General features: G+C 38.9%; 2 protein-coding genes and 2 long non-coding RNA genes across 20 annotated transcripts; 1 reads left to right on the plus strand and 3 right to left on the minus strand.

Annotated features, from left to right (window-relative positions):
* Positions 1 to 491: 491 nt before the first annotated feature.
* LOC18430021 (ATP-citrate synthase alpha chain protein 2) lies at positions 492 to 9,730 on the minus strand. Of its 4 annotated transcripts, XM_006840190.4 has the most exons (13): positions 9,618 to 9,730; positions 9,399 to 9,504; positions 9,158 to 9,334; positions 8,495 to 8,656; positions 8,048 to 8,128; positions 7,637 to 7,688; positions 7,442 to 7,556; positions 7,229 to 7,310; positions 4,586 to 4,681; positions 4,265 to 4,366; positions 1,443 to 1,559; positions 1,247 to 1,363; positions 492 to 800 (listed from the first exon to the last, which is right to left on the minus strand). In XM_006840190.4, the coding sequence occupies exons 2-13, from the start codon at positions 9,495 to 9,497 to the stop codon at positions 729 to 731; spliced, it is 1,272 nt and encodes a 423-aa protein (XP_006840253.1). In that variant the 5' UTR covers positions 9,498 to 9,504; positions 9,618 to 9,730; the 3' UTR covers positions 492 to 728. The 4 variants fall into 4 exon arrangements, with proteins under 4 accessions (XP_006840253.1, XP_020520561.1, XP_020520560.1 ...); XM_020664902.2 differs by lacking the exon at positions 8,495 to 8,656; XM_020664901.2 differs by lacking the exon at positions 9,618 to 9,730 and having other exon boundaries at positions 9,399 to 9,582.
* Positions 9,731 to 20,740: 11,010 nt separating this feature from the next.
* Positions 20,741 to 23,534, plus strand: LOC105420324 (uncharacterized). The gene is made up of 2 exons (XR_966528.3): positions 20,741 to 21,172; positions 22,347 to 23,534. It is a non-coding gene; the product is annotated as an uncharacterized LOC105420324 (long non-coding RNA).
* A 1,654-nt stretch (positions 23,535 to 25,188) lies between these two features.
* LOC105420323 (uncharacterized) lies at positions 25,189 to 27,687 on the minus strand. Its single transcript, XR_966527.3, has 3 exons — positions 27,434 to 27,687; positions 26,161 to 26,341; positions 25,189 to 25,902 (listed from the first exon to the last, which is right to left on the minus strand). It is a non-coding gene; the product is annotated as an uncharacterized LOC105420323 (long non-coding RNA).
* Positions 27,688 to 28,606: 919 nt separating this feature from the next.
* LOC18430024 (chromatin modification-related protein EAF1 B) lies at positions 28,607 to 114,871 on the minus strand. Of its 14 annotated transcripts, XM_088859802.1 has the most exons (26): positions 114,297 to 114,871; positions 114,184 to 114,207; positions 114,050 to 114,111; positions 112,850 to 112,944; positions 95,105 to 95,434; positions 94,947 to 95,001; positions 94,742 to 94,839; positions 93,209 to 94,649; positions 93,006 to 93,107; positions 92,555 to 92,821; positions 89,219 to 89,371; positions 73,611 to 73,691; positions 54,362 to 54,425; positions 53,718 to 54,274; positions 53,581 to 53,634; positions 52,456 to 52,513; positions 52,151 to 52,341; positions 40,327 to 40,380; positions 40,144 to 40,224; positions 39,866 to 40,003; positions 39,644 to 39,754; positions 32,124 to 32,209; positions 31,715 to 31,927; positions 31,248 to 31,635; positions 29,093 to 31,062; positions 28,607 to 28,965 (listed from the first exon to the last, which is right to left on the minus strand). In XM_088859802.1, exons 5-25 carry the CDS (start codon positions 95,212 to 95,214, stop codon positions 29,209 to 29,211), a joined length of 6,156 nt encoding a protein of 2,051 aa, XP_088715928.1. In that variant the 5' UTR covers positions 95,215 to 95,434; positions 112,850 to 112,944; positions 114,050 to 114,111; positions 114,184 to 114,207; positions 114,297 to 114,871; the 3' UTR covers positions 28,607 to 28,965; positions 29,093 to 29,208. The 14 variants fall into 14 exon arrangements, with proteins under 14 accessions (XP_088715928.1, XP_088715924.1, XP_088715932.1 ...); XM_088859798.1 differs by lacking the exon at positions 114,184 to 114,207 and having other exon boundaries at positions 95,105 to 95,300; XM_088859806.1 differs by lacking the exon at positions 114,184 to 114,207 and having other exon boundaries at positions 53,718 to 54,259.
* Positions 114,872 to 139,168: the final 24,297 nt, after the last annotated feature.

Consider the following 139,168-nt stretch of genomic DNA (forward strand, 5'->3'; position numbering starts at 1 on the left):
CAGCAGTTCTTTTTCTACGCTGTGTTTTCCACAACCTTTTTTTTTTTTTTTGGCCTAAAAGGGGGAAGATTTACAGTTTCATAAAGTTCTTAATATAACTTATTTTCTTTTTATCAAACACAAAACATAGTAATAGGAAGTTCCTTCTTCCTCTCCCTAACTTCCTGTTATCAAACACACCCTAAGAGTTAATTTTTTCAAGGTGTTAGTGGGTTGGTGTAAGTAGGAATGAAAACCCTAATGTGGTGACTAGGGTGAAATTTTTAGCACCGGAGCACAAAGACATGAATGTGCCAAAAAGACACCAGTAATTTATGCTTTTGTGAGAGCTTTTATACCTATTTTGGTAGGAAAGTACTTTCCCATATGACAAGGCTTTTTCACCTTGAAAAGCCGTCTCCCTAGAAAGCTTTTCAACTATCACCTCAAGGATTCACAAAAGACCCAAATTTGAAGTTCATGAAAAATATAGAAAAGAAAAGAACCACATGGAGAGCAATAAAAGATATATCAAAGGGTCTTTGTTTGTGCACTACAGACTTTTGAAGTCCATAAGTGGTCCTGTTTACAATCTACAAAATGGATTCAGATTAAATGGCAGAAAACTGTCATACAAGACCAGCTATCAATTGATTCAGGCCTTATTGGATTATTAAATGCCCCTTGATGATGAAGAGCAGTCCATGGGATCAAAGATCAAAAGAGAAAACAATGGAAGAACATAATGTTTATGCAGCAGACATGATGCACTCAATTGCCTGTTTGCAGATTCCAGTCATTGTTGCCTCAGGGCCATAGACCTGAAAAAAAACAAATATATCTTAGACAAAACTATGCCAATTTGAACCCTTACAAGAAAGAAAAGAAAAGAATGAAAGACAAAGTACTGAAAGAAAAGGGCTCTTTGGTCATCTAGCTTGATAGCTTCGCAAGCAAGGTTTGCACGTACAGTTTCCACCTTTTTGGCTTTAAGAACAAAATCAGAGCAAAGGTTTGACACCCTTGCATGCATGCAACAGAACATTTGAGTCTATTTTGTGTATGAACGCACACACAGCATGGTAACCAAAAGGACTCAGATGCATCTCATTTGTGCTCATTTCTTGACACACTTTTAGCACAAATTTTCTATTCAAAGCAAGAAGATTTCCAACATTTTTTATGAGACCACAATGTAATTTCAATTTTCACCAGAAACCCATAATCGGGTCTGAGCAAAATAAAGCAATCACGTGGTCAATTTTACCTCAAGGGGAACTCCAAGCTCTTCCCCAAGAACTCGCATCCTTGCTAACCCCGTCTGATAATTAGGACCACCTCTACGAACATAAACATGCATTCGTGATGCTTTCAGCTTTGCTTCCTGCAAATGATACCCCCTGTTTATAGTGACAAAATTACATCATAGGGCATAAATATCCAATAGTAAATGCTACCCGCACCTTCTCCCTCAATGCCCTGATTATGCCATTGAACGTGGCAGCAACATCAGTAAAGTTTGCAATGCCCCCACCAATCAAGAGTGCCCTTTTCCGACCATCAGGATCAGATGTAGCGCACTTCAAAATGTCAAAAGAGTTTAGCATTCAGGATACAGAAGTTATCACAAATATGTCTTTATGTATGAATGCATGCGTGTATAAAAAATTTCAAAAGAACAAAGAACAGAAAAAACCAACCCAGATTTCTCAAGCACCTAGATCTACTATCCATCATATGGACATATTGCGTTCACTAAAAAAAGTGGACTCATTTTGGACCACTTTTTGCGTGATATATATGAGAATGTGTGCAAAATTTGGGGTCCAACAAACTACTCTAACTCCAACAGGCTTATTCTACATTATAAACTTGTGAGCATATGCATGTGCATATATATATGGAAAAACAATCAAATTAGAGCCTATCTAAAAAATTTCACTCGAAGGGGTTGTTTTGATGCCCAAATATCCTCAAATTGATCATCTCAACATCAAGATGCATGGACACGAGAAAAAAATGGATTTAAAGTTCTGGAAATAGTACATCTTGTAACGCATTTTTGGATTGTCAATTTTCAAGATTTTTAAGCTTTTATAGATCTACTCGATCTACACTATTTTTGAAGCTTTAAATTTTATAATTAAAGATGAAAATATATTTTAAGGCTATTAAAAAGATTTCCAGTATTGAAATCGCATTTCTTGATACTATTTGAAGGTGCACTTTACTTTGATTGTTTAGAGCCTCGGCTCTATACAAACCGACCTGATATATATATAAAAGAAGCCACTACGCAATGCCTATGAGCAAAAATGAACAGTGTTTTCGTCAATAGGCTCGGCGCTGTCTGAGGATTAAAGACCGCCATAAACCTAGCAAGTCCGTGGCGGTACCCACATCACGGACATAGCATGCCAATGGCGGTCAAAAAACACGTGGAAACCACCACAGACCACACACCGTCCGTTGTGGCTCCGTTTAATAAATCGCCATGGACATGACCGCCAAGGACATAACATGTTCGTGGTGGGGAGAAACATTGTTCAAAATCGCTTATAGGCATGTTTAAGAGTTTTCATATATATATATATATATATATATATATATATATATATATATATATATATATATATATATATATATATATATATATATATATATATATGGGTTATGTTAGGGTGCTCACACTATAGAGTAATTTATAATTGTACTCAACAAATTTTGGGCACTTATATACCCTTGTTTTGTACATGGAGTATTTTTTTTAGTAAGGATATTTTTGGTTATTAGAAGGATGTGACATCATCTACATAGTATGACATCACCCACATGGAGCACACTAGTGGCAATTAATGCTCCATATGGGTGATGTCACACCCCATGTAGATGATGATGTCACACCCTCCTAATGACCAAAAATACCTTTTCTAAAAATATGCTCCAAGTACAAAACAAAGGTATATTAGTGTCCAAAATTTGTTGAGTATAATTATAAAACACTCTATAGTGTGAGCACTTTAATATAACTCTCTCTCTCTCTCTCTCTCTCTCTCTCTCTCTCTCTCTCTATATATATATATATATATATATATATATATATATATATATATATATATATATATATATATATATATATATATATATATATATATATATATATATGGGTGTAGTTGGCATACGGACGCCTCCGTAGGCGTAGAGGTACGTTGCCCTTCAAATACATGGGTGCAGTTGGCATACGGACGCCTCCGTAGGTGTAGAGGTACGGTGCCCTTCAAATTTTATCATGGTATATATTTTTGATGTAAAATGTTATTAGGATTATCTCAAAATTTATTTTTACATCTAATTATAAAATTGTAAATTTAAAAAATGGTTAAAATCAAGTAGATCTATAAACATGTGAAAATATTGAAAATGGACTGTGCAGATAATATGTTTTAAAATGCACTATTTTTAAGACTTAAAATCTTTGTAATTTTCATAGTCATATATCTCGATGTCGAGATGATCAATTAAAGGGTTTTTCAACATTAAAACTACCTTTTCCGATGGATTTTTGAGGGGCACCGTAGTTCTACATTATAAGGTAGCATTCTTATATAAAATTTTTCCTATATATATATATATATAGGAAAACACTACAAAATGCCTATAGGTGAAGCTCTACAGTACTTCACCTACGGTTTTATCACCGTTCAAAGTTTATCATATGGTCAGAGATGTCGGATAGTGTTTGAATTTTTATATATTTTTTTACAAATCATAATGATCTGAAATTTTGTATGTGTGTGCGCCTTAGTGAGATGCACATGAATAAAATATAAAACAAATAATTTAAATGATAAAAATTACACAAAATACCCCTATAAAGTTTCAGGGGTAATTTCATTATTTTATTTTATGACTAATTTTTTCTAATATTTTATTTTGGTGCGACTTGGTCATATGTACACACGTCCCAAATTTTGGATAAATCTGATTAGTACAAAAATTATAAAAATTCAAACACTACCGAAAAACTGTGACAGTGTGATGAACTTTGGACAGTGATTAGGTGTAGGTGAAGTACTGTAGAACTTCACCCATAGGGGTTTTGTAGATGCTTCCATATATATATATATATATATATATATATATATATATATATATATATATATATATATATATATATATATATAAAGAGAGAGAGAGAGAGAGAGAGAGAGAGAGAGAGAGAGAGAGAGAGAGAGAGAGGGAGGCAAAGCTGATGTCAAAATTTTGTCAATTAAGGCATTCTTACATCAATAACGACTCTGGCATACTGCAACACCTCTTCTTCATTGGGAGCACCACTATATTCTGCATAGTTCCCAAGCTCTGAGGCATAGCCCAAGTCTCCAACCTGAATAGTGCAGAATAACATGAACTTTAAAATTACAGTATGTGAATCAATGTGCACAGTTATTTGCATTTTCAGCTAACAGTATACATTGAACATATTTTAACGTAATATTTTCTAAAAGTTCAAAAAAGTAACATAAGAAACAGTAGACAGTGATCAGGATCCAGTGTGAAAACAAAGTAATGAGGCCTACAAGCAGGAAGTAGGTTACAAGCTTACAGTATCTGCATAAATTACACTTGCACCTCCTCCAGCTACCATTGTCCAAATGCGCCCTTTCGGATTCAATACAGTGAACTTCAGAGAGGCGCTAGTCTGCAAACAAAACAAGACACATGAAGTAAATACCTTCTATAAGCATCAACATGGATAGAATGGATGAGTTCAAAGTTTAACTCAGCTCGCTCATATATTAAAAGAACAATACAAGGAAACCATAAAGCCAATGTTAAACCTTTTTCTATAAAAGCCAAATGATTAGGTCTTGCAGAAGAACTTATTGAACTGGCAGTCTGGCACATTCAAATAGTAGTTTTTATGAGATCTCTCTAGGAGCGGCCAAGCACGTGCGTTTGCAGCAAAAAAGAAAAGAAAAGGAGGGAATAGTCAAATAACTTACAGTTCCATCAAATCTAAAAGCCTCAGATTTACAATAAATATAACTGATGAAGTGAGGAACTTTGTAAACAATTAAACATGAAATGTAATTAAAATAGTTAGAAAAGATAAACACTATTGTGGACCTTCTCAATAAGAAAGAATAATATCGAGACAAACTTAAAACTTTGAGAAATCTTATACCTAATCAATGTTCAAAAAAGCGCAGGCAGGCGCCTAGGCATCCGCCCAGGAACAGGGGATCCACCCCAAAAACAAACCCCTGCCAACCCCCCCCAATTTCCCCCAAACAAAAAGGACTAAGGAGTTCTTAGGGCAGGGTTTTAGGCCTTTGGGGGGTTTTTAAGGCAATTTTAGAGCCCCAAATCCCTCGTGAGAAAGAGGAAACTTAATATTACATAGTCATAGAATGGATATACATATACAAAGAGCAAAGAGATTGTAAGACATCAAAATGCTTGAAATCCAAATTGTAAAAGTAAAAAGTAAATAATAGAATATCAAAACATGACATATTGTACATAAAAGGAATCAGTTATTCATAAAAGAATTCCATATAGGCCCAGTTCATCGTCCAAATGAGGAAAAATTCAATCCATCACAAAAAAAATCAATCTTTCAATTACAAACATGTAAATATATGATAAAACAAGAAAAAATAAAAGAACAAATATGATTCACAACATAATACGTTATAACAAAAAAATTCAGAACTATTATTCAAAGATGATAATGCTCTAAAAATATCAAAATCAAAACGATGTCGGCCCAAACCTTGTCTATTGGGTCGCCTAAAGTCCTCAAAATAGACCACTAGAAGCTCCAAAAAACTACCACGAACTATTGCCTTTGTTTTCAAAAGAAATTGAAAAACTAAAAAATTTATCGATCTTTTGATACCTCACATATTCGAGGTTTTTAGGGAGTTTTTATCTCTCTAGAAGCCAAGAATTAGGTTGTGGGGGTTTAGAATGCCCCTGAAAACCCTTTTCCCATCTTTTTAAGGGGGGAAATTAGTAAATTGACCTTGGCCCAAGGCATTTTTCCGCCCTCGACAAGTTGCATTGAGGCGATCGCTTGACTAAACCTCCTAGGCAGGTAACGCCGCCACCTAGGCAGGCACCTAGATGCAAGCCGCCTAGGCATTTTGGCCGTTCATCCAAATAGGCGGCCGGGCGGCTGAATTTTCGAACATTGTACCAAAGGTTCTGATTAGATAAGGAAAATAATCCAATTCTAGAACAAAGCTATGTTCAAAAATTCATCCGCCTAGCCACCAGCCAAAATGCCAAGGCGCTGCCTAGGAATAGCTTGGCCAAGGGCGGAAAAAGGCCCTCAGCCACAAGCAAAAAAGCATTTTTTTTCCCCCCTAAAAAAGGAGGGAAATGAGTTTTGGGGGGCAATCTAACCCCCAAAAAGGTGTAAGCCCCCTTAATAAACTTGTTGAGGGGCATATAGGTTTTGGGATTATATCATTGATATTTGGCTGCTCTAGCAGAAACTAAAGGTTAATTGGGAGTAATTAATAGTTAATTTGAAGAATTGCCTTGTGATTTCCATTGATTATTTCAGAAAGATGGCTTCTTTTACTCTTTAAACGTGATTTTGAAATAATCTTTGGTGATAAAAAGGCCCAATCCTGATGATATGTTGTACTAAGTGTGCAAGGGACCCTCACAAATTAGGGTTAGGTGCATGTTTTGGTTAGATGGGAGATTAATTATAAGAAAATTAAGAAATTTCGCTAAACCCTACAAAAAATTATAAGAAATTCGACTGTAGATCAGTGCAATATATGGTTTCATATTATGTAACAAAGAATTTGTGTGAAAAGTAAAATAAATGTGTATATTCCTTCATGTATATATTTGAAGTTACTGGAATATTGTTGTTTGAAATAAATAGACTATGGCGCAAAAACAAAAATGTCTATGTCTCAAATAAATAGACTATAGCCAAGGTGTAACAGACGCCTACCCCCACGAACGCATTTCTGAGCGCCCGCCTAGGCGGCCCGGATCCCAAAATCGCCTAGGCGGGCACCTCTGCCTTCTTGAAAATTGGGCAAAAATATGCAACAAAACATTCAATTTACAAAATGCATAAAGGCATGGCCATAAATACAACTCCCCAATGACCATGGCATAACATTCAAGTCATCTGCTACTCATTACGTTGCATTAGCACATGAAAATAGGCACAATTAATCTTTATAAGCACCAGCTAGCATGGAAATGACATTACCTTTTCATCCAAACCATGAATAAAGCTTTCTGTTGGACTCAACACTCTTCCAAAAGGTAATGGGAACTCCACATTGCCCCACCTAGAAAGTAAATGAATGTGCCAATACAAATAAATTACTTTTCTTTATAGGAGAAACTTATTACTTGATTAAAAAGAAAATTACTCCCCTATAAGGAAAAATCACTATTGTTGATCAGGAAGAATGAGTACTTCTTGAAATTCTTGAAGGCAGCAGTATCATCCAACTCTCCTCGCATATCCAGAGGGTATGGTGCCCCATTGACCAAAGTAAATGGGTTCATCTCAAGGAAAGTGAAGTCCAGGTCTAACATACAGATAAATCATTTCATTCCACAGCCAGTAATACTAACTTAACTTGTGACAATAAAATCATGTGATACTCACCTTGAAATATGGCAAAGACACCCTTTATGAAGTCTCCAATTGTGCCTCGAATCTGAGTCAAGAGAAATATGACATCCCTATTACATAAGTGTATCGGGACATGTGACAGGCATAACCAACATAAGTAAAACATGAAAATAATGATCCTAAATCTAGCTAATCCTAAAAAACTTGTGGTTGCTATAAGCCTCACTACAAGCGAAAATAAAAAACACCAGTTTATTTTTAATTATAAGAACTGTGGAGTAACCTATGCCGATGACTGAAACAACAAAACTGTTTCTAGTTTATTTGCGGTCTGCATAGAAGAGTATAGATGTAACTGAAAAGCATTCAATCCAACAATATAATTCAAAGATTAATAAATTTAGAAATGTAAGAATAAATGAAAAACCATTAATAAAGGCAGACCTCCAAAGGCAGAGTTGCAATTAGTGGAGCACAGGCTTCAGGTGTCATTGACTTTTCGGTTGGGAGAAAGATTGTTTTAACCTGTATGATCCAAAGAACAGAATTGAAATATAATTACCATCAAATAGTTTTAAAAAACACAATTAAAAAGCACTAATTAATGATGATTAAAGAATGAGTCATGAATAACTGTAACTAATGAAATAATAGAATCTGAGGGCCGTGAACCATATGAGATTCACTGAAAGGATAAATTCAAGACAGGTAAAAGGTCACACTGAGTAGCACTTAAAAAACTAAACAGATTTTGGTCGAAACATATTGAGTTTCTTGAAAGGAAAAACATTTGCAGCATTGATTAGAAAAAGTAACATTCGCCAACTGTCCAAGGTTCTCCAAGGAACAAAAAAAATAACACATAAAACTCTTTCCACAGACTAGGTATACCTTGTCCCAGTTCTCTTCAATTTCAATTCCACCACATTCCGAGAAACTCACTGTACATCCAAGCCTCTCAGAGACAATTGAAAGGTAAAACTCTTGGGTGTGAGGAACAAATGGTTCTACAATAAATGTGGTAATTGGTGCCTTGCAACCCCCCATCTCCACCTGTGAATATTTCAAAGTTAACAGTGCTCACTGAGAAACCACATTTTCACAAGGACCAAGTTCTTCAATGTTTTAAGTCCCAAACTACAGCGCATAATGGAAAGGACAATTTTCACTCGCCCACATTTTCTAAGTGGAAAATGGATAGGTGCTTAAATAAGTTTAAAAGATCACTTATAATGTGTATTTTGCCCATGCATTTCCACATTAGTGGTCTGGTTTACATGAATGAAATGTATTTATCTGCAGAACACTGGCAAAACATTGTGACATAATGTGAATGAACACAAGAACAAAGGATTTTCTCAATAAACACAAATCACGCACAGCTAACAAAATCTACAGGATTTTGCCTTGAATAATTGTAGTTTAACCCGAATAATTAATCGTCCATAATTGTAAGAGATAACATCGACATGTTAGAGGCGTTGTTCTAATTCCAATCTGAAAGTTTAAAATTGAGAGAAGTTATATCAAGAAAGAAACAGAGAGAGTAAGTACCTCTTTACCAAGGCGTTCTTTGACAAAAGCTGCAACTTGAGCTAGATCGAGGTTAAGTGCGACCAATCCACTCTTCCCCCTCTTCCCAAACAACATATCAGGCTTCACGACAAGCTTGGTGGAGGAAAGCCATGGCTCTTTGTCCGTAATTTCTGTGAAATCTGTTGATTCGGTGACCTAGCAAACACCAAAATTTAGGTTATATATAAAACGCTAAGATTTTGATCAATCAGAGATGTACCTGAGCAGAGCGGATCCCGATTTCAATTTCAGAAATTCTCTTCAAATGCTCTTTCAATAAGCGTTTAGAGTCGTACTCCCTGATCTTCTTCCTAGCCATTGGTCACCTTGAATCGAGGAGGAGAGAGATCAATTCCAGAGGAAGAAGAAAAAGTTAAAGGCAGTAGTAGTACGCTGAAAATTATGATAAGGCGAACGGAGTTGGTGATATTATTATTACCAGCCACCGGAAGTTCAAAGGTCAGAAGAAGGGATGGTGAGAGGTTATCATGAGTAATGTAATGGGGAGATGATCACAAGTTGGTGGGCGAGCTAACTACCCACACCACCACCATTAGAACTAGGTAATGAATTTATGAATGGAGAAAATTGTTTGGTGCTTCCAGCCCACACCTCTTACTATGCGGGCTTGGAGATCTACTCCATCCACCCAAATATAAAATAATAAAAGTGCAGATCTACACCATAAATTATAGACTTTCAAAAAAAAAAAAAAAAAAATCAACGGTTCAAATACTTTCTCCAAAAACTATTATTTTTAGTTTTTAAAATTTATTTATTTTTACATATTAATAATCCACATTTTAAAAATTATATATTGCCCGTAAATTACGATTAAATTCTATGCTCACATTTCTATACGTGAGTTTGTATCCTTAGTTAAAAGATCTTCAAAAATTTCTTTATTATTGCTCGGTTTTGGCTAGAGTCTCGGAACGACTTGGCTCGACTCAACTTATATAGGCTTGGCTAAGCTCAACTCGGCTAACTCAAATTATAAAGGAATTGTTTCATCGGGCTGGATCACATTTCTACATATGTGGCCTAGAAAGTGTAAATTATCCATCTTAAAGGTGCATGCAAGTAGGTGTTCCATTTAAAAACAATGGAAACTAACAGTCCGAATGTTTTTTTACTAAAAATGTTATTTCTTTTTTTAAAATCTATTGATTTTTTCATATTCATGGTCTCCATGTTAGAGATTACATGTCTTTAAAAATTAAATCCTAAAAGAGGCCCGTATTTCTACATGTGCGGGCTTGGCCGCATAGAAACCGGGTCCAATTATAGCCTCTCTTTGGAATATTTGGAAGAGAGAAAGTTGAGAATATTTGAAGATCGAGCTCGAGACCTCCCCACTTTACGCACTGTTAGTTAGAGATCTGCTGTGACTTGGGCCTATGCATCTCTCTCGTTGACTGCGGCACCTAACCTACTCTTCTTTCTCATTCAAAAACTTTCTATCGGTCTATCCTTCATCGGGGTCTGGACGAAGCCACCTAATGGCTGGTTCAAACTTAATTTGATGACAATGTTAAGGGGCTGCGGTCTGGTTTTGGTAGCCTCCTTCGGGACCATACTGGTTGTACAATTTGGTCTTACTCTGACATGCTGCATCCTTACAAGATCAATGAAGTTGAGCTTTGGGTCTTGAAGATGAGTGTGTCCAGACTCAACCAGATGCACCAGAAGGTTATTGTGCCAATGTTATTTGTGGTGTCTGAAGCTAGGTCTCACTCCTTAGAGGCTTACTATTGTCATGGATGAAATTCTTTTATTTTTAAAGGGACGTGAACTTTCATTTCTTCATGTTCATCGTGGCTCCTACTTTGATGCGGATTCCCTAGCTAAATTGGTTACTTATATTGTTTCAACCTCCTAGTGCTGATCTCCCTTTTTCATTTTTTTCTTTCCTTTCTTTTTTTCTCTTTTCACTCGCGTAACCTTTCGTTATCTTAATGAATAGTACACTCCCTCACAAAAAAAAAAAAAAAACTAAAAACTAAAAACTTACCATTTGGACATTTTAAAAAGGGTGCCATTGGCTTACGGATGCATCCGTAGGTATAGAGGTAAAGTGCACCTTCAAAAATTTTCATGGTACATAATTTTGATGTAAAATGTTCTTAGGTTTATCTCAAAATCTATTTTTATATCTAATCAAAATCTATTTTATATCTAATAATAAAATTTGAAATTTCCAAAATAGTTAAAATCAAGTAGTCTATAAACATATAAAAATCTTGAAAATGGACGGTGTAGATAATATATTATAAAATGAACTATTTCTGAGACTTAAAATCTTTTTATTTTTCATAGTCATACATTTCGATGTCGAAATGATCAATCAAAGGGTTTTCAACATTAAAACTACCTTTTCCGATGGATTTTTTAGGGGCATCCGTAGTTCTACATTATAAGGTTGCATCCTTATATAAACTTTTTCTGTGAGGACCCAAATTTTTCAGCTTTTTGGGTAGTTACCGTATGTGTAAGGATAAACCGCCATGCGTGTAAATACCAATCGCCGAGCGTGAAAGAGGGCGAACCGCCGTGTACGTAAGGATCAACCGTTGTGTGTGAAGTATGAAGTCGTTGTGCGTGTGTAACCGCCGTGCATGAAGTAAAAAGCTGCCGTGCGTGAAATATGAAGCCGTCGTGGGTATGTAGCTGCCGTGCGTGTGGGGAACTTGGAACTCTTTGGTGCGGGTAAGTGGATTTAGCATTCATGCTTCCATGAATTTGATTATGTAGTATGGAATCCAAGTATAAAAATGTATGAAATTGTAAAAATGGGGTGGATGTATGTGATTATGCTAGAATGAGCCCTGATTTTTCAAGACTGTAACTCTTATTTACATGATAGATTGAGTATTGAAAATATTTCTGTTGGTTATAAAAATTGGTGGGAAAGCACCTTTGTGAATCTAGTTTAAGATGAAAAAGACTTTGTATTAATGCCTATTTTGGTTTGGAAGTTATTATTCTTCTTTGAAGTATGCCAAAAATTGAAAATGAAATTCCAGAAACTGTGCATGTTGTTATGTTGGATTTTCATTAGCCAAATCATGTCCAAATGAGCCCAAGTAATTTTAAATGAAAGATGGGTAAGTTTACTTCAAAAATGATTTTGGAATCAGGTCGAAATTCCTTATGTATTGGAGATCGCGTTCCTTTTTCTATGAGGATGTCACTATTGTAGTCGCAGGAATTTTCAGAAATCTTATACGTTTTTATAATAATCTGTTTGTTGACCAAAATGTCTCTGATTGAGCCTAAACCAGTTTTAAAATAAAGATGAAAGTCTAGTTTTAAATTAGTTTTGGAACTATGACCAAATTCTTTATGGACGGGGAGTTATGCCCGATTTTCTAAGGGACTATCGCAATGAAGTTTTTGTTCCTTTGTAAATTATTGAATAGACATGGTTGTAATAAGACATGTTTCCGGAGTAGAGAACGCTTATGAATTAGTGAATGCTTATGAATTAGAGAATGCTTATGAATTATTGACTATGCATGGTTGAAATAAGTCATGCCCACGAGGTAGTGCATGATTATGAAATGTTAAATGTGCATGGTTGTAATAAGACATGCCTATCTCGATAATGTTGAATGTGCATGGTTGCAATAAGATATGCCTATGTGATAGTGAATGCTTATGAACTGTTAAATGTGCATGGTTGCAATAAGACATGCCTATGTGATAGTGAATGCTTATGAATTGTTAAATATGCATGGTTGTAATAAGACATGCCTATGTGGTAGTGAATGCTTATGAAAGGTTAAATGTGCATGGTTGTAATAAGATATGCCTATGTGATAGTGAATGCTTATGAACTGTTAAATGTGCATGGTTGCAATAAGACATGCCTATGTGATTGTGAATGCTTATGAGCTGTTAAATATGCATGGTTGTAATAAGACATGCCTATGTGACAAGAAGAGGTGCATGATTGTAATGAGACATGCATATGCGATAATGTTGAATATGTATGGTTGTAATATGACATGCTTTTGATGTGATATGAAACACTATGCAATGGGTCATCCATTGGTAGTGTGTTATGATATGAGAAGAAAGTTGTCCCGCCAGTGGAAATCTTTCCCTGATTCCCCATGATAAGACGGGAGTTGGGATGTGAATGTGAATATTTGGGAGGGTCGTGCCCCCCAAATCTATGCAGGCACTACGCATTGGGGTCTTCCAGTGGGCATTACGAAATGGGTCATCCATTTGTCATTGTCTTGCCTCTTGAGGGAGGGTTGAAGTCTTAAGTAACTGGATTGGCTTGGCCTGATTGATAAGGCTTCTACTTCGGGAGTAAGCGCTGTTAGGATTTCCTACAATTATATATATGATTGCCGGAATTATTAATCTGTTATTTTGATAGACTGTTAGTATGTGTGATGACTGCTATTCTGATATATGATTTTCCCTTATTCCATCATTGCAAAAGAATTATGATATATGGCTCCATGTTATGACACCTGTATGAAACTTGCAAATGAATACGAATAACTTTGTTTAGGCAGGAATGAATGATGCTTGATCTGCTTATTGGGCTTTGTAGCTCATCCCTTTGACTTTCTCCAATGTAGAGTGATAGTTCGCGGGACGAGGATGGACAGTAGGGGTGAACGTTTTGGTTGCTGAAGACCTGCACTTGATCAAGAGTCTTTTTAATTGTAGGTGTTAGATGGTCGTGGGTCATGTTGTTGTTTGAGTTGAAGCTATGTATTTTATCATTGGGCCTTTGGTGCCTTGGACATAATTGTAATATATTTTGGAATATATATATATATATGTTCAATATTTGTATGGTTGCGTTGAGAGTTTTTATTTTCTTTCATAGTTTGCTTTGATTATGACTTTCTGAAGCGTTGAGTGCACTCCCACCTCAGTGGCATTCGCTACCTTTGGTCGGCGTTCCGCACCCTACTGCCCTCCGGCTAGTCCGGCAGGACGGCTGAAGGCGGGGCTGTGACATTTTCCTTTTAAAAATTCCTACAAAAGAGGAAAATATTTATATAGCGAATGTGGCCCAAAAAAAAAAAAAAACCACTCACCATTCTTTGCCAAGTTCATCTAACATTTTTTCAAAAATCTCTCTAGAAATTTTTGCGAACTGTTTCTATATCCTCGAGGTATTAAAAAAATGAAGATTTGGGGTAGAGGGAATGAGTTTATGCGGGGCGGCTCTCATTCATGAATGCACAAGGAACATTCTAGAGTGGTAATCTGCCATCCTTTAGAGGCGTCCTGCCAAACTCGAATAAGCGGGAGTGGTAATCTGCCATCCTTCAAAGGCCTCATGCCAAACTCGAATGAGTGAGATGTGCTCCACATTGTAACGTTCTTCGTGGGGTGTTGGAGGCACGACATTCTAGAAATTTGCAGCAGACATAAGTATGACATCGCTTCCTTCTCCAATTCTTCCCGTCAATTTGAAAACCGGAAGCACTTTTAGGCATGTTCGGAGCTTGGCTTTTACCTTGTAGCCTGCACAAAAATTCAGGCTTCAGCTCCACCAAACCTACTGAGTTTCGAGATGCAACCCTTTTATGGGACAGAATCGTCGACTGCTTACGAACCCCATTTTTTAATCTGTTTATATATAATCTATACAAAAAAATTTGTGGATGTTCTGTTGGCACTCATAGAAATCCAGCTCGGCTTATAATGGCTCGGCTCAGCTCATATCGATTCTGCTCAGCTAAAATTGCTAAAATTTAGTTATAAGATAAACATTCATAGAGAAGCCGAGCCGAGCCGACATTATCCCACCTGAGACGAGCTGAGCCACACCGAGACATGCCGAGCCACGCCAAGCACTGATTAAAGCCGAGCTGAGTTCACTAAGTAGCTGGCCTAAAAGCCCAAAAAGAGATAATCGATAAAATTTTAAAAAATATATTAATATAAGAGTCATGAAAAAAATAAAAAAAATTAAATATGTATAATAGTACCGATATAAATCCTTATTTTTATCTTTTTCCAAAAAAAACTTCTTCCCTATGAGTTAATATTTTTGAAATTTAGTTTAAAAATAAGTACACTAACAATGGGAGTAAACTAAGAATCTTGATTTAATAATAAAAATTCCATCAAAAGTTTCAGCAATGAGTATGCTTTTTTAAAAAAATACAAGCAATATATTTCCCAAAAAAATTAATTAAAACAATAGTATATCTCAAAATAATAGGTAGAATTAGAAGAAGAGTAACTCAAAATTTTTTTGTTTTTCTATAAACTCATAATGTCCATATAAAGAGTTAGAAAAAGATTCAATGATACTAAAGATTTAGGTAGCTAGGAATTCAGTGCAAGATTCAAATTTTCTTAATCATTTTGTCATTTTTTTACTCATAGAGAAATTTTATATTTTATTATTTATTTTTTATTTCATTGGTGTATAAAATATAGCATTTTGGACGGACCACTATTTTACATAATTAGGTATTGGCTTTTTTTAATTAACTGCAGTCCTATATTGAGTTCGTTTTTTTGTTTTTTTTTTCTTTGAAAAATAATCTTATACCTTGGTTCACAGTTCTTGTTATTTGCTAATTAGTTCATTTTATACTCCAATAAATCTAAGATATGTTTTGTGTTGTGACAATAGAGTAAACATTATTGCTGGATTTCTTAAACGTTTCAAAGAAATATGGTCAAGTATTACTCTAATGACACTAGTAAGGCTATAAAATAATTGTTTTCTGATTTTAATATATTTTTACAATAGTTGCAAATCATAATCCTATATTGTGTCATTTTACCGATCCACTTTTTCACTACGTTTTTTTAACGAAATCCAAAATATTCACGATTCTACAACTTACCTCATTTTTTGGCGATCCATATTTTTTAACCGAATTTTTCTCTAACTTTTTGAAATAAAACTAATTTGTTACCACTATTTTGGTCTACCGATAATTTATTGTTTCCCGACTTGCTAAAAATGGTATGCACTCAGATACGCCGACAATGGACATTTCTTATGCTGATAATAATGCTCCTTGAGATGCTGCATGTGATTCGTAAGGGGACAACTAAAGAAGAAACAAAAGATAGAAAACAAGAGCATCACATGGCGAACCTTGAGAAATTCATGCTTTATAGGTCATGGCTTCTCTAAAAAGAAAACCACTGCTAACTTTCCACCAAGTTCATGTACAATTAAGATTCTTTGACAACCATGGATTCACTAATCAAATTCCCTTTAAACATCACTTACTCCTACCTCAATGGTACTGCTAGCTGCCCTGTCCATTCATTATTTTACTAGATGGCCCCAAAGAACTTCACATTATACATGTCAATAAGAACTTTCAATGTGTCATTTCTTTTGAATTTCAGAATTCACAACATATTCGCTAAACAAAATATATCCAATGGGGAAGGGGAAGGGGGAGAGCAAATTTGATGTGTAGCTGCATAGAGTTAAAAAAATAAACATAAAAAAAAGAGTTAAAAACTAAAGAGTGACATGAGCAAAAATTCTAGCACACTCTAGAATGCACTCAAAACAAACCTTTATCACCATGTCACTAAGTCCTCTGCATTGATTTCACAACTTCTCCTCTCGCCTTTGCTTCCTCATACCTGAACCAAATAACCATGTTCGAAATAATCAAAATAAAAGAAATAACTTGATCTGCGTAGTCCTAGAATCAATAGTTACCGACTATGACCTGAGAAATTGGTGGGTCGACTCAGCCTCTACTAGATATGTCTCGAGGACCAAGGACAGATTCACTGAATTGAAGGAGATTGCAGCCGGTAACTAGCGGATTTATATGGGAAATGACATCTATTGTGATGTACTTGGTGTCGGTACTTTCAAGTTGTGTTTATCAGGAGGAACAAATCTCCTATTGACTGATACTTTGTATGCACCCAATATGAGGTGCAATTTGATTTTTGTTCTTAGGCTAGACGACAAGGGTTATGAAATAAGATTCAGGTCTGGTCGTGTCACCATTGGGAAGCATTCTAGAGCATTGGTGTATGGTATTAAAGTTGACAATTTCTACCAACTGAATATTAATAAAATTTAATCCTTTTCTGGTTATTTTGATGTCTCTTTTGATGTTTATGTATGTATGGATGATCCATATTTATAGCAGTTAAGATTAGAACATATAAATAAAGACAAAATGAATCAAATGGTTAAAAGATGCTTGCTCCTCAATTTAGGAAAAATTGTGTTCAAAACATACAAGCCATGTATTTATGGTAAATTAACTAAGAAGCCATTCCCTAAAGGGAAAAGGTTTAACGAACTACTTAGTATTGTTCACTTTGATATATGTGGCTCATTAAATGTAAAAACATATAGAGGTATAGAACATTTCATAACATTTATGGATGATTATTCACGTTATAAATATGTATACCTAATTAGTAAAAAATCAGATGCATTAGAAATTTTTAAAGAATATAATCCTGAGGTTGATAGCTAAAGGATTTACCCAAAGGGAGGGTATAGATTATGTAGAGACTTATTCTCCTATAGCAAATTTTTCATGTATTAGAATCATCCTAGTATTAGTTGCATATTATGATCTAGAATTATTTTAGATAGATGTCAAAATAGCTTTCTTAGATGGAGAATTAAAGGAAGATATATAGAGATTGGATAAATTTGATTGAATATATAACAAAACTTAAACATGTAATGAAGTACACAGCTAAATAATTTACTCACGACTAGGAGCAGATCGGGTTACCGACAACTTCAACAATATCGTGTTGACGTTTGTGCCATTCTCTAATCTTCATGCTCAATTCATCATCACAATTTGTGGGGTGCACACCAACTTTCTCCCTCTTATCCTACTTCAAAGGCTTAGTAGGAATCCCTTGGACTTTCCCAAGTTACCGAAGCATGTGATCGAGCATGTAATATTCTGCTACATTAAAACTTATTAGGAACGACAGCCACAATGCAACTTCCTTACTGATTTAGTCTAATTTTCTATTGTCCTCTCCTCGGGGCTCCTCATATGGTTCCCAATTCACCTTAAGAAAACAAATACACAACATTAAGAACTTATATAAATACATGATTCCTTAGTAAACTACAAAAATAAAGGGACACCACTAACCTGTACAAGGGTGAGGTCTTCAACACTTTGTCTGGGTGTTTCTGGCTTGGTTGTTTAACCTAGGCGCAAGCTCTAGGCATTTTCGAATCTATTTGTATCGACTTGAGGGGTAGAACCATAAAGTGCTCATAAATCCAATACTACACCAAACATGCACAAAAAACATTTTCTCTTATAAGCTACCAATACATGCACAAAAAAAAAAAAAGGAACCTAGAAAATAGCTTAAAATTACCCGACCCAAGGTTGCTGAGCCACTGAAATGTATCGATTCCTCATTTATAACCTTAAAGGCATGTTTGATAACTGGAAATGTCTTTCAAAAACTTGGAACTTACCTAATATTGTTCATGTTTGGTGTTTGACAAAAAAAATGGAAGTTAAGTGCATTTCACTTTTCATCAGTGTTCGTAAAATCGAACCAGAATGATTAATCGATCATGAGGCTGGGAGCGGTTCGAACCGAAACCGGACTAACTGGAGCTATTAATCGGATTAACTGGTCAAGTAGATTTTTTTTAAAAAAAATGGGGTTAAAACCCCTTAAATTTTTTTTAAAAAAAATAGAAAAGCTTAGATTAAATATACACTATCATATTACATACATTTATCTTATAAAAAAAATTTGAATAAACTTTTATATAATTTAATATTTGAATATTATGGAGATATGCAAGACAATTTATAATTTCACATAAATTTAATTGATGAAGTTACAAAGTCCAACTAACATTGGATGATGCAACAATATATGCTTCTATATTGTTTTAATGTTGATGTTGAAAAACCCTTTAATACGGTTTAGAATTGGGTTTGAAAGCGTACTTTTTTGTAGCATGATGTTTCCAGTTTTTCGAAGGGTTGTGAGTCAAGGTAGTAAGAGAGAGCACCTCATTTACTCAGTAATTTGGTTATCAAATGCAGGATGCGAGTTACAGTGTTAAGTGTTGCTTCAAATGGCCAACTCGCATATTTAAAAAAAATATGGCCAAATTGATTTTGAAATGGCCAAATCGATTTTGAAATGGCCAAACCTTATTTACTCAATAACCTTTTGAGTTGGGTTTTAACATGAAAAAAAAAAAAAAAAATATACAAGATGGCAACTTTAAAATGTAGAATTAAGATGCATATTATTAATAATTATAATAAAAAGAAAAACATGTTAATTTTTTATCCATTTCAGCATGTGGAAACATGAGAGATGAGTAAAACACTTTTTAGTTTCTATATCTTTTTTCGTATAGGCTAACAAACAGATTTAAGGAGTATGAAGTTGCAACAAATGATAGATAGCTTGTAACAAATAAAAAAACAAATTAGAAAAAAATGTCACAACTAAAGAAGACGTTGAGAAAACAGACAACAATAACATGCAGCAAAAATAACGTTAAAAAGAAATAAATTTTTTTCTCATATTCATCACCAAAAAAATAATTTTATATAAAAAAAATATAACATTAAAACCAATCCAATAAGCTCACCAAAAATATATAACATTAAAAAGAAAGAAATATTTTTTTCTCATATTCATCACAAAAAAACATATTTTTGTAAAAAAAATAAATAAAGATAAAAAACGATCCAAAAAGCTCACCAAAAATATATAAAATTTTTAAAAAAGAATATATTCTTTTTTTCTCATATTCATCACAAATAAATTTTTTTTATTAAAACAAAACGTAATTTTATTAAAGAACAAATTTCCCTAAAATCGAGCCAAAGAACACATAAATTTTAGAGTAAAAATCAACTCCAAATCTTTCATTTTTTGAACAAATTGATACGAGGATAAGATAGATACTTTAATTAAGATTCAAATGCCCCAAATTTCATGAAGATTCATTCACTATTGGGATCTTTATTAAAAAAATATTAGATTTTTTACTTCACGGAAATTTCAGGAAAAAACATAGAAAAAAATATTTAATCAATAGTGAATCAAAATAACTAGTTTATTTGATACATGAGGCCTTTATGATCAAACTCCAGTGATCAATTCGATAAAATTCGATCAATTGATCGATCAGAAATCAATTTGTTTGGATAAGAAACAGTTCTTCGAGTAGCAGTACTTTGGGCCCAAAAAAACTTCAAATCTTCATCATTTTGGAAAAATTGAAATATGTGAACGTTGAATCCTTCAACAATGAATCAAAGCCCTCCATTTTTATGAAAATCTATGAGATATTGAAGCTACATTTGATTGAATGGCGGAAATTTCTAATTTTAAACAATCCCCATTTCAATCCGCCAAGAACTCTTTGTTTTTAGAATTTTGATTCAACAATCGACGATTTATAGAAACTTTCCGGTATATAACATCAATAGTTGACGAAAAATAACAAAAATATGAAAAAAAATGCTGTAAAATCTTGTTATGTGAAAAATAATGGGCATGTATCAAATAACGGCCGGTTTGAACTAAAAACCACCAGTTTGACGTCGAACCGGCCTGTTTTGGTGCGGATTATTTTTTGGAGAGTGTCGTTTTATAAGGCGCGAGTAAAACCGGCCCTAAATCGCCACCCCTCAGGTAGCGATCTAAGCGGCCGGGTTTCCGACCACTGCATTTCTTCCTTCTCTCTTTGTTAAAAAAAGTTCCGACCAAAAGGTCGGAACTCGAAATGAGAAGTTTGTAAAAACTTTTGCCCCCATAAAAAGTGCCCTAAAACTTCCTTGCTGAAAAAAAGTGCCCCAAACCAGAGCTCTCTTTGCACTCAGCCGCTCAACCAGAGCCCTCAACTAGAGCCCTCTCTTCACACTCAGCCGCTCGCTAGGGTTTACGGAAGACGACGGATCTCTTCCTTGAGCTCTGATCCTTGTTATTGAGCTCTGATTCTTGCTATTGAGCTCTAATCCTGGCTAGGTTTCCTTAGCTCTGGTAAGGGTGATTCATTTCTTAACTTTTGTTTTCTCTCTCTCTAATTTAGGATTGCTTCTATTCGATATTGCTTTGCATTTTTTCACTGCGTCGTCTTTCTATTCTCTATTGCCATTAATTCGCTAGGAAAATAGTTTTCTCTGTCTAATTTAAGGGTCCTTGTATTGAATACTGGTTTGAAATGAATCTTCATTTCTTTGTTTCACTAATTCATGAATTATGGGTAGGCTTGTTTGTGAGGAAAATGGTTTTCTCTCTCTTCTTTAGGATTGATTTTATTGAATACCGGTATTGATTTTGGAACTGGGACGTCTTTCTATTATCTGTTTTGAATAATTCGTGAATGCTTCTTAGCAATAATTTAGGAGTGCTTGTTCTGAATAATAGCATGAAATTTTGAACTGGGTCTTATTTCTACTCTCTGTTTTGTTTAATTCATGAATGTGGGTGGGCTTACTAATTAGTAAAATGGTTTCCTCTCTGTTTTAGGATTGCCTTTATTGAGTTCTGGTATGGAGCTTTCAACTGAGTCTTCTTTCTGTTCTCTGTTTTGATTTAATTCATGAATGTGGGTGGGTTTGATTCTTACAAAATGGGTTTCTCTCTCTAATATAGGTGTGATTTTATTGCCTAATGGTATGAAATTTGAACTGGGGCTTCTCTCTATTTACTGTTCTGGTTAATTTATGAATTTGAGTGGGCTTGCATGTTAAGAAAATAGTTCTCTCTCTCTAGTTCAGAGTTGCTATTATTGGATGCTGGCAAGAATTTTGAACTGGGTCTTCATTCTATTCTTTCTTTCAGTGAAGAATGAACTTGGGTGGGTTTGCTTGTTAGGAAATTGGTCTCTCTCTAATTTAGCAGTTGCTTTTATGGAATACTGGTATTTTGAAACTTTTATCTTCTTTCTATTCTCTGTTTCGATTAATTGTTGAATATGAGCTTGCTTGCTTGCTAGGTAAGTGCAAATGAGCTGCAATTTAACGAATTTCTTGGTTTTCAAATACAATGGAGTTCATGCCAAATAGTTTGTGCATGAACAAGAATACATGAACACTTGTCCTTTCTCAATGCAATATACGGCCTTCTTGTTCTTACTCTTGTTAGTATTTTGATTTTTCAACAGCTCCCTTGGGCTTTGATACGTGTTTTGCATATCATGTCTCAACTGCAGATCTCTTATCGATTAGAAAGATTGAAAGAACTACATTTTGTGATTGAAGTTTTGTCTTCCTAGAACAATGTGATATTGAAAGGCCACTTAGGAGGTCATGGTATTGAAAAAGGGGTCAACATTATTACTCAAGGTAAGGAGGTCTTCTGTCTTTGTTCTTCTCAATATGAATGGAAGGAGTGGGGATAGCAAAGAATCGAAAGGAAGTATGGCGGTTCCTAAAAAGAGTTTGAAGTTTTTAGAAGATTGAAACATGAAGAGGATGTAAATGTGGCTTTAGAGCATTGCTAAGTTAATAACCAATTCAAAAGGGTTCAAGCACACCTCTCTCACATATCAACTGATGATAAAGAAGCTCGAATTTGCAAAGGATATGGATGGGGTGCAATATCGTTTACAACAAATGAAATTATAGGGGGATCTGTGCTCTGAAGATATGTGCATTGGTGTGATCAAAGCTTATGGGCGCCTTGGAATGGGAGAGCAAGCCTTGAAAACATTCTACCGAATGCAAGATTTCCATTGCAAACCCACGACTAAATTATACAACCATCTTTTAGATGCATTGCTTAATGAGAGCAGGTTCCAAATGATCAACCCATTTTACCGTAACATGAAGAAAGATGGAGTAGAGCCTAATGTATACACCTATAACATTCTACGCATTGTGCAAAAACAATCGAACTGATGCAGCTCACAAGTTACTCACTGAAATTTCAAAGAAAAGATGTTCTCCAGATGTTGTGAGTTATACTACTGTAGTGTCTGCCCTTTTTCGACAAGGGAAATTCCAAAAGGCAAAGGACCTTGCAAACAGTTTTACTCCCTCTATACCCATTTACAATGTGTCGATAAACTCATTGTGCAAGGAATTGACTATAGAAGAAGCCATTCTTTAAATAAATGAGATGGGAAATCACTGTTTAAGCCCAAATATTATTACTTACACTACAATCATTGATACTCTTTGTGAGATGGGGAAAGTGACGTTCACTTGCCTTCTTTGCTCAAATGTTTGAAATAGCACAATATGTATTTTTCTTGCGAAGTATATTTGTGTTAATGTGGCCTTGTGTTGAAAGAATCCAACAGGGTGAATGACTTTATTGATTATGATTGTATCATATTTTATGTATAGCTATTCATATACATATCGAGCCGGGATGGACCTTATTTTGTGGCCACAAATTTTGAGTTCTCGTCAAATGTTGTGTTTAGTCAATTGCATTTTCAATGATGTATGTTTAAACTTTTACAGGTTATTGTTGAATGGGCTCGTTTTGTACACATGAATTGTGAATGTTGCTTGACATGCATGACAAATGTTTTAAGAGACAACACACAAATATTGTGTGCCATTATAATCTTAGAGAGAAAGATAGAGAGAACACACAAATGTTTTAAGGGACAAACAACAATGTTGTTTAACTGTTGAATGACATATGTTTTTTAGGTTGGGATATAGATGCATCAGTGGTGAATGTAAGCAGTGCTCAAGTTATTACGGGTCATTGTTGAATGGGCTGATTTTTTACTGCTTGCATTGTGCATGTATGTTTGTATGCTGTGCTGAAGCTATTATAGCACAATCCAATAGAATACAGGAAACCAAATCCACAATTGCCTTGGCCGTCGATAGATATGAGTGTGCATGTGTGTGTAGGTGTGTGTGAGGAATAACAATAGAGCGAGAGAGTTTGTAATCACTTGAAGAAGAAAGTCATCAACAACCTACTTATGAAATTTAAATACCTATTCCACTTCATATTTGTAAAAAAACTTAAATTGTATACCTACAATAGTTCGAAAAATATATTGATTTTTGTTTTGAGACAATCGATTAAAAAACTAGTGATTTGATACACAATATTGAATTGAGGTTATGCTTGACATTGTCTACAAATTGCTTCAATTTTGAGGTGCAATGAAATTTATCATGCAACATTTGCTTCAATTGATATACAAATATATATCTCTCTAAGGCGCTTCTCTCACTCATCAATAAAACCCTCTCTCATAACACACACTAAGAAAAAATTTACATAAGGATGCAAGCTTATGATATAGAACTACGTATGCACTTCAAAAATCCATTGGAAATGGTAGTTTTAATGTTGAAAAACCCTTTGATCGATCATCTCGATACCGATCTGTATGACTATAAAAAATAAAATGATTTTAAGTCTAAAAAATAGTGCATTTTACAACATATTATCTACACCGTCCATTTTCAAGATTTTCATATGTTTATAGATCAACTTGATTTTAACCCTTTTTTAAATTTAAAATTTTATAATTAGAGATAAAAATAGATTTTTAGATAATCCTAAAAACATTTTACATCTAAATTATACACCATGATAAAATTTGAAGGTGCACCTTACCTCTACACCTACGTATGGATGCATTTATATGTCAATTGTATTTTACTTTCAATTGATATTGTATCCCAAAAAATAATATTCTACAAATTAGTAAAAAATAAATAATATCTAGGTCTCAATTTTAAGATATTGTATCCCAAAAAATAATATTCTACAAATTAATAAAAGATAAATAATTTTTGGGTCTCAATTTTAACATTTTACACTTTACACGTTGCTTATTGAAAGCTAATCCAATAAACTTCTTTAACTTCCTAAGAGGTTATCAAATTCAGTAATCAGGAACTTCTAAATTTCTCAAGAGGATTCATTAAACTTCCTTAACTTCTTAAGAGGTTATCAAATACAGTCTTCTTAGCTTCTCAAGAGGTTATCGAGCACATGAACTTTCTAATTTCCCAAGGAGGTTATCAAATACAAGAACCACCCAAGGAAATTATCAAATACAGAACCAAGAATTTCTTAAGTAACTTCTAATTTAGAGTTCTTCAGGAACTTTCAATTACAGTTCATGAACTTGCTTACAATTACCGATATAAGAAGAGAAGGGCTACAATTCATGAACTTGCTTCCAATTATCGATATAAGAAGGCATCATGAACTTGCTTACAATTACCGATATAAGAAGAGAAGGGCTACAATTCATGAACTTGCTTCCAATTACCGATATAAGAAGGCAAGGGCTACAACCACCCAACCACGCAATTACCGATATAAGAAGGCAAGGGCTACAACCACCCAACCACCCATGAGCAATTCCCTGCTTTATCGAAGTCGTCAAACAACTGGAGGTAAATTGCAAGAGTTGTTCTTTTAGATGAGTTGGCAAATATGATTGTGCCAACCAAGTAAAAGAGATAGGTACGTGTGTCTTCCACACGTTGCAACTTGCCTTTTAAATAATTGCCCATACCTTGTCCTCAACCCAGTATGGCTAATCCACATCAATTTTTCCTCTTTGGGGCAATCGCCCAGATACCTTTTAATGAGCTCCCTATAAGTTTTTGGCCTGATACCCGCAACGGGTTTGCTTGTAAGAGGTAATGCAATATCCGCGATACATCATATAAAGTTGGACCCATGTCCCCAACGTTTAGGCGGAAGCTATTTGTTTGTGAACACCATGTTTTTATGAAGGCCTTCAACAACGTGCAATCGATTTTGAAGATTCCCTGTATCCATCAATGAGCCCAAGCCAGTCTTTCTGATTAGCTCTATTTGTCGCCAATCAAGCTTCCATTTTGATAGGGCTTGAGTGGATTCAACTATACGAAACTATCTTTTTCTTGTGAAATGAAAGTCACTAGCATAATAAGTACTCATTGTAGACAATGTAAGAATATTAAAAGAATAAAAATTTAATAATATGATAAAAATATGAAATACGAAACAACAACTAAATTAGTTAGATGATAATAAGAACATCATACCGCTCCTTGATCCCTAGACAAGCTAGATTGGGCCTCTAGTCCTTCGGCACCGTCTATGCCTTGCATTGCTAGATTTGAAATTTATAAAGATGACGAGATAATTTCAAACTACAGGTGTATCCACAAATTCAAGCGATGCATACTCGTCCAAGCACTCCTTCAACTGCACTTCACTATATACCTGGCGAATAATAGAAACGCCCACAGTAAGTATAGAAAAACCTACCAAAAGAAATATCATGACATTACTGAATGAATATGGAACAAAGGCAAATACCCCAAAAAAACAGTAAAGGGCAGTAATATGAGTAGAAAAGAGCCTCCTTTGATAGCACATTGGAAAGCTTAGTATAGATCAACATGAAGCCAATTGCCATAGGGAGATTAACCCAGTACATCCTTTGTATCTTTAGGAATTGTGTGATTGACGAGTATACAGAAGAACATCAAATCAAGTGGAATGACCTTTTTCAGATAAAGGGAAGGTGCTTTTATTGCTTATTTTTGAAAAAAAGGTATTTTTAAGAATGATTACTTTTAATACAATCTTTTTATTTTTGTTGAATCTAATTTGTAATTGTTGTGGAAAGAAAATAAATATATATGAGAAAGAAATTATAAACCTATTTCAAAATTGCTTTCGAAATTCAAGAATGATTAGGGTGCACACAAATGACCATACCAAAGTTTACTGAATATAGTCCAGCAAAAGTATTCTTTCCAACGATTAGACCTAAATGCCCCTACTCTTAAGCACTGACTCAAGCTTAGATGAACAATTCTAGGCAATAGGACCACTAACTTGAAATTCCGACTTCCCCTTTCATACTCCCATACTGATATAGTTTGAAAAAGAATAAAAAGGAAAAGAGTCGGTAAAAAACAAACAAAAGGTGAAAATGCGCAAACATGGTAGATAGGGAGAAATGAATCTGAATTGAAGAAAACTTGAAAATACAATAACCTTTTAGAAAGGGAGAGATGAATTTAAATTGGTATTGTTGATAAGTAACTACAAATAGGAGACTAGGACAGTGTAAGCTATGAATAATCAACAGTTCAAGATGATGGAACTGAAGCAACCCTGGAAAAAAAGGCCAAAGAGAAATGGTAGAATAATTTACCGTCAAATCTCTCTTAAAAAATGATCTCTGAAACTGATAATGAGAGCAAAAAGCAAAAAGGAGTAGCAGAAGATTCAAATTTAGAGCTTTCACCATTTAAAAATCAGAGAGAGAATTGAATCTGATCAGTGTGCGTTAAAAGTGCTCACCTTGTTCTCCAATAGAACCAACCTCCATAAGTCAAAGCTTAAGGGGAAGAGGATAAGAGGGAGAGATAGAGATGACGAGAGGGAGATAGAGACGGAGTGAGATAGCATTATTTACTTGTTGACCTATCGTCGTTTCCATGCCCTATTTCTTTCAATCTTCCCCACCCTCTCTCTCTATACAGTTTAGTTTAAAAAGAGGCGGATGACCGTTCCATGCTTAAGGGGAAGCATAAAAAGTTTTCCCTTAACGAAATTATTTACATGAATACATATTGCATATCTATATACTCCCCATTGCATATTTGTGTGCAACACACGTAATTCCACTAGTTATATATTAAACAAGTGCAAATAACTTTCTATTATTTTGACAAGCATACTTCCAAATTTCAAATTCGCCCTCTTGATTTTAATTTATAATATATTAATCCTCTAATATCTCCATAAATCTCTCCCTCTCAACCAGTCTTTAGTGTTTATCTTGCCCACTTCCATTTTTATTTCTCTTTAAATTGTTAAAATTGTTTATCTTGCCCCCTTCCAAGATGACTCCATATCTCTTTAAACGGTTAATCAACAAAATTTAAAAGAGAGAGATACAGAAAAGAGTACAAAGAGAGGTACAGATAGTACTTACCAATCTTCCACATCTCTCTGATTTTATGTTTAACTTTATCTTGCTAACTTCCAAGATGAATCATTCTCTCTTTAAACTGTTTAATAACAAATGAAAGAAAGAGAGTATACATTGATGGATTAAAGAGCCATAGATTGCCCATCTCTCCGATCTCATTTTGATTTGCCCATTTTTTTTTTTCTCTAATCTTCTCTCTCACACCTGATTCATATTAAAAATTTAACAGTTTTTTTTTTTAAAATAAGTGAATCTAATAAAAATTTTTAAAAAATAATTTACAAAATATAAATTGATCAAAATACATCCAAAACTTTTTTTTCACTTAAGCTTACCTTAGCTCTTCCCGTGTGTGTGTATGCTAACCTTAGCTTTTCTAAAGTTTAACTCAAAATACAATTGGAATTTGTTTGGCTTGTGGGCGGATCATTATTTAGGAAAGAAAGATGAATTGGCGTTATGTGTGTGTGGTTGTTCTGAAGTGTAACAACTCCTTAAAATACAAATTTCGCTTTGTTTGGCTAGTGGGCAGATCATTATTTGCAGCCAAAACCGATCGATTAGGAAATAAAGATGAATTGGTGGTTCCAACCACCTTTATAGCTTGCACTTGGCCTGTTTCCATCCAAAACAGGGATTCAATTCTGGCCTGATTGATGATGAAACCTGAAAACATACCTTGGCTATACATAATCTGAATCTGTATTGAAGATATTCACCCGCTGAAATGGGGGAAAATATCAAAGAAAAGTCATTTAGAATACAAAGAATTATACATAGCAAAAAAACGATGGATGGTGCCGATACAAGATGGCTAGAAGCATCATCTTAGGAAAATGCCAGAAAATAGAGCTTCATCTTCATTCAGACCCCTTCCAAGCTACCCAATTGTTTTCAACTGCACGACAACAAATCAATGGAATCTAAAGCTCTTTTTTCTTTTGATGAAGCAATGGAATCTTTAAAATTCAGATAAAGTTACATAGATGCTACAATCTGGCTATCAGAAAATGTATGAGACCTACCAGAAGTATGCTAGCAATGCACACCGACTGCTTGCTTGCTTTCGTGCTGCTGCTGCTTATCAAGGAAAGAATGGCTATGGCTAGTTTGCAGGCAGTTGAGCAATGGTAGTTGTTGTTCAGCTTCTTGAAGTTGGTGGACCAACATATAAGCTGGTGGTGGTGATGTTAGAAGAGATGGGACTTTGTGCTCCACCAACGTGTTGCTGTGGCTGCTGTTGATTCTGAGGTGGCTGCCACTGACCACCACCTGAATACTGTCTTGCAAGCAATCCTCCTGAAGAAGGTGGTGGTGGAGTCACCACGTCAGTTGCTGAAGTCGGAGGCAGCAGAGGGGTAGCCGTTGCCGCAGCTGCCACCAACTGGTGGGTAGGGGGCTGAGGAGCACCAGCAGCATAGGGTGGTGATGGCTCTATCGATGACTTCCACTGAGCAGTGGAGGAGATATTCACAGCATCCGTAGTCGTACTCACTGTTGTATTTTGAAATGCTGTGTTGTTAATTGCTTGAGGAGTTAGTTGATGCTGGTGATGATGATGATCCAGTGGTGGTGATTGCATTACGTGAGGGGCGTCTGAGCTTGCTGCTTGGCGGTTCTGCTGCTGCTGCAGCCTTTTCTGAAGAGGAACAGGAGGAGGAGGAGGTTGCTGAGACTGTCTTTGCTGCAAAGGCCCAAGAGTAGCAGGAGGAGGTAATGGAGGTGAACAAGTCGGCGCCACTAATTGTTGTTGAGTCGTAGTTATGACAGGAGTGTTGTTTTGTTGTTGTGATGTTGATGATGGCATTGAAAAGCTGCTGCTGCTACTATGATTGGAAGAGACTGGGAGCTGAACCCGAGCTATGGCAGGAGCGTGAGAGTTGGGGGTGGTGTTGGTACTGTCTGGACTAAACTGCTGTTGCTTAGATGGGGCAAAGGCAGGGGAAGCAGCAGAAGACAACCTGTTGGAGGAGAAAAACTGCTGCTGCTTCTGTTGATGATGAGGCTGTGTAGAGGTGGTGGCCGTAGTCGACGACGATGATGATGATGATGCAGGAGGAATTGCACCAGCTGTCGCTGGTGTTGGTGGCCCTACCATCATCCCACCACCACTATGGTGCATCATTGAATGCTTACCTGAATTTGGACCAGAGCCACCAGCAGTAAACAAATGTTGTTGGTTTTGCATCACATTGTTATTATGAATAACCGACAGCTCTCCCTTGTCAGCAGCAACTTGGTGATTCACTGCTGCCGAGAGGCCATTGAGGTGGTGAGAGGTAGTGGAATCAATAGCAGCAAGGTTCATAACGTTGCCTCCACCTCTTCCTCCTCCTCCTACAGGTGGTCCCTTCATTAGTTGCTGCTGCTGCTTGGTGTGCTGCCTCTGCTGCTGATGTTGCCTTGGCTGCTGCATTTGCTGTTGCCGCTGTCGATGATGATGCTTTAACAATTGGTTAGGACCAACAACTTGATGTCCTCCGGGTGGCACAGCCAAGAGCTGGTGTTTCTGTTGAGAAGAGATGGGGTTACTAATGGATGATGACGTGGGTGATGATGATGATGTCAATAAGGGCTGATGAGGAGGCTGTGGTGCCTGTTGTTGTTGAAGGACATGTTGGGGATGCTGGGGATGAGGATGGGGAGCCATAGATGATGTGCTGCCTGAAGTGAACTGCTGCTGAAGCCTCTGCTGCTGCTGCCTCTCTTTAGCAAGGCGAAGCATGTATGCCTGAGATTGACTCTGATTCGAAGGAACTTGCTGCTGCTGTATTTGATGAGAGTGGTGGTTGCTCACCCCAAGAGATGACGATTGTTGATTATGCTGCTGTAATGGGAAGGTCTGAGCTGGTGCAGCTGGTGGTGGTGGCGGCGGCGGCGATGGAGAGACCATCTGATTAGAGAATGGCGCACTCATATTGTTGAATGACGCATTCCCTTGCAGCTGAAGCTCTTGCATTATCATATGCCGCTGGTCCTCTGGAGTTTGACTGGCCTATAAAACGATGAAAAAGCTTTATGAGCCCGCTCTGCTAGCGTGTCAATAGATAGGCCAACATAAATACTTTCCACACAAGGGAATAATAGATGCAAAAAGACGAGAATCAACAAGATGGGAATATGGTTAAAAAAAATAACAATCAATAATTTAATGAAAGAAACAAATGTAGAAACACTCACCCGTAGAATATGTAAGGCTTCTCGAGGTCTTGAAATGGAGCTCCCCTGTCCTGGGTGAACATTTATGGGGTTGGGCATCCCACTGGCAGAAAGTATGCTGTTCGCTCCAGAAAGCACGGCAGGTGGCGAATTCATCCCCTGGTACCCTCCTGGCCTTTGCATGGGGGGCATTGATCGGTTCAACCGACAAATAATGCCCATATTATTCCCACCACCAGGTGGTGGCGGCATGCGAACACCCCCACAGTCTTGCAGGCCATTAGGAACAGCCAAATTGGGCTGCGGGATGTTTCTGCTAGAAACCAGTTGGTTGTACTGTTGCATTCGTTGCTGTTCATCCAAAGTAATAGATGATGTCGGTCTCATTAAGGGATAGCGCTGCAATTCCCTGTAGGTGACATAATATAGTAAATATATTAATATTGCATAATAGCAATCACATTAGCCAAATAATGATGGATGTCAACCTTGTAGGTGTGTTGAGTGCACCCGGAGGAGAAGGCAAGCCATTGCCGAGTACTGCACCACCCGATACTTGTAGCGTGGAGGCTGATGCTGAAGTAGATTGAACGTGTCCAACAGTTCCCTGAAGATTTGCTAGCCCACTCGAATGAGACCCCTGATAGGCATGTGGGAGGGGTTCTGGACTTGGTATAGTTGTATCAGAAAGATCAAGTGGGCTTTCATGAAGGAATATAATCAAACAATAATAATAGGTGAGAGCTTAGAAGACAGTTAATGAAATGCTAATGCAAACTCTTTTTTTTTTTGATAATGAAAATGCTAATGCAAACTTGGGAAAAATAATAATAGAAATACAATAAAAAGAAAAAAGAAAAAAAATGTGCACTTGGCCATGACACATAAGCAACTCACGTCAGATAGCCTCCATTTGGCAATAATAGGGAAAGGGCAAGAGCATGAGTATGGTGAACTGGAGTGCTTTTATGCTCCTGGTCAATCTGTGACATATCATAGAAAAATGCAGATATAGAAATTGTTAAATAACCAGAAAGACTTTCTGGAATCTGTAAGAGAATCAAGAGACAGAGAAAAGAGGAGAAAAAGAAGAGAGAGAAGAGAGACATGAGAGAGATATATGAGAGACGTGTGAGAGAGAAGAGAGTGACATGAGGTTCAAAACTAACCCCTCATGCACATCGTAAACCACTTACATATTTAGTAAAAAATATGAAGGGGTAAAACCTCAACGAGCAACATTCCAGTGAGGAATCCTCAATGCATGTATAAACCGACTCAACACAGACTGCAAAAGCAATATTAGGCCTCGTAATTGTCAAACAAATAAACCTACCCACGACTCTTCTGTACACTGCCGGATCCTTAAACAACTCCCCCTGATCACGTAGTAATTTTGTATTTGAATCCATAGGCATATCCCCTGGTCTAGCCCCAACATTTCAGTTTCTGTCAACAAATTTGTCACACATTTTCTTTTGAGACAAACTAATACAGTGCTTTGATCTAGCTACTTTAATTCCTAGGAAATACCTTAGACCTAAATCCTTCATCTAAACATATTATTGTTAGATGTCTCTTCAAATGACTGAGTCCTTCTTGGTCATTGCTAGTAATAACAATATCATCAACATAACAACTATAACAAGTTTTCTGGAGTCATGTTTCTAAATAAATACTGAATGATCTGCAAACTGGTGTCGAAATCCATATACTATAACAATTTCACTCAATTTTCCGAACCATAAATGACTTTCTTCAACTTACACGCTTTATTTGACTTCTCCTGAGCAACAAACCCATGTGGTTGCTCCATGTAGACCTATTCTTGTAAATCACCAAAGGCCGTCCTTGCTGGTAGCCACAGATATAACCACTTAAACTAGCAACTAGGAAAATGTTTCATAGTAATCAACGCCAAATGTTTGCGTATATCCCTTGGCTACCAATTTAGCTTTTAATCTTTCGACATTGCCATCTGAAAGGTAGACTATGTGACCGGGCAAGTCAATACAAATTAAAACTTTCTACTCTTTTTATACGTATTGCCACCCGGATCACTTGCAAGTGTCCAAATACAATTTTGATTTAATGAAATAGCCAGGACGTCTCACTTGCATGTCATTCAAAGAAAATTACATTCATCATGTAGAACTAAAAATTACATAAGAAAGCAATAGAAGCAATAGAAACACATAATATAAAACAATGCGTACCTTGCCTCAAGGTATCCCCAAGGACATCGTACACCCTAAACCGAGTCTCTTCCACCAGTGGCGCATGGGATCTTGGTTGAAGAACACACCTCACAATTTGGGAAGCCTAAGCAAAACCCTTAGAGAGCATCATATGAGATTTCCTTGATCAAGGCTCAACATGAGACAAGGACCTAGGGCTAGGGCTTGTGTGGCTTAGACATGCCACCCCTTAGGGTTAACTCTTTTCTAAACCCTAATTTGGATGAGAGAAGAAGAGAGAGAAGGCTTGAATGGGGCATGCCCCCTTTTGTTGCTTAGAGAGAGAGAGAGAGAGAGAGAGAGAGAGAGCGAGATCAGATGATATAGGAAGTAGTTAATAATTCAAAAAAAATAGAAGAATCGATTTAGTAATTACTTAATGGGAGTTGCATTATATGCTAAACATGACAAGTATTGAAAGACATAAAGTTATCTCCGAAATCCAATTAAATAGTTTTTATTATTTAATATTTTGACATGACATTTGAGACAATAAAAAATATTAAATGAAAACTACAATTAATATCATACACAATTTAATAATATAAAAGCCGCCATTTCAAAAAATATATATACAAATTGTTAAGACCACTTATTTAAAAAAAATATAATTTTTGAAATCCTAGTAATTAAAAAAATCAAGAAATCAATTTAATAATTATTTAATGGGAGTTGCATTAAATGCTAGACATGACACAAAATAATATTTTTTAGTGTTGAAAGACATAAACTTAGATCCAAAATCCAATAACCTATTTTTTATTTAATATTTTGACATGACATTTTAGAGAATAAAAAATATTAAATGAAAACTACAATTAATGTCATGCACAACTTAATAATATAAAATCTGTCATTTTGGTTAAATATAGACAAATTGATAAGACAACTTCTTTAAAAAAAAATATAATTTTTTAAAAACCTAGTAATTTAAAAAAATCAAGTAATTGATTTAATAATTATCTAATGGGAGTTGCATTGATCTCTTTTAGTGTTAAAAGACAGTTATTTCCAAAATCCAATAACAGATTTATTTATTTATTCAATATTTTGCATGACATTTCAGAGAATAAAAAATATTAAATAAAAATTATAATTAATATCATACACAACTTAATAATATAAAAGCCACCATTTCGGTTAAATATATGCAAATTGATAAGACAACTTTAACAAAATATAATTTTTGAAATCCTATTAATTAAAAAATCAAGGAATCGATTTAATACTTTTTTAATGGGAGTTGCATTAGATGCTGCACATGATACAAAGTTGTCTTTAAAAAAATATAAGTTTTGAAATCCTAATAATTAAAAAAATCAAGAAATCGATTTAATAGATACAAAGTAATATTTTTCAGAATTGAAAGACATAATTTATGAAATCTTAATAATTAAAAAACTAGTATTCTTTATACTAAGGTACATAGATTTAGTGGAAATAAATTAATGCTGATAATATTACTCTAAGATTTCTCATGGACAATGCTTCATTTTTTAAATGAATTCATGGACTACATACTCATTAACATATACTTAGCATTTTATATAATAAATGTAATTGATGACGTTGATTTAAATTAGTGTTGATAGTAGTACTATAAAATTTCTCATGGACTCTGTTACATAATTGAAATGAGTACATATACTATAAACTCATGGTCATCAACATTACTAACAGATTTCTCATGGATTATGAACTTGTTACCATAAGTGGCAACGAGCACATCCATACAGGCCCTTAAAAATAGACCATACTAGAATGATTTCAAACAAGCAATACAATTACGGATTAGGGTTTAAGGTTTAAGGTTTAAGGTTTATGGTTTAGGATTGGGTTATACTCGTCCTGTTGCACAAGCAATATAGGACATGATTAAACATGTTCTTAAAATAGACTATACCAGTATGATACTATGATGGCAAACAAGCAATACAATTAGGGATTAGGGTTTAGGGTTGGCTAATACTCGTGTTGCTGCACAAGCAATATAGTACATGCTTAAACATATACTTAAAATAGACTATACTAGTATGATACTATGATTGCAAAAAAGCAATACAAATAGGGATTTGGGTTTAAGGTTTAGGGTTTAGGGTTGGGTTATACAAGTAATATAGTATATGCTTAAACATGTTATTTTTAAATATTTGTTCTGCACATGATATACTTCTTGTCATAACATATTTAGGGTTTAGGTTAGACTTTGTGTGTATTGTTGCATGTGTAAATATAACACATTCATACTGTTGCTACACAAGCACCATACTCCATGCCATAAATATTTGTTATGCAAGCTATATACTTCATGTCACATCATATTTAGGCTGGAGAGAGTATCAAATTTTATAATACAATAACATGTCTCCTCATAGTACAAGAATAGAATCCAATTAAAAGAAGGAAAAGTATACAATGAGACCATTTATCTTTGTTACAAGGTGGTCACCATTACTCTTGACCATTGAATTAGATGGCTGCATTTATTCCATTGGCCCAGCTCAAACTACGAAACAAATTTTCTTGAATTTTGGGACACATCCAACCTATTAGATTTCACATCGGATGGTTGTAAGTAATTGTGACCTCCATGTATCAAAGGTAAATGGTCCCATTGTGACCTCCATGTATCAAACTATCAACTGTATTGTTGTAATATTAAGTATTTTAGAGAATAAAAGACCCTTTTTTGGCTCATTCATACTTTTTAAACTTCATGGTGTATATATAGATTTATTTACCATTTTACCTTGAAAAAGTAAAATACCTTTTTAACCTTTTTTAGTATCTCCATCTAACTAACTAAATAATCTAGGGCTTTCTCTAAAGTCTATACTCTATAGTCTATAACTCTACATACCCACTGAAATCTAAAACCGCTTCCTCTCTTAGGTCTTGATCTCCAAATCTCTCTCTCTTTCTCTTCCCCCTACCTACCCTCACTCTCCATCTTATATATTACTTATTGCTCACGATTTCCTATCTTGTCTCTCTCTTTCTCTTGTTACAAAATTAGTAGGCATTCTTGAGGTGAATTGTTAAGTGCCCCTTCAACAAGGGAAGGGAATTTTCGAGAGAGACTGGTTGGAGAGATCTATTGTTGGATGCATTCATGGACCCCTAATGGGAGTACATGGTTTAGGGTGGTGAGACAGAGGGAAATATAGAGTAATGGGATTTGAATTTTAGGGTTTTCAAAGAGATCGTTTGGGAAAATGCGGTGCCAGCAGCCAGCAAGAGAGGCATTGGTGGCCTCTGAGAATGAGGCAGCAATGCATCGATATATACCGTTTGCTAAGCATGCATGCATTGGCAATATGCTTGCCCCACGCCAGGTTTTGGCCACCGAGACTGGATTGTTATGCAAGGAGATTGGTGGTCTTGTTGGGACTTTGAAATCAATGTTTAGCATGAAGACAACTGTCAACTACACATTTCCGCGCTTTCTCCTCCTCCTGGGGTCCCTAAATGATGTTTGCAACTTGTGTTGCTTATGAGTTCATGCACACTGATCTTTATTAGATGCATACTACTCTAGCTTTGTAAAATAAGCACTCCCGGGTTCGAATTTTTATTTGAGATATTAGTTAGGAGTTTCCTAACATTCCATCATCAGCAGACATTTTCTTTTCCTTTTGTTTCTTAACTTGGAAGAATTGAACTAGAACAATTCTTTCACATTCTCTAGCTGTAAATTAATAACATAATTATCAAGGAGGAGAGATTTCGTATCAAATAATCATGTACTTGCCATGGACAAAGTAATAAACTGTGTACGGTGCTCTGCTTAGGTGATAACCAGGGACTCCATTGACTATTTTTAGTCTAATAAATTTGTCATTGTTGACATGAATTGCTGGAATATTGGAAGTTTTCTTTTATCATTTCCTATCAAAAGTATGTTAATGTTGAATTGTTGATTACTTAAGCCAATAATTTTTTCGTTCAAGTTTTGGAGGCTGATTGTGGCACTGAATATTAGTGTTCTGTAATCTGTGTTATTTATAAAATGGGAATAATTACACCTACAATCTAGAGAGCTACGCCATGTGGGATTTCGTCATTTTTTGTTGTTGTATAAGTTTATACTATAGGAGAGAAGTCTTGGATATTCAAGTTCCAAGAGGCAAATCTTGATAGGTTCCTAGTAGGATTAGCTTTCATATTTAACTAGATAGATCAAGGATGATTAATCTATGGAGGGATTATTGGGTTTCCTCCTACTCTATGGCTATATGCACATAGGGTTGCTATGTGAGAGGGAATTGAAGAACTGTTAGCATGTTATGTGAGAGATGAAAGAGAGGACGCAAAGGGTGGAAAGTGGAAACACAAATGAGACAGTAAAGCCTATAGGGTTTCACAAGGGACAGATGGGGAGAAAAAAATTCAAAGAATTTCTAGGGGACCGAGATACCATCATATTCGAAATGCTGCCCATCTTTTGAGGAGTTGTGGTTCCCCATCGATAGGGATCAAGATCCTTTACAGTCAAGGATTGAGATCCCTTTAGATTAGGAAACGTGATCCCTATAAGTAGGGATCGAGATCCCCTTATGGGAGGAAGCAAGTGCCGCTCGCGCTCCGGCTCCTGGATCGTCGGATCAAGATTCCAAGAGGGGATGCCACCTAGGATTTATTGATATGATGGAGACAAATTTGTAAACGTAATAAAATGTACAATCAGATGTTGAGTACAAGACCTAAACCTTTACGGACGGCAATAGGTACACCATCATCACAAGAAGGAAGTGGATCAATAGACGAAGATAATGATTGAGCAGTTGGCTGAGTTTATGGGGGGGGGTCCACCTGCTTTTTTCTTCTGGTACAAACCTTTATTGGCTGTTACTTAGAAACATCATGACATGTAGATGTACCACATTCATTGGAGCCGGTATCTAGGGAGAAGTATCGACACAAATAGGAACAAGAATCATATAAGGCAAGGACTTTGACACTTCTTCAGAAGCCGGATAAAAAATATTTGTATCAAGCACACCACTCTCTTCTAAAAAATAAGAAGTATTTTAATAAAAGTAACATTCGTGCAAACAAATTTCTTTTGTAAACCAGGATAACAATAACCTTTGTGGAAGTATGAATACCCGATAAGGATACATTTGACAGCCCTGGGATCTAGCTTATCATTACTAGTACCTAATAAATGAACAAAGCAAATGGGGGTGCAAACCAAGTCGCCTATTCTCCAAATACCACAAGAACCATCAAGAAAAGAGAACCTATCAAACAAAAAACATTCAAATCTGTGAACTGGATAAACTAACCATGTTACAATATCCGTTAATCCATGTGACCACATCATTAGCCACAATACTTCTCCCAAAAAGATTATCCTCCTTTCTCATTCCAAATGCCCCATGGAATGGATTGGGAAACCACCCTAACTATGCCCCCTGGGCCGGGAATTTTTATTTATTTAAATTATTTATTTTTTGGTTTTCTTTTTTCTTTTTTGTTTTCGTTTTCTTTTTTTTTTTGTTTTTTCTTTTTTTGGGGGAGGGGCGGGGGGGGGGGGGTTGGGTTGACAACCAAAAAAAGGGTGTCTTCAAACATCTCTCACTCTACTAGGAAAAAAAAACTGAAAAAGAGTTACTCTGCTTCTTTGCCACTCTTTGGATTTACCTTTTCTCGCACTGACAGCAAGTGAAGTTGATAACAATTTTTGACCTTTAGCTACCCATAAGTATATTGTACACTTCTACAACAGTGCTTACAAAAGTATTAAGATCTAAAGAAATCCTAGATGACAATCACTGCAACAGTAAATGGTCAAAATCAACTTCTCCAAGACAGTCCTAGATGACAAGCAGTGCAGCAGTAAATGGTCGAAATCATCATCTCCAAGACCCCGTGGGCATCCTCTTACAGTCAAAACAGCCAATGAATCACTGTACATCAAATTCAATAACTAGAAGACTACTAAACGTGGAGCCACCAGATTCAAAGTGAAGATCATGAATACCTATTTTTGTGCCTAAATTAAGTACAAGAACCAGGCCTTTCAAATTCCACTTTGATGTAAAACATGTACAGAACAGGTAGGGCCACGGAACAGGTGATACATAAATTTGTACTGACCGGAACTTTCCTTTCATGATGCAAAAAGCAATAAGAAATAAACTCAGAAGTACCAAATAATACAACCAAAGAACAGACCTGTCCCCTACATGAGTGCCGCCCAATCAGAATAATTTTTTCGAAGTGAGCCTTCAGAATATCTTCTTCCATCGGTCCCTGTAAACGCTGAAACAACTGTCTGGCGCTTCCCTGTTTGAAACACATCATGGAGACAAACAGTACCATTCATGAGTTTCCCGCATTAGGCACAATAGTTAGTTGCATGACGATAAGGAAAATCTAAGTCAGGCAGATTCATGCCTTTGGAATGCCCGGTAAAGTAGAGGGATATGGTTGAGAAGAGCCCGAGTCTTCCGCACTGTCTGCACCATCCCCTGAATTTCTGTCCATAAGGTTTTTGTGGCGCTCCTTGCATTCCTTAGGTTTCCGGAATACACACTACAATTACAATCATTCATGCATATTTCAGACATTTCACTTAACCACTTCACTGTCCACAAGTACTTACAGGGGAAAGAAATAAGTTAGGTTCTGGAAACAGTATATGCTAAGTAACAGAATCTGAGTACTAATGCCACCTTGAATTGTAAGGTAGTGTTTATAGCATCGCTCACTAACTCCCAATTTGGCCCCATATCATGTACAAGGACAACGAGTGCCTGAGGATTATTACAAACCATGGATTTATTAGGAACCTCGTTTTCCACCAGCAGTCTACATATTTGTACAAAAAACATAACATTTCAGTACAGCTCTCTAACCTGATCCTCAAAGGTAGACCACGGTGCTCCTGATCCTGGTTGTCCAGGAGGTAACTGCAACAGAGCAGAATTAAAACATGGAACTGAATATTACATTTTTTTTCATCAAAATGCAGAAATAATGAAAAGATATCAAATACTAATCAATATGCAAATGTTTAAGCACTAATGTAAAAAATTATTAATTAATTGATAAGGCAATGTTAAGAATGACGTGGACAGAAATCTTAATTAAAGAAAAACAAGAACATGGTACTCAATATGTAACTGTTTAAGCTCAAAGGTAAAAATTATTCTTCCATTAATAAGTCAATAATGATATGAAAAACAAAACTTTACTAAAGAAAAAAAAAAAACATGGAACTGTTTTTCATGGCTAAATGGGGATCAAACAAGCACATGCATCTTAATACTCCCCCTCAAGCTTGAGAGTAGAGATCAATCATTGAGAGCATGCTAGTGAAGAATGAGTGCTTCTGAGAGGGCCTTCGTTAAGATGTCGGCGACTTGTGAAGAATGAGTGCTTCCGAGAGGGCCTTCGTTAAGATGTTGGCGACTTGTTCATCAGTAGAAATGTGAATTTATCTAAACACTTCTTTACCTTGAATTAAGTGGCAGTCCGTCCACTTCTATATGCTTGGTTCTTTAATGAAAGGATTTTCACGTGGCTCCTCAGAAGTTGTTTGAGGTCTTTCTGTGAGGTAGTTGAGTGTCAAGTATGACATGGATTTCGTACAGAACACTTCCATTAGACCGGGTGACATGATGAATTTGGTAATTCTAGAAAATGGTATGTTGGGTGAGCAATGAACCATATTATCATTGATATCAGTAATACCAGGGAAACAGGGCAGCGGAAGGCAAAAGCAAGGGAGAGTTCAGAGGAACATACTCAGTTTAGTTTTCCTTAATGCTAAAAGGAAGTTCCATTGTTTGGAAAGATGGGTATTTACTCAGCCTTTTCAAACTAAGTGACATTGGCAGCCAAAACATGGAGTCCTGGTGAGGTTTTGAAAGGATACATAGTTAGGAGGACAAAGCCTAGAGATTCCTTCCTAAACGTATTTCTTCTTGTGTCACGTCAGGACACAACAGCCTCAGAATACCAAAGAACTCTTGGTGGTTACAAAGTAGGTCCCCCAACTTTAGGTGGAACCTCAACGACAAAGAGATCATAGACAAGGCCTCCCTGCTCCATAACCTTGAATCAGCACTAACTTCCAGGCTCAGGCTTGGACAGGGAGAAACCAATCAGCAAACACACATCCTCAGGCTGTTTATAGATTAGATCTTTCACCTAGTTTACCCTGCGCCTCCCAAAGTACAGGCCTTCAACTGGCTGCTAACATCAACCAACATCTTTACTCACAAGTGCTGCTTACAAGACTCAAGATGTTAAATGTTTGACACCAGTTAGGGCTCCTCTCTCCTCATGGAAGGAGTCTCCCACAATGTCATAAATTGGGTCAAGAGACAAAAATCAATTCCCATGGAAAGTTTCCCAGTTATGCCAAAATCTTCATGTCAACTTCAAGCACACTTTGAGTAGTCAACACGGGGCCATGAGCATATCCGGCAACCTGTGGAATCCCCAACCTCAAGAAGTTTCCTAGAACTGCTAACTACAATTTATTTTTGATGCGTGAATCTATAGCAACATTTTTTTTAACCTCCCCACACTGCAACGTGATGAATCACCTCCATGTCCTTCTACTGTATTTGAGCAGGCATTAAATGGCAGCTGGCTTAATCAGTCACCAGGAGGGCTAACCAAATCACATGAGGCCCTAGACCTAATGATAATTACAGACAAGGCCCTCATGGAATATAAATTTTGCAACATAAGCAACCCGCAACATTAAATGTCACCATCGATCCCACGAATCACCTGGTCTTGATGATGACAGGTTAACCCCTATAGCTTCTCAAAATCTTCCCTTGGATATCTCAAGGACTGCAGAGGGACAAATGGTGCACTCCAACGTCATGTCAACTCTTCCTATTAAGGAAACATTTAGTGCTCCATGAATCACTACTGTCAACCTGCATGCATCAAAGGAACCAACCATGTGTTAAGGACACCTTAAATGACCAAGCTACAAATTTTGACAAGTTTCACCTCGAGCCCAGCCATTCCATTATTTTCACACTTTAATGACGCAACCCCCAGCCCAATGTGAATAACAGAGGCGATGGTAGCAACCGCAGCTTTTGGGTACCAAATATGCCTGGAAAAAGTCGTAGGAGCACAGTCCAGCCCTCGTTCAAGAATCATCAGGGCTCAAAAAGCAATGAAACTCCCATTTTTCCAAGGACGGGTGTTTGGCCCCAAACTACAGTGGAATGCAGAATCATCATCATCTGAGCCTTATCCCAACTACTTTGGGGTAGGCTATAAAAATCTTGTTCCACCATTCTATTCTATTAAAGGCCATACCCTATTATCAGGATTCATAATAAGTTTTGGTGAAGTTTTATGTTGACTACCAACCTAACACAACCCAGCCCCCTTTACCAAGGCATGAGACGGGTTAAGGGAAAGTTTAAGGTCATCACCCTTAGACCAAAAGAGCAAAGTTGATACTATTCCCCTAAAAAAATCATAAAATTTCAACTCAATTGGATGTTGAAATAGGAAGGTCGACATAAGGGAACCGTGAACCACGTGTATGAATATGGAACGCACAAATCCCTGAAAACCCCTAGAATAAGATCTCTGATGGTTTCAGGACTATAGGTCCCAAATCGTCAATTCCTTGAATTTCATCTCAACTGGACGCCGATAAACCTCTCTTTCCAAAAATGGGGTGTATGGCATATCATTCCAGCATTGCAGTCCAAGAACATTGCCCAAGTGGCAAATTTCTGCAATCATTCTCCAAAATTGAGCAAACTGATGGCACTATATCTTCCGATCGGCGAGGTGGATTAGAATGAAATTCAGATATGATGTGCTCCTCACTAAGCACTTTCATTTGGTACATGCCTCGAATGTGATGAAAGGCGGAAGCAAAATAAATTCTAGAGAGAAGATCACAAGTTTATATGGCTATGCAAAATAAAGTCCACACAATCTCTCTCCAGTTTTTCTGCCATATCTCATCATCCGACCATCAGCACAAGTTCAAAACAGAAGCATTTCAATTGTAAGTCGAAATCCTTCCCAATAGGATACGAAACGTTAGAATTGGGGTAGGATCGAGGGTTATTCGGGGCTCGCAAGGTGGCCAAACTTTATCTAATGCAGAATTTTGGGTTTTGGCAACTTGCCGGAGCGATATCTTGGTTGATAGGAGGGCTTTTTCCGCACTTTTTAGTGCAAAACAACCGTGGCAGAACCCTCTTAGATTTTTCGATCGCCAATAAACCTGGAATTTTGCAAGGATCGATCAAGAAAGTTTATGGAAAGTTGCATGAAAAACCCAAAACCCAAAACAGATGAAAATTCCATCAAACCATTGGCGTTTCATGCAAACTCTATATACCAAAATGAGCATAGCGACGTGATCTTCATTTTCCCAATGATATTTCACCCATTCTTGCTCCAAGACATTGTCCATGTCCATTTTGGTCGTTTTCTCTTTTTACTCGAATTTACTTGTAGTTTTTCTTTTTTTTCTTTTCACCCAATCCCCTCAATTTTTTTGGATCCACCCATGTTTGGATAGAGACTCCATATAAACACACTCCCCTTACCCCACGAGAGATCCTTTTTTACATGCTTGTAAGAGAGAGACTCTACTATCCTTTTGTGAGGAGAAAGAAACACTTTGTGCAAAAGAGTGATCCTAGCCTTTTAAACCCTAACCACCCCATAACCACACCTCAACCCACAATTAACCAAGGCTTCCTAACCTAAGCCAAACCACTCTTCCTAACCCTAGATCCTTTAGTGCATATTTGAAATAGAGGACCGTACCCCTTTCCGAATCCTAACCACACATTGACCAAACCCTATCCGGTCTTACTCATCCTAACCTAAACCAAATCCACCTTGCTTAAGTCTCTACGCTTAACCAAGGCTTCCTACCCCAAACCACCATCCAAACCTTGACCAAACCACCCTTCCGAACCCAAGCTAAACCACCCTTCCAACGCTAACCCAAGCAAAACCACTTTCCACCTTAACCCTAACCAAAGCTCCCATACCTTAACCAAAGCCCACTTGAGCCCACCAAGCCGAGCCCACTTGATCCCACTATCCAAGCCCACATAGGCTCACTATTTAAGCCCATCTAGGCCCACTAACCAAGCTCATTTATAAAAGCACATTTTTACTTAGACCCATTTCTACCTAACCAAACCTAGACCTAGCCTAGGACCCCCGAAACCAAAATCCAACCAGAATTTAGGGAGCCACATCGCAACCCGTGTGAGCGCAAGTCCTAAATTGAGTGCGTCGAAAGTGCAAGAGAGTGAGATTCAAACGATGCTCCAAGCTTACAGGTAACAAAGGCATAGGTTCGACTACCCTCCCCTAGTGGTGTTTGGCTCACAAGGCTCACCTGGGGAGACCTAGAGGTGTTTGGCTCACAAGGCTCACCTCAAGGTGTTTTGCCTCACACAGCTCACCCTTTTGGGAGGTATTTCTGCCACTAGGCACACTTGTGCCCCACCGGCCGATAAGCATCAGAAGGCATTCCACAACATCAAAAGCAAGGATCTAAGAGGGCTACGGCCCAGACACACCTGAATCCATTTTTCTTCATTTTTGAGGTAATTCTTTGTCCTTATACTTGTCTATCTCGATTAATTGTTGGTATGACATTTGCATGGCATGGGTTACTTGCCTTATTCGCACACTCCGCACACCTAGGGTCACACATGCAACGTGGGGGCCGGCCGACAAACTGGCAACTCCACTGGGGGTGTGCCACCTTGTTGTTGGTCTCACTTGTTTGCACTCACTCTATGAGTTGCGCCCACACATTAACGACATAATCCACTTATCTGTCGAATATCCGGGTCATGGATTTCATAATCCACGTTCCCAAATGTTTGGTTTGGGTCGATCAAGTTCCTAAGAAACCCTGTCACTCATATCTTTATCATGCTCAGTGGTTATGCCACCGGCACCAGGGCCTTTGCATCCTCTAAACTTGAAAGTGGCTCGAAAGCAGTGTTTTAAAATGTAACTGCATCGCCGCATATGCAACCGCATCATGCGAGATGCGCTCGCATCCGCATAAGAAACAGGCGCATATGCGCTTTTGATAGATGCGGCCACATATGCGTCGCATCGTAGCCGCATCGTAGCCGCATCGCACTACATCCCACTGCTACAATGTCCGCCGAATTTTTTTTTTGTCCCACTGTTACAATGTCTGCCAAATTTTTTTTCTATTTTTCCCCTCTGGGAGGGGCAAAATGGTCTTTTTGACCATCCAAATGTTAGGAAAACTGTTTGGGGGGGTATTAGGGGCCCTAAATGAAGATTTTCAGCCACTTTTGTGGCGTTTTTTGCATCAAATCGAGGTAAAAAAAAAAATTTAGGCGAAATTTTTTTTTTCATTGAAATCTTCGATTTGGCGGTTGTCTGATACTTGGATGTTCATTGGATGCCTTTGATTGTTGATTTGGAGATGTTAGGGTAAATTTGTGATAAAAAATTGGGGGTTTCAGAGGTCGTAAAGAAATCGAGCAGTACTTCACAGAGTCGGTAATTCTTTTTTCCTTCTTGTACAATATTACTATTATACATATTTTTGGGGCAATGTCTTCTTCCCAATCTTCTAATAATAACGGTCCGGCTAGGAAATATGCTAAACTAAAAAATCCAAAAGATAGAAATTGTGTAATATGCTTGCTCTGTGGAAATACTTATATGGGTGGATAACTAGATACAAAATCTCCGACAACTAATACTTTTGAAGTTAATCATTAAACTAAAATACCTACTATCACATATATCACCTTCATATTTTTTTCTATGCATTAACTTATTTTTTAAAATTTTTTATAATTTTTTTACATTTATTGACCACATCATCGTGATGCACCCGCAGCCGGGCCACATCGGCCCCCCACCGCATCAGGGCTGCATCCTGCATTTTAAAACACTGCTCGAAAGCCACTCCATGTGTCTCAATCCATGGGACCGGCCCCATTCTTCCTCAAGGTGGTCCAAAGGCCACTCCTCGCTCCATGGTTCCTAGGCCCAGCGGCTGCCCCCGTCAAACTGCTGGGGCCTGAGGCCAATTGCTGCGACTGCTGACTTAGCCACTGGCCCCCATATTGGTAAGGGTGGCTCTAAGGCCACCCCCACCATCCCATGTGTCAGGCTTAGAGCCACCCTTACCTAGACATATCTCCCATCTTTAGCATGGTCGATCTTTATAATTATCGTTGTAAAGTGGAGCACGAAATGGAGAATCATCAAATGAGAGTTACATGGCCAAATTCCGAGTAAACCAAAAGAGAAAAGTTAAAGGGTGATTGCAGAAAGGGAAATCAAAACTCAAGCTGGCACTTGCTGTTGATACCTTGTCAACAGAGAGGGCAAACCGGATTCTCAAAACCCATGGATAAATGAAGAGAAGTTCATGGAGGTAGATGCCAAGTAAGTGTCAAGCTGCAAAAAGGAGGACAAGCACAGAGGCGAGTTCCTTTTAAGGATAGGAGAATGCCAAAAAAAAAAAGGTTGGGTTGAAAATCCAAGACGGCAGCCCAACATTCCTACTCTTTTAAGGTGTTTAGTGTTTGAAGGGCTGTAGAACTGTTTCGGACTTTAGGGCTTTATTATTATTATTATTATTTTTTTTTGAAATGTTGACAGATGTATTACTATAAAGGAAAAATTACAACTCTGAGTTAGTACGAGAGTACCCTAGTAGATGGGACTCTCTGCAAAAAAGAATAGGCCCTTAGGCCCTATACAAAATGGGGTTATAGGTTAGCCCCTTTACAGAGTTTACAAAAATGGGGTTATAATTTAGTCCCCTTACAAAGTCCGCTATAAATTTTACAGAAGAGTACAAAAAGTTATGCCGAACTCTATGTGGCCCACACGATGCAAAAAACGTGTAACAAGCCTAGTCTTCCTCAAGGGCGTTGGCTCCGTCCTTCGTTAGGAGGTCCATGAAGGCGTTCGATGTCCTCGAGGTATGCATCTATGAGACGGGCGTATCCCTGCAAATATGTTCAATCTCGTCATACAAAAGCATAAGGTACCACAGTGGGTAAGCTTTCCTGGAAGCCCACGTGATGATGTTTTGGGCATCTCCCTCCACTATAAGATGTTGTCCCCAAGATCTATCGAAGCTTTGCAGGCCTTTAAGCAGCACGAAAGATTCAGCATGCAATGAATCTTGCACACCTAGCTATTCTGAGTAAGTGAAAAGAACATTGTGTTGGTGATCTCGAAAGATTCCTCCCATCCCTGCATGGCCTGGATTCCCTAAGGAGCACCCGTCAAAATTTAGTTTGATTGCTCCTTGATGGGGTGGTTTCCAGATGGCAGATATTTTCTTTTTCTTTTGACTGTGTACAAGAATATTCTTCCATTGAGGTAGGAAGGAATTTGTTGGGATTCCCTTGAAGTGGTGATTGTTTGACACCCAAAAGGTTACTAAGGCTGTACCCTTTTGAAAAAGAGTTGAGACTAGAGTGACTTGTCCTCTAAAGATTCTGGCATTTCTTTCTTTCCAGAGCGTCCGAAGGGTTGCTGCCACTGTTGCCTTCCATAAAATTTTCCTAGTTTTTGGCCATTGTGAGGCGAGATTTGAAGCAAGCAGGTCTTTAATCGTTGGTGGTATCACAAAGTGTACACCAAACAGTTGCAACAGGCAACCCCAAAGGTCATGTGCAACATTACAAAGAAGGAAGAGGTGCAAATTGGACTCCTCCTCGCTCAAACACATGCAGCACCTATTTGGGTTCTTTGCAGGTGACCAATAGTTAATGCCTTATGGGAGGTAGCTATCCAATTGAGTGTTTGCACCACGGGAGGTGCTAAAGTTTGCCATACCTGATAGAGTGTCGAAGTAGGGTTGAGAGGGAAAGTAGGAGGTTGAGTGAGTCTTTTGTAAAAGGAGGCCATTGTGAATTCTCTTGATGGAACAAGGGACACACCAGCTTATCTCTTCCATGGACAGGAATAAAAGTTCCATGCAATAGAACTGAAAGAGATAGGAACTGATTTGTTTCCTCCACGGATAGATTCCTTCTAAATGAGGGCTGCCACCATCTTCTACCTCCTTGTGGTATCAATTCATCGTCTATTGTGGAGTTTCTCTTTGTTGCTATTGCGTATAGAGAAGGGTAGCATTCCCTCTTTGGTGCATGACCTATCCAAAGGTCAGACCAAAAGCTTTCTCTTGTGCTTACTCTTGGGTGAAGCTTGATGAATTTCTTTGAACATAGTGAGAGAGAAGAGAAAGGATCTCCACGCTCCTGATGCATTGAACCAAGGTTTTCTCTTTGGGACCCAGGTGTGGTTTGGAATATTGTACTTATTTCTAAGAACCTTTGCCCAAAGAGTATCCGTTTGGGTGGCCAAGCGCCACCACCATTTTCCTAGTAGGGCGAGGTTTTGCTTTCTCCAAAGTCTGATACATAGTCCTCCTTGGTTCTTGGGTAAACATACTTTGTCTCAGGAAATGAGATGAAACTTTGTCGTGTTTGCTTGTCCTGAAGTTCCCCATAAGATGATCAAGGTAGTTGACCACTGAAGCGGACATTTGAAAAAGAGACATGACATACACAGGTGCATTGGCAACGGTAGCCTTGATGAGGGTGGTTCTTCCTGCTTGGGAAAGGAATCTTCCTTTCCATCCGGCCAATCTTTTGTCTAACTTATCTATGACATGGGACCGGCTCCTCTTCTTCGGTTTTCCCAGCCTAAGAGGTTGACCAAGATGGGTTGTTGGGAGGTCTTCGACTTTACATTCCCAGGGGGGTATAAGCTCTCTGATTTGGTTGTTGGCAATTGCTACACCCATTATTTTGGACTTCTCCATATTGACCTTGAAACCAGTGGCCAATTGGAAGCACTTGAGAAAAGGCCTCAGGTTTCCCACTTCAAGCGGAGAGGCATCAAGGAAGACTAGTGTGTCATTTGCATATTGCAGATGCGACATTATTGGCTCCTGATGTGAAGTTCAAAACGCCCGTAAGCAGTCCAGCTTGGTAAAGGAGGGCGAGAGTCCGGCTAAAGACGTCTGCCGAAATAGCGAAGAGGAATGGGAAACGGGGATCCCCTCGACGTAGGCCCCTCGAAGAAGGAAAGTAGCCCTTGGGGGTTCCATTAATAAGGAACGAAAAGAAAGGACGAGAGTAGCAGCCTCTTATCCACATTCTCCACCTATCTCCGAAGCCCATTTGTACCGGACCGTGTAATATTAAAGGCTCCACCCAAACACCAGACCGGGTGAGGGAGGGAAGCCACTAGGTCCAACTCGAACCAAAACGTGGTCGAATGGAAGAAGAGCAAGGGCCATAAATGGCCGAGAATTTCCATTTTAGACCATCCGAAATACAGGACAGTAAAATGGTTACAGAAAATTCTCCAATATGTGAAGATAATAAAAGCTGGTCAATGGGATCCCAGATCACCCAAATACCCTCTGAGGTTCCTACAGCTGGTAAAGTTACCCACTGGGAAGGCCTCCTACCCCATATTTGATGAATGAGGAATAGGGAGGGCTCAGGTGATTTGGTTTTGGTAAGAGTGAGAATGGTTGGGCAATGTTTCGAGGACAAGTCCTTAACAGCCTTCCTTTTGGATGGATGGCCTAGACCTCTGACATTTCATGTGATTATCTTCATGGTTTGGGGGAAGGAGAAGAGAGTGAGGCTAATTGGGCTTTATTATTAATTGAAAGGTTATATTTGATATTATTTGGGACTTTGTGGGACTTATTTTTATGTGAAAGGTTAAATTTGGTATTCAATATTTTAGCTTAAGTTAGGATTTAGGGTTTAGGATTAGAATAAATGGATGGCTAGGGTTTTGTAGGAACTCTAAGGGTTTCTTTTGGGTGTTTTAAGTACTAGTTTCACGGGAGAAAGGGACAATATTGGTTTGAAGATCACTTTGAGAGTAAGGCTCCCTTCTATCTAGGGTTTGAGAGATTGGAAGTGAGAACGTTGAAGCTTGAAGATCTGGATCACCCGATCACCTTATCGCAGTGAATTGGCGCAAGAAAGAGCTATCATTTCTGTTCATAAACTGCTGTTCTCCTTTTTCCAGTAAGGATTAGAGGTACTTATTGAATTTAAACGTGGAAACTGAAGGACACTTTCGTTTGGAGGAGTTGGTAAGTACACACACTACTACTTCTTGCACATTTTTTTTTTTGTTTGTATTGCTCTTGGCTCTCAATTTACATCAACCATTCAAGTGAGACTTTTGTATTAGTAACCTTATTAATATATACATGTCATTAGCTTCCAAAAAAAAGAAGCAGGCAATAGATAAAAATGAATCTGGCAACGCATGTCTGCACCAATCATTCAAGAGAAGAGACTGGCTTGAAAACCAGTAACTTCAATAGGAGATCTAACATTGAAAAGATTGCTGCTTTGTCAGATTGTATCTTCCATTAATGTAAGCACACTTCCACTTACAATGGGAACCTTTGTCGATTACAAACAATTTGGTAATCAAGGAGCATGCAGTTATTTGTATATTTTGGCATTCTTGCTTCCAGGGTTCTCACCTTAACATCATTTAACATGGACTTCATTTTTTTGGGCGGGCAGGGAAGGGGTGCCCAAGGGGGGGGGGAGTTGGGTGGTGGTGGGGGAAGCGGGTACAAGTTCCAAACATACTTCCTGCCCAGCTAGCACCTTTGATCGGCTCAACAGTGCAAAGTATTGTAGATTTCACCCAAACCGTGGAGGCTCAATGTCATAGCAAAAAGTTGGCTAACTTCTTGTTTCTTGAATTTCTTCTTTAAACTTGATAAAGTGGTCTAAGCATCCATATATGACCCCAGTTTGAGGATGCATCTCTTTTGGGACTCCATGATTGCAATGATTTAAAGTCCCACAATACATATAATGAGGAGAGATCAACACAAAAACCGAAAAAAGAAAAAAGAAAAAAACATGTAGGCAGTGTATCTAACATGAATTTCACATCCAAAAGAAAGAGATAAAAGAACTCGCTAATAGCATGATCCCTAAGAAAACAAAATGAAGCCTAAAAGCATTGAAAACTAAAACGAGAAAAAAAACAACAAAAAGATCAAGAAGATAAATAATGTTAACAACTTAAAAAAAAAAAAAAAAAAAAAGGGTCAAGAAGATAAATATGCATTTGATGCATAAAAGAGTAGACTGGCAGAACTAACTACCACTAATAAAATAAAATAAAATAAAAGATAAGAAAGTAATTTGAAAACAATACAACTGAATGGTGCTTAAATCAAAGAAAAGACGCATATATAACAATGCCTAAGGGAGAAGAACTGTTACAGATTACAACTTATTATCCACAATACCAAGCATTAGTATGAGAGAAAAGCTTGAAAACTCGTCATTATAAATGTCTGGAACATTAATAATTCCAAAATTCCAAGCAACCATCTTTAAGAAAAAATAATTCTTCATAATGAATTATTTCTAAATATAACACATTTAACTCTTCTGTGCATTGGAGTATTAAAACAAATAATCAAATAAATGAATAGATCCTAGTAATTAACAGAAAACCACCCTGAGACTAGTATAGAATCCCTAGAGCATTAAATAAAGTTCTTTCAACCATTCCAGAGATCTAACATAAAGATTGAGGGAAACAAATATGATTCTCTAAATCAGGCAACTCCAGCTGAAAACTATGAACAAGAAACATCAGCCATGAAGTTTCAATAGTACATACCTTCAGTGTTTTAGGTTTTCGGCTTCGATCCCGACTAGCAATCATTCTTATGAGCTTATTTGGATTGGACATATTGCTCATTTGAGAAGCAACTGGAGAAGGCATTGATGCTGTTGCTGGAGTCGTGGTTTCTGGAGATGTATCTTGTGATTGCTTAGCAACTTTAGGTTTCTTTGCAGCTCCGAGCACACCTTAAGAGCAGGTAAATAGGATATCAGAATCGGATCAAATTAAGCAAAACAGTTAAGAGTAAAAACTAGTGTTTGGAGGTAATGAACAAGTTTCAATATGTATATAACACTTACCACTGTTTACATTAGCTTCATATAGATGGCCTTCTGTCCTCTTCTTTGAATGGTCCCTCTGAACCAAATCAAAAGCAAACCATAAGTATACTGATCACTACAGAATAAGCTTTTTGACTATTCATTGATTGCTTCACCAACCGAAAAGAAATAAAAATATACATCTGAAAGAGATTCACATGGGGAAGAAAAAGAGCAGCAAAATATTAAAACAGCATGAATGAATGCAAAAAGGAATAATCAGGAAAGAAGATAAAGATAGGTTATTCAAGGAAAGGGATGTGACTTGGTTGAATTTTGAGCAATCTGTTGACCTCCACATGGATCCAGACTGAGTAAAAGATCACAAAATGGGCTCGAGGAAAAGGTGCAAGTCCATACCAAGGAGAAACGAGACCGAGGACTCAAGGAGTATGGGGAATATGTTGAGGAGACGATGATCCAAATGACAGTATGACATATGTTAAGGGAATCTGATCACTGGCCATATTTTATGATTTAAGATTTGAGAATTGGGTGACATTTGAAACTGTAGTATTTACAAATATTTGACCATTTTAACATTTATTTATAAACTAAGTTCTACGGTTTCTATTATTAATTGGAGGCACACCAAGTGCATGTAAAGCAATGAATGTGTTTAGTTTTTTGGGCTTTATATTTTCATGTCATGCTGGAGTTGTAATGGATGTATTTTATCATTTATTTATCAATTCAACTCTGAAATTTGCAAGTAGAACTTCTCAAACTTCACCACCAGAAAACTATTAAATTTATACATACAGAGTCAATTATCGATGCATGCTCATATACTTATGTATGAATTGCAATCCATGGATATAAACGCATGGATGTGTTCACATGCTACAGGGTAAAATTCAAAATCCAGGCACTTCTCTTTTTAATAGTTGACCAACAATCCAAGCACTTGAGTAGGCCCCCTAAGCAAAACAATCCTATAATGTATATGGTCGAGTACACTCACAAGCACGAATAGACTAGGAATGACTAAAACAATCCAAATGTAGAAAGGAATTATAACATACTAAACACATACACAAATAAAGTTGGTCCATTTCATACGCTATAAACAATAAGTTCAAAGATAGTCGATAATAATATCACCTGCTCATGTTGGCCGATGGAATCAATGAGCCATCTCGATTCGTACTCAGAGCCCTGCACTAACAAACATTTAGACCAACAAAACCAATGATACAGCCAAAACATGAAAAAAGAAAGCCACAACTTTTAGAACTTACCAAACCCCCAGAATCTGTTGATGTCATTGAATTCCTAAATCCCGTATGCCTGGTCTTCTTCCTTTTTTTAGATTTAGTAGATACTTCTACACAATCAACAGGCAGTTGCTTTCTGCAATCTACTGTTGAATCAACTTCAATAGTTCTCCTGGTATGAGAACCACCATGCAACGCACTATGCTCATCTTGGAATGAACTAGTATCACCACTTGATGCATCAGTTTTATTTGCAGCATAAGCCCCTCCAGTTCCCATACCAAATGGGCCTAGAATCCGCTGCCGTGGAGCAGTTCGAACGCGTTTTGTAGGAATAGACCCAACATTTAAAGAACTCGATGCCCTCTTTCCAGCCAACAATGATTGGTTCTCATACTTATTTTCCGAGCAAAGCCCATGAGATAACATATTCAAAATTCTGGTATCACTGGATCTTGCAAACTTTGGAAGGATTTTCTTTTTCTGCAGGGCAGTTTTCGATGACTTGCTACCATCAAAAGAACTAGGCAAACAATGTCCTTCAGTTTCACCTTCATCCTCATCAACTGCAACCTCTCGAGCTCCAAAATCAGAAATGAATATAGATACCATTAAGAATGTGATACTGTTTAACTTAAACCCAATAAACAAGTTGTGCTACTAAATACCTGCTGCAGCATCAAACCACGAAGAAGTTTCGCTATCCTGTCGATGCATCACTCTCTCAGGTTTCTGAAAACAAAATTATTTCAATAAACAAAACAAAAAATCACAAAGAGAAGCATGTAGTACAACTTCTACTATCATTATAAAACCATGTACAAAAGGTTACCAGTTGGATCAGAGCCACATGGCAGGTAAGTTTCTGGCTGCGATGCTAAAGCTTTATCACTTTATAGGACGCATATGGTACATTTTAGACAATTTCTAATGATGACAGGTTCATTCATGTGGGACAGAAGAGTCAAATTACAATACTCTTCATGTCCATTTTGATTGTATCATATCAAAGCCACCACAGAAGAGTCAATCGTGATTAAATATAGTTGAATCACTTGTGGGAAAAATAATCAATTTATGTGATCCATGACGAATTGAACTTTTCCATAATTTATATTTATTCAGCCTAAATTGACTAGGAGTAAGTAGAAGTCTTTGTTAAAATAAAATGTTGCCACTTGAAAAAACGTGAAATCCATGTAAGATTTTAGCACCCAAAGAACATAAAATATTTTATTAATCACACATGCACCATATACATTGCTAAAGTTTGGACTCATATTTTCGTGTCCCTAACTAAACAAATTGTACAGACACAAATATTACTTGAATTTTCACATGTTTCTTATAATTTCAACATTTATTCCTATAATAAATCAACTTATGCACACACCTGCACATGCGTGCATCCACACACAGTTTCTGTTATGTGATTTTTGTTATTCGGTGGCTTAAATTTTGTACACTAGTAACAGTAACTAAACGTTTAAGCATTCATAAAATGTATGAAATGGTAATTATATACGATTAGAAGGGATGGTGAAACGCATCGATAAGTAGGCAACTGACTGGAAGTACCAGAAACTAGAAAGGTTCAGCTAAATCCCTCCCTCGATAAAAAGAGGGCCGGTCCATTAGCCTCATAGCCTGCAGTGGTGAGGAAACCAAAATGTGTTGACATAACTCTAGCACCTTGTAAAATTCTAGCCAATAATCATTTGGGAGAGGGGGCTGACCCAACGCGCCTACAATTACTTACACTAGTCACCCCCTATAACTATTAGGCCTGAAGTAATGTGAGCTAGGAGATATTAAAACCAGTGAACAAGGCCCATGCCTCCACCTTGTCAGAACCACAGAGAGCAAGAGAAAACCATTATATCACCCTGAAGCTATCCCTAAAACACCTCCACCAGCTGGGCTAGGGTTGCCAACTGAGTAAACTTTGAAGTTGAACTTCAAGAAACTGGTGGAGCAAACAACCATTGTCTATGTCCACCCTGCCTAGGCCTAGCCGACTATCGATGGGTGCCCAAGTGGTCTAGGTGGCACCAAGCGCTTGTGCTTAGGCAACAGCCTAGCCTGCCCCTTGCCTTCCGGGTGTAAAACAACAAAAAGAACTTTGATCTGTCAAATTTTTTGCTAGATTGAAAATTTTAAGAAGTTTAAAAGATCATCCCAAACTTCACTTTTTTCTGTTGTTGAATTCATTGTGAACTACTAAGAGTGGTTATAAGACAAATTTTTCGTGATTTAGAGCTTAATATCTGATACTCATCCAAAACATAGAGGATCAAACATTGAGCAACAAAGGAGAGTAACATATCTTCATATTTAAGATTCCTTCTACAAGTTCTAATAGGGGGTGGGATGTGGGACAGAAATGTGATTTTTAACCGTATGAAAATGATAAGAACAAAATTTGGTGCAGTTTTCAGGACAAAGATACAAAAAATTTAAGAAGCACCTTGCCAATATTAGGGGCATGTTGCCGCATGTAAGGAAGTCTCAAATAACTTAGGAAGGATAAACCATAGTTGTTGGGGTCAGGAGCAGGAACAGTACCGGGATCGGGAGTGAGAGATCGTGAAATGCTAGAAGATCCTTATGGTCGGGACCGTCGTCCGTACAATGCACATGTTAGGAATCAAGATTCCAATCTTTTGGGAAACTTGATCCCGGCCTTTTGGGATCTTTATCCCACCTTTTTGGGGATCATGTTACCAACCTCAAGCATTAGTTATGTTGCTAGTTTGCTATAAACAAAGAAAATCATCAATTTGGTTGCTGGTCTTTAAGGTTGGGATCGAGATCCCTAAAGCAAGGATCGGGATCTCTATGAGTGGGGTTTGAGATCCCAAAATTTAATAATCGAGATACTTGAGAGATCCGTAACGGGAGCGACAGAATCGAGATCCTAAAAAGGTTCACCTACTAAAGTAGGAGATTCCGATAACTATGGGATAAACCTAACTATGCCATAGAAAAGGAAAAAGATAGCAAGGATGCAAGTATAGCAAGTTGAGGACCGGGGTGAATATTTTTTGTGATAGTGATGAACATGATGATGACGAGAAAACTGAAGTGGATCCTTTCAAAGTTCAAAGAGAAGACTTACATTTTAGAAGCCTTTTGTGAAGAGCCTTGTCTTCCTTCTAGAGCCTTTTTACAATGATTACTTGCTAGATGTATCTATCAAGAGGGAATTGCTTTCAACACTACTCGCCTAAGCAGCTTCCACACAATGGCGGAAACAAATAGCCACTTTGGGCTAGGGTTGAAGGGTCCAACCCCGTATAAGCTCAAGGAGCCATTGCTATAGAAGGAAAGACCACTCACAAAGGACTACCTCAAGATGATTCATGTGTCCATTATGGGGCCTAATACTGACAAATACATGGAATGATAGGAGTAAGGGTGGCAACAAACCGGCCTGGGCCAGGCAATCTTGGCCTTGACACGGCCCTTGTCCCTATCGAGATAGCCTAGGACAAAAGCAAATGAAGAGTGAACCAAAGGAAAAAAAGGAAAAAAGAGGGGCAGAATGGACCGAACCTAGCCGATATTGAGCCCTAGCCCGACCCTCTGGCCACAGCTTGTGGCCCATGCCCTAATTTTTTATGGCTGAGCAGCCCAGATAGGAGGACTAGGAGAGCGGCAAACTTGATGGTGATTTATTCTTTAGCGACATTTTTTTGAGGTTTATTAAGGCATCTAATGAAATTCATGATGCACACTTTGTTTTTTTTCATAGACAAGGTATTGAGGAGGTTGTGCATGGAGGTAGAGGAAACCAACACTCATGCTCTCTATTCCTCCATTATGAGTTTGTGAGAACCTTATGAACCTTTATATTGGGCACTTTTAAGTGGTCAATGGTCACTCCAAGCTCCATCCCACACTTGTTCTAAGCTTACCTTTATTCTCCATGGTCCAAGGCAGGAAGAGAACTTTGGAAAGCCTCAAGTCTGCCACTTTGTGGGTATTATGAATAGGAAGAAATCACAAAAAATTTTCAGAGGAGAAGAACATCAGTTGCGGCTTGGCCGACAAAGTTATGAACTTAGTGGCATTCTGGGCCTCAAACCACAAGTTGTTCAAAGATTTCCCATTCACTGACTTTCATTAATCATATGAATTGGGCTAACCTACTTCATGTGGCCAAACTTAGGATCTCATGGGCAGCTATGAGGAGACCACCTGAGCCAAGTTCCATCAAGCTAAACTTTGATGGCTGCTCCCTTGGCAATCCTGGCCCATCCGGAGTAGGTGGGCTCTTTCGTCCAATGAGAGACAAGCATTGCTAACCCTTTCCTGCCCCATCAACTTAGCAATTTCTACCCTTGTTGATGCCCAAGCTCTTTTGGAAGGCCTGAGGAGATTCGACAACACTTGGGGTTCAGTCATGGAGGATGAAGGGGACTCCAAGAATGTTATTTCGTGGGCACCTGATCTTTCTCCTTGCCCTTATTGTTTAGATGATATCTTTGATGAGATATCTCAGTTGTCTTAGGGTATCTCAATCTCATGGCGCCATGTATTTCGGGAAGCTAACTCGGATGCAGACCTTCTTGCGAAGGAGGGAGCCTACTCTACCACCCTAGGGTTGCTTTAGATTTTTGTTGACCCCCACCTATATCTTCTGAGCTGCAAGCCTTCTTTTGTTTCTCTTTTGAACCCTTCTGGGGTGTATAGGATGCCCTCTCAAGGGGACTCATTTGATTGTACATTTTTAAAACATTACTACAATTATAGTCAACTTTTCTCAAAAAACAAAAAAAAAGGGTCATACCCTCAATAAAACCAAAAGTCAAAACTCTATTAGTAGCCAAACATGTCGATCATGTTGGTCTATCAACAAGAGGAGAACTTCCTTGACAATGTCAAGAAAGGAAAAGGAACAAGGGTCTTTCAAGCCCTAACCTCACCACTACTCCAATTGCGTTGCACCTCGTAGGGGTCTTCTTGAACTTCGGTCCAGCCAGCCCCTTGATATGATTTGCATAAGTTTTGACATGGTTTATGGTTGAGTAGGCTTCAGGGCAAAGTTCAAGCCCTAGAAGGGCCACTAGATAAATAACTACTACTCTTGGTCATAGAAGAGGAGGGAGATAAAAGGAGGAGAAGGCAAAGGAAGAGGCTGATAACAATGAAATTGAGGAGGGCCATTACTTTGAAGAGGACGATCATTCTAATAATGATCTCTGGATTGGCTGGAAGTGCTTGGGATGTAGCCAATGATTACATAAAAGATGAAGATTGATACTGAATTCTTCTTAAATTTCTAACATTTTACTTTTACGAATTTCACTGCATTGTGGTTAAAAACTTATGATTTTAGAATGCGTAAGCAGATTGGAGTGTACGAACTACAGATTTTTGGTTATGGTCTTGTATTTCAAACTCTCAATTACTCAATATTTGAGTACTCTCTGGATATGTTGTATCTTTTACTTTTTGTGGTTGTCACTTCTTAGATAGTTAACCTATTTTAATGCTTAATCTTACACTAATGACGAAATATTGAATTATCATAATTCCTCATTGTGAAATGTGAGTCAATGATTTGAATGTCTGAATTATCATAATTCATTTTTGTGAAATGCAAGTCGATGGTTTGAATGTCTTTTTCAGACATCTGAGTGCATCTATTTGCATATGCACTTGGTTATGATATATATAAATGCATAAATATACATATAAGACACATACATATGCATATATGTGTGTTTGGAGCAAACATATTGATGCAGGATAGAAATATTCTTATTTTTTATTTTTATTCAATTTCAATGATATATTTTAATTTTTAGTTTTTCTTGTCTATTTCTAGACTTTTTAAGTTTTCTACGGAGTCTAGGTTTTTTATATACTATTCACTCGAATCAGGGTATTGTTGATGTTATTGTTCATGTGTATAATTCACAAGGGTATTTTCAAAAGTTTAGTATTGTTTAGAAGTAATTTGGAGTTTTAAATTGTTCCTTTGGATCTCAAGTTAATGTTAGGGCTTCGTAGGATTATAAAAAGAGGAACATTACATTTTGGGATGTTAATGTCATTGGAATGAATTATATTTTACGAAAGAAGAAAGTTCTTCTCTTGGCTTGATTTAGAACCATGTTTTTTTCTCCATTATCGCAGATTTTACTTGTTTAAGGTTCAGTTTTCCACCTTTTTTCTTGATTAAATTGGTATTAGAGCGAGGTTGTTTATTAAACCACAAAGCCTGGAAACTACAGCCAAGCGTAGGGTTTGCTGATTTTGGCCCGAGAACTACCAAATCAGCCTATATCTTGCTGTTTTCAGTTAGTTTTGTTGATTATTTGTCTAGGCTTTATGATTTTGGCGAATCTATGGTAGTGAGGGAATGTGGAAGGGGGTTTTTCACAGATCCACTTGGTGATCCCAGAGATCAAGAAATTGAATAACCTAAAAGCAAATTCAGCAGCATAGGCAGCAGTTTGTGAGCACCATACATGAGTAAGATAGTGATCTTCCCGCCCAAGAAGATGTCGAACACTATCCTTTTCACCTTTGTAATCCGTGTGAAGAGTCGAGTAATCAGGAAAGCAATATAAGACCTAAACGTAAGGAACCTCACTCTAGGGCTTTTGATTTGGATGATGACACTTTTTTATTTTGACACAGGTTGTATAAAAAATAAGCAGGTTGCATATTGGGATTTACCACCAATCTTCAATATGTACTCACATCAACAACAATCTCTAAGGAGATCCGATCTATGATAAGGATCAAGATGAAGATGATTCGGAAGAGGATCTTGCTCGTCAAGCATATAGAGATAAGGCAGTAGGGAGATTGATCAAAATCATTACCTTTGAACGTTTCTAGGGTATTGAAGAGGTGATTCAAGAGATTTCAGACATTGGAATCGAGTAACGCAGTGGAAGTGTGGTCGACTCATAAACTGCAAATTGTAGCCCTGGTTTTAGAGATCAGAGTTCAAGACTAGTCGTACTTGATAAATTTGCATTGATTTTTAAGATCCATATCAGGATTTGTTTTTTAGGGAATTTTTTTTACTTCAAACAATCTTAGAACCAACAAAAATCGAGGTCCAAAAAAGTGGTTTAATGCTGAACTCAACTTAGCTCACTTCAAAACTCGAGGACAAGTTTTCTCCAACTAGGGGAGAATGACACAGGACAAAATCATTCTTATTTTTAAGTTTTGGTCAATTTCAATGACATATTTTCATTTTTAGTTTTAAGATCCATTTCTAGGGTTTTTAAGTTTTTGGGGGATTCTAGGGTTTTTTTATTTCTTATTGACTTCATTGCTTACTATTCATACGTATTGTTCATGTTACTATTCACAAATTGTTTAATTAGATCTCAAGTTAATTTTAGGGTATTTGTATGCTTATAAAAAGTGGGACATCACATTTTGGGAGAATGAATTTTATTTTATAAAAGAAGAAAGTTTTTCGCTTGATTTATAACCATGTTATTTTTTCTCCACTGTTGCTAATTTTACTTGTTCAACGTTCAATGTTCAAGAAGAGGGATGGTGGCTTTAATTTCCCACCTATTCTTCTTGCATAATGTATACATATATGGATGTCTTGGGCGCCTCAAAAACTAGCACCCACCTGGTGCCTAGGTGCCCAAACCCCACTTGTCCGCCTAAGCCTAGTACTTTTTCCAACCTTCCTGACTTTCTTAGAGAACCAAGCATCTACTCCACTTTTTGTTGTTATGTTTCTAGTAGTTACTAAAATAATTAAAAAGTAAAGTATTTGAACTCCAACAAAGCCCAATGATGAAAAAAAAAATGTCGAAAATTAAAACACACCTTTTTCCTAAACCTTAAACAAGTAAAATCAGTAAAATAGAGAAAAAGAATGGTTGTAAACCAGGGCTAAAAGCCTCCATGCCATTGCCATCATGCAAATGATAGACAGTAAGGCCTTGTCAATGCATGCTAAATCATAGTTACTGAGATCTTCTAAGTAGGGGCCCGCTTCCACTCCAAAAGCTTAATCCCGCACTCGAGATACGGTATCTCGATTCCGGGCAATTCCTTAATATTTGGGATCTCAATTCAAGAAATTAGGGAACTCGATTCAATGAAAATGGGATCCAGATCCTTATGCCAAAAATCATGCTTGCATAATCAAGCAGAACCATGATTCCACCACTCGGAAACGAGTATCCTATACTTTGGAACCGAGTTTCACCAACAAATATTTTGGTTCGTATATAATGGAGTGTGGATCTCCAATTTTCTATGACTTAAAAACTTTCTGAATGCCATGATTTCCTAAATACTAAGCAGTACACAACTGTGCACACCTTTTAAAATGTGACTTGTGTCTAATGTCAAAGAAAGGCAACAAGAGGAGGCCAAGAGAGGAAGAAGAAGTTGGAAGGAAATACAAAAGGTAATAGCATTCCGGTCATATTGAGATGTTAGGTCTGAATCAATACCCTTACCTTCCTTGGAGCTAGTTAGTGGGTCATGTTCACCTCCTGAAGGATTTGTATCGCTCAAGTGTTACACCGATTTGAGCGAGTCATGGAGTTGTCTTAAGGGTGATGGAGTAACTTGGAGAGCCATCAAGAAAATTATTTATGGCAATGTCTTTCCCCTTTTCTTGTTTCGCAAAGGTGAGTATAGCTATCATGGTATTTCTTTTTTCGAAAACAATGTATCGCAGCATTATAAGATTTGTGAATTTGGAAAAGCCTCAAACATATGGGAAAAGTTTATATAGAGCCTAGGCTCTAAACAAACAAATTAGAGCCTACCTCAAAACTTTCACTTGAAGAGGTTGTTTTGATGCCCAAATATCATCAAATTGATCATCTTGACATCAAGATACACGAACATGAAAAAAAAAAGATTTCATGTTTTGGAAATAGTGCATCTTGTAGCGCATTTTTGGACTGCCAATTTTCAATATTTTCAAGTTTTCATAGGTCTGCTCGATCTACACTATTTTTGAAGCGTTAAATTTCATAACTGAAGATGAAAATATAATTTAAGGCTATGCTATCACAAAACATTCTAGTATTGAAACCATATTTCTCGCCACTATTTGAAGGTAGGCTCTAATTTGATTGTTTAGAGCCTCGACTCTATACAAACTCAATTATTGGACCGGAAAGAAGGGGGAAAAAGTAAAGTCTAAGCGCCATATGGCACGAAAAGGAAATCCAATTTCGGTAAGATTTGATCTGAATCGTAGTTCAGATCCAAGTCGGTTCAATGAGGGCGACCGCGAAAGTCACCGAATGGGTCTTCCTGCAGAGTCCCTTATTATGAGGCGTGCGATGGGAGACGTTGTAAATGTCCACGACAGACATGACTTCTTCTAACGCTAGAAGACCAACCAAAGGAAAACAACCAAGACCAAAGCATGTCGTGAAAGAAGCACACAGAGCGGGCGTGCTTCGACTGGGTCTCCAGGGCACAGTTGAATGTAAATATCATGAACGCGAGCTGCAGAAAGATAACTCTCAACAAAGTTGGGACTGAGAAATAGAAATAAGAAGAGGAGTAAGTAAGCTAAATTGGACAGACAGACAAAGTTCATGCCACGACGATTTATATGGAAGGGCAGTTTTGTTGATGCTTTCCTGTTGAGAATAAAGAACAAAAGAGAGATTGATTGAGCATAAAAAGCCAACATTCTTATGATCTTATGGCTATAGCTGCCTTGATGGCGGACTTTAGTTCTTCTTCTTTTCTTGTACATCATCCATCTATCAAGAGGCCCAGTTCATAATCTCCTCGGGTGATTCTTAGGGGCTACAAGCCCTTCTTGACTCGTTCTGCAACGAGGACGAAGGAAATTCCAAGGAGGTGCATGCTAGCCCCCCCCCCCCCCCCCCCCCCCCCTGGTTCAGGAAATGACTCCTTCCGGGGAACCTCCTACGACGATCCTGCCCACCGCTCTCGAGCGCGCACCTTACCGTATTGCTCTAAGTGATCTGGTGGCCCTGGCGGAAGCAGAAGAAGCCACTTCGGAAGAGGAACCAACTGGATTACGAATTACTAGTTAGATAGCTTTGCTTCTGCCTCTGCACCCGATGCGACTGAATCAACAGGTTCTTCCACTGCTACTGGTGGATCCGGGTCAACAAGGTCAACAACAGGATCAAAAGCGTAATCTTTCTCCCTATCCAATCTGACTATTGAGAATTAGGCTCTTCCTTTCATTATTACTCCCCTCGATTTCAAAAGGGATAATCCTAATCCATATCATAAGGAACTGGATCCCAATCAAGATCATCAGAATCGCGCTCTCGACTGCATCTGCACCTACCCCTGCTATAAGGTTGAACGAGGAGGTGGGTTCCGACTTTTCCCTGCTTTTAAGGTGCCTACTCCCTCTTTGTATCCTCAACTCGCAGCCTACACTGGCTTGTTCCGTCTTGTTCCATCTACAGACTATTGATTTCCAGTTTTTCACCGCCCAGTAGCTGCTACTGTTTCCAACGAGTAGGCCCTGAACTGAACGAGTAGGGACAAGCTTTTTTCATTACCGTACCTGCCCTGACCTTACCCGACTAAAGGAGCAAGTGGAGTGAGCGAGCCTTAAAGCAAGTCAACTCCACGCGAAGGTACGGGTATCATGGTGACCAGAACGGGCAGGATCCAGTAGAGTGAACGATCTAGTACCGGTAGAAAATGACCTTTTTCCAACAAATCAGTTCATTGTAATAGACCTTTTGAGTTAATTCATACAGATGTTTGGGGAACCTGTTCCCGTGTTATCTCATTCAAAGCTCCATCGAAGTACATGGTCTAGAAAAAATCAGATTCTCCATACTCAACATCAGTGTAAAAGACTTCTTAATCCGGAAAATCCATCGTGGGCGGCTCGTAACATGGTAAAGGGTGACGTCCAAGGGCAATAGAGCGAATTCCATACATCATATATGTCAAGGGTGGATTGGTGGTTCATTCCTTACCCGAAGTAGGTGGGACAGGGAGTGAATTAGTAGGAGAAGCTTGAAGTAGGGCCCATAGGCGCCTCCCAGCTGATTTAAGGGTTGGCTATCGCTCCTACCGTGTTTAGGGTGGGATGGGGAATGCCTTATCAAAAGCTCAAATAGAAAATAGAGTTTTTATTTAAACAGCAACAACGTGTGACCGTCAATTCGCAAAAGATTAGAAGATTGTTCACAGTCCTTATCACTTGTGGTCTCCATTCAATTCAAAAGTGAGGGGGCCCTGATTCATTCCAGAACAAGAAATTCATCACCATCATAAAACCTGAAACTCATTAAGAACAACTTTTACTTCGGGTTTGTCAATACATCTCATCGGTTGTCCACTGAGAGTCTTTTTTAAGAGTTCCCCTCCTCTCATGAAGTAGCGTGGCGCCTTACATACTCTTTGTGTCTAGAGGAAAAATTGGGAGGGAAACTCCTGTTTCCAATGAAATTCTAGATGTGTGGAAGACCAGCCCGCGCAGCGCAACTTTGTGCGCCCTGTCCTAAGCTAAGCAAGCAAATACATACTGATGGTGAGTTGAGTACTTGGATGTGGGTAACCTTTCTAAGTGTAAGTTATGTCAGATTGGATGCAGTGGTGTGTAGTGGAGTTGCCGGTGTAAGGTCCTACTCGTTACAGTAATGGAACAAGAACAATCTTTGATCTGCCAAGAAGAACAAGTATAGCTTGAACTGAACGCCTGAACTAAACCGGCTATCTAAACAGACTATCACAAGCTATCAGGAAATATCTTGAGTTTTGTTATGTACCCGAAACAGAAACAGCTAATCGCCTTAAAGAGCTTTTTGGCAAAATCATTAATCCTTAGTTTTTTTTCCTACCCGACTACCGGAAGGATGAAAGGGCATGCTTTAACAATGGACATCTCAGGATTATCACCTGCAATACAAGCACTACCCTTGGAGTGAAGCTGTTGAATCGACCTCTGAGAAGGAAGAAGAACAAGAGCTACAGCGGTGGAGGAACAAGCCTTCGTGGCTGCACCTGTAAGGTTACAGTCTATTTCTGTTTGCTCTTAATTGATTCGCGAACTCTCTTTAAATGCTCTGGTGGAGTTGGAGAAGCAAGACTTCATTCTAGACAGACTCTGATCTCCTTTACTCAATTGAGTATCTTAGTCACTGATGCCCATATAAGCATAACAGGCGCCTGAAAGAAAGAGTGGGCAATGCTGCAACCGCAAGGGCTGAAATACGAGAGTGCCTGCCTTTTCTTTCAAGTAGGCCACTTTTTCTAGAACGCAGTCTGGGATAACCGAGTCTCATTTTCAAGCTCTCTTCGGTTAGTGGATTCGCCAACTCTCCACTCGCCATAAGGAGCTGTACCTAGCCTTGACATATGATCAAGGTCAGATCTCGAGGGGAAACTTGATGCCCTGATCTATGAGCAAGTTTAGATCTGGATTCCTCTGTTGAAAAGTCAAAATCCAATTCCTTGGTTGAATACGATGATACTGGTCAGTGAATAGCACATCCAAAAGGCTAAGCGAAAGAGGCTCACCTCGACAGTTAGCCGATTGGAAGCATTCTTCAGTCCGTTCGCCAGGGAAGCTCTAGAGTCCACAGTGTCTCATCTCAGTGCATGTCTTCTCAGTCTTAGTCACCAGTTCAAGCTGTTCAGTCCAACAAATTTTCTGTCTAACTTCTTTGTTTTCTCAAGATCTCCCGGTTCGCCTCGTAGCTCCTCCCGGAACACCTCGTAGCTCCGGATGTGAAACGGTAATTTCCAGTGATATATAGATATCTTGTATAGAGCCCGCGGCACAGCAGTTCTTCCATACCAACTTAGCTGCCCACGCTGCTATTAGCACCCACTTGGGCGGAGGATTTATTCGGCACGGCACGGCTGTGTCATGAGTCACTTGGCGTAACGAGTTGGCGCAACGCGATGGAGCAAGATAACCAATCTGCAGTTGATTATGACCTATCAAAGGAAAGGGGAGGCTCCCCCCGGTTAGTTGTTCCTGACTTTTGAAAGGCGGAAGTGAGAAATGGGAGAGCAAATGAGAAAGATTGGGCCAGCTTCCTTGGGTCCGCTAAGTAGTTAGGATCTGCCAAATCCAATGAGTGTCTCATACCTCCCGACCTAACGCTGTAGCAATCGATATTCCTCGGTTCGCTAGTGAGCCCCAGACATAATGGTATCAAGATAGCTCGACCGCTTCGTGAGTAGCATAAAAAGATGTTGTTTGCCGCGCTGGAAGCATAGTCAACTACGCTACTGCAGTCAGCGTTCTTCTTTGCGCCCGCCTATGATAAAGGATCAGTCACCGAATCGTAGCCCAATTTGTAGGAATGGCTGCCGGTATTGGCGGTTCGAAACAGTCCAAAAAAACCTCTTTCGATTTTGCTTTTGTTCTTCCCTTTCTTTGGCCATTCCTTTTTTATGGGAAGGAACTCCTGAATCAGAGGAGGGGGGGTTCTTGACTTTTTAAGGGGGGGTTGAAAAGACTTGCAAGAAGGAAGGGAAGCAGAAAAAAAAAGGATAATGCAAAATTAGTAACCAGCCGCTCAAATTCAAATTTTATTTCACTACGCAACAAATTTTGATAGCAATAATAAGATGTAAGATAAAAGATGATAAAAATAGTAATAGAACGATGGAATGTGGTGGTTGAATCGAGAAATGGCTTGATAAAAATCTTTGATAGACAATCTGGTGGAGATGGTATTTTGAAGAAAAAGACGGGCCGACATCCTCAGGGAGCTATGACAAGGGCTCCAAAGATTTCCCAATAACCCAAGAAAAGAAATAGAAGCAATCAATTCATAGAAGGCCTTCGCAGCACTGTACAATAGCACAGTAGTACAATAGCTAACCAATTGCTATAGCACCTATAGCTAGCACCAATGGCTAGAGCACCAAGAACTATTACACAGTAGCAGAGTTATAACATTGTACACTGCAACTCTATAGCACCTATTAGCATCTAGAGGAGCTTGTTTATCTAGAGTTTATCGAGCTTAGCTCCTTTACCTATAGCACCTATAACTCCGATAAAGCTGGTATAGTTAGTGGCAGCCCTATTTATACAGCTCCTATAGCGTAAGCAAGGGAGTTCTTTATACAGTTAGTGAGCGAAGCAACCTATAGCTATAACACCGATAAGCTCCTATAATTAGTGGCCGCCAGTGATTCAAAAAGCGGAACGCCCAGCACCTAGGGGGCCGCGAAGGCAGTTCGAAAGGCCAGGGCACATTGCCCAAGCCTAGGCGCTAATTTGGGCGGTCAATCCCTCAACGGCTGCCTAGGCAAGACCGCCCAACGCCCAGCCTTGGGTGGCCACCCAAGGCCTACGCCCCGCCCAGGGGCGAAAAAACCATTTGCTGAGGGCATTTTTTGTCCCTTTTTTGTGTTTTTAAGGGCAAAAAATTAGGGTTTTAGGTTCATTTGAAACCTAAAACTTGTTGGAGCCAATTTTAGAGAGAGAAAACCCTCAAAAAACTAGATTGTGGTGAATTTTTTAGGATCGAAAGGTTACTCGAAGTTAACAAAAATTGATCAAAACATCACCCCTTGATATTAATTTTGATGTTTTGCAAAGTTACTAGAGGGTTTTTTAGAAGATTTCGAGTATTTAGAATAATCTTTGAGGTGGAAGTTTGAAGATTGAGCAATCAAACTCAAAGTAAGCGATTTTTTTTATTGCTATAGTAATTTGCATTAGTTTTTAGATGTCTTCTTCAAGATCTAATAGAAGTGGTGATCCCGGTTGAAAATATGGCTATAACCCAGATCCTAATGATAAACATTGCATAAGAAGCAATTTTCTGAAAATGATACAAAAGAGGGGATAAGCCGGTTTAAGAGACATCTTGCTGGTATCAGGAGCCCATGTAAAAAGACTCTTGATGCTGTTAAAGAGGAAATAAAGAATTTTTGAACATGGTGAAAATGAAAAAAGATGGGAGATTTGCCTCTATAGCAGAGATTAGGTCTAGGGTTCAAGTCAATTTTGATGATGATGATAGTGATAAGGAAAGGACTGGGGAGGGATGCCAAGAGGTTGAGCAATCCATTATTAGAGGAAAGGGGAAGGGAGTTGTAATTGCTTCTGGTTTTGGGACTAGGAAGCCTCGAGGCCCTATGGATAGTTTTTTACCTCGGCTTGACCCTGAGGTTGTAGGAGAGAACAAAAAAGCAAACCACCATTGACAATAGAATCAAGAAGGAAGAGAGAGATAGAGCTGCGTATTATCTCGCTACATGGTTTTATGAGGTGGGCATTCCTTTCAATACCGCTCGCTTGAGCAGCTTCTATGCTACATTAGAGGCAATTGGCCAATTTGGCCCTACGATGAAACCTTCAACCCCATATGAGCTTTCAAAGCATTTTTTTAAAAAAAGCAGTGAATGCCATGAAGGAAGCTGTAGAACTTAAGAAAGATGCATGGGCTCAGTATGGGGTTCTCTTATGACTGATGCTTGTATTGATGGGAAGAGAAGAACTTAGATGAATTTGCTTCTGAATTATCCTGTAGGGACTGTTTTTTTAGGTCTATTGATGCCTTTGATCATATCCATGATGCCCATTACATATTTCAAGTGATAGAGAAGAGAATCAAGGAGGTTGGGGAGCATCTTGTTGTACAGGTTGTCACAAACAATGCTGCTCCTAATTTTGCTGCATCTAATATGTTGCGCATGGCTTATCCTAGAATCTTTTGGACACCATGTGTAGCACATTGTATAGAGCTCATGCTTTAGGCGATTGGCGGTTTAACCGAGATATCAGGTGCAATGAAGAAGGCCAAGTATGTTACGAATTTCATTTATAGCCACCATATCACCCTCAGCATGATGCGTTCCTTTGCAAAGAAGAAAGAGATTGTGAGGTCTGGCATCATGAGATTTGTGACCTGATACTTATGCCTAGATGGCATACATTCGTGGAGAGTGCAGTTGAGGCAAATATTTACCTCGGATGAGTCAAGAGCATGCAAGTGTACTAAGGATCAGGTTGGGAAGAAGGTGAGAGATATTATCATTTTTAAGGCTTTTTGGGCGCGCTCCTAAGGTATTTTTTCCTCTTATCAAAGTCCTTCGCATGGTTGATAGTGACAAACCTTTTATGGGCTATATATATGATGCTACGGAGAAATGAAAAAAAGAGAGAGCCCAAAATTTCAATAATGAAGAAACCCACTACAAGCCTATTTGGGAGATTATTGATGAGAAGTGGAATCGCAGCTACATTCGGATCTTAAACCTAACCACTTCTTCATCCGTTTGTGAGCGCAATTGGAGTACTTTGAAAGGGTAAGTCCATAAGGGTAATTTGTATAATTTTATAAATAATACATGAACCATAGATATTAGATTTTAATTAGTTTCATTTGATTTTGTTAGATTCATATAAGGAAATGAATAGGGTTGAATCAAAGAGGCTCAAAGACCTAGTCTATGTCAAGTACAATCGATAATTGAAGGACAGGTTTGCTAAGAGAGATAATAGAGACCCCATCGGATCAAAAAATATGGACAATGCTAGAGTGATTAGTTGATGATGATGAGGTCGAGGGGCATGAAGGATTGACATGAGACATGGTCATGGATGCTTTAGGGACATCAGCTGACCCTCCTAAGGCCACTAGATCTTCTGCATAGAGAACAAGGGTGGAGGAAGAGGAGGAAGAAGAGACAGATTCACAAGAGACAGAGGAAGAAGAGGACGACCAATATGTCGAGGAGGGTGACGACTCTATCGACTCCGATGAATATGATGCCAATGTAGCTGATCCAAAATTTTATGATGATGAATGAATGTTGATTGTTGAATAATTATTAAACTTTGAAGTTTGAACTTTGATTGAAGTATTGTGTATTGAACTATTGAATATTCTTTTGAGTTGTCAAGTATTACTTTCATAGTTTTATAATTCAATTTTGTTTTCTTCCTCATGGTGGTGTACTACAATACTGGTGTGATACTATTTGATAAATTACTTGGTTGGAATATTTTAAGTTTTAATTGGATATGGAGTATGAACCAACTTATGGATTATGGTTATGCTTATGGAATGTGTACTAAATGCTAATATGTAGTATAATTTGAATATAACTGATAGTCTAATACTGACATAACTGAAGAATCCTTCTTTGGATTCAACTAGGTCACCCAGGTTCTGGGCGCCCGTCTAGACGCTGGGCAGCCTAGACCCCCCAATCCGCCTACGACCTGCCTAACGCTTTTTGAAACACTGGTGGCCGCCCTAAACTATAGAGCTTCGATAGCTATTTTTAGAGTAGTAGCTAGAGTTGTTTATTAGAGTTAGTGAGCGAAGCAACCTATGTTGAGCTCCTTTAGCTGCTATTAGTAGCTAAAGCACCTATGCTTAGCTAGAGCACCAATAGGTATAGCACAGTAGACAAGAGCTAAAGCACTGTTAACTGCACCTATAACAAGAGCAATAGCACTGTAGCTATAGGAGCTCAAGAGCTCCTATAGCGCCTCGTTCATATTGAGAGTCAAGATATTATACATAAAGTGAATATTCCATCAAAATTTTTTCTTTTGGTTCAAAATGATCAATATGTAGAATTAGAACAAGTGATTGTTGAGATTCGCACTAGAACATCCACTTTAAAGAAGAGGGTTTAAAAACATATTTATTCATATTGTATAAAAAGTGAAAGTGCTCCAATACTTTCCGCTCGCTTAAGCTCTGGCGGTATCTCCCGTCGCCAAACAGATTTCGTGTTGCTATTTCTGAAATCGAGGAGCTGGTTGCAAATAACTTATTGCACAACAAGGAAAACCTAAGCAAGGTTTGGCAATAGTACCAGGAGAAGGGTAAGCTTGCCTTTCTCATACAAGGAAACAACCTGAGGAGATTGAGACTAAAGCATCGGGGCTGTGGGAGCAACGTTGTTGCAGGGAAACCAACCTGTATTTTACCATAGTGACTTGGCTTTGGGGTGGTTTTCCGGAGCAGTCCTCAATTCTTCCACGTATGATAAGGCCCTAATGATATACCCGAAAATACAAGATTTTTGTTACTTGACCAACCATTAGAAGAAGCAAATACAACGGGTACACTAATCAGTAAGATTGATGAAGTAGCAATTAATGCAAAACAGCCAATTGGAAAGCAATAGTGATGGTTGTAATCCTCCAAGCTACCAACAAATGAACTATACCATTTGATCCCCATCGGTCGAAATTGTAATAAAATGGATTGGTTAATTGCACCCTAAACATCCTAATAACAACAGAATGCGATCCAATTCAGTAAGAAACCCACTCCTGTGCAAATATGCAACGCCCTCCCTGAAAGCCAGGAATCTCGATACATACTTCATTCCCCAACCACATAACTTCAAGCCAACCTCGCTCAGTTCTCTCGCTCCTGATACCGGATCTCCTCTGGCTCTCGTTCTGGATAAACATGCGTTAATCATCTAAAAGCATGCCATATGGGTGGAGAGCGGACACTCCAAACCACATAAATGAAGCTGATACCAATCATGACAAGATGTATGTCAAGGCTAAATACAATGCCTTGACATTAAAAAAAAAAGTCACTCAGACTTGATTAAAAATGATGTTCATCCTAAGCACACACATTTGGAAATAGTTATCCTTCAGTAATATTTTGAGTATTCCTAGTGAGCAAAAAGAAGATTGCCCTAGGATTATTCACCCTTGGTGGACCTATAGCTTGCCTTGACTTCCTGGGCTGCGGTTTACCATGAATTCAAAGGCATTGGACACATGGATCCATGATGTGATTCGCTCAAATTATTCCTTTAAAGTCTCCAAGAATATCGAGACCGTGGCCAGATCTCGGATATTTTTTAACAGCATTTAAGGCCAGACTTTGTTCCTTCTACAAATGAAACCCATTTTGATGGTCCTTTCCTTCGAATCAAATTTCTCGAGTCTTCTTGTTTTCCTTCATAACACCTATTCTAGCACGCGTTGGAAGAGGATTTCCTTAAGTAATAGGATTTGGGAAGGGAGGAATTATATAGTTTCTATGGTGGAATGAAAGGTAAACTGATAAATTCCAGGCCATCATAAGAGTATATACGCAAATCCCATGTGATGCAAGACAAATTATTCTTATTTTTAATTTTATTCAATTTGAATGATATATATTTTAAATTTTAGTTTTAGGGTCTATTTCTAGTGTGTTTAAGTTTCTTAGGGATTCTAGGGTTTTTTTAATCTTAGGGATTCTAGGGCATTATTCATGATATTGTTTATGTCCTGTTCACAGGTGTATTTCTTAAATTTTAGTATTATTTAGAAGTATTTTAGAGTTTTAAATTGTTTACATGGATCTCACGTTAATTTTAGGGTTTTGTAGGCTTATAAAAAGTGAGACTTCAGATTTTGGTTGTTTATGCTATTGGAATGAATTTTATTTATGAAAAAAGAAAGTTCTTCTTCTCTTGGCTTGATTTACCGTCATGTTTTTTCTCCATTATTGCTGATTTTACTTGTTTAAAGTTCAAGAAAATAATTAATTTAATTTCTCACCTTTTCTTCCTGCAACACCATGTAAACTCCCACAGACAAACGCATACACGATAGATACCCAAATGTGTGTCCCTATCTAGAATGTTGGGGATGCAACTCGAAAATTCCAACACAGTTAGGACCCAATGTACCGAAGTCTTCATTTTGGAGAGCTATGGTCTCTACTTTGGATGCTGGCATTCAGCAGTTCCAATCACCTGGTTTCGAACTCCAGCACTCCAATACAAATTGTAAGGATCATTTTTGGTTCTCCAACAGCCTAAAGTCGCCTTCAAATTTGGCAAGGGCCCAACAAGATCTTTTTAATATGGCACCCATTTATTTTAGAGTCAGGCTAAATTGCAAAAGCGATTCTCTGTGAACATCTTCAAACTATGTTTTAAAATTTCATAAGCAGAAAAATATTCTGGAAAAAAATTTCAAAGAAATAAAAGTAGCACAACCTCACATGATGCCCAACAAGCTTCTGTGGAACTTCGGAAGATGTCCATTGCACCTTGTGGCACCATGTAGAAAAGGGTTTCCTACAAACAAAATATCAATCACATATTATTCAACAATAGCTAACTAGAGATAATTTATACGCCTGCCGTGATACAAACTCAACAAAAAGAGAACAAAATATAGACACAAACATGAGTATATAAGTGTACATAGCCCACATGCTAGGACAGCTGTGGACATGCAAACTATTTGGTGACAGATGGCAAACATTCATATAAAAAGAAAAACAAGTGAGTGCATAAAGAATAAAAAGGGAAAGGCAACCAACAGGAATCAAGAACTGGGGGAAGAAAGTTACACGCAAAATCATCAAAAAGAAGCGTGAGTTTGTCTTAACATGAACGCATGAGTGCATGTGTGCTCACAGACACAAACAATGGATCACAGGTCCCAATAGAAGCAACAGCATGAGCACACAGACAAATGGGCACAACACATATTACACAAGGCATGTTATCAATCAAAAAATTAAAAAGAATAATATAAACAATAAAGAAAATATACTAGGTAACAAGTATAAGCAGCTAGCAGAATACAAGCAGCAAATTCTCTTGATCATCACAAAAGAAATCCAGCAGTCAGAGAAAAAAAGAGCATTTTAGATAACTCAAGAAAAAAAGGTTTTTGCTTGGTTTTTTAAGAGACACGAGCCACCAAGATCTTAGAATTTTTTAGAATTTGGATCCTTCAGGCTTCAAGTGTACAACAGTTTGATATTTTCTAAAATCAGATGTAATCAAGTCGTCCAGCAATTCAAACGAACATCTGTCATTCTCAAAATGAGAGAGAAGGGTTAAGTATCAATGTACTTAATCCAGGATGTGGTCACAATAAAACGAGTGCATTGCCAATAAAAATAAAAAACAAATGCGAGAGAGAAAGAAGAGTTAAAATCTTGGCAACTAAGATATAAATGAATGAAAGACTATTCTAATTTATAAACAAAAGACAAACAACAAGAAAATATTTGTCAAAATAGCTACTTCATAAAAGAAACTTTGAGATAGCAAATGAACAAGATGGCCTTCATCATTTCAAAGATGTACTTTTCAACCAACAAAACAAAGAATATGGTAGTCCTTGCAGCGATTGTACGTAAAAGAGTAAGGCAAAGTATATTTGACCACTAGAAGATGGTTTCCTTCTATCGTTCACTGAAACTAGGGGCTATTATTAGGTAATTTGGGTAAGTTATATTAAACTGAGGGCAATCTAACTACATATTCCCAAAAATCAGGGTACCATGAAGCTCAATTTTGACTGATGCTCGATGGGAAACCCAAGACATTATGTTTTGGAGGAATTTTCAGGATTTCTTAGAGCAAAATCCTATCCTCCTTCCACAGCTTCTGAGGATGTTATTGATTTCGGAATTGAGTGCAAGCAGTGGGCAATTGTTTTGAGATTCTGAGCACTGATCTTATGAGTTTCCTTCTCTTAAACAAACCCCATGCCCACACACAAACACAAACACCACTCCCCCCCCCCCCCCCCCCCCCCCCCCCCCTTCTTTTTCCCTGTAGAAATCTTCAAGTTATTTCCTACCTGATAGTTGTTCTTTTCTCTTGTGAGCACCTGACTGGTGGGTTGTCTTCTCTCCCCCACCCCCTCCCTCATTCCCTCTTTTGGCTTCTCTAGGCACCTGGTGTGTGGATTGCATACACTCTAATTCTCTTCCATTCTCTTGAATTCTATTCTTCTGGCCTCTGCCCTATCAGGCCTCCCCTCTTGCTCTTTCTTGCTACCATACTATCTCAGCTCTGTCTCCAATCCCCCCCAAAAAAAAAAAAATTTCCTTCCCACCCGGCCACTCTTAACGTCAATCTTCTTATGCTACTGTGGACACTGAAGGTTTTTGAGCACTTGATATGTGGGTTGCCTTCACTCCATCTTTTTAGATATGCAGTTAATTGTGTACAAAGCACCCAACAAGTGGGCTGCCTTCCCTCACTCCTCTTGAGGATCTTTTGCAATTTTTATTACCACACACACACACACACACACATATGTATACTTTAACATTTCAAAAATTATATCTCACATAAAATAGTGTGCATTTAGATCATCTAAAGAATTGGGGGCAATTAGTAACTTATTTCCATTCCTGAGCACCCTTTGGAGGAGGTGAGTATCCTCAAACGCTAAATGTGTATCAGTAAAATTGTCCTTTGAGTCCTCATATGACCCATTAGGGCATCCCTAAGTCACTAACTTGTATTATACTTTCCTAAATTCTAATCATGCATTTATGCATTATCCAACAGATGCACACGAAGAAGAGAAAAAAAGCTTGAGTAGAAGAGACTAAATGATCTTGTTTTTAGTATTATCAGATGTTGAAAGAGCGGCATCACGAGTTCCATCAATTGATGCCAATTCAGTGATTGATGCTGAAGATGATGCAATATTCCTGAAGACAGTTCGAGCTGGGGCCAAGTTTGTAAGATTATTGGAAGCTCAATGAGCCCCACTAGATCTAAATCAAGAAGGAAGAGAATGAGTACAGCAAGGGGGAGGATGAGGAGAAGCTGACTCAGCAGGAGATTGAGAAAGAAGAGTGAATTGTCACATAGGGGATGATGATGGCTTGGCATGATCATACTCAGATGCAGCTGTTGGTGGTCATGGAGATTGAATGGTGGTGTTCCTAGTGCTGGCAGTGGCGATGATGACAAAACTCATTTGAAATTTAAGTTAATGAGATTTATTGCCTTGCATTGTTATGTCAACTTTTTGAGTTCTGACTTTCGTAACTTCTAGTAAATGATGGTCGATTTGAAATGTAATGATGGTCGATTTGTATTGTGTAGTATGGACTATGGCATTGATTGTAAACTTAGTGTATTTCAAGTTCAATTTTCAAGTTGTGTTTTCAATTTGCTTAAGTTTTAGTAATTGAATATCAAATTTCAAACAAATGTACATATGAGTTTAAGATAGTGCAACAAAATAACGTGCATAGAATCATCATCATCATCATTCGAGCCTTATATGAAACGGATGTGGCAAAAGTTCTCCGCTGGCTGCTAACCAAACAACCCTCCTTTTGCACCCACGCTTGGAACAGTAATAACGGGCATAGAATACATTAAAGAGGTCCTTTTTATTACTTATGTGAAGTTCAAGTTATGGGGTTTGGTAATCCATCCCCAACCCCCAACAACACTCTTGAGGCCCCCAACCTCCCCCCCCCTTTCTCCATGTTTTGGGGCACCTCAAAAACTAGGCACCCACCTAGGTGGCAAGGACCCCTAGCCACTTAGGTGGCCAAATCCTTACTTTCAAGCATCCTCTTCAAACCAACGATAGACTCCCCAATATCCAGGTCAACCTTAGTTTGAGAGCTTCCAGTTCTAGCATTCTCACCACCATTTTTCCCTCCATGGAGTCGTCCTGATTTTTACTGTGGGCCTCTCGTCCCATTGTTTTGATGCCTCATTCATGGAATCCAAAATTTCTTAAGTCAAGATCAAAAGACCTTTAATATTGGCTTTAGTCATTCATTTCCTTGTTTCCATGCCCATCTTCCTCGGTAACCTTACCAACATCTTCCACATGGGGCTCAAATCTTCCATGTAAATATAATTCAAGTTCATCTTTTCTTCTTGTTATAATCAAATAGTCAACTTTTACCACTGGTTATTGTTCGCCCTTACATATGACTTTTTTCAAGTAACTAGAGTTCAGCATGGATATAATCTAAACCCAAAAACCCCAGTTTCACAATTTTGTTTCTGCCTTTCTGTTTATATGAATGATATCTTAAGATGTTGTCATGGGTTGAGCATCCTTTTAAACATTAGTTGCAAACAGGCAGTTGGCAGCATGGGAAACAATGAATCCTGGGATTGGCGTGTGGCAGAAGGTGCTCTATATTGTATCAGAGCAATGTCAGAATATGTAGCTGACTATGATGTCGATATAATGCCGCAGGTATGGAAATATGATGTCAACATATTCTCTTGTGCTCCCATACATGTCGCTCTATCATATTCCTGTTTCAGTTTCAAAAAGACTAGAGCAGCTCATGCGAAATTTCCTTTGGTCGGGGTCAAACGATACTAAGAAAATCCACTTGGTATCTTGGAAAAAGGTTTGCTCACATGAGAAGGGAGGCCTGGGAACGAGAGATCTTAGAAAACAGAATTGGGCACTTTTGGGGAAGTGGTGGTGGAGGTTAGCTAATCAAGACAACCAACTCTGGTCTCAGGTTATAAGAAGCAAATACAGAATTCCTGCAGAAAAGTGGCTGCCAAAGACAATACCCTATCCCGCAGGTTCAGGCATTTGGAAAACTTTGATTTCCATCCTACCTAGGTTCAAAAATAATATTAGATTTCATGCAAGAGGAGGACAAAAGGTCAGGTTCTGGGAGGATTTGTGGCTAGGCCTCTCACCACTAAAAGACAGGTTTCCCTTACTCTTCGCCATAGCTAACTGTAAATAGGCCTTCATAGAGGATGAAATCACACGTTCAGGTTCTAGTAGGACATGGAACCCATCATTTAGAAGGCCTCTTTCTGAAGAGGAAATCCGACAATTTGTTTCATTGACCCACGAACTCCAGGGAGTTTTCTTACCCCCTTCAGGGAAAGACTCCATTATTTGGTCACCAGCTGCTTCAGGGAAGTTCTCAGTAGCCTCTTTCTATAGAGTCCTGGATGAACGGACAGAGATTGCGGACCCCTCTTTTAGAGCCTGGGATTCCATAGCCCCCCTAAGAGTTAAGTTCTTCCAATAGTTAACGATCCAAGAGAAACCTTTAACCTTAGACAATCTTCAGAAAAGAGGTTTCTAGTTCCCTAAGAGATGTATAATGTGCATACAAGAGGAGGAAACAACTACACATCTGTTTCTACATTGCAATTTCGCATACTCCTTATGGTGCCAAATTATTCAGTTATTTGGCCTATCGTGGGTTCTCCCATCATCTACCCAGTCATTGTTAACAGTGGCCTTTGAGGACTGCTTTCTGAAGGCTGGGAGAATTCTTTGGAAAGCCTTGGTAGCAGCCATCCTTTGGACTATAAGGAGAGAGAAATTCAAGGATTTTTTGAGAAACTGAGAAGTCTACACAGTCTGCATTCCAAAAAATAACGGACTCAGTTATTTTTGGGGCGTCTAACCACAAACCCTTCAAGGGCATCCCTGCTTCCTCCCCCTTACAGGATTCGGATAATATTCTAAAACTAAGACACAGACAGAGGGCCGTAGAAATCCAAGATGGAAGCCTCCACCAGAGGACTACATCAAGCTCAATTTCGACGGTAGCTCCTTTGGAAACCCTGGCCCCTCAGGAGTTGGGGCGGTTTTCAGGAATTATGAAGGGAGAGTCCTAATATCCTACTCTCAAAATATAGGTATAAAGGATTCACAGACAGCTGAAGCTTTAGCCTTGCTAATCGGAATCAAGAACTTTAACCCTTGATGGGGGAGGAAATTGCTAATAGAAGAAGACGCCAAAAACATCATTAGGTGGAGCTGGGGGATTAGCTATCCACCTTGGAACCTTCGCAATATTTTTTATGAAATCCAATTCTTATGCAGGGATTTCGAGGTCATTTGGAAGCACACTCGAAGGACGGAAAACGAAGAGGCAGACGCTCTCGCCAAGGAGGCAGCCAGGTAAACTAGTTAGCAGAAAAAACCAGCACAGGAAGTAGACAAGGATCTCAAAGCCAGCACCCATACTGATCTGTTTTGTTGAAATATATGTAATCGTTTGTAAAGGGCAACTCAGCTCAGCCCAAGCCTAGTATTCTGTGTTTCGTATGTAAGAGGCCTTTTATAGGTTTAAATGCTAATACCCTGGTCCTCCTCTCAGGGACTAGGACACCGATGAGGTCTAAGCCAGTTGGATCTCAATGCTCACTTCTAACTCCTTTTATCTCTTTAATTTAAGTCAATTTTCTCAAAACTTTTTTACCACTGGTTACCATTCTGAACTCCATTTTTGCATCTCTTCGTCGCTCCATCTTGTTGACCTAGCCAGGCTGCCTTAAAGATAGGATCTTCAATCCATCTCTCAACAAGTATTTTGTCAAGGAAAAGCAAATACAAACTAGCAACTGGTGTTGGAAAAATCAGTTCAGCTGCAGAACTCAGACCTTGAATGGTTAGAGATAGTCGAACGAGTCTGAATCAACTCACTCGAGTTTACACTTAGTGAACCAAGAAGCCCAAAAAAAACCCAAAATTTTGGAAAATATAAGGAAAATTCAAAAAATAGAAAAATATGAAAAGCATATACAACATACGCAGTTGAATTCATAAATACAAAACTTCATAAAATATATAAAATGAAGGATAATTTGTAAAACTACATAAAGGATTTGAACTATTTAACATCTCAGCCATATATTTTTTTAAACCTAGTTTCACTAGCTTATTATTCTCTTGATCAAATTTCAAATAACCCATTAAATGACACATCAAAACGGATCTTGAAGTTTAACAAATTAAACCAAAACTAAATGTTTTAATTGTATTTTGATTAATTTCCTTAAAATCAATTATATAAATTTAAATTTTAAAATTAAAATTTTACCAAGAATTTTGAGGTTGATCCTCCAATCTTTGTGCTTAGAGCAAATTGATGCCTCCAATCCTTGTGAAAGCTTCCTTAGACACCCGAAATAGTGAACCTCAAAACAAAATATGGGTTTTGAGTTTGGATCTAGTTGATCCAAGCTCTTGAAGATATTGGATGAACAGTAACTGAAATTAAAATCTCATAAATGTGCAATTTTTTCTTTTGTGGAAAACAAGCCTATGATTGGATTAGAACATAAAAATAGGCCTAGGGAGCAAATTTCATTGAAGATCAACCAACCCTTGAGAAGAAATCACAACCTTTCACTATAGGGATCAACTAGGGGGATCAACTAGGACAAAACATCAATCTCTCAAATCCAAAAAAATTATATTTTTTTTCTCAAATCTAATCTCTGAAGCTGTTAGATCATGCAAAAGCAAATTATGGCCCACATTCCGCTTTAATGCATGGCTCATGAGAAATGAAGTGTAAAGGGATTTCCACCCCCACTTGCATACTGGTTTTTGTATTATACAACCTCCACTCCCCCCCCCCTCGCCCCCCCCCTTGGCAAAAAAAAAAAAAAAAGCCCGAGAGAAGAGCTAGGCACCCTACAGAACCCGAGTGAGTCAGGCAAGTTAGAGTCAGCAAGCACTGCTAGCAACTGATCTATGGTATGAAGATTAGACATTCGAGATTCTTCCACAAGCCACTAATCACAAATCGCCTGAAGCCATGTCTAAGACATTTCTAGAAAACAAAAAACAAAAAAAAAAATAATTACAGATCCTAAAAAATAACCCTAGAAAATTTCAAAAATACATCATTAAAATTCAATAAGAAAAATTCAAAAATAATAAGATGCAACTTGTCTTGCATTATTTTCCTTTGGTTGGAGAGAACTCATCCTCGAGTTTTGAAATAAGTTAAGATGAATTTTGTGTTAGTCTTGCAACCTCCTCCAACCCGAATATGGAAAACACAACCCTAAGACTTATGAGTTATTAGACTAATGAAAAAACAACGGTTATGCACTAAATCCGAGTCCTTGGAAACCGTTGATATATATCTGAAAATACTTTTGAGAACACTCGGGGACGGGGTCAGTATATGTTGAAGAAATAACCGTGATATGTGCAATCAGTTCAGTCACATTAACTAGCTGAAATTGCATAAGTACAGCCGTTAAACCCACCGAAATTTCATTGGTTCAGTCCTAGAAAATACCAAGGGAGCATCTTCAAGATAATCATCTCCAACCCCTAGTTAACTAATCAAATCAGAACCTTGCTATTCCAAAACTCTTCATCTTCATCTTGAACATTGTCACCTTCCTTGTTTTCAGCCGGCTTTTGATCAAAAATTTGATCACTACCTTCTTCATCTACACTCATCAAAGACCGGTGGGGAGTCCAAATCAATGACTTGGTGATTTTGGAAGCAATTTGATGAGAAATTCTTCAGGTTTAACCAATCTGCCTCCTCTACTACTCGAGGCATAATCATGCTGTGCCAGATCACCAAAGCCTCCCCATAGTCACTAAATGTAACTTATGGATCTTCTACCCTAGGTTCCTCATCATAATTAGAGTATCCGTCAGAAGATAGCATGCTGTCCTCTTCAAGGAACTTCTTTCTAACGTTCACAAATTTTCTATTCAGGCACTAAGAGGAGATGCATCCGAGTCCCGAACACTTAAAGCACTTAATGACCTTACTGTTTGGACAATTTGCATGACTAGAACTGGTCACAACACCCACTATATCATGTTGTTTAGAGGGGCCAGCAGGTCGTAAGGGCTGTCCAGCCACCAAATTCCCACCTTTCCCATTAAATTCGCTCCCACAGACATTTCGATTACCTGCCTGCACCCCACGTTGATGATAGACACCTTTCCTGAGCTTCAACCATTACTGCTAGGTTGTAAGCCTCATCTAATGTCAGTAACGCAGAAAAACCACCACATCTTATATAGATGTTCTCAGACCACCCACATAACAAGCTAGAACAACATCACTTTGTGCCGTCAATGACGAAATTCATCCGCGTACTCATCCACACTTGTTTCTCCTCGACGAAGATTATTCATTTTATGCTGAAGATAATGTAGATAATTTTCAAGTAGGTATTTTTTCTTTAATTTCTTTTCCATCATCTCCCAGGTGTTAATTTTGGGCTTTCGTATTCTCTCTCGCCTTGCCCTCAATTGTTCCCACACCTTTATTCATTTCCTTCAACATCAGAAATGTCCACTTTAGATCTACAGATTTTGAGTGCCGTATGTGCCTCCGATCATATTCCTATTCACTCAACTCGTCCCAAGGAGCACAATTGTAAAAGGGTTGTACTCAATATCGTCTTGGATAGACAAAACTTCTTCTCACCCACGATTGATGGCTACAAGCCGCCATGTAAGTTCTTGAACTTGTTGTCTTAGTACTCTATCTTTTGATCCTACTAATCACGAGGTGGAGCCATATGAATACCCTTGCCTCGACTTCTTTTTGTTGTCATAAGTTCACTAAAATCATATGGGCAAGCAGTGTTCAAAAAAAGGACCGCCCAACGCTTAGGCGGTCCAGAAAGCCTAGGCGCGTCGCCCAGGCCTAGGTGGCCAAACTGGGCAGTGGTCCCTGGGCGGCCGCCCAGGGCTTGTGCCCCGCCCTTTTTTTTGTTTTGATTTTTGTAATTTGAGATGTCTTCTTCAGGAGTTAGTCAGAGTGGAGATCCGGATTGGAAATATGGATACAACCCAAATTCAAATGACAAAAAAGGCGTTGGATGCAATTTTTGTGAAAAAAATACAAAAGAAGGCATAAATCGGTTTAGAAACATCTCGCCGGTATTAAGGGAGATGTTGCCTCTTGTAAAAATGTTTCTGAAGCTATTAGAGAGGAGATTAAGCAATATATAAGTTATGTAAAACAAAAACAAGAACAAAATCCTTGTCATAGATCTATTTCTGCTACTTCTAGACGAAGTGATCCAGGTTGGAAGTATGGGTACAATCCAAAACTAAATGATAAAAATTGTATAAGATGTAATTTTTGTGAAAAAGATACCAATGGGGGTATTAGCCGATTCAAAAAACACCTTGCTAGTGTTAGAGGTAACGCTGCTTCTTGTACAACGGTTATTGAAGCAGTTCAGGAAGAGATTAGACATCTTTTGAATTTAGAAGAACCAGAAAAGTATGAAAATAAGCCTTGTTCTATGGAAGTATCTTCTCCAGGTTCTTCTAGAAGTGGTGAACCGGGTGAAAGTATGGCTATAACCCGAATCCAAGTGATAAAAATCGCATTAAATGTAATTATTGTGGAAATGATGCTAATGGAGGCATTTACCAGTTCAAAAAACACTTTGCTGGTATTAAGGGGGATGTTGCCCCGTGTAAAAATGTTCCTGAGGCTACCAAGGAGAAAATTATACAATATTTGAGTTCAAAGAATCACAAAGAAAATGATAGAGCAGCCAAGACTCCTAGGGCCTCATCTGCACAGGCTGCACATACTAGTGAGAGGAAGGTAGAAGAAGAGGAGGAGGAAGATGCAAATTCAGAAGAAACAGAAGAGGACGAGCGTTATATTGAAGAGGGAGATGACTTTGATGATAATGGCTTTGATGCATATGATGAGGCTTGCCCTATTGATATTCCTTCCGATAATGATGATGATGATGATGATGATGATGATGATGATAATGATGACTGAAGACTGAAGACTCTTGGTGCTGACTGTTGAGTGTTGATTGTTGTGCTGAGCGTTGACTGTTGTATCCTAAACTGTATATTTTTAAAATTTTTGTATATTTCTGTTGTGTTGAGTGTTGACTTTTGTATCCTACACTTGCATGGTTTTACAGTTTACTGTTTTAACAATATGGATTATAAAAATTTTCTTCTCGACTTCTATCTTTCTTTTTTTTCAACTTGGAATATGGTATGTTTTTTTCAACTGCGGAGCCGCCCAGGTTTGGGTGCCCACCTAGGCTCTGGGCGGCCTGGAACCCCAAGCTGCCTCGAACACGCCTAGCGCTTTTTGATACACTATAAGAAAGTAATCAACAAAACTTAGAAGAAACCAATATGTTCTAGGCTCGTTTGGCAAACTTAGCCTAAAATTAGCAACCCTTAACTTGGTTATAGATTCTCAGCTTTGTTGTTGAAGACAAAATAGGCTCTTATACCAATTTGATGCAGGAAAATAGGGTAAAGAAACCATCAAAACAAGCCAAATTTGATTTTTTATTATTTTCATGGCCTTACTGTTGGGCCTCAAAAGCTTCAATCAGTCTTGGGGGCTAAACCTTATAGTGGAGGGAGATGCGCGTAATATTATATCATGAGCAACCGGGAGATCCACACCTCCATGGTACTGCGCTTTGATTTTTTATGAGATTGAATACATCTACAGGGATATGATCGTTTGCTGGATGCATACCTTGAGGACGCCAAACGAGTTCGTAGATCTCTTGGTGAAGGATGGGGCTAGGGCCCAAGTAGAAGACCAAACTTGGTCCACCTCCTTTTTTGCTTTGGACCACTGAGCGTACATGTAGCAGAATATCTCGTAGTATACAGGCAAACCTTTAAGCCCATTTTTTGTAACCTCATTGTAAATCTATTGTATTCGGGCAGATCTATAAGTCAATTTTTGTATAGGGTCGGTTGACCTAGGTTTTTACCTAGAGACCCATCTAGTGGGTACTCTCGGATTAACCCAACACTGTATTCCAACTCTTTATAGCAATTCAAATGTTAACTTATATAAAAAATAAACTAAAATGAATATACGAGAGCCCGCAGGGGGGGAGGGAGGGAGAGAGAGCCTGCAGACCTTATCCCAAGAGATTAAATGATATTTTGTTTTTCTGCCTATCCAGACCAGAGAAAATTCCTCATTAGTTGATCTAGCCGTTTTTTCATTGAGGATGGCATTTGGAAGAGAGACATAAGGTAAACCGGGATATTGGCCAGGGTTGCTTTGATCAAAGTGGTTCGGTCAACCTGATAAAGGTATTTCCCTTTCCATCCAGTCAGACGCCTATCAACCTTGTCTATCACATGTGACCAAGGTCTTTTTTTTAGGTTTTCCCAATCCCAGATGTAGGCCAAGGTAAGTTGTAGGAGGATCCTCAATTTTGCATTCCCAATTGGGGATAAGCTCTCTTATTTCAGCATTGGCGATTGCTACCACCATCACTTTTTATTTTCCCATGTTAACCTTAAAACCTATGGCCACTTGGAAACATTTGAGGTAAAGCCTCAAATTTTCAATTTCTTGTGAAGCGTCTAGGAAAACTAATGTGTTGTCTGGGTACTGCAGGTGAGACACTGTCGGGCCTCGATGAGAGGTTTTGAAACCCGTGAGGAGACCTGCCTAGCATAGATGGGAGATAGATTGGCTGAGGATTTTTTATGTAATAGCAAAAAGATAGAGGGAGAGTGGGTCCCCTTGGCGTAACCCCTCGAGGAAGGGAAGAATCCTTTTGGGGTTTCATTTATGAGGATTGAGAAGTGAGGATGAGAATAGCAACCTCTTATCCACTTTCTCTAGCGATCTCGGAACCCCATTCTTGCCATAGACTCATCCAGTGTGGACCAATCAACATGGTCATACGCTTTCCCGCAGTCTATCTTAAAGATGAGACCAGGCTTTTTGGATAAATGCCTAAAGTGAATACACTCGTGTGCAACTAGAGCTCCATCTAGGATTTGTCTATCTTTGATGAAGGCCGACTATGATGATGAGATGATAGAGGGAAGGACCTGTTGAAGTCTTGAAGCCAGCACCTTGGCCAGAATTTTATAGGAGTTGGATATTCCAAGGAAAAGTTACTGAAGGTCCAACCTTACTCCACAAAATTACCTCCTCAGTAATTTTTGGGCAACCAACCACCGAATATTTTCAGGGATTGCTACTAACACTTTTTTTAGTCCTCATAAGAAAAAGAGATCCCACAACTAGCCCTCCCTCACAAGGAACAATCAAACTTAACTTTGATGGTTGTTCCATGGGAAACCCCAATCATGCTGGAGCAGGAGGAGTTTTCAAAGACCAAAACCGCACAATTTTGTTCACCTATTTTGAATACCTTGGCATTCAAGATTCTCAACACACCGAAGCTATGGCCATTCTTTTGGGCATCGAGAGGTTCAACCAATCTTGGGGGCTAAACTTAATAGTGGAGGGAAACGCAAAAAATATAATATCATGGACAAGAGGGACTTCCTCTCCTCCATCGTATCTTGCTTTCATCTTTAACGAGATCGTTGATATCTGCAGGGATATAAACGTCTCATGGATGCATACCACGACGACGTCAAACGAGCAAGTCAATCTCCTGGCAAAGGATGAGGCCAGGGCTCTGGTTGAAGCCTCTACCTTAGATCTGGACCACAGAGGGACCACTATGTAACACTATGCGGCCGGTTTTGCTTTCTTAAGATTACAGACTGTTGGTGCAAAGGGGCAATTCTATAAGCCCATTTTTTGTAATCTCATTGTATATTCTATATAACTTTGAACAGATACAAACGATCATTTTGTATAGGATCAGTTGACCTATTTTCTTACGGAGAGTCCCAGCATGGAGGGACTCTCGGTTCAAACAATCCATGTAAAACATATATAGCAATACAGTTAATTCATCAAAAAAATAAAAATTTATAGGAGGAGTTGAGCAGACTGATCGGGCGAAAGTCCTTAAGCTCCTCAGTCCCTTCAACCTTGGGGACCAAGGCAATAAAGGTAGCGTTGATGGCTTTGTGGAGTATTCCACGATGGAAAAATTCCTCGAAGAAAGTCATGAAGTCTGGGCGAAAGGTTTCCCAGAAGATTTTGAAAGGTGTTATGGGGAACCCATCCGGACTGAGGGCTTGTCTTTGGCTAAGCCATTTAAGGCTTTCAGGATTTCCTCTTCCAAGAAAGGTCGTTCAAGCCAAAGAGCCTGGCCTTATGAAAGAGTAAGAAAAATCAAGGTCGGCCATTTTAGGCCTGGGACCCAGAGGGGCAGCATAAAGGGCCTGGAAATAGTTTAAAATTGCATATTCGATTTCTTCGAACTTTACCAGATAACAATTATTTGACTTGATAGTCGAAATTGTATTGTCTCTCCTGCGACAGTTTGCTATCCAGTGGAAGAAACGTGTTTTGGTCCCCTGGTTTTAGCCAATTTACTCTTGCTATCAGGAACCAATATAATTCTTCTTTTTTGAGGGTGGAGAAGTATTCAAGCTTAGTTTGGGTCCTCAGGCTTGATTCTATGTCTGTCAGAGGTCTGGAGTCCTCAATACAATCAAGGTCTTGTATGGAGTTGAGAAGAGAAGATTTAATTTATGAGTAATTCCAAGGTCTGGATTTACTCCAAGTCTTTATAGAGGCTTTGAGAAGTTGAATTTTTGTTTCGAGCCTATTGCTTGCCCTTCACAAAACCTAGCCGGAGAAAGAGTTCCACCAGATAGGAATCAAGGTGGGTAGAGACTTTTCTTCAAGCCATGCCAGTTCAAATCTAAAAGGTTTCGGTCCTCTTCTGATAGCTTAAGTGTCTAGAAGAATAGGACAGTGGTCAAAGGTGGGTTTAGGCAAGGCCAGCCTAGAAAGAGTTCCTCCCAGTTCAAAGATAGGAGGAACATACCAAGTTAGAGAGAGAAGGTTGGAGGGAGTGATTGGACCAAGTATAGTGGTTTCCTTGTAACAGGATATCTAGGAGCTCATTTTGGAAAATGAATTCCGCGAAGTCCGTCATTCCCTGGAAGATGGTAGAATTGGAGTTTCTCTCATGAAACCATCGCATGATGTTGAAGTCACCACCCAAACACCATACAGGGTGGGGTAGGGCAGCAACATAATCCAATTCTGTTCAAAGACGAGGATGAAGAGAAGCTGAGTAGGGGCCATAAATGGACAACTTTCCACAAGAAACCATTAGAAGTGCGTTAAAAAAGAACGGTAACAGAGGATTCCCCTATGTGGGAGGAGAGAAGGAGGTGCTCTGAAGGGTTCCAGATCACCCAAATTCCCCCGTCTGCAGGTAGAGCAACCCACTGGCAAGGCCTTCTACTCCAGACCTGACGAATAAGATGGAGAGAAGGCTCGGGTAATTTAGTTTCAGAGAGGGCAAGAATAGCACGAAGGTGTTGCGATATCAAGTCCTTGACTGCCTCCCTTTTGGACGAGTGTCCCAAACCTCTTATGTTCCAAGTAAGGATCTTCAAGGTTCGGGAGTAGGAGTTGCAGTAGAGGCTAATCTGGCTTACCTCCTCAAAGAGGGAGAGGAGGTAGTGGAAGGGAGACCTTCTAAAGGGAAACCTTTATATGAGATCAAGGAGAACAGATTGAGAAGCTCCCTTTGTCCTTTAACAGGTTTGGGACAAGTGTCCCAAACCTCTTATGTTCCAAGTAAGGATATTCATTTTAATTTTCTACTCTCCCTCTTCTTTCTTCCTCCCATCTCTTCCTCTTCCCTTTCCCACCTACTGGTTGCAGACCAATTTTTTGGTCCTTGGGTGAGCACTTGATCTGTAAGCTGCTAACCTGAGTCTGCTAAGGTGGGCTGACACATGCATAATTTTTGGATACATGAGCTTTCGAGTACTAGACATGTGGGTGTCTGAATCTTTTTTTTTATTTTTTTAATATTTTGCTCATTTTGTACAAGGCATCCCCGTGTGGGTTGGCTCAAACTCATGCCTCATGAGACTTTTCGTATATATAAGTATATAGTGAATTTCTTCATAAAATAGTTCTCCTTTCCAACATTTGTATTTACAGCCTTTGAAGCGGGTTTAACTAAGGTATCAAGGATATTAATGCCTACTTTAACCTTGTCGCAAACAAACAGAGGTGGCCAAAGGAGACAAAATCTTGGCAACTCTCTTTCCAAGATGATATAATAACTATCTCTTCAGCCTTTTAGTCATTAACATATAACAGACAACGCAAATCAAATCCCAAATAATCATGGTAAACTATGCTAACTTTAACCAAGTAGAAAAGATTGGGAATGCATACATCTGAACATTGGTCTTCCCATGAGATCTCCAAAACTCCAGCATCTGACACCTGCTCAGGGGTAACTGGGGCTTCAGCTCCATCACTACTGTCCTGTGAATTATGGTACTGCAGAAACCTCAGAGCATAACCCTGAAGCGGAGATCCTGAAGTCTGTCCAAGATATTCCAAATCAGTAACAATGTTAAAACATTTATGAGTCACCAGGAATAAAATATGAAATCCATATATGAGGACAAGCCTCTTGCGTAAAGACAGTATGACATTTACACAAGCAAATGCATGTAGAACAAGTGCTGATTCAATGGAGGGTGACTAATCACAAAGCCTTCCATTACACATTAACTTTGGCAAACCTATAATCTTCAGAAATTATGATTGAAACATTATAGAAGTCAGCTTACGTTATTCCGACAAGCAGAATGAGTAAACGTGAAGAGATTAATACTAGAATACCGTCAAAGAGAAATAATGCAAACAATACACCAGAGAGTAGATTCTGACTAAAAAAACAACAGAAAATACTTATATAAATTAAGCATCCTTTACAAATCAGACCTAAAACCCGCACATCACTAACTTAACATCAAGCATACTCTTATTATTCCTCACAATTTAGGAACCAAAACTTCAGGAAATGACAACTTATCTATCAATGATAACATCCAGGACAAATGTACAAAAGTAAAACATAAAGGAAAATTGTTCTGGTTTAGACAACAAATCTCACTTTCTTTTCTTTCTTTAGTAGCAAACCCTATTTTTAATTATAACTAACCAGAATTCTTACTAAATTGAAGGACAATAGTTACATGGATTTCTTTGTTTTATTTTAATTTTGTGAAGCAAGCCCGTTAGGAGAAAAATAGCTCAAGTGCCCCAATTATTTGTGTGTATATAGAAGAAAACTTTACCCAAACTGATACACAAAAATAATTATAAATAACCAGGATTCTTAATAAATTGAAGGACAATAGTTGCATGGATTTTTTTATTTTTGTAAAGAAAGCCCATACATGAGAAAAATTACTTAAGTGCCCCAATTATTTATGTGCATATAGAAGAAAACTTTACCCACACCGATACAAAAAAAAAACACGGGAGCACTATAATTACCTCATGATGCAAATAAAAATATCCATTATAGAAATCGATACACAATATTATATAAATTTGTATACAGCGTTTTGTATTACAAGAGAAAGCACATGTACAAAAGCACAATCTATTATACAACATAGTGATTGGATAATTATCAAGACATGATTACTAAGTAACAGCTGGCACTACAAAAGTAATATGGCTAAGCATTAAACAGAACACAATGCACATCTTACATTGCAAGTTATTTGGAGGGATCCTCCACGGTGCACATATTCTATTATTTTCCCTCACAAGTTTCATGCAAATCAACTTTTGGATGCCTCTTTAACCCACAGGGGCCCTCAGGCATTATTCATAATAAAATCATAACTATGGCATGCTATATCAATTAATTGAGCAATTTCTATTGTACACAGAGTGAAGGTCATTTCTAGACATTCAAAACCTTCAACTGCTTGGAAGCTGATGGTTCATCACTATAATCAATCTCCTTTTCTAAATATATGGAAAAGACAAGTCATTCCCAAAAATATACTAAAACAAGAAGTTATACATTTGGTACAAGATAGTCGTAATCACCAATGGCCGTCAAATACCAAAGCTGGCAGTGTTCAAGAAATTATATTTTGGACAGTGGGCCAGTCAATGCTACACCCCCCACCTTCTGGTTTCACATCTAATGCCTAAGACTGATTATGAAATGGTCATATTGTTGACTTTCTCTTACAATAATGGAAGCACAAATTCAACGTTATGAAACATAAATCAACTGGTAGAAGTGTAGAACAGCAAAAGCATTACTTATTAACTCTTACTTATAGAGAACCTTATAATTAAAGTAGCATTCCAATATCAAAATATTTTATTCTACACTGTGAATGAATATATGTGGGAATCCCAGAAGAGAAGAAACATCTTCTCATCTTCCTGAGTTTATGTTCCCATCTTCTTGATAATGATCATGAATAAGCCAAGCAACAGTCATTTCACAAGCAGTACAAGTGCTATTATTTGTTGCTAATCAACTGAAAAGATCTTAGTTCTAACTTAAAAAGACAATAGTGATCTAAGAAAAGAAAGAAAGAATCTCATTTAAGCATCAGAATGGAGAAGGGACAGTCATTTCAGATAATTGCTTAAACAGTGGAATATGCAAAACCCCCAAGGCCTCCTTCAAAACCCCAAGATTACCAAAACTATTCCCCAAAGAGGTAGCCACCATCATGACAATCAGCACCCACCCACCTACACACACAGAGACAACACATTGTGCTCATGTGCACATGCACATGCAGCCTGTGCACACTCAGAGAAACACACACGCACACACGTGCATGCCGGCACATACACCAACTGAACACAGCAAATCAAACATCTCAACATGTACCATGAGAAATATCTCTAGAGAAAAAAAACTGAAAGTCTATTGCAGCCATTTAATGTCATTAAGCAATGCAATTTTCAATAAAGTGCATCCCAAGGATGCTCTTTATGAAGTGGACAATATTTCGAGTCTTGGCTGCACAAGAAGTGCCCCATAGGAGTATGATGGAGTAAGAGAAAGTACATATAGTTCTAATATAGTTCTAATAGAAGGTTTAGTGCATGAAGCCGTTTTCTCTAGTTATCAGTAATCACTTGTGTTATGTCACAATGCTGTTGAAGAAGTGTTCAAGGATATATGCAGGAATGAATGGTGTTTATGCCATTGAGAAAAATATGGTAGGACCAAGGATCCTTTACATTTGGAAAGAGGTTGATGCGAGCATGGGTTCAGAGGTGGTGATAGAAGGGAAGTCTTCGTGAGAGATGGTTGCCACATGTTCTAAGGACAATGCTGTATTACAAAAGGAAGTGTTCCAGAAGCCTGGCTATTGTTCTAGGTGAGTTTCTTGAACGTGGAACCCGAAAGAGTTCATGCCAAGGGCTAGTAGGTGGCTCTAGCAGCAGGAGGTGGCTTAGACATCAAGAAGTACACCAAAGTCGAAGAAGGTAAAGAATTGGATAATTTACCAGACTCAATTTGAGCTAAATTATCTGGACATGCCAATGCATGACTCAGCAAGTACACTAACCAGAACCATCAGTCAATTTGCTCTGGCCAATTTAAAGACATTTTCAGAAATGAGAAACACAAGCATTACAAAGAGCGAGACACTGCACATAGTGAACTCAACGAGCTAAATAGAGGGCATTGTCAAGCAATATACTGACGTGTACAAAAGAAACAACCTGCACATGTTTCAAATCTTGAATTGCGTCTTTTTTTGAAAGAAAATCGTTTTCATTCTCCAAACAAGAGAATGCTTCACTGCTCACTTCATGCAATCCAATGCGAGAGCCGCAACCCCTGCTATGAATCACCTCAGCCACATGCCAGAAGTGCATGACAGCATTGGCTAAGGTCTGTGCAACTTTCTTCTTCCTCTCATCTAACTTGCCCCTGGAAGCCACCCATTGACATACTTGGGCTGCAGCAGCGATCTTCCAAATGCGCTCCTGCTCACAGATGAAAAGAGAAAATGAATAGCTAGAAACCGAATACAAGCTGTGGCGCCACTATACAAAACGATCAGACACCATACTGACTGAAGCAACATCTCAAAACGTTATTGACCAACTACATAATGAAGATGGATGTTGAATACATGTGATAAAATCAGATTTAAAACATTAACCATACCTGCATGAAATCATGTGCTAGCCAAGCCATCTCCTCGAGAACAAAGTCCCAGTGGGACTTTCTTTGTTTCAATGTCAACCCTTCAGATGTCTTCAGAGGAATCTATGGAAAACGGTAACTGTCACTTCCTTCATGCGAGAAAACCAAAGCTCTCTTAACAATTTAAAACAAGAAAATTCAAGAGCCACCTTCACAATTCTTACCTCTCTAGAGAACTCATCTTGAAGCACTTTATCAGTCATTTTTAAGTCTCTGTCTTTCCCATGATTGTCAGGTTCAGCGGCAACTGTAGGACATTCCATCTGGGAAACGGTAATCTCAGACGGCATAGAGCTAGTGGGTATCGAAGAGCTGGATACCCTGGCTTGAGAACAAAAGGTTGGCTTTTCTGGGCAACATTCATGACCTGAATAATTGTCCAACTTCTCTACCAGAACCTGTGATTCTGTCTTCCAAGCATTTGCAACATGTTTCTGTTCAATTTGAGAATCAGATCTACTCTCACATATTTCAAGCTCAATTTTTATTTGGACATCAGAGCCACCAGAATTCGTTAGAACAGGATTATTACATTCCGAGGTAACATTTGCATCAGTCTCGCTGGATTTCACGCATTCTTTGATATCATTGATGGTGGCTGTTGCTGTAGGGATCTTTTCGGATTTTGAAGGTTGCCAATTGGCTGATCCATTAAAACTATGACTCCTACCCAGTGGTATGCTTTGCTTTCTTAAAACACCACCATTGGAACTGAGACTCTTAAGGGTACAAGAGGATTCCGAATCCAAACCATTACCAAACTCTGCAGTAATGGTGGCAAGAGCACAATCATGGCTGCTTCTCTTCTGATTTTCCATTCCATTCCCATCTTCAATCATGTAATCAAGTGGGCCTTCATGAACTATTTCCATGTTCTTAGATTCACCTACTTGGAGTGCTTCTTGAAGACAAACCGAAGGTCGCACTACTCTTTCGCCCAATGGGGCAACAGCCTCAGAATTAGGGTCTTCCCCAACTATCTTCTCAAAAGAATGATGAACTTCATTATCCTGAGGTTTCTCAGAGGCAGCAGTGTTTTGCTTCACTTCAACACTTCTGTGTTTTAACAGGTTCAAACTACTCTCAGCTGGCGCCTGCACATCATCCACCTCCATATCCATTTGATCAGAAGGCAGCTGCATCTTTCCATTCGCATCATTAGAACTTGTAAGTTTGAGATCATACACATTGTGGTTCTTGTCCATTTGAACCTCATATAAAGATAAATTTCCATCCTGGTGGGAAGATAGCAGCATCGAAGACCTATTGCCCCCTTGAATTGTGTCAACAGAATTATGTGTTTTCCCACTGTTACGACTAGACCTGGGCCTGTTCCTTCGAGCATAGGCTTGATTTTTAAACCCAAGGCGGACACCAACTGAGTCCTCAGATTCCTTTGCATTGTTATTATTCTGGCTCCCTTCAACATTATCTTTCTTAGAGGAAGATGACTTCTCTCTGGCCAGAATATCATTATCACCAACAAAGAGCAATAGATTATCAGCAGTATTTGGTTCTCCTCCGAGAAGAGCTCCCAGCCTTCCGCTGCTTTCAGCAGAATCTCCATTTGGTGATGCAGTCAGCACAAAGCTACCTCTCGCTTCGCTAGATAGATTAACACATGTAAAGCCAAACAAGACTATATATAATACTACAAACCAAGACTCCGAAAGCAATGCACAACAAAATATATATACCTTGCCAAACAATGTTCTGGCGGCTGATCAGTGAGCGAGGTAGACTGAAGACTAACAGAAGCAGCTAACCCAAGTTTATAATCTAAGGGATTGCCACCCTGCCATGCCAAAATAGAAACTCTTATTTATGAAATGGATTGGGACCGCATCAAATGTATCAAAAGGAGAATGTTGAAGCGAAACAACAACAAATAGGTGCACTTGCCTTCTCAAGAAACTCAAGTTCCCTTCTCCTTTCCTCTCTCACATCAAATTCCAGCCTGCACGTAGCTCATTTAGAATGCTGCTTTGATACGAAAAAACAAAAAAACAAAGCACTCAAAGATGGATGGATATAGCGAGAAAAATGGTAATGGTGGTTACCTGAGCTCTGCTTGAGCCTTTTCAATGGCTGCACGACGTGGAGAGGTTCGGTTCTCCAGAGCAACAACTCCACTACCCACACCTCCTCCCCCTCCCCCTCCACCTCCCATTGCTTCCAACTCTACACATTTACCCCACACACCCCCTCTGTCCTAACATCACCATTCCATTCCATCAATCGAAGCTCTTCTTTCTGCTGTATGGATGGAAACATGGATATGTCAAGATTTCAAGAACACCTACCAACGCGCCATGGGAAGCGCAATTCCTTCAAATGCACATGTAAAACTACAGAGAGTATGATAGAGGCCTTCCAATCGCACTAAGGTTCTGCATCCAAACACTTTTATCTTGTTTGAAAAATACCAAAATTTCTATAAAATAAAAGGACCAAAGAGAAAAAAGATGGTAAGCGAATAATATAGGTCAAGAGATGCCAACAAATCAGCAATCATCATCTAAAAGTCTGCCACCACAATGAGCTGTCAAAAGTTCGATTTCTTCAGTTTTCTTTTCTTTTTTGAGAGATAATGAGTTACATCAAGTAGCAGGAGGACACAAGTCATAAGGCAGAAAGGATGAAAATTGAAGGTCATCAATAATTCTCTCAAAATTGAACAGTGCGAATGCACACTCAAAATTTGCACAGGTGTGTAAGCAACGCAAAGAACCCGGCAGTTTCTCCATATAGTTAACATAAACTTGTTTCTTCAGGAAAAAAGAATATGAATTAGGATCTCCATAATGAACATTCATGTAACTGTTAAATAACAAAGACAAACAGATGCAGAAGTTCTACACCATCGATGCATTGCAATCTCTGTCTCATGCATTTGTACTTATTGCATTCAAATAGAATTGCATGAACCAAAACTTTGCGAAATTGTAAATAGCTTACAAATTGTATAGAATGCATAAGACAATTAAGTAATAAATCATATGAGGAGGCAAATTTAATTAATTGAAAGTGTGCATTCGTCTCATGAAGGCTCAGGAATCTCTCATTTTCCTTCTCTTATGAGATTAATGAACTATTCCAGGGTGTGCAATCTCTCAGAGAGAAAGAAGGGGCATGAAGCAGCAGAGTGCAGAAAAAGACAGTATTCCTTTTAGATTCTAAAATTTAGTGTTTAGGGTACATGGCCTTTTATGTATTTAACTTATGGTATTCTTTTTCTTTTCCTTTTTTTTTTTTTTTTTGTAGAGATAGAGAAGAAAAGCTTGTACAGTCGACACCAGGGTTAGTTCTAATGATCTAATGATGCAAATATTTCTTTGAGGTTATCTGAGAAAATTCCCAAACCTTTTTTAACACGAAAAGCATTTTTCAGGGGAATGTTTATATATGTCCACCTCATAAGCACCTCAACATAATTAGTCCAGCCTGATGCGAAGAAAAAATAATTTCAAACGAAAAATAATAATTCAAAGTTTAAAGATGTAATGCCTCTTCTAACGAGAGTTATCCTTATCAAACTATTTTCAAGATTTTAAAGTGTATATAAATATTACTAAAACGAAATTATTAAAAACGCCCATAGGCAAAAATGAATAGTGTTTCACACCGCAAGGGACGGGGTCACCTTCCAATGTGGTTCCGTGTGAATTTTTTATCGTCACAGACATGTGTCCGTGACGATACTGCTACAGACATGCTAGGTCCATGGCAATTGTTTTATCGACGCCGTCCAATTTTTTTGAACGGTAATGAGCCTATAAGCAAAATCATTATAGCATTTTGCCTATAGGCATTGCGCAGTCTCTTCCATACTAAAAATATATTTTTTTAGCATTTTAAGTTTGGGCTATGTTATGTTACACCACTTGTGGTACAGACCCTTAAAGTCCTCAACATTTTTTGGGCTCTTAGATACCGGTGATTTATAACAAAAAAAATTTCAAGCAAAGGCAATTTTTGTCATTAAGAGGGGTAGAATGGACATTTCTATAAGAAAATAGTGGCATTCTATTAGTGGTTAAAAACCACTAAATGTTTAATGTACGTGATGCCAACATCATATCGGTGATGCCATTATCCAGTATAGTCAATAATTGCTTTTGTTTCTACTAAGAAGTTATACTTTACCATTGACTAATTACTTAAAATACCCCTAGAGAAAAGTTACTGCATTATAGGATTATGGTATCAAGTATCTCAAAATATTGAGTACATTAAATATATACTCCATGTGTAGGAGCATCCTAACAAAACCCTTTTTAAGTTTTACGCATCATCATCCAAGTCTTGTCCTAATTGTTTGGGGTCAGCTACATGAATCTTGTTCCTTCATTCGTAACTTCAGTTTAGGATTCATGATAAGATGTGGCGAAGTTTTATGATAGTTGCCTACCGAACACAACCAACATCCTTTACCCGGGTTTGGGATGGATTATAAAAAAATCTAAGGTTCTCACAATTATTAGACCATTTAAGTTTCATGATCAGGGAAAAATATTGATTTTCAAGTTGTTTCAAGTGCTAAACCTACATCTACAAGATAAAATTAGAGGTGCCATTTTATTTCTACAATATAAGTAGGGCACCTATCGTAAACCCTAAACTTATTTTTGACGAATTAGGGCTTTAAGTTCCAAGCACCCATGTACTTTTATTGAATGACAAAATCATCCCCGTGAGTTTCCATACAACCTTGGGTGCACTTACCTTCCCAAATTCATCTTGGAGGAGTTTGAATTCCAAACTTTGTGGGTTATTATCTCAAGTGATGGAAATTAGAAAGAGATAATAAATATTGAGCACCAAAAATAGTGTTTATTAGACCAGTCATTTCAATTGTTAGACTTGTCGTAGATGAGTTAATTTTAGAATCTAATTCTTTTTTTTTTTTTATAACTAATTTTAGAATCTAATTCATCTAAGAAACATCACCTTATCATCGATTAATACTTTGGTAAATGGTTAAAACTGACTTAAGTAGTGAGATCTCTGGGCTTATGAAATTCCAAGTTAAACTACACACAATTTTCTAATATAGGATTGTATACTGTGAGACTATTTATTTATGGTACAAGTAGGTCACAACCACTTTTGGCCATTAGATGTAAAATCTAATAGATAAAAGTGTCTGGTGTCTCATCCTCCCTTTCTTGTGATAGGACTCCTCTTCTCTCTGGTTCCTCTCCTTTCTTGCCTTGTATCATCTCCTGTCCCCATGACTCCGCCACCCAACTCCAGGTTAAGCTTTCCTCTTGCTTGGTGGCCACATTCTTTCCCTGACGCGATGATGAGAGAGGCATTGAGAGGTGGGCTAAACGTATCTGCGACGAGCCTTCAATCACTTGCTGCCGCTTCAAGACGGCTCCCTTCTGCTCTCTTTCCCTTCCCCTGAGTTGGCCTCGAATGCCTTTTTGACTCCTTCTAGCGACACATTCCAGGGGGCTTCTTGTTCGCTATGTGCGTGGTCCCCCTCCCAAGGATCTTACAGAAAGCAGAAGGTCTGGCTAATGCTAGAAAATATTCCACTTCATGCCTAGTCACCGGTGACCGGTGACCTTCAAAAAAGTGGCTGCAGTTTGCAGGGAACTGATCGCTATTCACCAGAAGTCGATTGAGACTCTTACCCTGGGATCCATCCGACGGCTCCTTGCAGTTCTGGACACTAACCTCATTCCTTCGAGTGTCTGGCTCGAAGTCCAGTCTCTCTTTTTTCTGGTATCCATCTCTTGGATGGGAGCTTCGCCCCCCTCCTTCACCTTCTCAGCCTAAGGATCCTCTTGCTTGGACTACAGTGCATCACAGGCGCCATCGCAACAAGAGACGCCACCAACAGGCCTCCGCCCTCCCGAGCCGCCAGGTACGAAGACGATCAAAGGCTCCCGAACCTTCTGGTTTGCTTTCTTGGTGGCAAATTCGACAACCTAGTGACACGGCCGGTCACTCGACGTGGTCCACTTGAGACTCTGACCCTTGCCAGGAAGGGCCTCACAATCGATCGGTCGTGCTATCTTCTGTCAATGCCCCCTACTATCCTTCTCCTTCAACTCATCGGCCTGGCAAGGAGCCCATTGCCCCGCCGTTTGAGAGTACTTTGTAGTCGGGCCCTCTCCAGGAGCCCGGCCCGTTCTTCTGTACCGCCTTATCCTCTATTGCCACGTCTGTGCCTGTTCGTGCCCCACCTATGCATGCATTTATTTCACCTGCCTCTCTGCGGTGTGACGCGTCGCATCCAGCTGCCAGCCACATCCCTTTGTCTGTCGTGTCGCCGTCGTCTTCCCTCTCTGCTTTTTTGTCACCTACCCCTTCCCTTCCGTGCGATACGGCTCTTTGCGTTGAGCCCCTCCACTTGGACACTATTTCGTCCTCGGGTGTGTTCCTGGGTGACGCGTGTTATCCACCAGTCCACCATCCCTCACCTCTATCTCTCCACCTAACCCCTTCCCCCTCTTCTACCATCGTCCCTTCCTCTTTGTCCCCTTCTGCTGCTTTATCTCCCTCTCGACCCGGTACTCTGTCCTTCCCTTCTTCCCCATCCCGGCCTTGTCCTCCTCTTCTCTCACCTTCCATCCACCCCACCTCCTTTTCACCCACTCCTGCTTGCCTTACCTGCTCCTTTTATCAGCCTGATCCTCTACGGCCTATGTCGCTTCCAGATTCCCCATCCTCTCGTTTGAATCATCCCCTCCACTTACCTTCTTCTCTGTCTCCCGTCACCATTATGGACAGACCCTATCCCTCTGTGTTACCTGTTTCGTCTAATCCGAACCCCTCAGGAACCCTTTTTGCCACCACCCTTGGCCTTGGCCCCTTATCTCATCAGAGTCCACAGGGTCCACTCCTCCCACCACTTTTTGGGAACCATGTGTTTGTCCCACCACTATGTATCCACATCTCAATTTTATGCCTTCTTGGCTCCTCCCCTTCCTCCTCCTCTCCTTCCCTCATCCCCTCCTCTGCCTTATCCCTACCCCCTCACATTTTTCCATACTCCTTGTCTGACTCGGGGGAACAATAATCTTTTCCTTTGCCTATGGCCTCCCACTCCCTTTATCCCGTCTCCCTTCCTTCTTTGCCCTCCTTGTCCTTTGCCCCTCCTGATCCTTCCCCCACCCCTTTCTGCTCGTCCCCTTCATCCTCTTCTCCCCTCCTTTCCCTTCCCCAAGACCTTTACCCCCAGATATTGGACCTGTTCGAAGACCAAGGTACGCCCATCTCTCCCCCCTTGCCTAGTGTTGCCGACAAGGGGGTCTATGACACGGAAGAGCCGGCGACATCTTCCTCTCCATCCTCCTAGAAGACCAAAAATGATGACGAAGATGGGGAAGGACACAACCCTGATCTTGATAGAATGAAGGAGATATTTCGTCTCATGGGCTTCCACTACGACTGGCCTGAAGGACCAGCTCATCATTTTATGCTCGCAGATGCCCAGAGTCGACAGAAGGTGCGATTCAAAGGCCAAAGGGAGCTTCTAAACCTTTTCTCGTCTATCTCTTTCGAGGACCCTTCAACTTCCATTGGTGCCCCCAACCTGTCACCCCCACTTTCTTTGAGGTGATCTGCTCGATTAGCCTCACTCTCTTCTCCTTCCCCCAAACCATGAAGATAATCACATGGAATGTCAGAGGTCTAGGCCATCCATTCAAAAGGAATGTTGCTAAGGACTTGTCCTCGAAACACTGCCCAATCATTCTCGCTCTTACTGAAACCAAATCACCCGAGCCCCTTCCTATTCCTTATTCATCAACTATGGGGAAGGAGGCCTTCCCAGTGGGTAACTTTACTGGTAGTAGGTGCCTCAGGGGGTATTTGGGTGATCTGGAATCCCACTGACCAGCTTTTATTATCTTCACATATTGGAGAATTTTCTATAACCACTTTACTGTCCCGTATTTCGGATGGTCTAAAATGGAAATTCTCGGCCATTTACGACCCCTGCTCTTCTTCCATTCGACCACGTTTTTTGTCCGAGTTGGACCTGGTGGCTTTCCTCCCACACCCGGTCTGGTGTTTGGGTGGACACTTTAATATCACACCGTGGTCCCATGAATCCTCCAATATTTCTCAGGGCATGGCAGACTTTTTTTATTTCATTTTTAAAAATGATCTTATTGATATTCCTCAGTAGGGTAACCGCTTTACCAGTTCTAGCCATTATGCCCAACCTTCTCTTTCTAAACTGGACAGGTTTCTTTTAGCCAACAACTAGGACGAAACATTCCCGGGCTCACACACCATCGCCCTGCCAAAACCTATTTCGAACCATTGTCCCATCCTCCTCTCCACCTTACCTTTGAATAAAGGACCCAAACCTTTCAGATTTAAACTGGCTTGGCTTGAAGAGAAGTCCCTTTCTTCCTTGATCCCAAAATGGTGAAATTCCTTCGCTAGACAGGTGAATGGCATAGCTGGTTATAGACTTCAATTTAAGATCCAATTGCTAAAGGCCTCTCTCAAATCTTGGAGTCGATCTATCCCTGGCAACTACTCCCAAATTAAGTCTGACCTTCCTAAAGACTATACAAGAACTGGACTGCCTAGAAAAATCTCGTCCTTTGACTACCAGTGAAGCTGAACTCAAAACCCAAATTAAAACATGATTATCTCTCCACCCTCAAAAAAGAAGAGCTTTACTGCTTCCAAAGAACAAGAGTCCATTGGCTAAAAGTAGGGGACCAGTACACCCGCTTCTTTCACAGAATAGCTAACTGCCGAAGGAGGGATAACTCAATTTCGACTATTAAAGTCAATAACCAATACCTGGACCAGCCTAAAGAAATTGAGTCAGCTAGCTTTTTTCCAGAATCTTTATTTTGGCCCAAATGACCCGAGACTTGCCATGGTTTATTTAGGGTTCTTGACCTTAACAGAAGAATAGTTAATATGGCTAGAGCGTCATTTCCTAGAAGATGAAATCTTAAAAGGTCTCGATGATCTTGCTAAGGACAAAGCTCCAAGCCCTAGTGGGTTTCATGTGGTCCCCCTTTAAAATCCTTTGGGGCACTTTCCGACTAGATTTCTTAAACTTCTTTTCAAAATTCTTCCATCAGAGTATACTCAACAAATCCATTAATGCCACCTTCATTGCACTTGTACCTAAAGTAGAAGGGTCCGAGGAACTTAAGGACTTTCGTCCAATAAGTCTGCTCAACTCCTCGTACAAAATATTGTTCAAGGTTCTGGCCTCAAGATTGTAATAGGTCGTCCCTGCTGTCATCTCATCCTCGCAGTCAACCTTTATCAAAAATAGATAAATTCTTGATGGGGCTTTGATTGCTCATGAAAGTATCCATTCAAGGCACTTGTCCAAAACGCCTGGTCTAATCTTCAAGATTGACTGGGAGAAAGGCTATGACCATGTTAATTGGTCAGTTTTGGACGAGACTATGTTACGAAGGCGCTTCGAAGATCGGTGGAGAATGTGGATGAGAGGCAGCTACTCTCGTCCTTTCTTTTCGATCCTTATTAATGTAACCCGCCAAGGGCTACTTTCCTTCTTCGAAGGGCCTACGTCAAGGGGATCCCCTTTCCCCATTTCTCTTCGCTATTTCGGCAGAGGTCTTCAGCCGGTCTCTCGCCCGCCTTTATCAAGCTGGACTTCTTACGGGCCAATAGTGTCGCATCTGCAATAAGTAGATGGCACACTAGCCTTCCTTGATTCCTCCCCGCTTGAAGTGGAAAACCTGACGCTTTTTCTCAAATGCTTCCAATAGGCCACTGGTTTCAAGGTCAATATGGAGAAGTCCAAATGATGCGTGTAGCAATTCCCAACAACCAAATCAGAGAGCTTATACCCTCCTGGGAATGTAAAGTCGAAGACCTCCCAACAACCTATCTTGGTCTACCTCTCGGGCCGGGAAAACCGAAGAAGAGGCATTGGTCCCATGTCATCGACAAGGTAGACAGAAGGTTGGCCGGATGGAAAGGGAGATTCCTTTTCCAAGCAGGAAGAACCACCCTCATCAAGGCTACCCTTGCCAATGCACCTATGTATCTTATGTCTCTTTTTCAAATGCTCGCTTCAGTGGCCAACCGTCTTGATCATCTTATGAGGAACTTCCTCTGGTCAGGACAAGCAGACAAGACAAAGTTTCATATCATTTCCTGGGACAAAGTATGTTTACCCAAGAACCAGGGAGGACTGGGTATCAGACTTGGCCACCTAAACGGATACCCTTTGGGCGAAGGTTCTTCGAAATAAGTACAATATTCCAGACCACCCTTGGGTCCCAGAGAGAAACCTTGGTCCATTTCATCAGGAGCATGGAGATCCTTTCTCTTCCCTCTCGCTATGTTCAAGAAATTCATCAAGCTTCACCCAAGAGAAGGCACAAGAGAAAGCTTTTGGTCAGACCTTTGGATAGGTCAGGCAAATTTTGATGGGTGCTCCTTGGATAATCTAGGCCATGCAGGAATGGGAGGAGTCTTTCGAGATCACCAACACAATGTTCTTTTCACCTACTCAGAATACCTAGGTGTGCAAGATTCACCGCAAGCTGAATCTTTCGCGCTCCTCAAAGGCCTGAAAAGCTTCGACAGATCTTGGGGACAACATCTTATAGTGGAGAGAGATGCCCAAAACATCATCACTTGAGCATCCAGGAAAGCTTACCCTCCTTGGTACCTTAAGCCTTTGTATGACGAGATTGAACATATTTGCAAGGATGCGGCCGTCTCATGGATGCATACCTCAAGGACGTCAAACGCCTTCGCGGACCTCTTGGCGAAGGACGGAGCCAATGCCCATGAGGAAGACTAGGCTTGCTACACTTTGTTTGCATCGTGTGGCCACATACGGTTCAACATAACCTTTTGTACTCTTCTGTAAATTTATAGCAAACTTTATAAGGGGACTAAATTATAACCCCATTTTTGTACAATCTGTAAAGGGGCTAACCTATAACCCCATTTTGTATAGGGCCTGATTCTTTTTTGCAGAGTCCCGTCTATTAGGGTACTCTCGTACTAACTCAGAATTGTAATTTTTCCTTTATAGTAATACATTTGTCAACATTTCAAAAAAAAAGTCACAACATTCGAATTATTTTATTTTGGATTTTGTGCCTAAATAATGACATATCCTCAGCCACTTGATTTCAAATATAATGGTCAATGATGATTGTGACCTTCGTGTATCAAAAGTAAATGGTCTCATTGTATATATTTCCTTCCAAAATCCTCATAAGTTTAGATAGCAAAGAGATTAATTTGTTTGGATCCCTAAAATAGTAGAAGCGACCCCTAAAATTGTAATCCCATCAAGGAACTAAATCCTACAAATGAACATATATGACTCCTAGTTGAGGATTATCAGATCACAGCTAAACCCTAGAATATAGATTCTCCTGTTTGGTGGAATTTCCACACACAGCAATGAAGGTTTAAAGGAACCTCATAGTAGACATGCAATCCTTCAGTGATGCAACTCTTCTCAGTGTTGCTTCGTCAAAATATTTCTATATGACAGTGTTTCAAAAAGCGAACCGCTCATCGCCTGGGCAGCCGCCTAGGCACATCGCCCAGGCCTAGGCGCCCAAAAAAGCGGCATACCCTAGGCGCCTGCCTAGATGCCCAAGAAACTGCTTAAGCAGCCATTCAGGGACAACACCTCACCCAAAGGGATGGAAAAGCACTCAGTGGGGGTATATTTGTCATTTTTTTATACTAAGGGCCCAAAAATATGGGTTTTAGATTCATTTAAAACCTAAAATTCATTAGAGCCTATTTTAGAGAGAGAAAGCCCCCCAAAAACTAGTTTTTAGTGGTTTCTTTAGGACCGAAAGGTTTCTCAAAGTTATGAGAATCCCCAGTGCTTCAAAAAGCGCTAGGCGGGTGCACCCAGAACCTGGGCGGCCCAATTGAATCCAAATAAGGATTCTGCAGTTATTTGAGTATCAGACTATCAGTTATATTCAAATTATACTATATATTAGCATTTAGCACACATTCCATAAGCATAACCATAATCCATAAGTCGGTTCATACTCCATAATCCATATCCAATTAAAACTTAAAATATGCCAACCAACCAAATTATAAAACTATGAAAGTAATATTTGAAGACTCAAAAGAATCTTCAATAGTTCAAATGTTCAACACACAATACTACAATCAAAGTTCAAACTTTAAAGTAACAAAGTTTAATAATTATTCAACAATCAACATTCATTCATCATCAGAATATCTTGAGTCAGCTGCATTGGCATCATATTCATCGGAGTCGTCACCCTCCTCGACATATTGCGAATCGTCTTCCTCTGTCTCTTGTGAATCTGCCTGTTTTTCCTCCACCCTTGTTCCCTGTGCAGAAGCTCTAATGGACCTAGGAGAGTCAGCTGATGTCCCTGAAGCATCCATGACCATGTCCCATGTCAATCTTCATGCCCCTCGACCTCATCATCAACTAACCACACCATAGCATTGTCCATATTTTTTCGATCTGATGGGGTTTCTATTATCTCTCTTAGCAAATCTGTCCTTCAAGAATCGATTGTACTTGACATAGACAAGATCATTGAGCTTCTTTGATTCAAGCATGTTCCTTTTCTTTTTATGAACCTAAAAAAATAAAATGAAAGTGAACTAATTAAAATCTAATATCTATGATTCTATGGTTCATGTATTATTTATAAAATTATACAAATAACCCTTATGGCCTTACCCCTTCAAAAGTACTCCAATTGCGCTCACAACCAGATGAAGAGGTGATTAGGTTTAAGATCCAAATGGCCAACTTTTGTAAATTTGGAGAACTACGCCCATGTTGGCTCCACCAATGGGCTGCAAAGAAATAAAAAAATCATAAATAAATAACAGAAATACTTGATTACTTGAACAGTTGAACTTGATGAAGAAGAACTTAAGAATATTATTAATATAATAATATTTAATACCTTGATTAATTTTGGTCCTTTGCCTCATTGCCATTGAACTCCCAAAAGACTTTAATGAGCACTTGTAATTTATCAGCTGATCAGCGCATATAATATCATGCATTTCAAGATTAGGGACTAGCACCTCTACACACTTATTAAATCCATCCATAATTGTGTCATTTGTTTGTATATCCTTGTCAATATAAAACAAAGCTGGGTTCAAAAAATAACCAGCTGCATGCCATGGCCGATGTAGCTGCATATCCCACTTCTCATCAATAATCTCCCAAACAGGCTTGTAACGGGTTTCTTCATCATTGAAATTTTGGGCGATCTCTCTTTTGGATTTCTCCATAGTATCATATATATAGCCCATAGAAAGTTTGTCACTATCAACCATGCAAAGGACTTTGATAAGAAGAAAAAATACCTTAAGAGCGACCTTCACCTCTCTCCAAAAAGCCTTAGAAAGTATAATATCTCTCACTTTCTTCCCAACCTGAGCCTTAGACCACTTGCATGCTCTCTACTCATCCGAGGTAAACATTTGCCTCAACTGTACTCTCCTCGAATGTATGCTATCTAGGAGTACCAGGTCGCAAATCTCATGACCCCAGGCCTCACAATCTCTATCTTCTTTGTAAAGGTACGCATCATGCTGAGGGTGATACTGTGGCTATAAATGAAATTCGTAACATACTTGGCCTTTTTCACTGCACCTGATATCTCGGTTAACCACCAAGAGCCTCAAGCATGAGGTCTATACAATGTGCAGCACATGGTGTCCAAACGATTCTAGGATAAGCTATGCGCAACAAATTAGATGCAGCAACATTAGGAGTAGCATTGTCTGTGACAACCTGTACAACAAGATGCTCCCCAACCTCTTTGATTCCCTTCTCTATCACTTGAAATATGTAATGGGCATCATGGATATGATCAGAGGCATCAATAGACCTCAAAAAAACAGTCTCAACTGGACAATTCACAAGCAAATTCATTTAACTTCTTCTCTTCCTATCACTCCAAGCATCAGTCATAAGAGAAACCCCATACTGAACCCATGCATCTTTCTTAAGTTCTACAGCTTCCTTCGTGACACTCACTGCCTTTTTTAAAAAAGGCTCTGAAAGCTCATATGGGGTTGGGGGTTTCATCGCATAGCCAAATTGGCCAACTGCCTCTACTGCAGCATAAAAATTGCTCAAGCGAGCGGTATTGAAAGGAATGCCTGCCTCATAAACCATGTAGCCAAATAATATGCAGCTCTATCTCTCTCTTCCTTCTTGTTTCTATTTTCAATGGTGGTTTGCATTTTTGTTTTCTCTCCTGCAATCTCATAGTCAGGCCGAGGTAAGAAACTATCCATAGGGCCTCTCACCCGAGGCTTCTTAGTCCCAGAACCAGAAGCAATTACAACTCCCTTCCCCTTTCCCCGAATAATGCATCGCTCAACCTCTTGACATCCCTCCAATCCTTTCCTCATCACTATCATCATCATCAAAATTGACTCAAACCCCAGACCTAATATCTGCTATGCAGGCAAATCTCTCATCTTTTTTCATTTTCACCAAGTTCATAAAATTCTTTATTTCCTCTTTAACAGCATCAAGAGTCTTTTTACATGGGGCAACATCCCCCATGATACCGGCAAGATATTTCTTGAACCGATGTATGCCCCCTTTTGTATCCTTTTCACAAAAATTGCATCTTATGCAATTTTTATCTTTAGGATTTGGGTTATAACCATATTTCCAACCGAGATCACCACTCCCATTAGATCCCGAAGAAGACATCTAAAAAATAATACAAATTACTAAAGCAACAAAAAAAATCACCTACTTTGAGTTTGAATACTCAATCTTCAAACTTCCACCTCAAAGATGTTTCTAAATACTCAAAATCTTCTAAAACACCCCCTAATAACTTTGCAAAACATCAAAAAGTAAATATAATACCAATAGGTGATGTTTTGATCAATTTTGGTTAACTTTGAGTAACCCTTCGATCTTCTTCGATCTTCAATCTAGTTTTTTGGTGGTTTTCTCTCTCTAAATTTCGCTCAAACAAGGTTTAGGTTCCAAATGAACCTAAAACTCTAATTTTGGGCCCTTAAAAACAAAAAAAAATGACATAAAATGCCCTCACGAATTTTTTTTCCACCGTTGGGAGGGGCGCCCAGATTGGCCGCCTAGGCTTGGGCAATGCGCCCAGGCCTTTCGAACCTCCTAGGCGCTGGGCGGTCCGCTTTTTGAATCACTGAGAATCCCTCTTTTTTCCGATCCGGTTCCTCCACTACAGCGAACCCCAGTTAGATTCAGGTATGATGTGTCCTGAGAAGCATCTTTAAGGTGAAAGTTTGGAGATTGAGCAATCAAAGTAAATGATTTCTTTTATTGCTTATATAAGTTGTATTATTTTGAGATGTCTTCTTCGAGATCTAATAGAAGTTGTGATCCCAGTTGAAAATATGGCTACAACTCAGATCCTAATGATAAAAATTGTATAAGATGCAAGTTTTGTGAAAATGATACAAAAAGGGGTATAATAAACAGGTTCAAGAAACATCTTGCCAGTATTAGGGAGGATGTTGCCCCATGTAAGAATACTCTTGATGCTATTAAAGAGGAAATAACCAATTTTTTTAGTATGGTAAAAACGAAAAAAGATGAGAGATTTGCCTCCATAGCAGAGATCAGATCTGGGATTTGGGTAAATTATGATGATAATGATAATGATGAGGATGGGATTGGGGAGGAACGTCAAGAGGTAGAACAACCGATTATTTGGAGAAAGCAAAAGGGGGTTGTAATTGCTACTGGTTTTGAGAGTAAGAAGCCTTGGATAAGAGGCCCTATGGATAGTTTCTTGCCTCGACTTGACTCTGAGGTTGCAGGAGAGAAAATAAAGAAGCAAACCACTATTGAAAATACAATGAAGAAGGAAGAGAGAAATAGAGCTACTTATTATGTTGCTACATGTTTTATGAGGCGAGCATTCCTTTCAATACACCGCTCGCCTAAGTAGCTTTTATGTTGTTACATGTTTTATGAGCCTCTTTTGAAAAAAGCGGTGAGTGACACAAAAGAAGCTATAGAAGTTAACAATGATGCATGGGCTCAGTATGGGGTTTCTATTATGACTGATGCTTGGAGTAATAGGAAGAGAATAAGTCAAATGAATTGCTTGTGAATTGTCCTTTAGGGACTGCTTTTTTTAAGTCTATTGAAGCCTCTAATCATATCCACGATGCCCATTACATATTCCACGTTATAGATAAGGGAATCATGAAGGTTAAGGAGCATCTTGTTGTACAGGTTGTCACAGATAATGCTGCTTCTAATGATGTTGCAACTAATTTGTTGCAGTTAGCATATCCTAGAATCTTTTAAACACATGCAGCACATTGTACAGACCTCATGCTTGAGGCTCTTGGCGGTTTAACCGAAATATCAAGTGCAGTGAAGAAGGCAAAGTCAGTTACAAATTTTATTTATAGCCACCATCTCACCCTTAGCATGATGCGTAGACTTACAAAGCAAAAAGAGATTGTGAGGCTTGAGGTCATGAGAGTTGCAACCTAGTACTTATGCTTAGATAGTATACATTCGAGGAGAATACAGGTGAGGCAGATATTTACCTCGGATGACTGAAGAGCATGCAAGTGGTCCAAGGAAAGGATTGGGAACAAGGTGAGAGATATTATTCTTTCTAAGGCTTTTTAGTGAAGGGTGAAGGATGCTCTAAAGGTATTTTTTTCCTCTTGTCAAAATCCTGCGCATGGTTAATAGTGACAAGGCTTATATGGGCTACATATATGAGGTTATGGAGAAATGCAAAAGAGAGATAGCCCAAAATTTTGATGATGTTGAGAACCGCTACAAGCCTGTTTGGGAGATTATTGATAAGAAGTGGGATAGGCAACTACATCGATCATTATTTGAACCCAGCTTTTTTATGTTGACAATAATATACACAGAAATGATACAATTATGATTGGATTTAATAAGTGTGTTGATGTGCTAGTCCCTGATCATGATATTCAGAAAATTATATGCGTTGATGAGCTGATAAATTACAAGTGCTCATTAAAGTCTTTTGGAAGTCCAATGGCGATGAGCAAAGGACCAAAATTGATCCACGTAGTAATAATATTATTAAGTTCATCAAGTTCAAGCAATCAAGTTTCATTTTTTATAATTTCATTATTTATTTATGATTTTATTCTATATCTTTGCAGCCAACATGGGTGTAGTTCTCCAAATTTACAAAAGTTGGCCATTCGGATTTTAAACCCAACGACTTCCTCATCCGGTTGTGAGCGCAATTAGAGTACTTTTGAAGAGGTAAGGACGTAAGGGTAATTTGTATAATTGTATTAATAATACATGAGCCATAAATTTCAATTAATTTCATTTGATTTTGTCAGATTTCAGATTCATACAAAGAAAAGGAATAGGCTTAAATCAAAGAGGCTCTATGACCTAGTCTATTTCAAGTATAATCGATTCTTGAAGGACAGATTTGCTAAGAGAGATAAAAGAGATCCCACCAGATCTAAAAACATGGACAATGCTATGGAGTGGTTAGTTAATGATGATGAGGTCAAAGGGCATAGAGGATTGACATGGTACATGGTCATGGATGCTTTAAGGACAGAGGACGATGGTGGAGGAAGAGGAGGCAGATTCAGAATAGACGGAGGAGGACGACCAATATGTCGAGGAGGGTACCGACTCCGATTAATATGATGCAAATGCAACTGACCCTACTTTTTCTGATGATGAATGTTGAATAATGATTAAACTTTGAACATTGATTGAACTATTGAAAATTCTTTTGAGTCTTCAAGTATTACTTTCATTTATGTTTTCTTCCTCTTGGTTGGGTATTGTGGATAGTTGATTTATAGTTCCACTGGTTTGATATTTGGTAACTTTGGTTTGGTAATTTGGTTGGCAAATTTTTAAAGTTTTAATTGGATATGATCCGACTTATGGTTATGAGTGTGTGCTAATGTGTAGTATACTTTGAATTATGATATGCACTAAATACCTAATTCTTATATTTTATAGAATATATAACTATAGAATCCTTTTTGGATTCAACTGGGCCGCCCAGGTTCTGGGCACCCACCTGGGCGGCCTAGACCCACCTAGCGCTTTTTGAAACACTGCTTTATGAATCAAAGTGCACTAGACTGTCCCTGTAGCATACTTGTTTATGTCAAAATATGGTTTCTAAGGATACACAGTATTGCATTAGGGATATTGCTGGACAAAGAAAAAGATATCATTGTTATATACTCCATGATAAAGATCTTAATTGCCCCAACGAGGTAGGCAGAAAATACATATAAACACAATGCCACCGTTGGCTTACTACTCCAAAGAACAGTTGCTCTAGACAAAGTACTTCAATCACTCATACACATGGATATTGCAGCCATCGAAGTATGTCGTTTATTCTCTGAGACAACCTCTGCCAATTTCATAAAATCTAATCCCTTTTAAAACATAGTTTGCGAAAGAATGTAATACATATAGAAGAAACCACCGATGCTCTCTGATGAAAACCATATAGCTAGATTCCAACAACTTTAAAAAGCAGCAACAATTCAAAAGAGGTAAAAAACCATAAAATGAGAACATGAAAATTTACTTTTTGACATGGAAAAAAATCTTGTGTTCATAAACATCTAGAGTAAGCCCTCAAAAAATTGGATAGTTCCAGTGCAATATTAGGATGATATTTATTTTTGGGCACATAGAAAGTGAGAGTTAATTTTTATTTTTATTTTCATGGAGGTAGTTTGTCAGATTTTAGAGATCCATCCCCAAAATTTGAGATAAGAAAGATATCTCTAAAATAAGTTTTACCCGAGGAAGTAAATGGACAGATACTCAAGAGTAGGAAACCATTTGACAAAATTTTAACTATGGTGTTGTTGTTGTTATTAACATCGAACTTCCCCATACTTAAAATTTTTTCCATATGGAGCTATTCGATATTGGCAATAGTGAACCACTCAAAAATACATCTTTTTCATCGTTCTTTTTTGTGCAAATACGGTTCGAAATTGGGATATAAAAAAATAATTATTTTAAAAAGAACAAGCTTCCATAATTTAGAAAATTTGAAACCATAGAAAAGAGATGTTCCTTATACTCTTTTTGTTGTTTCCAGAAATCGTATTGAAACATAGGACCATAAATAAAATATCAATAACTAACAGAGAGAAAGCACATCAAAATCAACATAAAACCTTGACAGATGAAATAAGAATATTACAATAACAGAGATGCAACAAACAATAAAACAATGTAACAATGAGAATATACAAACGAAATTCAAAACAAAGAACTAAACAACAAGCTCTTAGAAACCAAAGCCTAACAACAATAAACCAAATAATTCACCAAAGAACATTCAAATTAACATCGAATGATAAACAAAGAACATAGAAATCACAATGCGACTAGCCTGCTACTATACTTAAAAGGAAATAAGAAAACAGAAAACAGAAAACAGAAAAATAAAACAACAAAAAAACTCATACCCCATTTTTCTACATAGAAATTTGTGCTCCTATACTCAATAAAATAAGCCAAAAATAAAAAAGCAACAAATTGTCATGGAGTAATCATAGGAAAAAAAATATTTACATTGGTCATTAAAAAATCAGCACCAGTTAACAATTCTCTTAAAAAAAAAAAAAATCAACACCATCTGGAGGGAAAAACCAGGAAAATTACAAGACTAAAACTCATACCCTTGTTGAAGAAGATGAGGTATTTTGTACGACGGTTCGTATGAGGGAAACCCTACCTTGTTTGGTGACGAATATTTACACTATGATGAAAAAAAACCAGTAAAGAACTAAAAGAAAACCAGCCAAAAAAAAAGCCTTACCTTGTTGAAGAAGATGAAAGTTTGCAAATGGATCCTCGCTTGAAGACTATGAGGTAGCTTCTATGAGGCTTGCAAATGGATTGTCGCTTGAGGGTCTGTGAGAGAAGTTGCAGAGGGTTGAGAGCATAGTTAGCAAATCGGCGTATTTATGAAAAACGTTTAAAATTGTGCCTTTTGAAAAGTCCGTTAAAACTGCGTATTTTTCATAAAAACATTTAAAAGCGACTTTAAGGAAAAATGACTTATTCGAAAGATATTGCATTTTGAAAGATATTTTTTTTCCTGTTTTTTGTATTGCTTCATACTTTCTAAAAAACGTATTATTTCCAAAAAAAACCTAAAATAGAAATTTGTATCCCCAATGGATTTATTGATTGTTAGGGTTTATTATCTTAGGGTTTATGCTGAAATAGTGTTCTTCAAAGCCACAGTTGCATATTGAAGGTATGATTTTTTTTTTTCAAACTTAAAAATATAGATGCAGATTCCAGTTGTTATTATGAAAAAGGGGAATGATTTCATGCAACGGTTGAATAGTAGTATAATGCAACCATATTCAAAAACCATGTTAGAGACATTTGTTTAACACGAATTTTTAAATGTACACTCTTTTCACTCTGAAGAACAATCACAAAAAAGAAAATTTTGAAAAAATGCTCTAGAAAGTTTTCATTCTAGCCCAATCAATATAAGCCATCCATTTTATTGAGATGGTTAGATATAGGCCTCAAAAGGATTTTTTTTATTCCTAAAATTTTTGTATAGCTTTATCATCACTATATTAATAATGCTAAAATAGAAAAAAGTGATTTTGAATTTGTTAAGACGTAGATCTTGAAATTCACCAAATGGATGATTGAGATTCATTGTTGGATGGGTACTAATTTTGACCATATATAGGGTGCAAATTGAAAAAAAATTTCGTAGTATTGATTATGATGATGAAGAGATGTGTGTGCAAAATTTGAGGTCATACAAATGCCAAAAATATGGTTTTCTTGAGTTGTGGTTGCATTATACTATTATACAACCATTGCATTAGATCATTTCCCTATGGAAAATCGTTATGTAAAGGCAATACTGTTTATGACAATTATTTTGTAAAGGAAATAATTGTGTAATGAAAATCATATAGATGCAGATTTTTGTGATTACTTATGAAAATACTGTTTATGGCAAAAATTAGGGTTCAAAACATACTCTTTTACTGATGAATAAGAAGCAGAGAGTGTGACTACCTCGCCTACGATCAGAGAAATGCCCTACAGGACCAAGTAATCAATATTTTGTTTTGATTATGCGAATGAATGATGAGAAGCAGAGAGTGTAACTACCTCGCCTAAGATGTGAGAAATGCCCTACAGGACCAACCGACTAAGTAATCAATATTTTCTTTTTGATTATGTGAAAGCAAAGATGAACAGCATACTGTAAACTGAAAACTTACAGAAGCAAGCAATTTAGTTCCCCAAACCTAATCCTTCACCTCTGCTTCTCTGCTGTTTCCCCAAGTAAAGGAAAATTTTGCCCGAGCGGTGCTTCAAACATAGTTAGGTTTTCTCTCTCTAGAAACAGAGTAGCCAAATCGTGCCTCTCTAAAAATCAGCATTCCCAAGAAAAAACCAGCATCCCCAAATCTTGCCCGAGCCCTGTTTCAAGCATCTTCAAATTATATCATACCATAACGATAGTTAATAGAGGGATATCATACCATATCAATCCCCAAACCTAATCCTTCACTACACGCTGCCACTAACTCTTCAATTATACCAACCCTTTTATTAGGGTTTTGGGGTCTGTTTTTTTTTACTTTGGGCAGAGATTTTTCAGGGTTACAAGCTAGGTTCAGCACAAGTTTGAAAGTAACCAAATGGCTACGAGCTTTGAAAAAGATTTTTTCTGCAAATTAAAGAACCGAAATGGCTACGAGAACAGATAACAGAGAACAGAGAACCCAAATGACCCTCTTCCTTTTCTCTCTCTAGAACCCAAATGGCTACGAGCCCAAACCTGTTTTCGATTAAAGAAGTGGATACAGCGTAGGACACGGTTTCTATGCGGTCAGCCCGCATATCGTAGGAATACGGGCTTGACAATAAATATATTTTTAAAGAGGAAAAAGTTTGCGTCGCAACCTACATATGAAACTAAAAAATCTTGCGGTAAATGTTGTTTTAATGTTAAAAAGTCCTCTAATTAATCATCTCGACATGAGATGCTGAGAAATATATGAATATAAAAGAATATATATTTTACTTTTCAAAAATAGTTTATCTTACAACACCTTATATAGACAGTCCAATTTTAAGATTTTCATATATTTATACATATGCTTGTTTTTAACTATTTTTTAGTATAAAATTTTATAATTAAATACAAAAATAGATTTTAAGATAATCCTAAGAATTTTTTACACCAAAATTACATATTATGACAAAATTTGTAGATGCGCTTTAATTGGATTGTTTAAGATTGCAACCTTATAGAAACCACACTACTTGATTTTAACCATTTTATAATTTAATTTTTTTAATTAGATATGAAAGTAGATTTTAAGATAGTCCTATGAACTTTTTACAACAAACTTACAAGTTATGATAAAATTTGGAGGTGCGTTTTAATTGAATTGTTTAATATTGCAACCTTATAGAAACCACACTCATAATCCTTTGATCATGAATATGAAAAAGAAAATAAAAACTAAAAACAATAATTATATTAAAAAAATATTCTTGGACTATTAGTTACAATTGTTTTTAGACGGACCATCTATTTGCATCCATCTTTAAGACTAATGCTTTATACTTTAGACTGCATATTGTAGAAATGCGATCATAAAACAATTTTCTTATAAAACCACAGAAATGCGATCATAAAACAATTTTCTTATAAAACCACAGTTATAGAGTGACCATACCATAATTAAAGCATTTTAATGTGTATTTTCTTTGGCATGGACAAAGTAGGGGTGATGTTTCTTAAATTATTTAATGATAAAATTTACACTGTTTTTAGAGCATATACAAATCAAGTATGCTAGATCATGTACAAGCATGTATATTTATATGCTAGAGCGAAACCGTCATCGATTAATTCTTTATGCTCAGGTATCTTGGGTTCTCCAACTATCTAGCTTAGATCGATAAGCACAGTCCGGTATACGCAAACATCATTTGCTTAATATTGTCATCAAGGGACCACACTTTCACTGAGTTTATGTTTCACTTTAATGAAAGTATTTCAATACACACTTATAAGGCCTTTAAATACCACATAAACCCAATACTTAGATCGATTTTATTTTTTAGTGAAAAGTTTATGATTTTGTATGTCCCACGGAAAAATCATCATTTTTTATCTTGTATTGTGTTTCGCATGTTTCATATTTGCAACATTTGGTGCAATGGGGCACAAATTGGAGCTTATTACCCTGATGGAGCTGAACAACGAGAAAGAGAGAGAGTTGAGGATTTAACAAGTAGTTGAGGTTTGGATTCTGGTTTTTTTTGTGTTTTTGTTTTTTTTTCTTAACAGACTCTTGAGAGCCTCTGCAACCATTATGTGTGATCTAATGGCAGTTCCAAGTACGTCGATCCCATGTAAGTGCACATACATTTGCTGCCGTTGTTTTTATATGGTCATATGCGTTAATCTCTGCTTCTAGTGCGGATCAAGTAGTACATGTTGGAGTCTCTCTCTCTCTGTCTTAATGGGTATTGTTTTATGTGGTCATGACTAAGTAGTGGTTGTTTGGCCCCTACTGGGTAATACCCAACAGTTTGAGTATTATTATCTAGAGAACATTATAGCTTATTGGATATTGCTTAAGAAGTGAAGTAATAGGAATACAGCTTTGAGCGCATAACCTTTGCTCCATCTGGAGCACGCTAGACTTTACTCCCTTCAGGATCCATTTTTAAAAGGAAAAATGGGGTTTTTGAGTTCTTAAACATCTAAATTATTCGTTCCGAAATTTTGGATGGTTCCGATGCAATCTTTGAATGCCATTTAGGCACATGAAGCGGGAGAGTCAATTCCTTATTTTTGTTTTTTTGATGTTGGTTGCCATATCACACCCCAAATATTGGATCTAAAAAATAGACTATTTTTTTTTTTTTTCTTGATGATGAATCGATGTCTTCTGTTTTGGATTATATTTTCTTAGTTTTATTGTATATGGACGGTAGAGTGGATGGAGTTTGAATTATGGTATGGACAATAGAGTATGGTCTAATATTTTAATGTCTAATGGTTTGATGTTAGAATTTTGAATTTCAATTTTTGAATTCAAAATGTATGGAATATGGACGAATGGAATAATATGGATTTTGATTTTTTAAAAAAAAATTAAAGTATCTAAAACATGAGGTTTAGATACTTGAAAGGACCTCCCTTTTTTTTTTGTTATTCACACTATAATAGTAGTCCTATATGGCCCTCTCTAACTAAAATGGTTTTTATTGTGGTATATAAGTGCACAGGGTCAATGAAAATATTTGTTGTGTTTTAAGAGCTATTTGGGTACCTGGACATCTATTACATGGCAGTAGATTACGAGTAAATATAACATTTCCACAGTTTGGGTACACTTAATAGTAAGAAAATGGGAATCTAATTTGATTTGAACAGGTGTTAGGGACAATTTTCTACTGCAATCATAATAAAAAAAAAATTCGGACAATTTTCTCCTCCAATCATAAAAAAAAATTTCTACATCCCTCTATTCCCAATTTGGGTTTTAGCACTCTGATGCTCATATAAAAACAAAATTTTTTAATAATTGGTAAGTGAAAGTAGGGAGAATACAAATTGATTTAAATAGTGGTAGAATTTGATGAGGGACAATTTTCTACTGCAATCATAATAAAAAACATTATTCATCCCTCTATCCCCAATTTGGGTTGTAGCCCTCATTTGAAGCCATCAATTGTAGTATAAAAACAATAATAATAATAATAATAATAATTGATAATCAATGAGAAATTACACAATGCAATCCTAATAAAAAAATTCACACAACATAATCCTAATAAGAGATTAGTAAAAACTCAATTGAAATAAGATACGTCTTTAGTCTCTTTCAATGCTTCACAATTTTCTACTGCATTGAGGTTTCGAGCTGAACTTTGGAAGGTCATATCTCTCTCATCCTAAGTCAGATTGAGCCCAAATTTAGGGAGCATATTCGTCTCGTCAGCCCAAGCGTTTCAAAATATTGCACGACCCATGTTGTGGCCCGAGTCAAGATAAAAACTAGAGAGAAGATTGCGATCGGAAGCATGGTTGCAGAATTTTACAGCAAGAGGTCTCATCGATCGAACGGCCACATCACAACGCTCGCATATCGGATCAGCCTCAAACCAAATCTGTTATGACCACAGAATAAGAGGCTTCATCCAAGCTGAACATCACACGTGATAGACGATTGGATTCACCGTAAAATGGTGACAAAGTCACTGAAAATTTCGACCACTGAAAACCAAATTTTGGTAAAAGTACCTAATTTAGAAAACAATCGTTCGGGCACCAAATTGAGATATGTTCGTTGCCAAATATTCACAATGACAAGCTCGTCAATAAGCAGGGAAGAAATCAAAGAAAAACAATAGGAAACATACATGATCTTGAATCAAAGATCATGACCTAAAAACCCGATCCATGGCGCGAAATGGGTATCAAAACGATCGTCTTCTCTAACCGATCAAGAAAGCAATAATCGTTTGGCCTGACGGAGACCGGAAAGACCTCAAATGGGCTACAGAAGATCGCAAGAGTTGCACGGCCATGACAGGGACTTAATTAGAATTTCAAGAATAGTGGGTGAGGGGCAAAATCATCATTTTGCCTCAATTTTCTTATTTTTATTTAATTCAATTAAATACCATTTTTCAGCAATTCGATTAAAAATTGAGCATCCACCCATGTTTGGATTGAAAATCTATATAAGCACGTGATGCACTTATGTAATGAACCCCTTGATCAATTGAAAATTTTGACTTTTTGCTTCAAGTTATGGTCACGATTTTTCTTATTTGGAGAGAAAGAGAGTGGAGACAGAAGATTTTTGGGCGGGTACGCTTGGGCCATCAAGGTAACTTTCTCTCTCCTCCCCTCTTTCTCTCTCTTCTTTCTCTTCTCTCTCTTTCTCTCTCCCTTTCACAGACGGGAGCTAGCCCGTCGTCTGTGTATGTGTTTCTCTTTCTTCTTTCTCATCTCTCTCCTTTCTCTCTCTTGTTCTTTCCTTTTTCTCCCTTCTTCTTTCCTTTTGTCTTCTTCTTTCCTTTCTCTATCTTCTTCTTTCATTTCTCTCCCTCTTTTCTTTTCTCTTTCCTTCTTTCTTCTTCTCTGTGTGGGCCCTACCCTCTTGGTAGGCCTCGATCTCTTCTTTCTTTCTTCTTCTCTATCTTTCTCTCTCCTCTCAAGGACAACAACGTGGGCTCTACCCTCTTGGCGGGCCTCGTTGTCGTCTATGCTTTCTTTCTTCGTCTCTATCTTTCTCTCTCCTCTCAGAGACAACAATGGCCTTACCCTCTTGGCGGGCCTCGCTGCTGCCTTTGCTTTCTTTCTTCTTCTCTATCTTTCTCTCCTCTCAGGGACATCAACGTGGGGCCTACCCTCTTGGTGGGCCTCGCTACCGTCTCTGCAGTCTTTCTTCTTCTCTCTTTTTTACAGACGGCAGCTAGTCCGCCGTCTATGTCTCTTCTCTCTTCCTTCTCTCTTCTTCTCTCACTTTCACCGATGCCAGCTACCCGACTGTCTGCGTTTTTCCTTCTCTCCTTTACTTTCTCTTTCATAGACAGCAGCTAGCCCGCCATCTGCATCTCTCTCTCTCTTTTATTATCTCTTTCACAGACGACAACGAGCTCGACGTCTGTGTCTTTCCTTCTCTCCTTTTCTCCTTCTTTCACAGACAACAGCTAGCTCATTGTCTGTGTCTTCCTTTCTCTCTTTTATTCTCTCTCTTTCACAGACAGCAGCTAGCCCGTCGTCTACGTCTTTCCTTCACTCTTCTCTCTCTTTCACAGGTGGTAGCTAGTCCACCGTCTGTATTTTCTCTCTTTCTCTCTCTTCTCTCTCTTTCATAAACGGCAGCTAGCCCACCGTCTGCATCTCTCTTCTCCTCTTTTTCTCCTTTTCTCTCCCTTTCACAGAAGGCAGCTAGCCTGCCGTCTGTGTCTTTCACTCTCTTCTTTCTTCCTCTTCTTTCTCTCTTGTTTCTCTTTAAAAAATCTCTCATCTTTCTTCTAAAATCTCTTTCCCTCTTATTCTTTCTTCTTTCTCTCTTAAAAAAGAAAATCTCCTCTCTCAGCTTTCTCTCTGAAAACCTCTTTAATCTCACATCTAAAATCTCTAATCTCTCTAATATCTCAAATCTCGTTTTTCTCAAAAATCTCTCTGTTCTCGCTAAAAAATTATCTTTTCTATCTAAAAGCTCTTTTCTCTCTTTTTTTTTTCTTTTCTTTTCCAAAATATTTTATCTCTGAAGAGCTAGGAGAAAACCAAACTAGCATTTGTCTCTTTCTTGTTCTCTTTCTTCTTTTCTCTCTTTTTCTCTGTTTCTTTTCTTTCTTCTCTCTTTGAAGAGTTAGGTGAAAGCCAGACTAGCCTTCATTTCCCTTTTTCCTTTCTACAAAAATATTTTCTTTCTTTATCTCTGAAGAGCTAGGTGAAAGCTAAACTAGTATTTGTTTTTAGTTTCTTTTTTTACTCTCTTTCTTTGAAGAACCAGGTGAAAGCTAAACTGGTCTTCTTTTCTCCTTTCTCTCTATTCTCTTTTATCCTCTTCTTTCATATCGTTTCCTTCTTTTCATTCTTTCATCTCATCCCTTTTTCCTTCATTATAAAATAAATAATGATGTCATGAGTCCCCTACTAAGAAGACGCCAGGAGGCTATCCAATTGACATGGTCTCAATGACACCATTCTCCCATTTTCCCTTTTGAATGTCAACACTTATGTGCATTCACCCAAAGACAAGGTGGGGTCCTCTGACCCACTTGTCTATATCTCTAATGTGTGTGTGTGGTTACAAGAAGGAAGAAACAAGTCAAAGGAGGCAATTCAAACCGGTCTCAGATCAGTGGGCATTCCACCTGATCCAATAGGGGACCCACGTGAGCAGCCTGAATGTATCACGGACCCACGTGAGGTAAGTCCCTCCTCATGATCAAATTGCTCTCTCACCGGTTGGTATTTCTGCCCACGTCTCCTTTATGTGGTTCCCGAGAGAGCAATCTTCAGTCCCGAGTCCACCTCGAACCCGGAACTACGCCTCCAGTCATCTCAACCCGGAGGGCGAGATTGAGGCACCTATCCAGCCTGATGACTCCACTGGAGACACGCTACCCCCATCGTCCGATCATTCTTGCTTGGTCTTCCTTTCTTTTCATTCCTGCTTTCTTACACACACACATGTCTTTGAGGTTGCTCAACCTCTTTATCCGAGTCGGGTATTTTATAATCCTCGCACTTGTGAGTCTTCCTCGGGAACAGGGTCCACGAACCTCGTTCTCGACCTTCCTTTTGAGTGTTGACCCGGTGTCACGCTCCCAGGTCCTCACCTGGATTGATGTGAGGAGGGACCTAAATATCCCTCACTCCCCTCCCCATCTCCTAGCATTAGTGGACCCTCCACCAATGCACCTTGCATGGGTGGTGAACTAGCCACCACACATCGCATGCACCCTGCTACCAGTAAGTCACTTACTGATCCCAGTGTTCAGGGCAACCGAAAGGCCATTCCTTCCTTTTTTGCAACTGGCATTTCATCTGCCATTGCTCCTGCGAGTTGCCGTGAGGCCACCCCCCACTCTCTATCACATCGAGCCCTTGTAACAAGAGGCTCGACACATCAAGGAGGAGGCCTTAAGGCCACCTCCTCCCACACACGCACCAGAGCACTCAGTCCATTTGCTTGAGCCACACCTCGGGGTAACCCTCAGGCTGCCTCGAACCATTGTCAGGGTTCAGGTCTTCTTGGACCCGGCCCTGTACATGAGGCATCCATGTTGCTGCGCTTACCCTAGCACACGAGAAAGGACTCCATCATCGTCCCTCTTTGCACATATCTGCACACTCCATGAGGGGTGGTCACAAGGCCAATCCCTCGTGCACACATGCTCACGACACTCGGCCTCCTAAGGCCAAACCCACTGCTCAAGCCTGGGTTGACCCTAGGTCACATGCAATCCTTCTTCGAGGGGCGCGCACACACTCCACTCCCACAGATTGCCCCAAGCTCCCGACCGAAAGGTCATTGACGGCCATCTCCTTCCCCATTCGTGTCTTCTCCTCCGATTGAACCACTCAAGACCTAGTACTCAAAGGCCTTCCCTAAGAGTACCCTCTTGCAGTACCCCCTTTTGACCTGTCTTTCCTTTGGAGCTCACAAAGGAGCTCGGGGCAAGACTCCCTCTGGTGATGAGGTCCTTCATCCCCCATCTCTCCCTAAGCCAAGATAGAAGCCCGAACTAACTGTTGTTCCTGGCCCGCATCCCTTGCCTCACCTCATGGAGACAACCTTGACATGCTTGAAGAGGGCTGACCGTCCACAATCACAGTCCCAGTCTTGGTTCTGGAGGAAAGTACCCCAGAGCCTGAGAGCCAAGCATGACAAAGGCGTGCGAATCATGCTGAGGGAAGAATCCAAGGCGCTTGAGGCAAGCAAGCCTGCTGACCCCTTAGCAGAGAACTCCTTCTACCCACTACAAGTAGTAGCAAAGCCTGAGATGGGAAAGCCAGAATCCTGCATGGTTGTTAGTGTCACCGGAGACGACCCAATCTTGCAGCTCCTGCGGTCTTAAGATCATCACAAACCAACCTTCACCCGATCTGCATACAAGACTCGAGCTTAGTTGGGGAATATCGAATCCCTGCTAAATGACCTACCGCACCCAATCTAGTGGGCATGCAAGATCCTAATCGCGCAAGAGACCGATCTCCCCGAGGAGAGGGTCAGCGTGATGATCATTAAAAAGCCCAATGACAATCAAGAAGAACGCATGGATCAGTTCGAGCGTATGATGCAGCGGATGATGGAGAAAATCGAACTGATGGAAGGCACATGGCTCCATGGGAACTCATCTCACATGGGGTCAATTCTCCTCATCCAGCTGATCAAGTCTGAAGGCGGCAACCTCCTCTTGGTTCGCATGACCATTCCTCCCCTCATCATATCTCGCAGGCCGACATCGATGCCATGGTCACCCATAGCTTGTGAGGCAGACAGATCCCGGGCCTGTATCGAAAACCCTATCCTTCCTACGTTGACCAGCTCTTGTTTCCCCCTAATTATCAGAAAGGGAGACTCCCTCTCTTCAACAGAACGAGTTCCCCTCGCTAGCATATCGCCCATTTTATTTCGACATGTCTAGAGACAGCTGCTAATGGGAGGCTCCTCCGTCAGTTTGTTCAAACTCTCTACAGTCTGGCATTCAACTGGTATGCCAGGCTTCCCTCGAACTCAGTGCAAACCTGGGAAGAAATGGAGCACTTGTTCTACAAGTGCTTCTACGAAGTCGAAAGAGAAGTGCAAGTTATTGAGCTTCTCACATTGACCCAGGTCCTAAACGAGTCGGTTGATCAATTCATTGCAAGATGGAGAGACTTGGCTACACACCAATCCACTCCTATGCTTGAGATCAAGGCTATTCAGATATGTGTGGTTAGGTGCCTTGATCTCGCTCTCTGGATCTAGGTGATCTGGCAGCACGTATCTTTGGTTTTGGTGAACCTAGGATTTGAGATCGCTCTCTCATAACCTTACTCAAGGGCAAGGGTAGGTATACCAACCAATGAGAGAGAAATTTTAGGAGGGTTCGAGACTTACTCGGGCTGGCTCGCGTGGGTGCCCTCTTAGATCAGGAAGAAAGCCCCTCAGCTGCTTTAGCTGGTTCGAAATCACCTCCTTTGACCTACAATCCTCTTGTTTTTCTGCACAACACTTCTATGGTTAATTTGTAAGACAAGTAGGTCGAAGGGACCTACCCTTATCTTAGGGCAATGCCCGTTCATATGAGAAGGCGATGAAGTGTAAGGTTCAATGAAAGATAGAAAAAGGAAAGAACTCAACGGAGGGACGAGGCTAGCATGACGACCAGAAGTTACCGACTTGGAGTGGTAGCAAGACGAGCACGATTCACAGGACCAGCACAGTGGCAATACCACTTGAAACCAAGGTTGACGTGGCGATGCTAGGCTAAGTCTACCCTCAGTCAAGTGAGAAGAGAAAGGGATGAAGAGAAAAGAGTGAGACGACAAAGATAGGAGAAATCTGGATGTTAATAGGCATTGCTATTGACAACGTAAGGAGATAACGCATCCCTTGAGAATAACACTAACTCCTGACGGGCGCACAACGATACTTACTCCTAAATCGCATGGTGATAGGCGTGGGCGTAGGGAGAACGACGATGAGCACCAGACGCGTTGACGAAGCTCGCGGACGGCAATGGGCATTGTCGGGGCCTCTAACGGGCGTCGATAGGTATTGCCATCTACGTTAGATATGCAACAGAGGAAGACCCCTGTAGGCAGCAACGAGTTTCGCTATCTGTGTTCTTCGTTGAGATGTCGAAGCTACGTCTGTAGGCGGCGATGTGCAGCACCGTCTACAGGCCTCACTGGAAGAAAGAGATAGACGAACAGAAGAGGAAGGAGACTCGCGCATGGCGCTGCCATCGCCATGCGCAACTTGTGAGACCAAGGGAGAGGCATGCAAGGCACTGCCGCTGCCGTGCATGACCTCTGCGAGGAACTCTGATGAAGAAGAGGGAGAAGAGAGGAGAGAAGAGAGAGAGAGAAGAAGAAAAGAAAAATGAAGTGAGAGAAGGTTTACCTCGAACCTAAGGGTACTGGTCAAAAGTTTCTTTCACCTCACTCTCCCTCGCAAGCGTGACACAACAATGGGAAGAAAGAGAAACTGTATTTAGTAAAAACTCTCTCTTTTGCAAGGAGATGAATTCTGTGTGTCTTTTTATGCGTACAATGATGGTACGTATATATAAAATTTGCCCCAAACATGGGTGGATGATCAAAAGTAAACCTAATTGCTGAAAATTAAGGTTTAATTGAATTAAAAAATAGAAAGTAGGGTATAAAATGATAGATTTGCCCCTTCCTAATAAATTGTGGAATTCTAAAACAGTCCCTGTGTTGCCCTAGAACTTGTGTGATCTTGCATGGATAATTCGGGATCGTTCTGATGCCCGGTTGATCATAAGATGATTGTTTTCTTATAAAGCTTGGCATAGCAATCGATTGGATACCAACTTATAGCCATGGATCATGTTTCTGGTGTACGATCATGTGACTTAAAATTTGAATAGATCTTGAAATTTCAGATCGATAGTGCACTCATTTCGTGATGCTTTTTTGTGTTTTTATCGCTGAATTACATTGAGCATACCATTATGATCGCAGGGCAACAAACGCAGCTCGATTCCATGCCTGAACGAAGATTTTGCAACTTTGAAATTTTGGCCAGAATCTGGAATTTCGGCAGCGGAATTTGCAGTCTGTTCGTCGGCTTCATGTGCAAAATCCGACCGTTCATCTTGTATGAGGTTCAGGTCATAAATGGCTCGAGACCCTACGCCCGCAATAGATTTGGTCTCGCGTCGATCGGGATCGCGAGTAGCGTTATTTGGCCGCTCGAGCGAGGCACGATGTTGCTGAATTTTTTGCACTGTCTTCACAGATCAACAACTTCTCTCTAGCTTTTCTTCGTGCTCGGGTGTCGTCACGGGGCATGCCACATATCGAATCGCTCATCCTGACTAGACAAACATGCTCACCAAATTTGAGCACGGTTTGGCTTGGGACGGCCGAGATATGAGCATTGAAAGTCACTGTTCGTGACTGTCCCTTCAATGGTGTGGTGTTGCAGGGTGGCCGCACGGGAATAGCGTGCAGCTTCTCCCGTTTCCCTCTTTTGCCTATAACTTTTTCTTAGAGTGTTCGTTCGAGTTGAAATTTGACCCATGGGGGTTTTCAACCGTATCGGATTCAATAGTGGTGGTCCCACAACAAATTGAGACACCAAAAATGTAGTTCTAGTTATAGGGTCTGTTTCACAGTGCTAGAGGCCACTTCTGTCGGAATTGTTTCTCAGTCTGTTATGCCTTAAACATGTCGGAATGCGACGAAACTCGGCAGGAGACTTCTGGGAGACCTCGTGAAGATCTTGGCCAGTTCTGAGGCTATTATGAGACTATCAGAAGGTCCACTGTTTACTAGGCCTTTATTGAGCGGGGGCCCCATGATGAAAAATATCTTCCATCAATGTGTGCACAACATGCGACCGGAGATCTCCCTGCATGTCGAGGCTTCAGACCCTACTTCTATATTGGATTTGATCTTTAAAGCAGTCTGCGTAGAAAGACTGTTTAAGCATCATGGCGGGCCCCAAAAGCAATCATAAAGAGGGAGAAACAACCGAAACTTTGGTAATGTTCATCCCAATTCTCAAGGCAATTAGCAGAGAGGGATGACCAGTGCCGCTGTCATCATATCTGACCCCAAGAAGGCCTCTCCCCAAACTCTGGATTTCTCCAAAGGGGTGAACCCTGCAAATGCTCAGGGGACACCTCAGGTCGGTCAACAGCAACCCCATCCCTACAATAGGGTGCCTCCACAATCGGACCTTTATGGAAGGGACTACTGAGCAGAGAAGATAAACAACGTTTATAGGCTCAACAAGGAGTGGGTCCCAACCCTACTCTGGATGTTGCTAGAACAACAAATGATCGCCTTGCTTGAGATGAAGAAGCCAGAAGAAGCTGGTCTTGTCACCCACATGAATTACTGCACCTATCACAGAATGTTGTGACATCCTATTTAGGACTGCTTCACTATGAAAGACCACATTGAGGCCTTAATCCAAAATGGACATCTACAGCTCGACAGTCTCAAGAAAGCATTCGGGACAACTGAAGCATCCTACATGGTGACGGTTCAAGAAGAAGGCAAGCAAGAGTACTATCTTGATGAACTACTGCCATACCTTCTTCAGGCACTGTTCTGTATGATGCTTCAAGCACGGGTCATCACACTTAAGCCATCAAGATAGCCTAGGCACCTCGTTAGAGGGACTAAGAATCTCTAGTGCCCGTATCACCAGATACGAAGTCATGATTTTGATGGGTGCTTCACCTTCCAAGCCTTAGTGACAGAGAAAGTGCGAAGAGGGCATTTCACCGGCCCTATCCCCGAGGATGATGCTCATACCACCGAATTGCCAACATAAGAGGTCACTCAGACGCATGCCTCTTGTGAGAATGCGCAGCCTGAGTCTTCTAATTTGGATGAACCTTCAACTTTCCAGCCCTGGCAAATCTATCGCGGATGAAACCAATCAAGGTCCATGAGAAGGAAAGCCGTTCGTCAAGCAAGGCCGCAAGGCCAGGTTCTGAGTATTGTGAGTCCGGTCAGCCTGCGCCCGCTCACCGAAATGGTAAAAGGAGACGACCACCAAGGGCCGCTCAACGAAGGAGGAAAGTTCCTCAACCCCACACCGAGGTGGAGTTCCTCAAGCCCCTTCCTCCAGTACCGACGTTGCGGGATTTCTTCCCCGAGTCAGTCCCTTCCGCTGACCAAGATACGTAATCCAGTCAAGAGGGAATTCCTAAGCACTACTCCGCTCAGGTTTCCAAAACATCTGACAAGGGTGATGACATTAAAAGCACCCCCCAACTGTCCAAGCAGGGTGAAGACCTAAAAGATCCCCTGCATACGTCCGACAAAGGTGACGACATTAAAAGCACCGCTCAATGGTCCAAGCAGGGTGAAGATCTATAAGATTTCCCGCATATGTTCAATTTCAGTGATGACGCTAAAAGCTACCCGAATCAGTCCAATCTGAGTGATGACCTTAAAAGCTCTCCCCCTCTTCTATCCCCGACTCTTCTAAACCTTCTTCTTCTTTCTATAACACGTCTTTTATAGGTTCGATTCTCAAATGCCTGGACTTTAACGCTCTTGATAAAGAGCTTAAAAGTTGCAACATTAGTAGGCGGCATAAAAAGCAGCTGAAAAAGATGGTGGCCCAAGCAGCTGGATTCCTGTCAGTCACCGATGCCTTGGCGTCTAGAGTCAACATGAAGCTTCCTCATGCTACCGAGAAGCTCACTAAGTGACACAGGAATCCCAAGACCAAGAGACCCCAATGGCCTCCTGAGCCTGACCTCGAGCAACGACTGAGAGAGTTGAGATGGCCAAGCTTCCACTCTCATGAAGCATGTCACATGGTGCAGATCTCTAAAGTAGTGAGCAACACTGACCCAATCGGTCTACGGTTAGATAGGAGGTTGCAGCCACTCATGCAGAAACCAAAACTCTTGAGGTATCGTGGTCCGCCACTCATCTCGTACGCAAATACCCCGACCAATCTGACACCACTCCTTAGGTACCCAGGATGCCATTGATTCCATACACCGAACCATCTCCAAACCCTCAACCTCCATTCCGCCAACACTTATTCTTATCACTCAATCTAACCAATCCACAATGGACTCAGCTGCACGACCTAACCAGTCGGCACCAAATCCCATGGCGCAACCTTTACCTACCCAATCCTTAAAACCTCTTCAATCCATACCGGTTGCACAGCAAAGTCAACCGGTACCCAAAACAAACCTTAACCACCTAAGCCTACCCCACAACCTTTCATACCACTCAAACCCATGGCGGGTCTAAGAGTTCAAAAGGTTGATGATGACAAGGTCAAGTATGATGTGGTTGGGTACCTGAGGAAGCTTCATGCCCTTCTCAGTGTCTATGATGCCCTTATGCTCTCGAGAGACTACCGGATGGCCCTCGTCCAAGCTCTCTTCAGCTCTGAATTATATGAGATCGAAGTAGAGCCCATCGAAGTGGACCCCGCAATCCTAAACAACTGTTTGGCTGTCACCTTCTCGGATGATGACCTTCAATTGGGTGGGAAGTTCCACAATCAGCCTCTCTTTGTAACCGACGAGTTGCATGCGTGTCCCATCAACCAACTTATGTTGGATGGGGGATCGACAGTTAACCTCATCCCGAGAAGAATTCTTACCTTCCTAGGGTTGGGATCTAATGACCTCACACCAACGAACATCACAGTTCAGGGGTTCAATCAGTTGGGACAGAAACTAGCTAGCAATGTTTGCCTCCATCTCAAGATCGGTGAATTAAATGATTACGCTCAATTCCACGTGATCGACACCGACACCTCTTACAATGTCCTTCTGACCCATCTTTTGGAGTGTTTGGATTTGATGGTTTCATGAATTTTACATCTATTAATTCTTCTTTCTAGTTCATGGCATTGGTTCTGTCAGATTTTGGCCTACCTTAGTTCCAGGGTACAACAAGGGTACATTAAAGGACGAAAAAAACATAAGAATTATATAAACTTGTGGGATCAATTTATGTATATGTATATGTAATTTCGATATGCTTTACAATGGTTTGTGAGTTTTTATTGTCAAGTGTCCTATTTTTGTTTTTTTTTTTTTTTGGAATTTTTTGGAATCTCCAACTCTAAACCATATTTTGTAATCCAATTTGTTATATTCTTTTGAACTTTATTTGGATTCCTTACATGTTGTTGTTAGTTTTGTTTCGGGTTTAAATATTTTATTTTATTTATTAGCATTTTAAAGAAATAATTTTTTTATGGGGCTTTTGGGTCATGTACAGGCCCAGTCCACTCGGCCTCGCACTTGGCTAAGTTACTCGGGCTGATTCGAAGGCCCAAGCAAAGTGAACTAACACTGCTTAGTATTAACTATGAATGTCTGTCACACATAGACATGGCCATGGTGTAAATGCTCATACATGAACTCATTCATTTCTTTAACATTGAGAAATTTTGGTACTTTACTCATGAAAATTATTTTTTCTAAATTTTTCACATAACACAACGTAGAAGCTTGTGGACAACTTAGGCATGCGATGATTTTTTCTTTTATTATTTTCTACATACTTGCTGAACATCTATGGGGATAAAAATATTTTAAGATCCTTGACCAACTCCATTTTTTTGTTCCTATTTTTTTTTTTTTTTTTTTTTTTTTTTTTTATGGTTCGAGCGTCTGAAAAAAGCATAAACCAATTTAGAAAGATATTCCCTTTAATGAAATATTTGTTGTAAACCTGAAATATGAGGTTAGGTGCATTGGCCGAAAAATGGTGATAACAAAGATGGCAGATGTTAAGGAGGTAGGAGATGAAATCTTGAGAGATCGAGGCTTTTTTCTAGAACTTGAGAAGAGCTTGAGGGAATTTGGGATCTGATTTGGTAATAGATGGAGAGCCTCGCTTGGATGGTTTCTGACCTTTGCTTATGTATATCATTTTTAGTCCACTCTGCCTTGTATTTGGTTGAGTTACTTGCTCAGACAACAGCCAAGTTAAAGGCCTAAGCAAAGTGTTATAATATTACTTAGTATTGACCATGAATGTCTGTCATACTTGAACCTATTCATTTATTTAACATTGGGAAATTGTGGCAATTTCCTCACGAATATTATTTTTAATAGATTTTTCACATAACACAACATAGAAGCTTATGGACAAATGAGGAATGTGATGAATTCTTTTTTTCTAACAAACTTGTTAAACATCTATGGGGATGAAAATATTTTAAGATCCTTAACTAACTATATTTTTTTCTTTCCTCTTTTTTTTTTTTTAATGGGTCGAGTGTTTGAAAAAAGTACAAACCAATTTAGAAAGATATTTGTTGTAAACCTGAGACCCGCCATGAACGATTAGGTTTAGTGCATTGGCCAAAAACTGGTGATTATAGAGATGGTAGAGGTCAAGGAGGTAGGACACGAAACCTTGTGAGATCAAAGCATTTTTTTTAGCACTAGAGAAGAGCACGAGGGACTTTGGGATCTAATTTGTTAACAAATAGAGAGCCTATGCTTGGATGGTGTTTAACCTTTGCATCTTTATATTTTCTCATCACAATCTTCTTTATATCTGTGCTATTATAGGTTTTCCTCATTGTTTTTGTTTGTTATCTCTTCTATTTTTTCTATTATAATTGATTTTGCACTATGAAGGACATCATATTTTGTTACGCTTTTCTAATTCATCAGATTTGATCATTTCTTATCATGTATTTTGTATATTGGGTCTAAAATTTCTTCAGAAGGTTATGGGAGAAATGCTCAACTATTTATGCTCTAGACTCTTGGACTATAGAACTGAATTTGCAATTTACAAGAAAATGTTTTAGTATGATCCATAAAAATTTCTTCTTAGAGAATATTTTTTTTCTCTCGACGACCCAATTTTTTCCCTCTAAGCCCATTTTCTATCTCTTCTGGATTGGATGCCTTAATTGTGTTTTTCTTTTACTCCATATCTCTCCCCTCTATATGAGGCTGCCTCCAAACCCTAGATTTATTACGCTAAGGTTAACGGCATAGGACCTTGATAGATTGGTATCGATGGATGCCTTAATTCCATTTTTCTCTATTCTTTTTTTTTCTTGTTATTTTTACCATTGATCGAGGTGATATTGATGGATCAAATGAAAGTAGATGTTCTTGGTAATGGTAATGGTTTGACCTGGACACATGGTCTGGAGTTACTCTTTTATGTTTTACCTGTCTACCATCTTTTCCTATTAGATAAGGGCAAGCTTTCTATGCTTCCCCTACAGCATAAAACTTATATACTTCCCCTTATCCAACTGTCCATTCTAAATGGACGGTTGAGATGGCCCTAATCACAATGTCATGTCTCTACACTGTTTTATTTTTAATTATTTTTTTACAAAATATTTTGACACCAAATTTTGGGTGCCCACAAAAAATATTAAAAAACTATTCTCAATAAAATAAAATAACCAAAATACCCCTAAAAATTACAAGGGGTATTTTTGTCATTATATTGTATCAAAAAATTATTTTTAATATTTTTTTAGGTGTGCCCCATTGGGAAGGTGACAAGCACCAAATTCATAGTCATACAATTTATAGAAAAAAAATTTAAAATAAAGTACTTTGAAGCATTGGATTAGATCAAACGGTGAGTGACTCACTTGATCTAAATTGGATGGTTGGATGGAGGTGCAAGCATATATCTTTTATGTTGTATTGGAAGTATAGAAACCATTCCCATTAGATAAATGAGTAGTGGATGCTAATCATCAAGGAGAAGTTCTATAGGACAGTTGTGAGACCAGCTTTGCTTTATGGGATGAAATGTTGGGTGGTTAAGAAACAACATACCTATATGATGAGTGTTGTTGAAATGAGAATGTTGAGATGGATGAGTAGAAAGATAAAAAAAAATAGAATTCGAAATGAGTTCATTTGAGGGAACATAGGGGTGGCTCCAATAGGTGATAAGAGGAGGGATCGCCATATGCAACGCAGACCCAATACAACACTGAATAGGAGGTACAATTTGATTCAAGTGGAAGGCTCTAAAAGGGCAAGGGGAAAGCCCATAGTTGTTGGGAGCGAGAGCGAGTCCGGGTGCAGGAGCCTAGGATCGACACTTGGCTAAAGCTCCCTACCCTTGGAGCCCTTGGGAGCATTGCTCAGGGAGAAACCTAGGAGCAATCTTGTGTATATTAACTACATCTACATGTATATGGGAGTGCAAGGGAAGCACCCCAAATATATATATATATATATATATATATATATATATAGGAGTGACTTCATGTAAAGGTTGTATAGCAATATAATGAAACAATCTTCAAAAACCATGTTACGGCCATTTGTTTGATCCAAATTTTAAAATATACACTCTTTTCATTCAAATAAATAGGCTCCATGTATGGTTGACTGTCACCCCCTTTGGTACGGACGCATCCAATGCCGGATGGATGAACTTCAAGCGATTCATTTCCCTTTCCCAACTCCTATTATATATAGATGCTTCAATCTTACTTGCTTCACCTTCGTTTCGCTGTTATGACTCCAATCTGTGTTCGGTCAAGTAATCCACTGAATGAATGACTTGCCTTGTTTTGATTCACAAAAAAGAAAAATTTGAAAACATAACTTAGAAAGTGTTTTTTTAGCCCAATTAGCATAGGCCGTCCATTTTGGTGAGATGCTTAGATCTCGCCTTTGGGATCATTTTTTTTCCACATTTTTTAGATAACTTTATTATCATTACATTAACAACGTTAAAAAAAGAAAAAAATGATTTTGAATCCATAAAGGCCTAAATCTTGAAATTCACCAAATGGACGATCTAAATTTTTTGTTGGAGATGAATCATTTTGACTATATATAGATTGTAAATTAACTTTATTTTTTTTAGATTTATTATTGAGATGAATAGAGTGTGTGTGTGTAAAATTTTGGGTCATACAAATATCACAAATATGGTTTTCTAAAAATGTGGTTTCATTATATATAAAGAAACCTAAGAAATGAGAAACTTAAGAAACTATGTTATCACAAACGAGAATTTTAGTATCCGCAACTTAGTTTTACCACCTCGAAAGGACTCTTACCAGTACATCCATTACAAACGCTATTGTAGGCAAACTCGGTTTGAGTCAGTGCTAGGTCCCATTGTTTCTTCTTATACCAATAAATCTATTGCACACGCTATGATAAGCACTACTAAATTGTAACCGAGTGCCCAATTTCTTCCACAAAGTTACCCAAAAATGGCTGACAAACTGCGTATCCCGATCTGAAGTTATCGTCTTTGGAACACCATGCAACCTCATCACCTCTTTGAAGTACAAGTTAGCAACATGTGTGGCACCCAGAGTCTTCTTGCGAGGTATAAAATGAGCCATCTTTGAGAATCTATCCACCACTATGGATATAGAATCCATACCATTTTGAGTCTGCGGAAGTCCCATAACAAAATCATTGCTAACAACCTCCCAAGGTGCATTAAGAATAGGAAGTGGAGAGTCAGGCTCTGTATTCTGTTGTTGCCCCTTAGCTAGTTGACACGTACGACACCTCTCAACAAACCGCAGAACATCTCTCTTCATTTTTGGCTAGTAGTACTTAGACTCCACTAATACTATAGTTTTGTCTCGACCAAAATGTCCACCAAGACCTCCCCCATGGAGCTCTGCTATTAGGGTTTCTCTAAAGAAACCTATAGAAATACAAAAACGGTTTCCTTTGAAGAAAAATCCATCTTGAAAAAAAAATCCCCAACAACTCCACTGTAACACTGGTCCCATATCTCCATGAAGTCGTCATCATCTGCATAAAGATCCTTTATAAACTCGAACCTAGTAATAGCAATCACCATGGTAGTTAATAGAGTCGACCTTCGACTCAAAGCATCTGCTACTCTATTCTGATTGCCTGCTTTATGCCGAATAACAAAAGTGAACTCCTGCAAATAGGCTACCCATCGAGCATGTCGCTGATTTAGTTTGTATTGCCCATTAATATACTTTAATGCTTCATGATCTGAGAACAAAATAAATTCTTTCTTAATCAAGTAATGTCGCCAATTGTTCGTACACTAAGACAAAGAGGTATGTGCTCAATGTAGACCCCTAATGTAGACCTATTGTCACTGAAAGCTCAAAAAAAAAATGAAATTTTTTTTCAATAGGCTTTAGGCCAAATGCAATGCTCTTTAATAATGCCAAAATTGATCCATCCTAATGTGCAATAGACCTGCTAGCCTTTAGTATCCTGACATTGCTGCTGCTAATGAGCAACATTATTTCGCTTGCTAATGCTCATTGTTTTGCTTCAATTTTCTATGTTTGGAGTGACTACTTCTCATTTTGAATTCTTTTTAGTGTGCATTCCATGTATAAAGGCGTAGTAGGGAGGAATCGAAGGAATCCCAAAAGATGGGCACAGGTGGGGACAAGTTTGGCATGGACATTGTGTCGTGGGAACAAGAGAAGTAGCAACATATCTCTGAATGGAAAAAGCATCACGATTCTTGTTTAGGAAGGCAAGCTAGACATAAATGTGGAAACTGAGGATTTGGGAATCGAAAAACGAGCAGATGGATTTGTATACCCCACGAGGTTATGGAGCATGGTGAGCATAAATTAGTTATTTTTATGTTGTTTCTCTATTTTTCTTAAATAATCGTTAGCATAGAGTGCAGTTTAATGTTCCTACAATTTTGATGAAAAAGATAAGACATGTGAATAGAAGCATATAGTTCTAGGACACCCTTATGATGGTCCAGGAGCGAGGGCCCAATTCTCAGGGGACCATGAAGGGGCCTTAAGTTCCATACATAATCACGATTACAAGCAGCAATAAACAACAAAAGCGGCTTCCAAAAAGTAATTGCCAATGCCTGTTTAATTCCTTCAGTTTCAATTGAGAACCTTGGCAAATCGAGCAAAACATGCGCACAAGAGCAAGCTCCCATGTTGCAGCAAGAGGTCCTTCCATGACTCGCTGATAAATGTATCGATGCGTTCGATTGTTGAAGGCTAGGAAATAGGAGGTGCAAGTGGGGCTAGCAACTTCCTTTATTCCACATCTTCTATGCAAATGAACAGCTTGTTTTATGGCATCAAAGATAGATATGTCCTCCACTTCTTACCATGCATGCCAATCAGCAATCAGGTCAGCCAAGATCACTCAGAGTTCAAGAAATTTTAACTCTACAATTGCATTCACCTCTATAGTATACTTCAGGATGGACTTCAATAAAAGTGATATGTCCTCCATGCATGATGATGGGCATGAAATTCCAAAGCATGCATTAGTTATTTTGCCAGGGGTACATGCAAAAAAAAAAAAAGAACTCAAAATTAGGTAATATAATCATATAAATTGATCACTCAACCATAAGAGTAACGAGTATTCAAAAATTGAAAATTCCCATGCAGATTTAGAAAAAATAGGAGACGCATATGCCCAAGTCAAACTGTCAATTGATATCAACAGACCTTGTTGATCACGCAAGGAGAAATTGTTCTTGGCATTGTATACAAATAGATCATTTACTTTTTGTAAAAGGGGGTCACAATGATTCCTACTCATTGGATGTCAAATTTGATAGCTTAGGATGAGTCACAAAGTCCTAGAATTTTTTTTTAAACTTGAGTATATTTAATGACACTCCTACAACCAGTCAATTTGAGATCAAGGGATATGAATGATTATGACCTACTTGTAAAAAAAGTAAATGGTCTCTTTGTATATTTTTTCATTGTTTTATATATGCTTAAGTAAAAAACCCAGAAGCAAATGTTCTACATGTAAATGTGCTTAATACTTATTTCATGGGTAGCAACAGTTATTTTTCATTTTGTTTGTGCAAATGTGCACGTGCAAGTGGGTTTCCTTGTGTAAGGGGGAGAGAGAGAGAGGGGCTTGCACAATTACAATGTAATATCATAAATATGGATATGGTTTGCTCTAGCTGCTAGGGTTAAGGAGAGGGGAATAAGGGGATAAAAGTGCTGAAAAAAAATATAAATTTAAGAGAATGTATAATGAAAAGGTTCTTTAATCACATACATAGTAGGATGGAAAGAACAAGAGGAAATGGTGAGAAATGATTACAAGATTACTTATAATGGCAAATACCACCAGAGACTACAATACACAGAGAATTCCCCAATTTCATGAACTGAGCTTTAATTATTTATTTAGATATTCCTTCAGCCTAAATCCAACAACATAGAATAACAATATAAAATAATACCTGTACAACAAGCAACCAAGCCTCCTGCAGCAAAGCTGAAAATATGCCTGTAGTGCTTGAATAGCTAGACCTCCACTGTTGGCATAACTTACTGTACCTTTCATCCGGCATAGTAATGTGTCAAACATGAGCAAGTGCTGCTAGAGTAAATCCTAGCTCTACCAACTACAAAAAATTACATTGATTTAACAATAGAGATAACTGAGAAACCATCTTGTTTAACAAAACAAACAACAAATATCTATAATGCAACTAGCAAAAGGCAAACAAATAGTACATAAAGTCTCGCTTCCCATATTCATTGGCTATTTATACTTTTGTGGTCCTTGTTCAAATAATGACTAATCCCAAAGTTTCATACTCACAAATGTTCTATTGGCAGTTTGCCATCAGATTATGGGCAGAAATCAAATCCCAAGTCAACTAAAATATCCATGTCTTGAGATGCAATTCATATCATCTATAAATCTCTCTCTCTCTCTCTCTCTCTCTTGCATGCACACACACACACAAACACACATACCCTCCCCCTACCAAACAAAACCCACAAGAAATAAAAAACTGATAAGAAGAGGCAAAAATATGAATAGTTAACCAAATTCGACCAAATTCAAAGTGAACAGAAACCAAATAGTTCTAGTATTAAAAAGTTTTGAAGCTTCTGATGAATCCTCCAGGCATAAATCCCGAATGCAATAAATCAACATGTTTCCCATTAGTCAACCAACCTTCTTTTTTTTCCTTGAGAAAGTTGACTTTTGTATTGATTGTATAGAGAACTACAAACAAAAATTAGGCAATCCCCAAAAATGGGGGCCCTATACAGGAGCCCTTGAGGGTCCGAGAATCTCGACAATAGATCCAAAAATGAGGTGAGAGCTAAGGGGGGTCCAAATTCCCCTGGGGATAGTTGAGACTAGCTCCCTCCCTTGCTAGCGCATCTGCCGCAACGTTACTATTCCTACGAGTGTGTCTTCAAGAGACTAGGATACTGCTACAGATGTGGCCAATTGCTACAAAAATGTTATCTAGTCTCCAAGGGCAAGGGGCATTGCAAGAAGCCCAAGCGATAGTGTTGCTGGAATACCCTCTACCTACACCTTTCTACTCCAAAGATGATTAAATCTTCTGAGTCCTTTGAGTAAAGACTTGGCCTCAGCTAATGTGGAATCCACAACTCTGATAGGCAGGGCATAAGAAAGGAGGATCAGGCCTTCATAATCCCTAAACAGGCATCGATTACCTGAGGGGCTCTGATTGCCTAAAGAGCAGCCATAAAGAATCTTGAGGAATCCTGTGGGTACTTAAGTGCAGCAATGCTTGCCAATTTTGGTAAAGATCTGAAAAGGAGAAGATGGAGAAGCTTGAGAAATCCTGTGGGTACTTAGGTGCAGCAATGCTTGCTAATTTTGGTGAAGATCCGAAAAGGAGAAGATGGAGAAGCTTGGGAGGGTTAGGGCTCAGAATGTGACAAGTGACCTTCTTTTTTTGATAAGAGCTTAGGCAGAGGCTCTCTCCCCACTAAAGATACTATTATTCCTCTCAATCCAAATGGTTCAAAGAGTGGTTGAGATGGAAGCTCTCCATAGAAGGTTTCCTGAATTTTTCCAAGAAGTTCTAAGGCATAAGGAGAAGAGGTGAGGGATCTATTGGTGAATGACCCACAACCACTTGAATAGAAGAAGAAGGTCAGTCCAAAGGGCCAAGGCAATCTCACAATTTAGAAATAGATGTTGATTGGTTTCTTCAGCTTTGAGGCACATGGTTAATCTGTTAGGCAAAGGCATACCCGTTCGCTATAGTTGATCGAGTGTCAAAGCCCTTTCATGGAGTGCCATCCAAGTAAAAAGCTGGATTTTGGGAGCAAAAAGGAGCACCAAGACTTGGTGGCAATAGAGGGAAAGGCTGAGAGGGGAGTAGAAGGCGAGGAGTATAAGCTTCAATAAAATGAAGCAACTATGAATGAACCTGATGGACAGGGGGATCAGGCAATCTTGTCATTGCATGTGGGAGAAAAAATATCGATTCGAGAAAGACCGAGAGATTCAAAAAGTGGTGAAGCTTGTGGTCAACTAAGAGTCTCCTGAAATTTGGGTTCCAAGATCTCGCATTAGGTGCACCAGTAATGTTGTCTGCCCCTGAAGAGAAAGGGTACCAGCCAGACAAAAGAAACTAGCAAGGGAGTAGGAAAGCGAGTGGGGAGGAGGTGAACAAGGAATCAAGTTTCATCATGTCTATGATGTCTTTTCGTGTATGGCTAGTTTGAGAGCAAGCTGACTGAAACAAGTAATTGATTCAATTCTCGCTTCGTTGTCAGGGGCAAGTGAGGGAGGGAGCACAGCAAGTTCAGGCCTCCCTTCCCTTGAAAGGAGGCTGAACGATGCCCACAAGTATTTGATTTTAGTGAGAGACCATCCAGTACCTTCCCTGAGGTTCAACCGACGTGCCTCTTGATCTGCCATAAAGTTGTGTGTAGCCCCGGTTTCTATCATAGCCTTAGTAGGTTTTCTATTAATAGACACTTCCACATACATAAGCACTCGTGCTTGGGGCTTGACTTCCTTCACTTACCCCTTCAATGCATTGAGCACCCTTAGAGCCCTCATGAGTTTTTCCAGTCTAGCGACTCCGACCATTGGCATAAAGAAAAGGGAAATAAAGAAAAGAGAAATGCTGGAAATTGTTGCCTTGATAAGG

The sequence above is a fragment of the Amborella trichopoda genome, chromosome 2 (assembly GCF_054954075.1).
Source record: "Amborella trichopoda isolate Santa Cruz 75 chromosome 2, AtrichopodaSantaCruz75HAP2 v2.0, whole genome shotgun sequence".
In the NCBI taxonomy this organism is placed as follows: domain Eukaryota; kingdom Viridiplantae; phylum Streptophyta; class Magnoliopsida; order Amborellales; family Amborellaceae; genus Amborella; species Amborella trichopoda.

Bases quoted from the DNA above. Each gene is read 5' to 3' on its own strand.
- LOC18430021 (XM_006840190.4), bottom strand. From the start codon at position 9,497: ATGGCTAGGAAGAAGATCAGGGAGTACGACTCTAAACGCTTATTGAAA. The intron at 7,311-7,441 runs GTACTCATTCTT...TTTACTTTCTAG, and splicing joins GCCTTCAAGAATTTCAAGAA to GTGGGGCAATGTGGAGTTCC. The intron at 801-1,246 runs GTAAAATTGACC...GTTTTTTTTCAG, and splicing joins AGCTTGGAGTTCCCCTTGAG to GTCTATGGCCCTGAGGCAAC.
- LOC18430024 (XM_020664836.2), bottom strand. From the start codon at position 95,214: ATGGGAGGTGGAGGGGGAGGGGGAGGAGGTGTGGGTAGTGGAGTTGTT. The intron at 94,840-94,946 runs GCAAGTGCACCT...TTGGCATGGCAG, and splicing joins AACTTGAGTTTCTTGAGAAG to GGTGGCAATCCCTTAGATTA. The intron at 40,004-40,143 runs GTGGCATTAGTA...TTGTAATTGTAG, and splicing joins ACACTACCTTACAATTCAAG to TGTGTATTCCGGAAACCTAA.